Below are 144,179 nucleotides of genomic sequence, written 5' to 3' on the forward strand. Positions count from 1 at the left end.
GTCTTCCTCTTTCTACTTCTGCCTTCCTTCTGCTCAAGCCTCCTTTCTTCTCGCCCAGAAATCTGTTACTCCGTGGCTCCCGATGATAACCTTCCCCTCCATAATGATAATACATGCGCTACAGCAGCCCTTGTTCCCAGCTGGTAAAGACACGATGCCGAGACAAGAAAAATCAATGTGGGGCTCGGCCTCGATTTCCCAGCACTTGCTCTTGATTTCATGGGTTTGGTTCTGCAGGGTGTACACGGAGCACTCGATACGCGTGATGTGGTAGAGTAGAACAAATGGAGTAGAACGGACTAGAGTAGAAGAGAACAGAGCAGAGTTAGAACAGAGTAGAATGGATGGAATAGAGTAGAACCAACAGAATAGAACGAACGGAGTAGAACAGAGCAGAGTAGAATAGAATGAACAGAGTAGAGTACAGTTAGAATAGAAAAGAACAAACGGACTGGAACAGAGCAGAACTGAGTAGAAAGGACAGACTAGAACAGAGCAGTTCAGTTGGAAAGGACCTACAACAATCATCTAGTCCAACTGCTGATGGAGCCAGCTTTGCAGGAGGGGTCTTGCACCCTTGCGCAAAAAGTCTTTGCTTTTAAATCAGATTTCTGGGGTCAAAAGAAATATTTACTACTGTACTAAGGAGGAATTGATACAGTCAAACATCTGAGATGAGACCAGACCAGCCCTAACTGTACAATCTCCCTTCTGCTTCTCAAAGCTCTGGGAGGGTTCCGTGAAGGAAAAGGGGAGAATGTCCTAAAAATGCAGAGATGATATTTCTCTTATGCAGTCAGGCCCAGGTCCAGCAAGGGACTTAAACTCTTCCTAAATTTAAGTATAGAAGGACTTTCACCAGCAGCTCCCTTGTTCCAAGTTAAGCGTGTGTTTATGTGGATTGCTGGATAAAGACCTTGCTTGGAGACAAGTGGTCCGAATACCCCCACCCACCCCGAAAAAACCCAAACCAAACCCCTGCATTACTCTTCTTCTTACTCCAGTAAGAAATAATAATAATAATAATAATAATAATAACAATAATTAAAAAAAAAAGGGGAAACAACTACTGTAAACATCCATGTTTGAAAATGTCTCCCTTTGCAAAGCAAGCATGCTGCTACCCTAGTTCTATCGACTGTATTTACTTAAAAAAAGAAAAAGGCAGCTATTTTACACAGACATTAAACACAACAAAAGTTAAAAAAAAATATCTGTCAATTGTAAACACTGGAAAGAACAAAACTTGGCAAAAAATTAACATAAAATTTAAAGAAATGTGGAGTCTGAATACTGCAAATTGAAATACATCCCCGGAGCTGCAATTTTGGCATTCTTCCTAAGAAAAAGATCATCTTAAAACCCAAATAAATGCCTAACGTGGAGAACACAATTCAGTCACAAAGAGCTCAGGACGCTTTGCATACTGAACAAATACAAGGTGAACAGAAAATTATAACTTATTTATGAGGCTTTACATATTTCAAACTCGACTGAAAAGTATAAAAATAAATTGTGGATTTTGTTCATTAAGCGCCAGCCGTGCCGAGCGGCACAGGGGTCGCATCTGCTCTACTAACACAGGCAAGAACAGGGGCTTCTTTTTTTTTTTTGTCTTTTTATTGGGTTTTTTTGTGTTTTTTTTTTGTTTTTTTTTTTAATCTAGGACTGGTTGACTTGAGCTTCCCAACCACGTTGGAAATGGTATTTGCAATTCTGCTGAGTTGAATACACACAGGGTCAGCCAAGCCCTGATTTGGTTACGGGTTTAACCCTGTTTTTTAAAGGTATTACTTTTTAAAAGCAAGTGCACAACAAATAGAACCTTTCTAGAAATCTTTAAAAACAAAAAAAAAAAACAAAAGAAAAGAGAAAAAAAAAAGAAAAGAAAAAGATTCCCCCCTCCCCCCTTTATGCATTTTCTGTTTTGTTTGTTAAAAAAAGGCAACAGACACTGGAGGAATGAGATGCGTGTGGTGGTCTGCGTTGTAAATGCTCGGGTGAAGTTGTTCTGTCAATTATTTTCGCCTGGCGCTGATCATGCTTTGCTCTCGTTTTCATTTGTTTGTGTGGCTTCGTTGGGGACCGTCTTGACTTCTGCTGGAGGGCTCTTCGTTTCTGTCACTTGCGCTTCCGATTTGTCTTCTGCTGGGGTTTTCCTGAAGAAGAACCATCAAAACGGTATAGTTTAGAGACAGGGAATCACAGAGCGTCAGCTGCTGAATCAGGGATAAGGGAAGAATGTCTGTCTGGAAACAAGCACACAGATCGCCCAGCCATAGCAAAGCGAGTGTTTCCAGATGCAGAAATAAGTGAAATCGAGCTCAACCCTGCCCCAGCGCCACCTGGCTACAGCGGAATCTTTCTGGATTCTCCTGCCCTGAGTTACAACCCAGCGGATGAGGTCTGGGGCTGCAGCAGAGGCATAAGGTGTGTCTTGGTGGGAACAAAGAAGGGGAAGCTCTGACAGTTGCAAAGGCATTTGCTTTTAGCATCACTTGTTTATGTCACCCGATGTCTCATTAAAACAGACTGCCATTTAACAGAGAATCCTTTTCCCTACCGAACGTCCCAGTGTGCTGCAGGAAGGGAAAACAGAAGCAGCAAATGTCACCAAACGCACATTCACGGGTTTAAGAGAAGTCAATGCCTTCAGAGGCCATCAACCTATCTGGGGCACTTCACAGAATCAGGAAAGCCTGTTCCTGCGTGTCCAACGTTCTCTTCACAGTCATGGCAAGTGCCACCCAGCCTGCCTGGTGGCCTCCCTGAGGTGCCTGTTTCAGTCCATTAGTTCATCTGAGAGGCCTGCAATCTCAATCCACCCTGATGAGCAAGCGAGATGCATCTCAGCCTAAGGCTGAGATACTGATTTGCCTGAAGGGAAGGAAACGAGCAGCACAGGCAGAAGAACACGGCTGGATCGGCGGAAAGAACATGGCTCTGCATTTGCCACCCTGAGAATTCATTTAAACAGCACAGACCAAGTAGCATTAATTCAGCTGAAGTGTTTCTTTCCCGTGGGCAAACCGTTTCCTGCCTCCCTTCAGTACCAGATCACAATCCCTGTTCTGTTTGTCGCTCCGTAGCACCCAGGGCAGTGACCGTAGGTGCCGTCAGCTGCAGTGAATGTGGATTTCGCTGCTTGGGAGCAGCTCAGCTGCACCCATCCCAGCTGCCTGGTTCGCTCCAGCACTCGTGTGCCTGCTGGGTCACCCAGGCTTTCCAGGAAGGGCAGGACGCTCCATAGGTGTGTGGGGCACAAGGCAGTGCTGTAGAACAGGAATTTCTCCTGCCTTAAGAGAGGAAAGGAGCACTGCATGGAAGTAGGGAGACCAGAGCCAGATGTAAAGGCACTCGAACCATGCAGTGAAACAGCATGGGTTCTCACTCGCATCTGGAAGACAGCCTGTAAACCTAGCCCTGGAACAGCTAGTTGGGTTCCTGGCAGCCATCTAGCTCACAGCACAGACCTCCTTGTCCTCAACACAATTCCCTTTGCAAAAATTAAAGATGCAGTAGGAACTCAGTCTTTTGGGTCTGGGAGCTGCTCCCACCCCAAATCTGAGCTGCCTTTTCAGGACTCTTCCTAGTGCTAAAGCACAGACTCTGCTCAAGCAGGAAAGACAAAATACTCCTGATTCATCCTGTCGCTATCAACACATGGTGTCCAAGTAGGAAACCAAAAGGAATGGGGACCTTCATCACCTCCAGGGACCATGTCCCCTCAGGAGCGGCTGATCTATTTTCAATCAGCACTTTCCAGGCTTCTGTGCTCACGCCTCCGTCGACAACTGCCATCCCAACACACAGAGAAGAGTGTCCTTGTCCAGCATTTGCTCTCCCCCAGTTACCCACGCGAGGACTTTGTGCTGTTTTCACTGTCTCCTGCCCAACACAAGATGCAGACTCATCTCAGCTGAGGAAAGCGGATCCTGTCTGGATGGTGTAAGGTTCCAAAGGCTCCCTAGGGCTGTCCTGCCTAGGAGCACACTGATGCTCTCCGAATAGATCAGCTGCGCCAAGAGGTAGAGTGGATGGAGACTCCTCCCTACAGACCAGAAGAGCACGCTGCCAAGTTATCCTGATCTGGCTGTGCTGAGACCAGTCCCCTTCTCTCAGCATCCCATTGCCAGTTATATCATATAGATCTCTTATCCTTTTGCCAGCTCTGGGACAAATCCAGAGGCACCACGCTTTTACAGTTTCACCTGCACTAGTTTCTGCCCTGCCTTATGCTGAAATAAGTTCTGAAGGGCTCCTCTGACGTGCAAGGAATCTGATTTTGGGTGGCTGTGCTCATTGCACTGCAGGAACTCAGCACCTCCAAGGCCAGCACCTCCTCTGCATTGAACTGAACTGCGTCTGATCTCTTTCACAAAAGAATAACCTAGAATCATCGAATCATCAGGGTTCAAAAAGACCTCTAAGCTCATCCAGTCCAACCACCAGCCCAAACCCACCGTGCCTGCTAAACCACGTCCCCAAGTGCCACATCTACACTGCATAAAAGTCTGAAGAATAACACATTTATGATGAATTCCCAGGTTTGTCATTTCTCAGCTTCCCTGGCACAGCCTATTCCTGCTTTCCTCCTGAACCTTTAAAGCCAAGCCCTGTTTAGTTGGTTCACCGGTGAGTTAGTTGGCTAAGGAAAGAATGAGATTAGTTAAGAGAACACCCAACAAGAACACAGCACAAGCACCAGTGCACAAGAGACACAGCACACACCAACAGAAGATTAAAGGCAGCCATACTCGGTCTTTGCCGGTGCAGCAGGTACAGAGCTGTCTGCAGTGGAAGAAGCAAGCTCACGAGCTTGCCCGCTAGTCACACTGGCAGGAGTAGTAGTGCCAAGAGCTGCAAAAACATCCTTTGCAAGGTCAATGTCTGGTGTCTTGAAGGTCCCTTCGTCCATTTTAAAGTCCTCATTCTGGGAGGGTTTTGCGGTGCTGCCTGAAGCAGCCTCGCTCTTCACATTGCTTGGGTTCTGGGTTGTCTCTGTTGGGCTCTTCACCGTGCTGGGCTGCACAGCTTCCTTTTCAGGGCTCTTGGTGCTTGAGACCTCCTGCTTGGGCTCCGATGGAGCTGGAGGGCTAGTGAGGTTTGCAGGGCTTGGGGCGGCTGGCTTGTTACCGGCTGCCGCTTTGGAGGTCTCGGCCACGTTAGCGACAGCGCTGGGGCTGAGCACCGCACCTTGGTTGGACAGGACACTTGAAGACAGATTGTTAGCAGCTGGAGTAGAGCTTGGGGTATCGCTGAGATCAACAAGGGGAGCCACTTTGGGGGTGGAGGAGGAGGAGGGTGAAGAGACTGAGGTGGCCGCCCCTTTGGCTGGAGTAGCCTGGCCAGGTGACATGGAGTTTGAGTCAGGAACGGCCACGGCCGGCAGGGCAATACTGGAGGTCAGTGTAGTGGTCTCGCTGGTGGGGCTGTTCTGAGCAGTGGCAAAGGTTTCAGTGATAGTGTCAGAGTTAGTGGTGCCCGTGGTTACAGAAGGCAGCATGTCCTCAACGGTAGCTGCGGTATCGGCGTGGTGCCTGCGAGAGGACAGGAGTAGAAGAGAAATAGAGACAATGAAGCCCGTAAACGACAGGAGGGGGAAGGGGAGCAGAGCGTGAGAGTGAGAAGGCAGGCGAATGGCACAGAGGCAGCATGGCACATGGTTACACACACAGAACATGGAGAGGGATTCAGAGGAGCAGCAGAAACCTTTCAGAGGGCAAACGTGCAAAGGGCTGGGATGAATGAAGAGTAACTAGGAAGAGAAAAAGAGCAAAGAGGACACGTCCTTCAGGAACAGCCAGCTCACGCAGATTTTGGTTCAAGTTGTGGCCAAACCTAACCCTGTCACCTTGCAGAGACTCTTCTCTTTTGGCACAACTTCCTTTCCTCTCAGCCTCTTCTACCTAACCTCACCAGGAAGCTTTCTACCAATTCCCTGAGCTTGCAGCACTGAGCTGTCCGTCACCACGCTACAAGGTCCCCGCGCAGGACCCCCAAATCCAGCCCCTCACCTTGGCCTCATCCTTTTGCCTGCAAGTCTAAGGCCTTCACCAAACCACAGTGAATATCATCCTTTTTTTCACACACATGTAACGCATACATCTACGTACGCACACGACCAGACACGCAGCTTTGAGGGGATGCTTTCTGCCCCTCTGAGCAGATTCCAGCCTGCTGTGTTAGCTGGAATAAGGTTTGCTTTAGGACAATGTCTGACAGCATAACTACACTTTAGCAGCCATGAGGTAGCATTGGATATCTTCGCAAGTACATGGATGTGAGGCTGGAAAGACAAATGGTTTGTTCCATGAGAAACTGGTGTGCCTGAGAACACATCTCAGGCTTATTGACCGAGAGAAAACCTTCATAAAGGAAGATAACCAAGTTAAAACTCCTGTAAGACTAGCTGAGAAAATCAGGACAACATAAACACATTTCAGCACCTTCCTAAAATGAATTTCTCCTATTATTACTCCAGAAGCTACAGAGAAGTACTTAGAGGACAGTACAACTGCAACAGTTTAGGAAAGAACTTAATGTACTCAGTGGGCAATACTTAAGCCTTGCCGATCCCAGCCAACGTGGACTCACAGCCTCAGGCCCCAAACGAGTTCTCTAATATAAACAAAGCTCACCACAAAGCTCACCAGGATTCTGTGAGAGGGCTGCTCAGATGAGCCCTGCCTGCCCCAACATCCGGAGCATGGCTACTCTGCTGCTATCAGTGGAGAGGACTGCCCTCACCATGGGGTGTTCAAGCACTCCTCCAGGACAGAGCTCCAGCAGGAGTTGGTGCTTGCTGGGAGCTGCTTTTGCTCTGGATCCTTCGCAGTGAGTCTGGACATGTGCCTCATCTGCACACCGGACAGGACTGGCAGAGACAGGCCTTTCAGAAACACTGCTTTACTCCCTTTCCAGTGCTGGAAATGGGAGTCACTGACTCTCGGGGAAGAGAGGAGGCATTTCCTCACTGGTATGTCACAAATGGAGTATGGAGATGTTACCTTTCTTTCTCTCTTCCTGCCCTATGACATGGGCATGAGAGGTCAGGGATTAAGGCAACTGAGGGCAATGCAGTGACCCTGTGCTAAGACTAACACCAACATACTCTGGCTCCGTCAGCGGTGTGGTCTCATTGGGCTCTGTGTGTTTTCCCCCATCGTGGTTGGGGGTCCGCTCCTCTTCCGTCCGCACCTCCACGATAGGCTCCTTGGACTCGTCTTTCCTGTAACAAGAAAATTGCATGGAGTTTGGTTCACATTCACACTAGGTGCCCTCCTGCAAAGGCATGCTGGGAATGTCAACAGGGAGTGACAGAAACAGCAGATTACTCACAGAACGGTTTAGGGCAGAAGGGACCTTAAAGCCCATCCAGTCCCACCCCTGCCATGGGCAGGGACACCTCCCACTGGATCAGGGGCTCCAAGCCCCATCCAACCTGGCCTGGAACCCCTCCAGGGATGGGGCAGCCACCACTGCTCTGGCCAACCTGTTCCAAGGCCTCCCCACCCTCACAGCAAAACATTTCTCCCTACGATCTCATCTCAGTCTCCCCTCACTCAGCTCAAAATCCCCTCCCTCGATCTGCTGGTCACACTGCTTTAAATGAAGTCCATGATACTTCTTGTCACCCTCCCTTCCAGTTATTCCCTACAGAACACATGACCACGATGATGCCTGTGATGATGGCTACTAACAGGAATAGGACAAAACCAGAGAAAGAGCTGAAGAAATCCCTTCTTGAAAATATAAAACAGAACCAGCATGGTCCCAAATCTTTTCTGGACCCTCTCATCAAGAACCCAGAACTCCCTACAACAGTTTCTTATCTGGAGTTGCTGAGAGGACACACTGATCAACAGGAGGTGATGACAGTACTTACGAGAAGGCGGCTTTGCCCTCCTCCATGTCTTTGCCCTTGGCTCCCGGGCCGGATTTGCCGCACAGGTTGACAGCGATGCACATCAGCAGACCACACTTGTTCAGGAAGTAGCAGGTGACATCCACAGCCACCAGGAGCAGCACAAAGACAACGATGAGGATGCCGACGATGGCAGCAGTCCCAAGGCCTGACGTAGGGCTAGTGCTGGCTTTAGAGACCAGAAAGAGAAGAAAAGAAGGTGTTGAATTTAAAGGGGAGTTTGGGCTAGTTGCAGTTCAAATTTGGTTACGCTTGGATTGTAAGCATGTGAAGTTTACTGACAGCGCACCCTCTCCCTAGCAGCCTCGTGCGATACCCAGTTCTCTGTCCTAGAGGTGTGCAGAACAATCTGCCTGGAAACACAGATTTACTTGGACCTAATGGGGGTTTTCCCACCCCTGCCCAGGGGTCCATTCAGTAGCCAAATAAGGAAATTAAATCAGATCTTGATAAATCCATAGATATAGTCAAAATCCATGTGTGCTCTTTTTTGCCCCCTCTGATGATTACAGACTGTCATCTCTGATTACATGATGCTAAACTCCATATAACTGAGTTAAACTGGGCAGTCAATGATTCTTTCCTTCCTCCTTTTCAGTGTACGTCATGTGTTTGTTTTCATCTGCTTTTGAATAGCAACCCATAAAACACGTGTTCCCTCAGACCACCGTTAATGGATACGAGAGTAAATCGGTCACTTCTTGCTGTGCTCTAGGACGAAATTTAGTTCATCAGAATCAACCAGTTTGAAAACACAAAGCAAATCAAACCCTCTAGCCTGTTCTTTCTCTGTCAGAGGGTCAGATTTTTTCCCTTTGTGATTTATCTTAATTGTGTCAGCCACTTTTTAGTGAATATCGCTACGTTGTCTTTCAACGTCACCTGTTAACAGACTTACCCTTCCACTGACTCATTCACCAACCCTGTTTTTCCTATTATTAATCACAGAATACTATAGAATTCATAGGATTCACTTCAGACATGGTTTAGCAGGCACGGTAGCGTTGGGTTGATGGTTGGACTGGATGAGTTTAGAAGTCTCTTCCGACCTTAATGACTCTATAATTCCATTGGAAAGCAGCCTACAGAAACCTCTCCTGCTGTAGCATCGACACAGCTGGAACTCTGCAGGTTCCCACTCCCCTGCACCACTCCCTCTGGATGCAGATACCTTTCCTTTTCCAGCAAATGGACAGTGGGTGTGAGGTGGGGATGGAGGTCTGGAAAATGCAGGGCCTTGTCCTTATCTTTCTACCTGCTTGTGAAACAGCGAGTGCTGTCTTAGAAACGGGAGTGCATAAACACATCAGTTAATCCCGTCAAAACCCTTTGACGACCACAAACCCAACAGGCACAGCCTTGAAAGCTGCTTCCTCTCTTGCTATCACACCTTGAACACAAACTACTCTGTCTGGTGGAGAGATCATTTCCAGGACTCACAGAGAGCCAAAAACTCTCTGCCACACATTTCATTACTTAAGAATAGGAGACAGAACATCCTTAGCACAAGGCAGAAAAGTACGGTTTCATTTTGTGACCCTGATAGGAATCCAGACTCTAAACAGGAAGGTTTCTTTCTGCATTGACTACATCTAAAGTCCCTCTGAGGCACCAAACTCCCACACTTGCTTCACAAGTCCATTAAATGCTCAGCAGAACATTTCTGCCACAGACCAGACCCCAGCACCCTCCAGCTAGTTCCATAATTAAAAGTATTAATCACACTCTGATGCATGCATGGAGTGAGGAGGTCACGTACTTTCCCTTTTCTAATGTATTCAGGATTCTTGTGTGGATTATTTAATAGAAATTAACATGTTCTGGTTCACAGCAGCTCCTGGAGAAAAAGCTAAAGATGTGTTAAACTTCTCACCCACCAAATCCTTCTGGGAATGAGCTCCTTGGCAGGCTGGTAAAGGTGCACTAATGAAAGCATCAAAGACAGGATCACGGGATATCAGTTCCTTGTCAGGCCTCCAAAATATACCTTGTCTCGGTCACCAGAGATGGAGAGAGACACCGTATTTTGTCCTGGGACAGATGGAATTTTTCCACAGGCTAGAAGAGCAGGAGTCAGGTTGCTGTGCCACTGGAGATGGAAAGGCTCAGGCATTCCCATGGGATGCTGAGCCAGCCTCGTACCACTTCCCTTCTGGGATGTGGGAAAACAGGGATGCAAGGAGCTGGAAATGTTAGAACACCTCTGTCTTTGGCCTATGTACGACTGAGGGGGAAAAGGTGTTCACAAACGCTGCTGAGGAAGACGATGATTTGGGGAGATCTCGCAGTGGTGGCAGAAAAATTAAAAACTACTTGGGAATCTCAACGTAACCTCAAAGAAGAAATGTGCAGAGATGAAATAGGTCATTGTAGCCCTCCACACAGCAGAATAGTTCATACAATACAGGCACTTTATTTGAGCAAAGGTACAACAAGGTTCAAAAGTTGGAAACAGAAGGTGGCTGAGCTTCAGCTAGGAATAACACATGAAATTTTAACAGAAATCCCCAAACAAGAGCAGAATGTCTTATATTTCTCCACCAAATTTGGTTGAGAAGAAGTCTGCTTTACTTTCTAAACAGGTTTGTTATGCAGATTAGTTAGGAGTAGTGCAGAAAAAGCCTGTCTGAATACTCACCTCCCTCTGTTCAGGACTGGTAACAGAAAGCAGTAATGGAAGAAAGATGGTTCCTGTTGCAAGCAACATTTCCCATCCCACTTTAAATGCCAATAGCAGGTTCTCCCGTGCTGGCGTATGGATGCCTGTGCAGTTTGGGACTTGTGCCTGGGAAGCAGAGCATGGATTCTCCGATAGCCCTCGGCGAGCGCTAGGGTCCAGACGGACTGCAGACGCTCTGCTCTGCACCCTCCAGCAAGCACCAGCCCCACGACACGACCGATCCTGCTGCCTGTGATGGGGACACTGGAGAAAGTCTCTCTCCTCAAAGGCCCAGTGATGACTCTGTGATCTGAGTGACAGCCTGCCTACAGTCTGCTTTTACGTAGCTTCCAGCGGCTCCTCGTGAGGCACTGACAGCACTTTTACAAACGTAACGCCAACAAAAATCTACATGTTCACAGACAGAAATCTGGAAGGTGTTGCAAGTATCCCAGGTTTTACAAAACCTGCCCAAACCCCAGGAGTACCATCAGATAACCCACAAGGCTTTTCACACATGAAAGGTTGGAAAAGAGCGAACACAACAAAGAAAAGGTGGTTTTACGACTAACACAACGGATCAAGATGTTCAAACCTAGCATCAATTCTCTGTTTCGCCACTGGTTTTCTCTGTGACCCCAGTAAAGCCTCAGCCACCACAACTGCGCATGATCTGCTGAAGCCAACGCAACCACCACTTTGTGGCCAAGGTGTGTCCCGCTGCCCTCCCACTCCCTCGCAGGGCCCCGTCTTTGATATTTAGGAAGCAAGGGCACAAACTATTTATAACGCTGCACGAGGCGGGCTCCTATATACAAAGCAACCGCAAAACCACTCTGAGTTTCCTTGGAATTTCATTTGGTTTGATCAGCATGGAGACGGCTCTAACCCCGACTGCTGCGGTCCTGCAGCCACAGGGAGTGATCCACAAGGAGCATCGAGTCACATGGAGCGACTGTGCCGCCAGGGAACTCCAGCATGATGCGCTGCAGGACATGAGAACTGCTGAAGCCTGGCAGGAAAACAGCCCTGACATTCGGAACCCACTCCACAAGGTTCTAAAACCCAAGTGCTACCGCTCCAGTTTCTGCTTACGACTCTACCAACCAACTCTTCTCTCCGAGCACCCCAAGGAGAGCTACTGAACGGGTACGTGTCTCCCCTCTGCGTTTCTCCCCTCTTCCAAACCATTACCCTCCCTGCTCTGCTCCAGGGAGCTACGATAGGAAAGGCTGCCAGGAAGAAGAGCACGGAGACAGGGAGAATAAGGGCAAATCTGCAGAGAATGCCCTCGTTCTTGTGCTATTCTCAGATCTTACGTTTCAGACCATGAATCTGGGCCAAGGTAATTGCCTGCAATGTTTTTTTCTAGGCTTAGCAGGAAACCCCTGTAATTTTCAGTAACTTTCAAATCTCTTCTGCGAGTTCTGGTTTTATAAATTTTAATTCCCGACATGAATTGACATTCCAGATCTTCCAGAGATGAGAAATAAGGGATAATGATACAGGAATCCTTAAAGACACCGTGAACTTGGAGGCTGCTTGTGCTGCATTGCTTTTTTTTCTGTATCCATTTTGCAAAGCTTTTCTGTTGCTCTACAGTGTAAATACCAGGAGTGAGGGGTTTTTAAAGGAAATCCACAATGCTTTTGTCAGCAGCAGCTGCAAAATGCCTTCATTTATAGTTTGGACAGAAAAGCAGCTCACAAATCATCATGAACAAGGGCTGAAGAAGCGCAGCAGAGACTCGTGTGCAGAGCATAAACCGCACAGTTAGACAAGACTGATGGCAAGTTTTTTTGCTTGTCCCTATTAGAACTTTCTTAGAAAGATAAATCCCATTCCAGAAACCCAATTGGAGACATTCGGTACCGACAGCTCAGCCACTGTCAACAGCTTCATCCCTGGTGACCCCATGCCCCTCGGAGAGACCGCAAGGGAGAGACAGACCCATCTTTAGAAGAGCATCACAGCCAAATGGATTTCCCATCACAAAGACAATTCCCAAGGAGCACAAAGGGGTTTGGTTTGTGTTGGGTTGGATTTTTGGTGATTTTTTTTTTAAGTAAGGACAAGAGAAAAGAAAAAAGTCAACTGAAATTTGTTGAATGAAATGCAATACACAGAAGTTGGTAACAAAGATGCATTATATTGCACCGATTTACACCATGGGTTAATCCTGTCTGGTAGCGTCACATGCACAGTTAACGATGAGTATCATTAAGGATCAGTAATCATAATTATTCAGCTGGTCAGGGAACTTGATCCAAGCTAATCTTTTCTGTTAAAATGGCAAGAAAGGGGATCTCTCTATGAAGTTGGTAACACAGCAGCGGAAAATCAGAACTTGTTAGACAACCACCCATGGCAAATCCATAGGCTCATGGGCTCTTTGTGTCCCGGCTCCAGCACTGGTCGTGAGATACGTGACTGCGCGCCAGGGGAAGCCACAAGGATTCAACCGCCTAAAGAAGACAGAAATCAATCTCTCCAGTGTGATTCCCACAAGATGTTTATATTCGGACCACATCAGGAAAACCACCTAATGGCCATAAATTTGAACCCACATACAAAAGCCCACAGAGACATCTGCGCAACCGGTAGGATTCTCTCTCTGACAAATCTTCTTACTCTTTTTAGAGTCTGTGGGTTTGTGGATGGGGCTTTCGAATCCTTTTGCACAATGCAGTGGTGATCGGCACCAGATGTGCAGAAAAATCAGTAAAAAGCACTATTGTAAGAGACTTTCAGTATCGTACCTTCCTGTGATGAAAAACAGCAAGCAAACACAACAAAAAAAAAAATCTTTCTTTACATCCATTAAAAAGGGCAAATTCATTACAAGTAACAAAAAAAATGTTAAAGAGAAAAAACTTGGCTTAAACCTTTTTTTTTTTTCTTGTTACAAAATACTGACTCTTTCAAATTAAACATTTTTTAAACGTTCTGCGGCTTTTGTTTTGTTTTCTTTTTTTTTTTTTCTGAACTGCCATCATCCTCTGAAGCAAAATTATCTGCTCGCGCACCCGGTGGGACCCAGGCCTTTTCAAGCAAATATTGCTTTATTTTAAGTTTCTAACAGAGCAAAAGCAGAGTCACTGCAGAGAGAAGCAATGAAACAAAGGAGGACGACGTTGATGGACTTCCCAAGGTCGCTGCAGGTGCCAGACAATGGTTCCCAGGAGGGGAAAATATGGTTGTTTAAAAACAAATTTGGTGCATGTGGCAAGCGTGGATGTTTCCCCGTGAGATCCAAGGTGACATGTATGACGACAGACATAGGAAGGGGAAGGAGGGAGAGGGAAGAAAGGACGAGGAAGAAAAAGAAAGAAAGAGAGAAAAAGAGAGAAAAATAGATAAAAAAAATTAGGTCATAAATATAGAAAACATAAGAATCAAAGGTTTATTTAATTTCATAAATTAAAATGGCTAAAGGTTAAAGAGGAGCATTAGCACATTCACAGTGACAACAGGGCCGGGTCGGAAGCTCAGCAATGTCCAAAGCCGCAGAGCAGGGTCCAAGTCAGGGGTTACGGGGTTCGCAAGCAAATGAGATTAAAAATGATGGAACGGAAGGCTTAGCCAGGAACACAAGAAAACGGTTATCTGGTATTTGAAAGGACAACGCTGCCTTTTACACATGAAAAAACAAGAAACGCTTTTGGGCAGCAGACAATCCACCTGCCTGTCCAAGCCCTTCGCCAAAGCCTGAGGTACCAAGCGCTCGGATCGCCGTGACTGAAACCTCAGAGAAGCAAGATGGTCTCAAGAGCACAGGACTGACTTTTCTGTTCCGCCTTCCAGCTGCCGGCAAACTACTCTAATGCAATTATTACTATTATTATTACTGAAAATAACACCCTTATCCTTCCAACCTCTTCAAGGACTCTGTGCAGTGATGGTAACAAAGGACTCGACATAATAAATACATATTTTATCCGCAGGAAACTCCTAGCTCTGAGTGCCAAGCAAAGCGGTTCTGTGTTAAAGGCACTGGCTCTGATGTCTCCGATGCAGATCATTTTGAATGAAAACGTAAAAGCTTAAATGTCATGAAATGACAAAGGATGCTAAAGGAAAGCGATAGACATTTCCCCTTCCCTGCTGCAGTCTGGCATTCTCGCCTTCAGCCCAACGAGGCCAGCAATCCAGCCTGCCCTCTGGAAACACCCTCCCCAATGCTCCTAGTTTGGGGACCAGCTCAGGGAACCACAGGGTCTGGAAACACCTCGGGAGGCTGAAGAGAAACTGAAGTCCTCTATGAAATGGAAAAACAACCCCTAGAGAAACATAGTCACAAACCCCGCACAGCCAGCAGCGATCACCCCACCGCGCGGGGCTCTAGGTGCCCCCAAACCAGAGCGTGTCCTCTCTGGCAGCCACCACATCCCTCTGTGGGTCAATCCTGCTCTCCGAAACAGCTGCTTTTCAAAGTCCTTCTGACATTTCTAAGTGCAATATTCAGGTGGCAGCCTAAAATCCCCATTCCTCCTACTCTTCACACCAGACTATGCGAGGAATAATTTCAGTGGCCAAAGAAGTTACACCCGGGATAACAAACTGGACTTTGTCCCTTATTTTTAGGAGGTCCCTGCTCATTTTACTGTTGGATTCAAAGGGCTCAGCAGCATCTGGGCTCACTGCTCCTCTCACTGCCATGGACATCGCATATCCCAAAGGCAAAAGCATCTTCAAAACTTGGCAATAAGCCTGTGGGAGACATTCCAGCTGTCCCAGGTAGCTTTGTTGTCCTATTGGGCATATAAGCAAGGCTAAAAGAGAATATCAGCACAGGAAAGCAGCAATGGTTGCACACAACGGAGTGCGGAGGAACAAAATGACTCATGAGGACTTGGAACTCTCCCTGGGGAGATACATCACAGTGCAGGGGAGACGCTGGCGGCTGCTCCCAGCCCACAGCACTCGGTCGCTCAGCTCTGAACTGACCTCAGGGCACTCTTTGCCAAATTACCCTCCCTTTCCCCTGCCACATCAGTCACAGTTGTCCTTCAAATATGTGAGGGCAGTAAGTATTAGAGCTGTTGAAAATGAGAATCAGAGAGTAAGCAGCTTAATGAGTTACTGAGGGTCCTTCCAACCAAAACTACAGCCTTGGTCAAACAGACATCCCAATTTCTAGTTTGCCGTTTCCCTCCTCCTCGCTATCTGCATCCTCCGTTCCAGGCACACTTTTCAAGCCCCAGCCGACTAAGTCACTCATTTGTATGCTTAACCACGGGCTCTGCCTTTATCAAGGGGAGTTTCAGCATGCAGAGTGCACAAGGTCTCGGCTGTTTCCTTCAGACAGGGAGGGAGTGGGCACAGCGAGGTCAGAACAAGGACTGAGTTCTCAGTGCAAGGGAAAGACTGACGAAAACACACTGGTTGTTCTGAAGAAAAACACGAGACTGAGTTAAGGATATAGCAGGCAAGAATGAAACCAAATCGCGTCTTCACCATGGACTGTCAGCACCGATCACGGCTTAACCCCGTGCAGCAAGGACTGACCTCTGCTGACCCATCAGCCCTAAAGTTGGTCCACCTGCCTTTAACCATCAGAACTTGAACTTACAGGTAGCCAGCGATTTCATCCTTGAGGAGGTGCTTGGTTTGGTTTCTTTTCCCAAGGTGTGCTACTCCTGCCCGTGCAGAACAGCGATCCCAACTGTCCTTCCCACAGCTTCCAGCCAACTGCTAAACTCCCAGCACCTCAGCTAAGCAGGTCTGCTTGTTTTTCATAGCATTTGTGCTGCTACCTCACTTTTTAAGCACACTAATAAGCCCATTCTGTCTGGAACAAGAGTCTCCAGCAGCGCTCCAACACTACGCAGTTACTTTTCTCTAATGCGCTACCCAACATTAAACCAGCGCTGTTTTAAAACTACTGTAATTTGATCTCCGCTTCATTTAATGAAAACCCTTCAGAGAAAGATTGTAACCCCTTTCCTTTCCAACCGCTACCAAACTCCTTATGCTTTTATTTCTCCAAAAGCGGAGCTGGATGGACAAGCGAGCAGTAAGCAAGCCCAAAGCAGATTCGGAAGGGCAATCTGTGCGGTGAAAGGCATCACCCGCAGATCTGAGCCCTCTTTTTTTGCTTCAGTTTAAAATGGGAATCCTGCTTTTTGGTTTCAGAAAGTGTTCTCTATTCACTGCTTTTCTCCTCTGGCAATCCCAATACCCCGATTCAAAAAGCCAACATTCCCTGTAAGCAGTCAGACACGGATTTGTAACGCAGCATTCCTAACAGTGTCCCGCTAACGCTGTACATACTGTAACGTGGGCTACAGCGCAGGTATGTACACGGCAAAAACTAAGCTTTGGATGGGTAACCAATTGCGATAATGGCTTTAAGCAAGCAAGTTGTCAGGGTTACTGAGGCACATTAAAAGGATGCAGCACTGTTGCATTAATTGGAAGCAGAAAACAATGGTAAAGCTCATGACTGCGGTACCTGGGATGACAGTGGGCTGCGCAGAAGTTCGGAAAGCATAATGAGCCGGTTTGGACTTCCCTTGCTGGTTTTCAGCGATCACATAAACCTCATACTCTGCATTCCAGTCCAGAGCCTTAAGCATGACGTGGTCGCTGCCGGATGGAAGTCTGATCTCGGGTTTCCATTCTGAGGAATGCTTCTGCAGAGCAGCAAGAGAAAATAGCACAACGTTAGTGGCTCGCTTTGAGATCACTGGGGTCCCTTACTATCAAATGGAAAAGTGGGGAGGTTTTTACACAAACACACGCTCCTCACCTAATTCAGGGGTGCAAACCAGCTGTCTATGAACTCAAATAACACTACGCGTATATAACTACCACATGGCTCACAGCATGGAGAAATCACCTTTCATAATTAAAGGAAAAAATGAAACAAAGACTTTATACGTTGCTTTCATTTCATACCCTACACAATTCCATACCTGCTTGGCACATATTCCTGTACCGGCCACCCACAAGACTTTGGCTTCAGAGTTATCTGCCTATATAGTGACGCCAGAGTACAGAAGAGGCTAAACACAAATCAGGTTTGAACCTCAGTCATACTTACAGCTTTGTATTTGATCAGATAGTGTCTGATTGGGGAGCCACCGTCATCCTGCTTGATAACGTTCACTTTAATGGAGTTTCCATCTTCTCCCATCTGACCTTCCAGTTTGGGTGCACTGGGTTCCCCTAAAACAATGATAGATTTATGGTTAATTGTAAAAATAAAATAAAACAAAAGAAATAGTCAGGGAACAAGTTTTCATCAAAATCAGGAAAGCACTTCATTAAGCTCAGCTGCCAGGGTACCAATCTCACTGCCCCAGACACACAGGACACCGTGTCCAGGGTGCAAATACCCACACAACCCAAAGATTTCTTGCATTTGGTGGTTAGATTTCACCACCCTAAGTTATCATTTTTGTGTGTGACAGGACGGAGCCAGAGGCCAAGTGAAGAAGACCCACCCTTCCCCCAAACCACCCCGGAGCAATAGCGGGTTCCTTGTATTTGTTTGATGTGAAACACCTGGAGAATGTCAATATGGGACATGCAGCAAACGGGCGGCTGCTCCTGTGAAACGTAGATGTGAAGAGCACCACTGAAAAGGGACATTGCACTTGTCACACAGAGCTGTGTTCGTACTCTGGATCCTGGGTAGGTTTTATAGTCGCTGGACCAAGGGCTCACTGGTTGCTCACAAATGAGTGTGAAGGAAACGGTACTGAACACAATGGCGTCTTCTCCTCCCGCTTGCACTGGGACAACCAACTGCCCTGACTGGAGAGAACCAGACCCCGCCACGCTTCTGCAACAGCCATTTCAAAAAGAACAAGCTGTCATTCCCCAATTTGCAGCGCTGACACCAGCAGGGAAGCATGGTGTCCTTTGCCTCTGCCGGGCTCGCCGACGGCCAGCTGCACCCTTCATCCCCATGTCTCTACGACCGCCTTTTCTAGCCAGTTCCTCCCTAACCTGCGCACACAATGCTTCACAATCCCAACTCAAGTCCTTCCCTTCTTGCACTCTACTAAAACACCTCTCCTACCAAAAGTGCAATCCACAGATTGTCCAATTACATGTTACACTGCAGCAAATTGCTCGAGACTCGCCTCCTCCTCCTGCTTCCCTCTTACCCCAGGGTTCAATCGTTTCGGAATGGCTCTCGTGGCCTGTGTATTTTCTCTGCAAGAAGCGCTATTATCTATTTATTTGTTTTTGTGGGAAAAATAAACCCATCAACCCCCTGTCCCTAACAATGGAAATACTGAATTGGCAGAAGAACCTAAATGATAACGGAGCCCTGATCCTTCCCTTCAGAAGAGCTGGAGACCGCAAGGTGGCTCAGACCCTGCTGCCTTTCTGCCAGTACCTGGATGCTTCCTTTGCTCCATATTATGTAAAGGCAAGAAAGGCTCAGGTTCATCTATACCAATGCTCACCTGCGACTGAAGCGAGAACTGTTTTTCTACCGCCCTGAAATGCCCCAAAATTTTAAATGGACAAAATTAATCACAAATCTTGCTGAAGGTCCTATTACCGCACTGTCCGCCGCCTTCAGCACCAGCTCTGCGATGCTGTCTAAATGCTTAAACTATGAATTTGGGGCTTAAAAGCTTCTTAATAACTTTTGACCATTTCAGCTGCCGCTCTCTGGAAGCTATTCCGCCCAATTTCTTTATGGGTAATTTAAGCAAAACCAACACTGCAATTATTTGTAAGTTGGAACAAACAAATTGGCTGCAGTTGGCAATTCCAGCGAGCTCCTGAGATTAATTACACTCTGCTGGCAGGACTCATTACAGGGGCCTAATTCTAACAGGTAATTTATATAACAATTAAAGTGGCTAAAAAGAAAAAAAAAAAAGTCCTACGCCTCTATTTAACCACAGCTATGTATCTTTTATGCGTCTTGGAAGTATTGCTATTTATTAATCCAAGTGGAAAACAGCTCATTTAGAGCTGAACACAAGGAATTTATACACAGAGAATACAACAGACAACGCACATCCTGTGTTTTGCTCTGCACTTGGAATCTAAATGCACCTCTTGAATGTTTGCAGCCTCCAACGGTTGCCGAGGTTTGCTGACACCGAGCATATACTTCACCCTTCCAGCTCCAAGTGACCTCAGTCCTGCTGAAGCCCCTCTGTCCTGCAGCGCTGCCCGGGGTGTGGAGAAGGAGCTTTCCTGAGCAGATGCTCCTGGATACACCACAGCGGGGTGGAATACAATGAAAATATGAGCTGATTCTGAGCGTATCCCAAAGAGAACAACAGCAAAACTCTACAGGGGTGACATCTGCGACATAAGAGCCTGAATGTAATCATCAAACGAGAACTGAAGGAACATTTGTGACTTTAAAAGCTTGACCTGCTACCTAGAATAAAACTTTTGAAAATGCCTTCGCTGTGTTGCACTATACTGGAAGTGAAATAAATACACTGGTCTCACATTACCATCAACTCTGAAAGATAACATCAGTCACGGGAATTTAGTGGAGCTTCTTTCAACCCCAAACCCATCCTTGATGCTAAATCCATTCTGCCTGGATTTGTATTCAGATACTACTGGAGAGGACACGGGTTTCTGACCGGCCAGAGAAAGGTCAATCATCCAATACATTTCAAAGCTGATAGTCAGAAGGAATTTGAAGCCCTTCCCTACTCCCCTTCTCCTCCAAAGACAGAATTCAAGCACACTTTTTGTGAAACATCAATGAGAAAGCTGCAAGACCCAGACTGAAAACAGCAATTTAAGATTACTTCTATAGCCCTGCAGGCCAACGCAAGCTCTGTCTGACATCCCAGCTGTTCCACGAAGGTAATTACAGCCCACGGATACACAGGGCTCTGATGTGAGATACACACAGTTGGGTTTCACAACACCGTAACTTCTCTTATAGATATAAAGAGGGAACGCTCCCTTTTTCCCCATGTTGTTATTTTCTTTTCCAAACCCTTGTCTCTGTTCTCATCACAGGACTTCCACCTGACGAGCTGAACCCTCGAGAACTGTGTTCCACCCTGTGACAGGTTTATTGGTGGTGGTCCATCGAGAACACAAGGTAAGCGACCTTGTTTTTCCACAAAGCGACCACGAAGCTGCTCTTGCCTGGACCTCTCGTGCAGTTTGGAGCAGAGGGCACACAGGAACAGATCTTCCTGCTTGTGCTACAAGAGGCGTTACCCCCTCCTCTGGAGTTGCCCTGGTTCAGGGGCCGCTCACAGGACCACAGCATTTCACGTTCAGCTGATGATCACATTTGCCATCGACTGGATAGACAAAAGGGAGGAATTTTAGCTTCACTGCCAACTAATCAAGGCTGCATCTTTGAAAAGCCCTTCCCAGCCCCTGTTTCTCTTGGAATTACGAATGCTGAACGCATTCCTAGTGCAGACAATGCACTGCATGTTGAAAATGAAACAGGAACAAGCGAGTTCTGGAGGAGCACAAGTACCCCACTGAGGCAGACTGGAAATATTAGATTAACCAAGCAATTACATCTTTGTCTTTCCTCAACCCTAAAAGAAAAATACCACCCCAAAGGTTACTCATTTTGACTCTCGAGTTGAAGAAGCTGTTACTACAATAACTGTGTCCCAACTGTTAATCAATAATCAGTTGAAACCAGAGGCAAATGTCTTGTTCTATCATTTTTTTCACACAAGCAGCTACCTCTCAGTAACAACTCAAGAGAGGGCATTCAGGGCTACTTATTTTGCCGGACACTGAGCCACCGGACACTGCTGAAACCTTTACGAGCAATGATGCTTAACTGCTGGAAATGATGAATGGCTTCACTGCTAACCGGGCAGTGCAGCACCAACAGCTTCTTGGTACTCCTCCCCATCCTTACCCCAGCAGATAATTAATAATAAGTAAAGAGATCTTGAAGCGATAAGGAGTGCGGTACTTGGAGAATCTGACCTCTTATCTAACACAGGCTAGAAATTTATTCCAGTGATTGAGCACCAAGGCTAAAATCTGAAGGAGCACCCTTTGGAAAGATGCTCATTCTTGATAGATTTACACATCGGAGATGCTGCTGCTCCTTATACACAGCCATTCCAGTGATTAATTGCTCGCTCTGCTGAAACTTCTCCTCACTTCAAATTGCCTGGTTTCTAGCTCCCGATTCCTTCCTTCCCCAATGATTTAAATGCAAATCCGCTCTGAGAAACATTCCCTTGAAACAGGAGAGCACAGATCACTCCTAACGGCTTGGACCCAACAGGCAGAGCAGGGCAAGCCCTGCCGAAGAGGACTCTCCATAAACACATGGTGTTTCATTTATCTCAAGCAGCAGATGGAATCCAGATACAGGGCTGTAAACTTAAAAATGAGTTAGTGTGTAGTTTCAAACAAAAGAGGAAGAAGTTTAGTGGGAAAAGTTTAGTCCAGCAGAGTCAGCATCCCTATAATGAGCCAAAGTGTCAGTAGCTGAAGAGAAAAGGTTGTCATCAGGAGGTTAGAGGAGAAACTCATGCACACAGAACATGCATCCTCTCTACAGGATGGGGGCTGAAAAGCAAAAGTGCATTACAAGGGTGTGCTGCATGCCTGGGGATTTCCCATTTACACCAAACTGACTGGACGTATTGCAGAAATCCGCCTCAGCCACCCCAAAAACATGGAATCCTTAAAGAACCCCTCCCTTTCGATGCTGTTTCTTCGCTTACTGAGAGCAGGCAGCTCCAAGCATGCCACTTTCCCTCTATTTAATCATTTCACCCCCCGCCCCCATCTGCTTAAAACCCACTCTGCTGCAGGAGGAGGGATGCAGGATCTTATGCTGTCACTCCATCCATGCTGTGACAATGCTGAGTGATCGTGTCTGAGCTGAATGGCACCTGATTCAGCCCAGCAGCAAGAGGACCAGTCAATGCAAGCGGAGCCCTCCGAAGGGCAGGAGACAAGGAACTTCAACTTCCACCTCTATCCTTTACTTTTCTCGAGAAATGAGGTAGGTTTTGCTCAAAGTAGTAAAAGTTTTACAAGTTTCGGCCACGCTACATACTTGGTTAGAACTTGACCATCTCCACTGATTTACACTTCAGCCTTAGGATGCTCTTCAGCAAAGGAAAGTCACCCAAATAGGGGCTTTATGGATGAGAAAAGCCAATGGATGCGCATGGCACACTGCCTGCTTCTAGCACACTTTAAAGTATTTTTGAGTAAACGTACTCTGGAGCTGAATTTAAGAGAGCTCATGAAGTCCTGTATTCCTGAAGTCCATTCAGCAGACGAAGGCTCTTCCAAAGGCGACACTGCCCAGAAAAGACAACCCCTGAATTAGACAGCATTCAATTTCTTTAGTGCATTTTAGCTAACCGGGTCTGCTTCTGCATCTTCTGTGGCTCTAGGGACTTACTTTTTCTTTCCATTGACTCTTCTTCCATTATCTTCACAACTACAAAGTGCTGCATGGAAAAAAAAAAGAGATCCAAGCTCTTCAGCACTCATCTGCCCAATTCTTCCCCCAGTCCTTATGGCTGGCTTCTCAAGAAACAATATGACCCCAGGAAAGACTCCTGCTGCGTTGGTTTGCCTAATATCAGATTTTAGGTCAGAAATATCTTGGTGGCCTGTGTGACACACGAGACACCGGGACCAGTTGGCTCCAGCCTTGCAGCTCTTGTCTTTCTAGAAAGCAGTACAATCATTTTGAGGCTACTCAACTGCTGCACTCTGCTGGACTGCAGCGCAGCTCCCAGGGGCCATCGAAGCTTTAATTCACGGTCTTTCTTTTCCAGCAGCTGAGTTTGTATCTTTCCGAAAGGAAGAAGCCAATGTTTTGCCTTGCCATGAATACAGGACAGCGCCTGCATGAAGGAAGCGTTATCGATGATGGCCCTGCCCTGCCAGGATACTCGCCGTAAACTCAGAGATGCATTCTTCGGCTTTCAGATGGAACTCGTGATGCTCCTGAAGCCAGAACCACTCTGTTAGCTCCTGCGCGTGATCTAAGGGTGGCTGAGGACGCTGCTCTGAGCCATTACATTTTCAAATTACTTCTTATCCAGTCCCACTAAGCCACCAGCACCAATAATCTCCTGCCGCAGGGAAGCAGCAAATGTTTCCCGGTCTCCTTTCACCGTTGTTTATTTTATATTCAAAGCGCTTCCTTGATCTAATACCAGTCTGATGCAGTTGGATTTCAAAGGCAGCTAACTGGCTTTAATTACCTGTTTTTTTTTCAGGGAGCACCACAAGCACCAGGACTGGATGCGGCCACAGTGAAACCTTGAGGTGGGGAGAGAGGAGAACACAACAAAGCAGCTCACGCCTTCTCCGAGTCAGAGGGCACTGAATGCATGCTTGACCCCAGAAGGGATATCAGTGCAGGTGACAGAAGCTCTTCACCATCATCTTCTCTCTGGTCCCGTTCCTTCTGCCCACCTCGAAACGCAGCTCAAGTTGGTTACTAAACACCTGCAGCACTTCAGACTATGAGCTACAATTCCTGCCCAACTGGCAGCAAAGAAAGATCCTGCATCCTCGCTGGGCTTAGGGAACACAGCTGCCATCCACGGTAATTTCTGCAGCACACGAACACGGGAGCGGCTGATTTCTGCAATCTTTGACCATCGTGTAAATAGGACCAGATTGTGACCTACGGCATCACAGTTTGAGACAAACATCGGCCACAGCTACGGGAAGTCTCCACGAGTGGTAAATAGACACGAGTGAGATAGAACAGGTACGGAGCCTTCACAATGCACACAAGAGAAGCAAACATCAACAATCAAAAATAAGGAACAAAACCAGGAAAACATGCAAAAACGAGACAACCAAGTCTTCGATCCTCCTGAATTTCAACCAGAGAGGGAAGAGACTGGGGGAAGAGGGGCTGTTTCCATGCATGCAGTCATGTGGGAAGGTTACTGGTGTTAGTTTTGTTTTCCTGGCAGACCCCAGCCTGAATCCTCTCCTGGTGGCAGTCCAAGACAACAAAGTGATTTCAGAATTCATAGACTGAAAAATGCCAATTGCTTCCTGGTTTTCAGAATTACTTGTTTAGTTGCGAAAGCAGAAAAGCAGGAGTTTTCCCTCCCTCCCTCCCTTTGGGTTACGCAGAGTATTACGGGAAGCTGTAAAAATGACAATGCCACAGAAATTGTTTTCACCACCACACGCTTTGCTTGGAGACCAATTTCATCTCCAGAAGCTGTGCGGGTCAGACATTTGCTTCTTGATTTCATGAAGCTCACCAGCTACGGTAACTGAGTTCAGATTAAATCTCTTCCCAAGCTCCCAGATACTGTGTGGGAGGGATGAGGAGCTCCAGTGAGAAAGGTGTAATAGTAATTCTGATGGAAACTGAGCCAAGTCTAGCTTCCATCACGTACTCTGTGTGTGTCTACGTACGCTACGTTATAAGAAAGAAGCTCCTGCCACAGCCGTGTTTGAGTTTTGCTCATGACAGAAAAATTGCTTTCTTGAATCAGAATGTGACATGCCTACAATAATTCCAGAGATGGGGAATTTCAGATCCTATTGATAGGCTACCAAATATGTATAGGGTCACGTTTTTCAGCTGAAAGAGGGGAGATTGAGATGAGATCTTAGGCAGAAATGTTTTGCTGTGAGGGTGTGGAGGCCCTGGCCCAGGTTGCCCAGAGCAGTGGTGGCTGCCCCATCCCTGGAGGGGTTCCAGGCCAGGTTGGATGGGGCTTGGAGCTCCTGATCCAGTGGGAGGTGTCCCTGCCCATGGCAGGGGGTGGGACTGGATGGGCTTTGAGGTCCCTTCCAACCAAACCATTCCATGATTCTAGGAATGTGTGTATATATATATACACACTAACATTTACTGTACAGGGTCAAAATATTGCTAAAGCAACGGGAGATACGATATTCATAGTATCTGAGCATCTTATCCTCCACCTCCAACCAGCAGTCTACAGTTGGCACAGTTGTACCCTGCATGGCAGAAGGGTTTTGGCCATAAGTGTTAACGGTAGAGTGAGTTTTAGGACTTTACAAGGACGCTGAGTGTTGGATTCCGAGACTGAAAGAAGCAAATGACTGAGCCACGTGATTTTTGTCTTATTTTTCCTCCAAGTTTTTCCAAGCTCAGTGTGGAAATTGAAGCTGAGTTCTTCCCATTCGGACAGTGGTGAGTGACTTCTCCAAAAGGCCTTTAGAAGGGTTTTGGAGTGATGGAATTTGGAGATCCCTGGTCATGGACCAGAGGGGAATCCTCAACCCAAATCTAGGCAACCAATCAGAACAAAGCGTTTTACCTTCTGTTCACCAGCGTGGACGACATCATCAGCACCATGCAAGCCACATGACAAAGTCACATGATACGCACGCACATGATTGGTTGAAAGGAAAGTGGAGGAGGTCACATGGAAAATACAAAAAAATTAAAAAACTGATGTAAACAATGCGCAAGGGAAAAATCAACAACAGAATTACAGACTAAATAAAACAGAAGCAAAATTAAATTAGCCAGTACATATCAGAAACACCGGGGAGACAGTAAAACCGCCTGGAAATACAAGAATATTAAACCATAGGAAGCACTGAGTTATGACCTTGCGAGTGTTAGGCACAGCCGCATCGCTGCTTAGTAATACCACATCAAAGGAGAAACAAAAGTTATTGTAGAGTGTGCGTCGGGACTCAGACAGCTGAAGGGATCCACAGACTGTTGGGAAGAAAAAGGGAATATTTGGTTATTCAGGAACAGTAGTGAAGTGAGGTGAACTTCTCCAGGCAGCAGAATTGAAACAGTTGAAATCAAAGCCCACGCAGCTCCGTGAAGACAAGCTTTGGCATTTCATACTGATGTATTCTCCCCTCTGCAGAAGCAAATGTCATCCTAAATATCAACAATGACTGCAAAAGAGAAAACCTACAAAGTGTACACATTTCGGAGGACAGAGCTTTCAATCGGAAGCCGCAACCCCAAGTGGGTCAGACTGATGGTTCTCACTCGGAGCCCACAAGCTCCGTCCCACACGCTCACCCTGGTGACTCAGGAATGGCATGAGCCACCTACAATGGATCACGCTGGTGATTTCGTGTGTGCAAGGGGTATTCCTGTCAACGAGGGGAGGAATGAAGCACTCTGCACTGGGAATTAATTACAAAGGTGGCACAAGGAAGACAGCCATGGCTGAGAGAAATAAAGAAGCACAGAGATGGTATAAAGGAATGAAAAAAACCCCCAGTTGTTGGACTGGAGGACAGCACTAACTCCATGCTCTGCTTCTCTTACTAAATTACTGTCTGCTTTATAACTTGCATTTTTCATGCTTGTTCCTCTTGTCTCGCCTTGATGAGGCTGCTTCACAGCGCCCTGGGACTTCCCTATGAATTTGGTGTAAAAGGAATTAAACCCTTAATCTTTTGGGTACTTGTGTCTGACAAGATTAAGGGCATTCTATTACCGAGGAGAGAACTGATGGTGCAAAATGTAAAATCCATTTGTTACATCTAAGCTCTCAATCCACTGTCTCTGGTTATAAACACAGACTCACGGAACTCTCGGCATGTGCATCATGGATGGGGGGAAGATTAAGAGGTACTGTGAGACTGCCTGGAAAGCCATTCAGTGTCTTCTGCTCAGGAGGAAACGTCTTTCCAAATCCCCAGCGAGCTTAATGTAATGTGAGATTTGAAAACAGATGTTCGGAAATACCGTCTTTAGCTTTAAACCTTGAAATTCACCCTGTTGTGGTGGGCAGAAGCCAGGTAGTCAGAACAGACTGTCCTGGAGTTAACAAGAGGAATGAGTCCCTGGTTCACATCGACTTCTGTTCACAGGCAAGACTTGAATAAATCTGAAAACACGAGTGCTTCTGCAGTCGGCTCTGTCTCTCCCGGGAATACTGGACCGAGGAACCCGATGATAATGTCTTTGTTAGCTACTGTTATTATCAGGGCTCAGTAAGAGATCTGGAGCACTGCCCAGCTTACTTATGTTTAAAAGCATGAACAGGAGAGATGCTGTTCTGTCTGCTCTGTGAAAATGCTCCTCCCTAACTGCACAGCTAACCAGGTCCTGGGTTGGCGTTGTCTCCGAACACGCAGCTTCTCGGAGACAAGGACCCAAGCACCGCCTGCCCCGAGGGACGGCAGCAGCGGCTCTGGGACTCGGGTGGGACACAGGCAGTGACAGAACACACACATCTGTGCCTCCTGGGAAATCTGGAATGAGGGAGAGGGAAAGGGAAAAAGAAAAGGAGTGTAAACGATGAATTAATGAACAGCTGCCATCAAACTTTCACCTTTTGTGTAAATGGGCTTCACATATACACATCTATGTTATTACAACAAACACTTGGCGGCCAACCCCATTTACTGGGGAAATAAATCCCAAAGGAGAGCCTCCAGCTCCTTGGCATGTCCATGGGACCATTTTCCCAAGACTGCTGCCTGTTCTGAATTGGCTGGATGCCCTGTGCAAGAGAACACAGATTTTATAGATAAAACACTTGGCTTTCCCCCATGCATGTCTATGTTCCTATAGATTCTGGAAAAACAGGAGAGTAGGCAGAAGACAGACCCAAATTAGTGTCTCAACTTCAAAAAACCCAAACTTTTTTCCAGCGACTTCAAACACTGCTGGGCAAAACAGATTCCACAGTGGAGAGAGCTGCAAGAAAACCTTCATTACTGCCTCTGACACAGAACTATTTATCTGAGCTGCCTAAGAGGATTAAGTCGAAGGAGATACACATTCCTCTAAACCTTACATGACCACAGACATCTCCCATATGTTACCGATCACACAAAGGCAAAAACTCAGTGAAGTCAGTGAAGAAACTCTTCAGCTTCATTAGGTTTCAATTAGATCCGTTGCTCATTTTGCTGACTTCACGACGCTGCGCAGCAGCTCTCAGTCTCTAATTGCTCTTGGTTTCATTCATTTACCCAACGAGGTTAGGTGAGGGCAAGGCACAATATCACTCAGCAGCGGCATCAGTAAATGACGCAGAGCTATAAGAGCATCTGCCTTGCACCAATAGCCTCTTCCGCTGTCGAACACAGCATGTTCACATGCTGCAGAATGACTCCGCATGCAAAACAAATGCATCCGTTTGCATAAATTGACTCTGTACACAAATGACTGAGGCAGTGACAGGTCAGACCTGCTGTTCAGTACATGAGCCTCAACTTCAATGTAAGCAAAAATGTGAACTTTCGGCCTTAAAAACCCCAACATCTTCCCCCATCAAACCTCACACACCTCCCCGACAAACACACAACCTGTCCTCTGCAACCAGACCAAAAGAAGCGTGGACAATGTTTATCACGAACCAGCTTCCAGTATCTTTTCCAGGTACCCCCTCTTTTTAAGGAACAAAGAACCTTCTGCAAAACATTTTCCCTCCCAAGTGATGCCCAAACAGCATCTTCCCTCCCAAGTGAAGCCATCTCCCAGCCCCCTGTGTGAACAGTCGTAACGGAGTCTCTGCCTCCTGAGAAATAAAATAAAAGATCATTAGTAAACCTGCTGGGCTCTGCCCTTCACTCTCTCCATCCCAACCTGCGAGGCTGATTAGAATTAGAAGTTCTCTTCAGTGATACAGAACTGCTGTTACTTGAGAGGCATTGGAAAATATGGTTTAGAACATTATACACATGAAAAATACTGCAAGGAAAAGCGTTTGCTGTTACTGGCAGAAAAAAGGATGTCTCACGCGATGTGCAAGACCGTGGAAAGTGCCAGTCATAAACGCAGTGATAATCTGTTTTCAAGTACTTTTGACAGCTCTAGAGTAGCCGTACGATCCTCTCCCCTCACCCCAACCCCCAGAATAATCACACACTTCATGCTTTTAGTATTTTCCATTCAGAAGCGATGAACCATTTCTAACGCGCTGCAGGCAAACACACAGGTCTTTATCTTAAAAACCACAGTCACGCAAACACATAGACGTTATTCCTGCAAATGAAAAAGCATTTGGCTTTGGAGGAATGATTAGTTGTTCAGAACACAAACGTTCACCATGTAAACCTATGTCTTCAGTGGTTTTCTTCGTCTTCCAGGACTGTGCTGCAAAGATTTGTTTGGCTTTCACTCTGGCACCCGATTGGCCAGGAATCTCCTGCACGGAGAGATCAAACCCACCCACTTGATGCACCCACTCCGTGTCGGGAAGCTGCGCCACTGAACCTGTAACAGCTGCTCTAAACCAGACACTTCTAGATGGTTCTTTTTGCCTGCAAACTGGCTAGTGCAGGATTTAGCTATTTTTCCTTAGACCACTTGGAGCCAATATGGAAGCATCTGCTTACCTGACTCACTGGTAATGGCTATCTGGGCAAGAACTAAGGGAATCTAAACCCAATTCCCATCTCGGACACAGACTTTTGAAGTCTTAGACCTCTTTTAGAGCAGGCAGGACACCAGTGGTAAGATGGGACAATGCTCCTTCTCCCCAGAGTCCTCTCTCCTGCAAAATATTCTACCTCCTCGTTTGCATCTTTCAACGTCCAGCATCCATAGCTGGACTATCAACTATATCTCGCTAAATTCACACGGAATAGAACAAGGCAGGACAGTAAGATTATTTAGCCCAAGTCCTTTTTGCGAAGGCAGCTTTAACACTGAAATCACTAAGGGAAAATGCGAAAGGAAAACATTCCTTTTGGCATCGTGGAATCGTTGGGCTGGAAGGCAGTTCCACCCCTGCCATGGGCAGGGACACCTCCCATGGGATCAGGGTGCTCTAAGCACCATCCAACCTGGCCTTGAACACCTCCAAGGTGAAATTATAATTGAAGTTTATATTTTTCTCCCTATTTCTGCCCTTCCATGTTTGTTCTAATCTGGTATTTCTCTTTTTTACTGCATGCTTGGTAGGATGACAGGAAAAGGAGAGGTACCATGCTGGGCTCTCAACAGCTACATGCTCACACAACACATTACTGTCAGGCTGTTGGTTAACAGGCATTGAAATAATGCAGCACAGCACTCTAATTCCCTCGATGGAAGGGCTACAGCACAACAAACGGCACTCGGGACCAAAAGGGAGCAGTTCCCATCTACTCACTTGGCGGCTCTGAGCTCTCGGATTCAGCAAGAGGCTGAGTTGCTATGGAAACATGAAGGATAGATCGGAGATGAAAAGGTGAGGTGCACCACGTAAATATGTTATAAGAGCCAGGGGCAGTGGTGACAGAAAGGAAGGAGAGGAGGTCTAATGAGGAGAGAGTGAGGATGATACCGAATTCTTATAGCAGACGGGCATTACGTGAAGAGGCTGCAGGAACTCTGCTCTGCTGCTCTCTTCCAGCCCTTCTCTGCAGGGAGAGCTGTGCCGGGAAGTCAGCCTGCCCTCCAGGGCTTCTGCTGCAAGATATGGCTCCAAGGATCCCTTACTGATGCTTTTCGAAGAGTTTTGAGGCTGCAAATCCTACTTCAGATACAGCTACGGCATTTTATTTTGTTTTTTTGCCTAATTTTGGCCCGAATAACCACCTATGTTCACGTGCTGCCAATGCCAAAGTGTTGTCATTTCTGGGAGGCCCTCGAGAGCAGCACCCACTGTAGCTTCTGCCAAACTACAGAAGACAAAGGATTGAGGACTGTCCTTCTAAAACACTGTTCCTTCTCATCTCCACGGACCAGGGCCAGGACACAGGCAGAGAGGAGGAAAAAAAGACCAAACGGGGTGTGAACGCCCTTGAGAAAACAGGGAGTTGTGAGAGAAGCCGTCAGATCAAAAACCCACCCTGGGAATGGTGCTGAGCACTCCACCCCGAGAAACACAGGCAGATTCTGCAAGCACCGAATACAAGGATTCAGGATAGAAGGACAAAGAAGAATGGGCGCCACAGTATAAAAAGGATTTAAATCTACTGGAGTGTGTCCAGAGAAGGGCATGAAGTTGGTGAAGGGTTTAGAGGGGAAGCTGTGTGAGGAGCAGATGAAGCCCTTTGGTCTGTTCAGCCTGGAGGAGACTGAGGAGACACTTCACCATGGTCTGCAGCTTCCTCACATGGCGAGGAGGAGGAGCAGGCGCTGAGCTCCTCTCTCTGGACCCGAGGGAATACCAGGAAGATGCCAGGGGAGGGTTAGGTTGGACATTAGGAAAAGGTTCTTCCCTGCAGAGGGTGGCAGAGCATTGGAAGAGCTCCTAGGGAAGCAGTCAAGGCTCCAAGCCTGTCAAAGTTCAAGGAACATCTGGATGATGCTCGTAGTCATATGATTTTTAGGTAGTCCTGCGGGGAGCAGAGAGTTGGACTCATTGATACTTATGGGTCCCTTTCAACTTGAGATTTTCTATGATTCTATGAATTCCTTTGCCTCCCACGGTGGTACCGGTGCTGCTGGTGTGACAGGAGAACACAAAAGATCCTCAGGCGGTTTGCAGCCTAAATCCGATCATGTGGACTTAAAAAACCAAAAAAATGGAGCAGGCTATGAAGAAATGAGTTTTCTTCCACAACTCCACAAGGTGCCTTAGTAGCAGGCTTAGGGAAGCCAAGCCAATCCCTGCTGGTCACTTGAGTACCTTCCCCATTATTTACCTGAGAAACTAAACTCTTTATTTTCTGTGCTAAGTTGATTTCAGGAAATCCAGCTTTGCACTACAAAAGCCGAACATATCCTGTAAGATGTCCCAAAGAATGGAACATAAACTGATCAGAACTCTTAATGCCAAAGGCCAGTGACAACAATCGGCTTTCAGATGGGCAGAGTTTCACTCTACATCTTTCCCTTAAGCCCTCTTTTTCCAGGAGTCCAGCTCACCTGAGAGCTCTCTGGGGCTTTTTTGTCCTGCAAATCAAACTCACATTTATTTGTAGCTCCTCTACCTGAAGATTCAGTTTTTAGTCAGGGAAAAGAAAGTATATATATAGAAAAGGAGGAGGACAGCCAAGGATGTTAGGCAGACTGCACCGCACTCGGTGAGGAGAGGCATGCAGAGCGAAGGGGAACGGAGACCACAGCCTCTTCTACCATACTCACTCTCTGCTAAACGGGAGGTGGGTGCAGCAGTACCAGCTAAAGGGAGAGAAAGGAAGGTGAGGAGAGGAGAGGACTCTGTTAAATACTGCCAAAAGACAGACCATTAAACCCCAAATTGCTAAGACTGTGTCAAATCAAACCCCTCTGGACACAGAGCGCAAGGACAGTTCAGTGCACTTTGCGTTCTGGATTCTCTCTGGGTTCTTGTTTTAAGACCGCTTTCTCGTACAAGAGGATCACTGAGCACGCACCCCTGTTCACCGGAATTCCCAGAGCTCAAACCAATCTCATCTCAGGCCAGCGATGATGCCAGCCAGCACACAGCCTGCATGAGCACTGCTTTGGTGAAGGCCATTCCTACCCACCACCTACCCTACTGTCAGCTTAGGACCTGGAGGCCTCTGGGGACGATACTACCATGGTTTTCTTGGTTTGGGTTTTTTTTTTTTTGCATTAAGATACCCCGATATTAAAACCAAACACACTACACTATCAAATGTTTACCACACATTTGGGTCCCACCTGCCACAACAGCAAGAAAGTGCTGGGGCTTCAAAAGAAACCAAGCACATCGTCTGTGTGCAGCCTTTGTTTGTCCCCAGGTTTATAAGGAAAAGGAAATGCAGAAAACCAGCCAATCGTTGGGATGAAAATACCAACCCAGGTCAGGTTAGATAGATTTCGCCCCAGCCGCACAGTTCTCATCTGTGCCAGTAAAGGGCATCATTAGCACCAATTCCTCGGCCATTCACTTGCCTTGAATATAGAAATAAACTACTTTTTGCTTATGGAAGAGAATTTGAAAAATCAAAATAGCTGTGGACATATCCCAGCAGGTGTTAAAAATGATGTCAGATTTTACACCGAAGTAGAAACTTCAAATAATAGCGCAAGGAAAAATAGTTGCATTAGCTGGGCTGACAAACCAGCCTTGGCTGGTGTCAAAACACAGCTTTTATGTTCTCTCTCGTAGAATTTCTGACACGTCTCTGCAATCTTCAAACTCCCACCAGACTAGGGGACACCTGACTTTGTCCTCATGTTGACACGAGGCGAAAGGTAATACTGTGAGACTGGGAATTCCAGCACAGATGGAAAAAGGCATTTCTGCTATGCCAGCATCCCCTCACCAGTGCTGCAACCCAGTTTGTCACCCAAGACGGGCTTTGGGAACCCCAGACTGCAGAGAAAGGATCGGGGAACCTAGTGCTCAGGAGGATCGCAGCTGCGAGGCATAAATGTGCTTGAAAGAGCATCAGCAGAATGCAATTTGTAAAGGAAAAAAAGCTTATAGCGCACAAAGAATGGAAAAAGGAATGGAATTTACCCTGCAAGGGAGCAGAGTTAGGGACTGCAGGGTGATCGATAGCCGATCGCAACATTCTGAAAAGGCAAAATCCCTTTGCTAATAGTGCAAATTAACAATCTTCAAAGCCACGTACCTGTCCCCAAGCGATGAACGTGAGGCTTGGCAGACAGCTCTGTTCAGGTGGCTGAAACAAAGCTTTTAATGTTCTTTTTTTCCCTCTTTCCTTAAGTGGATCGTTCCCTTTTCCTGCGGTACTGATCAGCGCAGAGACCAAATACCTAAGCCCTTGTCTCCCTCATGCACTGTTGCCCATGTCCAATTCGGAAGGGCAACCAAACTGTTTGCCTGATGGCTGTTATACTCACCCAGATTAATTTCCTATGCGGGATCTATTATTTTAGTGAAACCAACAGGCTCCAAACAACTCCATGCCAGGGACTGCACATATGTTCTGGAAACACTTCCCAGTTGGCTCTCCAACTATTGCAATTTGCAGTCCTGTCTGTCCACCTGCCCGTTCATCCAGCCACCCCGACTACCAAGCCATTCAGCCTCTTAGCGGTTTTAGCTTCTGTACAACTCAATCTTTAAGGAAAAATAGCCCCAAACATGATCCAAATGCTGTAATTAGGGTAAAAACCATCTTTCCCTTTTAAACTTCAGCTTCAGAAACCTCAAAGAATGCGACAGCAGCTCCTTAAAGCGCATCCATTCAATCTGAGAGATGACAACTGTTCATCGTAAGGATACATACTTTAATACCGGATGATGCTCACTTCGATGAAGAGGTTTCTTTTAGCTGTCATTGATTAATTCCGATTTGAAAGGGACAAAGCGATGGAGAGGACAATGTTTCGCTGACCTCAACTGACAATTCAACAGACCCATCAAATCTCTCCAACCCAGTTGGTGTTGGGAAGGGAGAAACATGCAATTGCTTACTTAGTACTAGGTTTATTTCTTTCTTTCTTTATTTATTTGAGACACAACCTACACAAGTGCTGGAAGACTGTGCATTAACAGTAAAAAGTATTAGTGAGGAGAGCCAAAAAATGTCAATTTTTTTCTTAAAGTTTTTGCTTTCAAAATTGTGAAGACAGTAAAAAAATTATGAAGTTTTTAGTTGGCTCTTCATTGGTGTAAACAAGATCTGCCATTTGGCTGGAAGTGTTTCCTTTTGTTTTTACTTTTTCTTCACCTGAATTACCTATTTTTCATTAGAATTTGAGAATTTTTAATTGATTCATAAACATGAAGCCTTCCACTACTCCGCTCTATAATCCACAAGCTAACTGTTATTATTAGACAACCACTACGTTAAATATTTATTGCATGCTCTACAATAACGACAAACAGATTAACTCCTAATTGTGTTCTAAAAGAGCAGTAGGATGACTATTCCTGTGTCAGTCTCGTTAGGAAATGAAAAGCTAACGTTACGTATGTTAGAGGAACACTCAAGGAACATAAAAAGAGAGTGAAAACAATGCAGAGAGGCACTTACGTGAGTGAGGGATGCCTGTAGTTTTTCCATGGATGGAACACAGACAAAAAGAAAGACAGAGATAGACAACAAGAAAAATAAAATGTAGAAGAGGTGAGAAGAGGAGATAGAAAACATGGAGCTGGAAAATCAAAACACCGCCAGCTGTCTCCAATCCAACCCTACAGAGCCGGGGAAGGTCACAGGAGCTATCACAAGGGAGTAGCTGTCAGCTGTGAGGGCTGGTTTAGTGGCCTGAGGTTTTCCAAGCAACGCTGGAGAGGCAGAAGTTGGCAGACCAAAATCCAGACCATGCACAGCTCACAGAGCCACACAGCATGCAGGCTCGTGGGCTAGGAATATCGCTAGCTCCGAATAGGAGGAGAAAGGTCCTGCACAACGGTTTCAAAAGAGCTCTGAAATAGGTACATGAGTATGGGTGCGATGGTGGGAAGACAAATAGGCTGCAGATCTAAATGCAAGGGAAATGAGCCACCCCAGGGGCTGTGGGAGGTTGAAGACAGGTCCTGATGCTTGGATGAGCCTGTGCACAAGTATAAGAGACCACCTCTCCCCTGCCTGCTTTTGTCACCTTTCCCTAACCGTTCTAAGTGTTAATGCCTCTTTCTCTCTTTCCTGTCTTGAAAAATTCTCTGTTTATCACCTCTCTTGTTCCTGGTTGAAAGAAGCCAGAGCAGAGCGTCCCACCATTGAAGCAGAACATTGCCCATGTAAAGTGGACAAGAGGCTGTGGAAATCACCTCATGCACTGCATGGGCATCTTAAAGCAGTGATGGGCAGAAAAGAGAAACCCTCCTCCCTCCCGCTCCTCCCACAGTTCATGGCCAGTCCTACGCTGAACCTCATAATTTCTGATTTCCAGATGACCCGGCCTCGTGGCAATCACTTTTCCATTCTCTACAACCAACACCCTTCTCAACTTGCTGCTTTAAGTTATTAAAGCTCTCCATTGCGCTGCTCCTTCTCTTTGACGCCACCAAGTTTATGCTCATAACCCAGGGCACAAACCCATGCAAACGAAATAATTCCTCTGCCTCCTACCTTCAAAAAAGATTTTTCATTAGTAATGAAATTCGCTACCATTAAAAAACATGATAAAAACAAAGGGTGCAGCAAGGTCTGCAAGAGAAGAAGGTGTCGTCCATGCGTGGCAGAGATTCTCTGGAAAGACGCAAGGAAAGAGAAGCAGAGGGAGGTCTGGGTTGTACTTACGAACTGGTTGTGTCTTGAAGTCGGACGGCAGGCTAATCTCGCCCACGCCTTTGCCATTGACCGCCGACAGCCTCACCGAGTAGGTTGTTTCAGGTCTCAGGCCGGTGATAGTGATCATGCCCTCCACGCTCGCTGTGGCAGAAACAAGGGAGGAAAAGCAAAGAAAGGTTCAGGCTGTAAGTCAACAATAAATGCCACGTGTCTATCATATTTTCTTGCCGCGCTCACCCCATGTAACAGAGCTCTTTTCTGGGCTCAGCCTCAGATAAACAGACAAAGAGAAAAGTCGGAGCCACCCCCTCTATGTCAGCCGCCTGGGTCACCACAGCAGCTCCGGAGGTGATGCAGAAGTTTGTGGTAGACACCAGAGGGCTTCAGCCCTTGTCTTGTGCCAAGGAGCTCCCCGAAAAATGCTTTTTGAGACCACTGCCACGCAGGGCTGCGACTGCAGCAGACATCCCACCCAGAAGTGCTCATCCGTTGGGCTGCACAATCCAACCGAAAGCAAAGCCCTCAGCAGGAAAGAAACTCATCTCCCTCCTTTAACCCTCTATAAGGAGGTCACGCATAACACAACAGGTGGAAAAAACCTGCTGTGAGGCCACTGGCATATGAAGAAAGAAATAAGGTCTATTTTTCCTGCACAGACAAAGAGAGAAACGCAAAACCAACCTGCATAGCTACGATACATCACTAGTGGGGACCTAAAGAAGCATTTCAGTTCCAGCCGGGATTGGTGGGGGAAGACTCAGCTTTGAAATAGAATCCTCCTCTACAGAGTCCTCCCAAATCAAAATTCCTTCAGTTTACTGGACATAAGGATACATTAAGCTTGTATATTCCTATAGATTGCTAGAATAACACAGGGAACAATGGGAGTTGGATTTGCTTCTGGAATAGGAGGGTTTATGTTCCAAGGTGAACCAAAAGGGCCTCATTTCCAACTAAGAATTCAAGGTGTCACTGCAACTGGAATGGAAAAAGCTATGGAAGTCTCCCCTCCGGCTTTCCCCTAAACAAAAGAAAGTCTATTGAGATGCAAGTGGGGCAGGGTAACAACCTGGTTCTATCGTCCTACCTTCTTTAGCATCATACAACCTCGAATGCCATTCCCCCTCGCCCAGTGCCCTCCACTCTGCTTTGTACTTGAGGATGGGCACTCCGCCGGTCGCTTCGGGCTCATCAAACTCCACCTGGGCAGTACTGGAATAGGGCTCCACTCTGTCAATGGAAGGAGAGGACGGAGTATCTGGAGAGGAAGGGAAAACAAGCAGTGATACAGAACACAGCGGGAAACAAGCTCCAGTGGCAAAGAAAACAGAAAATTGGGGATAACAAACAGACCCCTTGTCATGGCTTCACAAAGGAGAAGAGAAGGTGGGCCGGAGGTTCCCCTCAGGAGGGGAGGGTTGTTAAAAGGGCTTTTAAAAACACTAATCAGACAGAGCAGAGACCTGCATCTTCTCTTCCCTCTAAGAGGGTAGGAAATTACAGTACCTGCTTCAAACAAGGACAACCAGAGCAGAATAGTGAAAGCAACCTGGATGCCTTTCTGTCCCTACAGTATCTTCCACCGGGCACTCCAGTACAGAGCTGGACCATCCCAACACCTGCCTCCACAGCAGCCCTGAGAGGGCACCACAGGCCCTTCCACTCTGTCATGCCGTTAGATTCCAGAGCTGTTTGGCTGGTACACTGTGCTCTGAGGGTTCTATCTTGCACCTTGTGTACTAGCCGAGATACTTTGCCGATTCTGAGAAGCACATAAGCATGTACACCACGGCTGTCAGAAACCAAACATCACAGCTCTGTCACAGTGTACTGGAAGCGCAGAAAAGATCAGAATCATAGGATGGTTTGGATTGGAAGGGAGCTTAAAGCTCATCCAGTTCCACCCCACGTCATGGGCAGGGACACCTCCCACTGGATCAGGGGCTCCAAGAACCATCCAACCTGGCCTGGAACCCCTCCAGGGATGGGGCAGCCACCACTGCTCTGGGCAACCTGGGCCAGGACCTCCCCACCCTCTCAGCAAAACATTTCTCCCCAAGATCTCATCTCAATCTCCTCTCTTTCAGCTGAAAAACACTCCACCTCATCCTATCCCTGCACTCCCTGACCAAGAGCCCCTCCCCAGCTTTCCTGGAGCCCCTTTCAGTGCTGGAATCTGCTCTAAGGTCTCCCCGAAGCCTTCTCTTCTCCAGGCACAAAGAAGGAAACAGATACTGAGGTTCTTGTCATCTAAGAAGCATCCCAATGCAAAAAAATCTATGAACAGGTTCTCTGCAAGTAGAAGCTGACTCTCCTGCTGCCCCACCAACATGAAGGAGAAAAGAATGGTCACTGTGTCACCTCAGCTAAAGGGCTGCACGCGTGTTTCCTCATCTCCCTGTCTGGGATGCTCACCTGCCTGCACAAGAATGAACTCTGAGGACTCCTGGCCAATGCGGTTCACAGCAGTGCAGTTATAGTTCCCAAAGTCATTTTCAGAGTCTGGTGTCACCTGCGGAAGGAATGAAGGCTCATGCTCAGATCAGAAAACCCTTTTTCGCTCTGCGAATGCACTCAGCATTCTGCTGGGGAAAGAAACCACAATAAAGTACGTGCGTTAACCCTGAGGGGTGTCCACAGGAGGGGGAAATGCTGTGGGCAGGAAGTCCAAAGCAAGGAGGGGGTGGTGTCCTCTATAACTCGATTTTCTTAACATTTACGAGCCAGAAACACCACTGAACTCCTTGTCTACCAACAGGGCGCCCTAACAAAAGTCTTAACTCGCTCAACATCAGGAACATAAATTATTTGACAGCACCAAGCCTCCCTGGCTGCAAATGCCTTCTTCCCTCCCTGCTTTTCCTCACCTCCAGGTAGCTTGCTGATGGAGTGTTGTAGATCTTGATGTTGCTGTAGTTTGAGCTGGGAAGCAGCTGTCCATCCCGGAACCAGGAGATGACAGCACTGGGGTAGGCAAATACCTCACAGGTGATGTTCACTTGATTTCCTTCCCAGGTATAGACAGCCACAGGGCCCTGAAGCTTGGGGGCATCTGCAAGACAGACATTTGTCAAGGCAATTTGAGCCAGAAAATCTCCTAAAGTAGCCCAGTCAGCCTCACTTCAAGGATTCCTTGCCTGGGGTCCAGTTTAACATGGAGAAGGGAACCTATTATGGGAAACAGGAACTGCCTACTCATCCAGGGGTGGGTGGGTGGCACCTTTTGCTGAAGGACGTAAGGAGAAAAACTACTCAGTCCCAAAGTCTGCTCCTAACACAGCATGGGAGGAGGAGCAGATTGCGTGCTGTGCATCTAGGGAAGGGCATACTGGGAAGAACTCTGACACACCCAATGGAGGGAACTGCAGCAGATTCATGACCCATAATCTTCCCAGGGTGCAAACAGCATCCCAGCTGGAGACAGCCAGAGCAAACATTTCCATGTACGCACACAGCAACTCGTCTCCAACGAAGTTATTTCAACTCTGCCTAAAACACCACACATTTCTCCAGCCGCAGTGCCTCAGGCTCACCACAGGAAACGAGAATAGTCGCCCCTCTAAACACACAAACGCCCTCTCCCTGCCCCATCCTCCACTTCTTACACTGCACTTCAAGGTACATGGCTTGGGAGTCCTGCCCGATGGTGTTGCTGGCTGTGCAGACGTATTCGCCGGCATCCGTGTACTGAATTTCTTTGAGAGTCAGGGACGACACCCGGGCATGGCTACGTATTACGATGCGCCCATCCATGGTCTGGCAAGAAAGGAAAAGAGATTTAGAGGCCCAGGTCTCAGCTTGCGGAGCAGACTAAAGGGATGGGAACAAATGCAAGTCTACCTCCCGCCAGCCCTCCGGTGCTCAGTGCTTCAGAAAGGACCACCTGAGGCCAGGAGAAATTCTGGGCACACAGAGGCGTTTCCAGAAGCAACAAGAAGATTCCTTGTTGCACAGGGCCAACTGCAGCAATTCAAAGCGCTCAGGAGAAGGGAAAAAAAGGAATGAAGGACCAAAGTATCAGATGCTACTACATGTCTGAGGACAGCTGGGTAACAAAATCACCAAATTGTTTTGGCCGGAAAAGATCTTTAAAATCAGCAATTGTAACATCGAGCCTCTTCCCACAAAGAGAATCATAGAGATCCAGCTCTGCTTAAAAATTTGTGGCAGCGTAGTCTTATAGAAAACCTCCTCAACTGCTACTGTGCTCCCACTTAAAATAGTTCAGGCCTTCCTCTTCTCTCCTGCTTTATTTCAGTGTTCTTGAAATAGCATTAATGAGAACAGATTACAGAATCATGGAATGGTTTGGGCTGAAAGAGAGCCCAAAGCCCATCCAGTTCTACCCTTGTGCCATGGGCAGGGACACCTCCCTCTGGATCAGGGGCTCCAAGAACCATCCAACCTGGCCTGGAACCCCTCCAGGGATGGGGCAGCCACCACTGCTCTGGGCACCCTGGGCCAGGGCCTCCCCACCCTCACAGCAAAACATTTCTGCCTAAGATCTCATCTCCATCTCCCTTCTTTCAGCTTCAAATCCTTCACCCCTCATCCCATCCCTGCACTCCCTGATCCAGAGCCCCTCCCCAGCTTTCCTGGAGGCCCTTTTCAGCACTGGAAGCTGCTCTAAGGTCTCCCTGGAGCCTTCTCTTCTCCAGGTTGAACAACCCCAACTCTCTCAGCCTGTCCTCCTACAGGACGTGCTGCAGCCCTTGGATCGTTCACGTGGCCTCCTCTGGACTCACTCTCAGAACTGAACCAGGCACAATGGAAGCTCAGACCTCCCACCTGAACACGGCACTGAAGAGAACAAAGTAGAGTGAACAGGGCAAGAAAACTCTGTGACCATTCTAGGGATAACCCTACTTCAGGGTCTCGCGATGTGTCAAGAGAATTCTAGAGCCATCTGCACTGGTTATGTGCTAGTTTAGAAATTGCTCCCAAATGCAAGAAAGCGTGGGGCTGTCAATCACACAAAGACAAGGAATGTAAAATCCAAGCTACCCCCTGCCCAAAGGGATTGCAGCCGCCCAGACCCCCCATCCCACACCGCTCTTTTTCCTCTCCAATTCGTGACCAAAGCCCAAGCGCTCCCTTAATACATGAAGACATGGACTCCTCTCCCCACTGTGGTGCTTGCACAAGCTCTTGGTCCTCATGCTTCAGCTTGGAAGCTTTAAAGCACCAACTCTCTCATCTACCTTCCAAAGTGATACAGGCACAAATGAACAAACTAGGTCCCCTCACGGCCGCTGCAGCCTGCTACACTCGCTGCAATTAATGCTCCAACAGCATTCATTTTCTTGGAAGATACAGAACAAGCACAGAGATTATGCGTAAAACCCCTGAGGATATTAGCCAGCCAAATGCACTGAGCTGTAGCACAAATTACATCTCTGGTATCTCAAGTGGTCAGATCCTCTGGGCCCAAAGCTTCTTTCTGTTCTGCATTAGAGCTCTCTGAGACCCACGAAGTAGAAGCAAACATGATCACTTCTGGTAGTTCCAAATATTAGTTATTTGAGCCAGTCAAATTTCACACGCAGAAGAATAACATCCTTTGATGATATAAAACCGATCATATGCATTTTTCTTCTCTCTTCTACCCTGCACACAGGTTTCCTGCAATCCCTGACCAATGCCACAAGCTACAACCTCCACTCCCTCTCCTGCGCTTGGTCCCCTGCATTGCTGGGAACGGTTCTTTATTTCACGTACACGTGGTGTTGAGTGCATCATTTCCTAGAACCAGGAAAAGATCCCCTGACACAACATCAGCCCATTGTGCTCTCACACAACCAAATTCTGCTTCTATCTTTCTCCCCAGCTGACCATACTGTTACCCCTTCCTCTGACTTGTGTATAAAACACATCGCCCTTCTGAAATGCTGCAGTAGGATCCACAAACCTTGAGACTCCAGATCTGCAGAGGCTCCCAGCTTCTTTTAGCTTAAGAATTGGGTGAATATTCTAAATACTCGTCCCCTATGACCCCGTCAGCAGGCAAGAAGATAAACATGGCAATGATCACACAGCAAAAGGAATTTTACATCCAATGTCGCCTGCTTTTTCCTCACTTGGGCAAGATCTGATACAAGAGTGAGAGGCAGTCATGGTAAAACAATAGCCTTACAAGTAACGAAGCTGATTCTGAAGATGAAGCTGGGTTTCTCAATGCAAAACAAGCAAAGAAAAAAAAAGATCAGGAAAAATACTCCGAAGAAGAGAAAGATGCCTACCCAAGAAAGCATGCTACCAGTTTTCTTTATTCATATTTCAGACCTGCCAGCTGTAGGCACTTGTAATCCCTTTATTTAGCCTCTGATTTCAAGAATTTTGGATGCTTTACATTGACCATGAACACGCTGCTATGGCTGAAGCTCAGAGGATCTTCTTTACTTTAAACTAGCTGATGCATCAGTAAAAGCGAAACACTTAATGCCAAGTATTCACTCGGCTTTCTGAGAGCCGAACTCCTTGCTGCTGGAATTCCCTGCTAACAGCCGCCACGCTAGCTGTTCTAAAGATGTATCGACACAAGCTGCAACATCATTCTCACACAACTCCACCTGGATACCTCAAGACAAGATGTGGTCAGAAATTTAGTGACAGCAAGCTTAATAGTGTTAGTGTTCATATTAATAAAAAGCTCGAGACACCGGGTGGGGGAAGGAGGAGACAACTGTAGAAGGAGTTAATGTGAGGCCTGAAAAGATGCAACTACTCAAATTCCACATTCTTCAACGCAAACTGGTCTCAACATCTGATGTCTTCGCTTGCCACAGCTTATCTGTTCCAACTGATCATTCTGAATTAAGGACGGGCAACACCTTCTCAGCCCCACATGAAACAAAGGTGTTCGAGTTTCACTTCATTTGGCCACACCACTGTTTAGGGTTTAAGACAGCTTAAAAAACAAAAGAAAATTCAGAATACCCAGAGACTCCACAAAGCTGATCCTAAAAATACAAGCACAAGTCACCCAGCTCCGTTAGCCAATGTCGTTCTCCACCTGACCCATTATTTGCTTGGAAACCTACTTTCTGGTCCACTTTGAAGGAAGAATGCTACAAATCAGGTGCATGTGAAGGTAGGTGGTTGTTATTAAACTACTGCACTGGATGTGAAATAAAACAGCAAAAAAACACATTTACAGAGTTACTCCATTATCCCACATCCCCTCGCTGACCCTTGCAAATCAAAGACAACAATTTAACAGTTTAGAGCATTTTCTGGAGAAACATAACTTGGGAAGGATTTATCTGCATTGATTTGGAAATGGAACATGATGCAGTTGTCCTTTAAGAGCAGGTCAAACGGAATGAGTACCGTGAGCAAACAGATGAGTTGGCTTGAGTAGAAGAGGCGATCGTTGGAAAATAATACTTTCCCAGAATATAAGCTGTTGTTCATTCTTAAAACTCTGGAAGAGAGATGAGGCCCACTGGTAGCATAGAATAAAATTGTGAAAGCCGTATTTGTCAGGTTTTCTATTTGGGTTTATTTTTAATTGCCAGAATTCCTCACTCCCAACACAGCTGGTTTGCTCACCCAAAAACGCATCACTACACATCAAGCAACTTCTAACTCTATAAGCCGTTTCTTTTATGTACTGATATTTAGTTTTTTCATATCATTAATGCTGGTTTAGTTGGCGTGGTTACTGGATTAGACATTTGTTAATTTGTAATGCTTAAAAGAAACAAAACCAAACAACTAAGAAGTTTGCTAAAGGTCTGGTAATCTTATACCTCTTGTTTCTCGGGCCGGGTCCACGAAGCCTGGAGAGAACAGATATAGAACACAACAACAACAACAGAAAAAAAGCAATAAAAGTTTATCAAAGGTTGCTTTTCGGTATCACAGCGTATGCACCACATTGCGTTCTGTGCACATGCAGGCTTCTGGCTGAACAGCTCATGTGTGGGGTGATGGCAATTTCCATTTCCCAATATAACCTCAATTTGGATTTGCATTCAAAATTTAACATCCTATAAACTGGTCTTAAAACGATTAAGCAAAGGCTAACGACACCTAAAGACCGCTTCTGGGTTTACGTACCAAGCGACTGTTCCCCTTGTCACATCCCACCGTTCCTAGAGACCTGCTCTCCCAGCATCTGGGGAGAGGATTCTGATGGCCCAGGTCACTAAATTGCAAAGATGGTTACACAACTGTTTTTTTTTTTTTCACACTGGTTCGTTAGCCACCCGCACACACCAATTAACATTAACACTTTTATTGTTAATGTGGTCATGCATTTGTAAAGGTTTTTTTTCACATGCACCCGAGGCCGTGAGTCAAGAGCTTTGCTGCAGAGCACCGAATCAGTTCAGTCTCTGAACAGGAGACAGCAGGGCAGGACCTCTACCTCCAGCTGATGATCTCCAGCTCTTTGTGCTTAGGGATGTGTGCACCCAGTCCTTACTGGGCTCGGGACAACCACACAGCAGGCATCAGCAGAACATGCACAAACCTCACCCATAAACATATTCTGCATTCAGAGAAAGCCACCAACAGTGTGGACCACGTTCACTGTGGGTCACAAAGACCAAAGCGGCCAGGTTCTAGCTTTCCCCTATAATTTGTCTTCCAATTAATTTTCTTCTGGTGTCTATTTCAATCGCGACTTTTCCCATTTCAGTTCAGGAGTCAAAAATCACCTGCTAATATCACAGCCATGACGGCACTTATCGAACGGGAGGCACAAGCGTTGCTGAGGTGGATGTAACAGCGTACACAGGAGTGACATTACAGAAATGGAGATGAGAGCTTAGGAAATGAGAATAAACAACATAGCATTGTTTCCACGGTGCTTCTAGCGAACATCGGGAGACTTAAGCACTAACATATGGTACAGATAGCCTCATTTTAGAGGGGCTTTGATAAAAGCAAGTTACTTGCTTGTAACTAGAGGTGAAGCCTGAGGAGCAGCTCACCAAGCCCTGCACGGGCGAGGACAGTCCCATCGTCTGATTATCTCTCTGTAGACATATCCTGTTGTGCACAAGATCCTTGAAAGGTGAACAGGCAATCAAAATATAATTCAGCATAATCCCTTTTGGATGTACCAGTCACTCTGTACCCAAGCAAGCCAGGCTGGAAGGGAACTGCTGTTTATACCCACGCAAACCCCCTTTCAATCCCATTCTCTGAGTCTCTACACTGTCAGCACAAAGGGATTTTATAAAAAAAAAAAAATATATATGGAAGATATCTTTTTACTCTTTGGTGTTCAGTACCTGTCAACCTAAAGGAAGATGAAGGAGGAAAAATGACTGTTCCCACATTCCCAGAGTTTGCTGTTTCTTTGTAATGGTACTCGTGGGTGTGGGGGAAAAGGCAGAACCACGTCTCCCATCCTGGATTTCCACACTAACTCTCCCTCACCAAGACAAAGGCACACGAGCCCTACTTGGTGCCACACAGGGAGAAGCAAGAGCCTCGAGCAAGATAGCATCTTCCCTTCCCCTTAGAGTAAGTTGTAACTAAAGATGCTGCCATTTAACAAGGGAGTCCCTGGGAACCACAACGTCATTTACTGCCTGGATCGCTAAACCCGAAGATATTCCCACGTACATCTCATGAGATACAAACTAGAACACAAATTTAAGACAAGGAATTGTATTCAAAAGTATATCGTCCACTTAAAATAAAAAAAAACAATCCAGAAATTAAACTTCAGTTAAATTTTGAAGTGTTAGATCTGCAGCATCACACCTCGAAGCACCTGACTGGAGGTATTGCAACAACGCTTGTTTGCATCGGCAGAAGGTTTGGCTCTTCCCTATTTCACTCGAGTTTTTATTTTTTAATTACTTCGCTGCTAAATGTAAGCCAGTGCGAGCTGTGCAAGGGGATGAGCCCCTCTTATCTCCTGGTCACTGCACCCTACCATGCTGCTGCAACACCAGTAACCCAGCGCTGATGTCCCAGCAAAGAGGAACTCCGTGTCTTGCTGGAATTCCATCAAGTAGTTTTCACCTAAAGAGTTCCACGTTTTTAATAACTTCTCTATTTGCTTTAGCTGCCAACAAGACAGAGTCGACAGAGGCTGCTGGTCAGTAGCAGCAACCCAGAAAATCATACCATCGCAGAATGGTTTGGGTCGGAAGAAAAAAAAGTCTCTTAGAAGGGCATGGACCATCCTGAAGGTGAAAAGGACCGTGGCACATTGGCTCGATGAGCTTTACATCTGGTACCATTCAAAGAGAACGCATCCCTCCTCCCTGCGATGGAACAGCCATAAATACTCAAGGAAAGATAAAGCTAAAGCATTTCAAATCATCACGTTGATGACCTTCCAGGCCTGTTAGTTCTTGCCGTGTTCTGCACCAGGGATAGACAGGAACCTCAGCCTGATAGGGCAGAAGTTTCTCCTAAGTAGCACATTCCTACATTCACAACCAATGCAAACCACACAGAGGCAAATTCTTTTTATATATATATCACTTGCACTCTCCGCAGGACCGAAGGATGCAAGCTGCCAGCTTACTAGGGAGAGGAATCTTCCACTGTGCCAGCGTCTGGAAGGTCGGTCTGCTCATCTGTGTTGGTACGGTTGCCAACAATCTCTCACCACCACTTACCTGTGCAGACCACTCTCAAAGCAACAGGCTGGTTGTTATGTTACGCACGCAGAGCCACAGGGAGGAAAATCTCTTCCCATGCGTGCCAGGCTACCAACACGGCTCTTAGGGAAACGTTAAATAGCTGTGACACTGTCAGCCTCAATATCTGAGCTCCAGCAGCTCCAGCCCCTCATCCACACCTCAGACCATCTCTGTTCTTGGGCAAAGAATGAGGGGGAACCTCTAAGCTAGAAGAACTTTTTGTTGGTTTAGGGGCTTGGTTAGGTTTTCCTACAGTACCAGCTGTTCATGGGAATTAAGGAACGCCTAGACCTTTAAAATCTGGCCTGAAGTATGATGACAAAAGCAAACAACATCCAGCAGGACAGATGCATCCAACATCTATGGCATATTCAAAAGCAGGGCTGGATAATTTTAAACATAGTATTGTTTGGCCCACATAAAAGACGACCCCTTTCCCTGCGCTATCCCAGCAACAATAAACTCAAAATAGGCACTTGGTCATAGATGTAACAGAATATTTATCAGAGCTCTTTTGAGCTGAGGATGTCCTGGACATCTGTACCATTCACCTAAACTTACAGCACAAGATAGAGAATGGGAAAAAGTAAAAAGAAAACAAAACACACACGCAAATAAAATCCCACCTAGAAAGTGTGTGGCATGTGACAGAAAAAAAACCCCTTGCTCCGAAGGTTTGAACCAGTACCTGAGACACACGGTGGTACCTCAAACCTTTGCTTTTCCCCCCGTCTATATAAGGCACAATCAGAGTATTAACATTTCCTTAATACTGATCACCAACTTAACAGCATCAAACAGGATATATGGGAGTCTCAAAAATGGTTAGCAGTTTTGCACTGAGATCTTGTCAGTGTAATTCAGCCGGGCAGAAGGGACTCTCTGCGAATGGGCTCTCCCACCAACTTCTTGATTTACCATCATTTCAGTCTTTATATTCTCCTCCCTGTCAAAGCCTCTTCCACGGCTGCAATCCCAACTCCAAGCTCGAAGCTTTACAGCACTTGGTTCCTCCCACCGCTCTCCCAGACAGAAACGAGACCACAAACAACCTTATCCTGTCAAAATAGGTCCCCCGGTCACAGCGGACTGCGAGCCAGGGCAGCAGCTTTTGATGGCAATGGAAATCTCTCTCCAAACACTGCAGGGATTTACACCAGCCCGCGAATCCAAAAGATGTTAAGAAGGAATTAAGGCTGGAAAACTTTGGCACCTCGAATATTAGGTTACGCATTAACAACGTGGTGCAGAGCTGAGTCATGGAGGCAATTAAACAAGCTCATTTAGGAAGCTACAGCGAAGAATGGCAGCCGTGCGGATGATGGATAAGGGAACATCACTATCGCTTTAATGCTTCCACAGTCTATCAACTGCCGCCTTCATCCCGAGCCAGAGCCTCTGGTACATGCAAGAGCTGAGCCTTGAGGCATTCTGTTGTTAGAAGATTATCAACAAGCAACAACTCCTTACTCCAACTTGTGTTCAGGCTTTCTCTGGCTCTGAACTATGCTCCCTGCTCACCCCATGTGACTGTTAGGAGATATCTACAATAACACAGCGCACCTTGTCTAGGGAATGGCAATTGCGGCCAATGAAAAGAACAGCACTCTTCTTTAAAAGAAAAACTGCTAATTATTTTTGCCTCTTAAGAACAAAATGGTATTGACGTGATCAACAGAACAGGTGAACACAAAGGCAGCCAGGCTTTTGTGCTTCAGGTACATGCGGTATCAGGATACAATACAGCAGGGCAAGAAGGCATTAACAGGCTCATTTTGGTCCACTGCATCTTTGAGAGATCACATCCCACACCTCTCCCCCTGCCACCCTCCTGGATCAGATCATCATCGTGACGACAGCATGCACAACACTGGAATCAAGGTGCTCCTTCCCACCTCTCAGATTGGAAACAGAAGAGAAAATCCCTTTTACAAGCTTCCTACAACTGCAGGTCCCTTCTGAAAAGGGTCCAGCGCCTGCTGCTTTTCAAGTTAATTTAATCAGGGCGGTATGAGCAGGAATTAAAATGCCTGTCCTCAGTTGCTATGAGCTGAGAAGGCTCCGTAAAAAATGACGCCTACGGCATCACTTCAGCCATGGAATCAACCCTTTAGGCCGTGCAGGAGCGCACGCGGTCTCACTACAGAGAGGGGGATCACCACGATTGCCGTGTGCATCTGCGTGCGGCTATCATGCATCCTCAGATCCGCAGAGGCAGGCAGATATGATCTGCTCTGATCCCAGCAAACGAGACCATGGGGTTTGGGAAAGGTTATACCTTCTCTTCATTGCTGATGTTCCGGGTGGAAGTCCTCCAAGTGATGGAAGGGATTGGGTCCCCAGATGCCTCACAGGTCAATGTAATCTGATCCTCCAGCTCCATGGCTGTTTTGTTCTCCACGTAGGTGATTTTGGGTTTTGCTGAAAAGGAAACACGACTCTCATTCAGTTGGTGCTCAGACTGAAGCTTATCTGTCAACAACGTTTGAAACAAACCACAGTGGAGAAAAAAAGGCTTCTGAATTGGCTACAAGTTTACTGCCATATGGGAGAGGGAACAGAGCAACACTGAGAAGAGGGCACCTCTTTGCAGAACCAGAAGAGCTTTTCTACACATGCTTTATAGCTGAGATTTTCAAGAGAGGACTGGAAGAAGGTATGTCCAGAGCAGAACCCATTTAACAGTGTACAAACTATCAGTCCCTGGGATTATCAGCTCAGTCTGCCACCTTGCTGTCAACTTTCTCTGCCCCACGTTAGCCTTTTGATAAGCAGCTTTGGCAAGTGGCTGCAGAGGGATGGGACAGGGAGAATTATATTCCTCAACGCTCCCAGATTCATGGAAGGTAGGAAAGCTGCTGATTCATTCCTGAAGGCTTGAGGTCATTCACACAGCGGTGGGGTGGAGTTCACCTCCCTGTCCAGGTTATAGCGAGTCCCACTGAAGCGCTAAAGCCCTTTTAATAGCAGCTTTGCTTGGATTAGGATTCAGCCCTCCAGGCGTGGAAGATATTTCAAGCAGGCTGTGAATCTCACAACACCTCCTGCCCAGGACTGGATTGTTATCAGAGAGGAAACAGAATGGAGTTGGCACCCATTGCAGACATATACATAGAATCCGTTTTGCCTAGCGTGATCCCAGAGGTGCACAGCATCACTCGGGAAAGAAGTAGCCGTGGAGAAGCCACATCAGGCATTAACTGGGATAACAGGTTACCTTCAGCTTGCACTAGGAAGCTACCAATAGTCAAATGGATTGGAACGGGGTTACGGCAAGAGTGTATTTACCAAAGACTTTGAGATGAATGGTTGCATCCTGCTCGCCAGCCTTGTTTTCAGCGATGCAGATGTATTCTGCTTCGTCACTCTTATCCACCTTCTTGATAACGAGCTCGGACCCATCGTAGTTAAAACCATATTTATCGTCATCGTCCTCCTGTTCTATTGGCTCTCCATCCCTGTAGGGCGCAAAGCACAGACTGCGTTGGGGAGGAGGAGCAATCAAAGGGTATTGGTTTAGTCTTGCTATTAATGCTAGAACTGTGTTACTACAGCAAAACTCCTCAGGCTGAGAGGGACCACCACCTTTTTCTTTCCCTGTGGGCAATAAAGCCTGTATTTTGATCTATTCCTAATCCCTCCTTTTCCTTAGGGCTCTTGGTAGTCGAAACTTTCACCCCGACACACATCACAGCCTACACACAAGAGCTATAAACACCACTGGAGGAGGCGTCCGTCCTTGCATCGCAAGGCAGCATTCCAAGTTGTCATCAGCTTTTTCAACATTACAACTTGTCCTCTGTATCCTTCACCAAAGGCTACACAATTTCAAGGACAATATTCCTGAAATCTATCACTGCCTGACAGGAAAATTTAGACCTCATGAAATAAAGAGGAAGACTTTAGATGCAGGACTCCTGCCATGAAAAATGCAAGTTACAGCATCCACTTCTGCCTAAGTTTCCCCATCAGTGCAACAGATAATAACAAAGTGACCCCATGGGACCATTCTGGTCAGCATGAAACTTCATCTCTATTTGCAACTTGAGAACAGATGTGATGGGACAGTGAAAAATTGCTATTTTTACTACTAGTCTTGTTTTTCTGGGAAGCTGTACTGGTTTGGGCTGGGATAGAGCTAATTTTCTTCATGTCAGCTCATGCAGTGCCAAGTTTCATGCCTGTGACCAAAACAACACTGATAATAGAATGTTTTAGCTACTGCTGGACAGTGTACACATAATATCCAAGGGGTTTCTGTTTCTTATCCCACCCCATCAGCAAGCAGGCTGGGAGAGGGCACAACTGGGAGAGCTGACCTGGCTGAGCACCTGCCTGCCAGTGGGAAGCAGCGTCTGGATTCCTTATTTTGCTTTGCTTGCATACACACCTTTTTCTTTATCAAACCATCTTTATCTCAACCCACCAGTTTGGCGATTTTACCCTTCTGACTCCCTGCCCCATCCCACTTTGCATGGGGTGCAAGGAGTGGCTGTGTGGTGCCGAGCTGCCTAATGGCATCAACACACAAGAGATAATCACAATTCCATTATCAACATTCTTTCTCTTGTGAGAAACGTGAATTAATCTTATTCCAGTTAAAATGCTGGTTTCCCTCCAGCCTGGTTTTCCAGTCCTTGGTGATAAAATCCATGTTCACACACAATCAGGACATTGCACACAGCATCTTACTTCGTCCACGTCATCGTTGGCTCAGGAAAGCCGTCAGCATCGCATGCTAAGGTGACAGCCTGGCCAAGGTTGGCAGTGGCGTTCATGGTGCTCTGCCTGGCGCGCACAGAAGGAGGTACTAGAAGAGAAGGAATCCACATTCAAGTTAGAAAGGACAAAAGATGTGAAGAACAGTGAGCCCCAGAAGGCTCGCTGTAAATCTTTGCAATACACATAAGCAAGCTGATGGTAAATCCTGAGTGTGAACCGAAGATAACATTTCCTTCGGCAGCGTAAAGTGAAGGTGCTCATGCCCCACCCTCGCGCCAGCCCTATGCTAACTGCTCACCATTTACGATGACCTGAATATCTTTGAAGTTGATCTCCCCACGAGCCAAGATCCGGCCCTCGCAGCGGTACGTCCCTTCATCTGTTTTCTTGATTCCCCGGATCTGCAGGTAGTTGTTGGACAGGACTATAAATCGAACTAGAAAAGACAAAAGGAAAGTTCATGCAAAGATCCTCAGGAATGCTCACTGCAGGTAACAGGTTCTTCTCTCCTTGCCCTTTCTGAGTCGAGAAAAACCTTAGTGTAATAAAAATTCCCTTCCCGTCACTTAACAGAGATGATGCCGTAACTGGATCTGACATTGCCAAGGAAGAAACCAACCATGGGGAGCAGGTAAACTGCTCTGTTGCTTTATACACGCACACAAAGATATTTACATTCGTTAGCATCAGATGAGAAGCAATTTGAAACTTGCTCCTCTTGCCCAGGCCGGCAGATTTCAAGTCCCACTACTGCTCATGTCCCCTCCGCCACAAAATGTCCCTCTGGGTGTGACAGCCTGCAGCATTTTGGAAGGAAGGGAAAGGTTCTTCCAAGGAGCTTTTAGCTCCTTCTCCTTAGGAAGGCTGAAGAGTGTCACATCATGCAGCTTTTCTGTTCGATGCCATTTCATATATCTGTAATTATGATCCAGTATTCCTTGGCCTATTCCATTGTCAAAGCCCGATGGCCATTTCTCTGGGAATATTATTGCGCTGTCATTGCCAAACCACAGCACGTTAAATTACTAAATTCACATCCTAAGACCCGGCGTTGGGTTCAAATTGCTTCTCTCTCCCCTTGTGACCACCACTGCTTTGTTCTCCCAAACCCCCCTGTATGAGCACGATTTGAGCCCCGGTGAGAGATGGACATTCGACCCCTGAACGGACAAGGACCAAGACACCTCTTGTGCCTTACCATCTTTTTTTAGGACAACATCCCTGCCTTTGTGCTTCCAGATGATGGTAGGAGGCAGCGAGCTGACCACATCACACACAATCACAGCATCATCCCCTTCTTTGAATTCCTGAGGAGTGGGAGCATTCTTGAACATCAGCTTTTCTGAAAACAACAGAAGGAGAAAGTCACTCCATCTTTCTCGGCACACCTCAAGCTGTGCTCCTGACTGAAGCCAGAGGAAAGCAAAGAAACCCTAGAGGAGGTGTTCTCTAGAAATCCCTATGTTCCTGAGGGAAGGAACCCCCATTTTCCAGCCCTGCCTCCCAGGCACACGGATCAGATAACTCTCTCCGTAGCTCAGGGATTTGTCCACACTGCAAAGAGAAAATGTGAACTCGGAATGGCTCAGCTTCCCAGCAGGAAGGGGAGGAGCTGCTAACATGGCTCTCTGGACAACACGCCGATTGCTTATTACAACCCTCCTGATGGTGGGATCCTCTTTAGTAAAGACCGGACTTATCTCACAGCCCGTCTGCCACCCACTAAAGCTGCTCTCTGCTTACTCCTCCCAGACATTTATGATGCACTAGAATCTTCTACTCCTTGCTCTGCTGTCCTTCAGAGGAATTTGAGTAGCAGACAGCTGGTAACGGTCTGACAGACCAAGGTCCTACATCCCGCCTTCCCCTCAAAACCAAGAAAGGAAAAAGCTGCATCTTCTTCACATCCCCTTTTCTTTTCGTTCTTCTCCTTCCCTTTTCTAAACAGCCTTTTCTAGGAAGGCAAAACGGCTGCCTCTGTAATCTTTCCTCACACGTGCGCAAGGTAGACCACAAAATAGCCTCAGAGCTGCTGTCTTACGGAAAATTTTCACATTGACGGTGGCCTCGGAGTCTCCCTCCTCCGCGCTACTGACAACACATTTATAGATGCCAGCATCATCGATGTCGGCGTTGTAGATGGTGAGGGTGGAGGAGAAGTCATCGTTTCGCACCACTGAGATGCGCTGTTGGTTCGGCGTCAGCTTCTCACCGTTCGGGGAAAACCAGGAAATATCTTTGAATTTGGCCTCTCCTGCCACTAGGGACAAGAAAAGAAAACAGCGCAAATTAAAATGAGCTCCCAACAAATCTGCACAGGGGGAATTCAATACACCTGGGAGCACGGCACGGAAGACTGACCCGGGGGAAGGGCTGCTGGTACCCGAGAAGCAAGCAAAGAAAACTCTCTCACACCACTGTGAATTGTCAGTGCTGTCCTGCAAAATCAGTATTAGGGTGGGTTTATAACCTAAGGGGGTACCCTCACTTCAACCCAGAATGGTCTTCTCTACATCCTGGGATCTTGTGCCCCAGTTCCTCCACCATGGAGATCAGCCCAAGAAATACATCTCTCTTCCTGCTCCAGCTCCATCCCCTGGCGGGGCTGCCTGCAATCCAAAACAGTGACACTGCTGGCACTGATCAGCTTAAACCTCCTCCCGCATCCAGTGTGAATCGGAACCTTAGTGAACGGCTCCAGGCTGTCTCTTTCTTGCAGCTCACATCTCTGCATTCCACACTCAACTTTATTTGGGACCAACTCCCACTATCGGAGGAGCTTTAGTTGATTCCAGTTTTCTGAAAGCAAATACTATCACAACAGCATTTGCTCAGAGTACGCTTTCATTTTTAAAGCATTGGCATTAACAAATTACTCTGCAATTAAGCACTCTTGTATCAGACAACCTCATTACTTGTCCCAGTCAGCGTGCTGCCAAGAAAGCATGGACCTCTGACAGCATCGTGCTCCCAAAGCTCGCTATTAGCAACCATTTGCTCCATGTCCTGCTTCGGGATGCTATCATGTCAGTGCTCCAACATACTAATTCCACCCATTAGCAACCAGGCCAGCGGCTTTCAGGAGAACCCCTGAAAAGAATGATAGAATGGTTTGAGTTGGAAGGGACTTCAAAGCTCATCCAGTTCCAACCCCTACCATGGGCAGGGACACATCCCACTGGACCAAGCTGCTCAAAGACCCATCCAACCTGGCTCCAGGGAAGAGGACACAGGGATGCTAATTTGGAACATGCCATAAAATTGTAGGCCCCACTTTGGGGTACTTGTGGCGACACAGCCCGGGGCAGTTGGTGCCATTAATACCCCCAGTTACAGAGGTAACACCTCCCAAGTCACCCCGCACTGCAGAGCTGCTGCTGGCAGCTGATTAGAGAAACAACTTGGAAAAACAACAGGCTTGACTCAAAACACAAAGGATCAAAAAGCTGTGGAATGACGCGTGCCATTGTTGTGGCTGTTGCTCAAGCTTAGGGACAACACTTCAGTACCTGTTTTTTCATTTTAAACTGTTTACTGGAGCTGCTTTCTGTTACCAGCTCTCAAGGGAGAACGCATTTACTGTTTCCTGTAAACACCATGTGTTGCCATCGCTACTCAATCTTAGAAACCATATCAGAAAGAAAGAGCAAGTGATCTTGCAGCTAAACCTAGCGTTGGAGCTTTTACCTTAGAGTCAATACATGGATCATCCTTCCCAGCACTCCCAGATGGAGACTGATCTGTAAACCATGACTCACCTTGACATAAGAAGAACTTGGATTCTCCAACGCTGATCTCCCCCTGGCTCGGAACAATGTCCACTTGTAGAGAGGCTGGAAAACAAATGAGCACGCAGAAGACGGTTAGACAGTTAAGAGTAATCCTCAGCAAAAAAAAGCTTTGCCTGCTTTCCATTCCCTGTGGCTCCTTTATTCATCCAATGGAAGAGGGTAGCGTGGAACGGTGCCGCTCTCTACCAGTATCTGTCTGAATGCACAGAGCCACGGACCCCTGAGGACCCAAATCACGAGCTGCAAACATCCAGAGTTGCTTCCACCCTGTATAAAAAAACACGTGGAATGATACAGAAAGGGCTCATTTCCATTCATGTCTCTACCACACTGCAATACTATGGAGCGTCCTTGGTGTGTGCTCCAGAACATCAAGCAGCCTGGAAGGGCTCCTCTGGATTCCCACAGAAGCTGACCCAAACCCTATCCTGGCAACAAATACACATCATCTTTGCTTTGGAGACTTTTTCCTGCTCTGTGTGACGCTATATTCACACAAGCCCCAACTGCCAACCATCAAAAAAGCACAGTGGGAGTCACCGGCACACTCCGGGTCCTGATCATCCCTGATCTCCCAGCCAGAAATCTCATCCTAGCAGCCAGCAAATGGGAGATGTTTATGCAGACAGAGCACACCTGGATCAGGAAGGGCACCTCCTCCAGTACACACCGACGAGGACCACTGACAGCTCGTGATTTCTGCCTTCACAGCACTGGCTGAGCCTTGCTTCCAAGTTCATCCATCACCTAACTCCCTGCTGCTGCATGGATGAAAAGAGCAGCAATACTTTGGTCCCTTCTGCTGTCTCCTCAAGGAATTTTATCAGTACTTTGGCTTTCACATCAGTATTTTCTAGTTGTTGTTTTCTTGATTTTTTGTTGATCTTATTTTATTTTAAATCTAAGCAAGAGACTGAAGGTATTTTGGCAGCAGAGCTGGAACAGATGCTCCGCAGACCTGGATGAAGCATCTATTACATGCTTCTCTGGATGGAGGGAGCTTGAAGTCAGTAAAAGATATCGCCCCTTCTGTGCTCCCCACAACCCAATCCAGCACAGCCTCAAAGGAATCATTTAAACATAACCCAAGTTAGAAAATAATTGCAGAGAGAATATTTGAGGATACTGTTGCTGAAAGAAATCAAAATGATTCTCAGATGTTTCCAATCTGCCTTTGGACACAGTTACTTCACTCGTGTGTCTTGTTTGAGGATTCTTTCACCCTCCTTGTACTTCTCAATGAAGTAACATCACCCTTCTAGCTCCTGCATTCCACCCGTTTGATTTCTCGGTAATCTGACTCCGCTCAGCTACACTACTTTAATATAAATCAATCCCAAAGAGAACACCAGGCATCAGGAGTCAAATATAACAAAAGGCTAAAGGTTTATTAGATTCAGCACAACAAGGACTAAACAATCTCTTCCATAGGCTCAGTTCTGCTGTCGTTTTCTACAAATCTCTCTGACCTGAATTTTCATCCCTTAATATCTAAGCACAGCCTCGGAGCCTACATGTGGAATGCCACTACTGAGAAAAACGTATTTAATGGACAAAGAAGGAACAGACCATTTTGGAAACCAAAACCAAAAAGCCAAAGATGCTGAACTGATCAAACCAACCCTGTTTTGGTACAGTAAGGGGAGAATGAACTCTCATCACAAGCCTAGTCCGAGAGCCAAGATAAGAGCTAACCGGATCCCTGGCTGTGCTGTGTACGGTCCAGCAGGACTGTATATTTTCTGCCTCGAATCACGTTGGTACTATGCCATGAGAAAGGAAAGCACAGCTCCCCCATACCCGTGCTCATTTCCAAGCAGCCTCCCACAAGGCACACTCACGCACGCCCGACGCCTCCTCCCCAGCAGCGTCACCGCCTTCTTCAAGGCATAAATTAGGATCCAGTAGGCAGAAAACGTAATTGGATTCTGGCTTTCCTCCAGCTATAGCTTAATGCCGCAGCAGCTCCGCGGTCTGGCAAGTCCGGGTCAAGTACGAATATCGAGAGGCCAAAATGAATAGGGTTTATTTCCACACTGCAGCCATTAGCTTGCAGAAAACAATCAGCTCCATCGAACTATTCCTCTGCCCCATGCAGCCAAAGAGCTTCACAGCAACCTTACTGCAAATGCTCAGCCTGTCGCCCTCTGTGTTTTCGCAGTGCAGTGCATGCGGACCCCTCTCCTGGAGCGGCTCGTTCACCTCCAGACATGGAGGCATTGGTTGTGGGTACCAAACACACAGGAGTTCTGGAGAACACGCACTGCTTCACCAATGAAAACCTGTTTGCACGTGCCAGTGGCAACACTCCTTGTGGAGATAGAGAAATAGAATAGTTTGGGCTGGAAGGGACCTCAAAGCCCATCCAGTCCCACCTCCTGCCATGGGCAGGGACACCTCCCACTGGATCAGGGGCTCCAAGCTCCATCCAACCTGGCCTGGAACCCCTCCAGGGATGGGGCAGCCACCACTGCTCTGGGCAACCTGGGCCAGGGCCTCCCCACCTTCACAGTGAAGAATTTCTTCCCAACGTCTAATCTCAATCCTCCCTCTTCCAATTTAATGCCATTCCCCCTCATCCTGTCCCTGCACTCCCTGATCCAGAGCCCCTCCCCAGCTTCCCCAGAGCCCCTTTCAGTACTGGAAGCTGCTCTACGGTCTCCCTGGAGCCTTTTCTTCTCCAGGCTGAACAATCCCAACTCTCTCAGCCCATCCTCACAGCAGAGGTGCTCCAGCCTTTGGATCATCTCCATACCTTCCTCTGCTTCTTACGTTGGGGATTCCAGAAACGGACACAATACTCACGAGATATGGGGCTGTGAGGTTCAACACTGAGCACACAGCTACACACAGAACGAAAGAACAATGCCTGCTGTCATCAAAAAAAAGGCATAAACAGCAGGATTTTCTGACAAGGACTCTGAGCACATTTCTTTAGCCGACAACCATTCTGACACAGCGTTTCTCTCCATTAGAAAACTGGAAGCAATTAATCGGAGCCAGTGGAGCTCCACAAAGGATAATAATAGCACAAGGTTCATGCCGCTTCTCTAGTTTTACTCTCACCAGATTTTCACGAGCTACGCTGATACACGCCGGTATCCCAGCTCCAAAGACTGGGATACAGCAGTAATGGGAATAACCCAGCCAAAACTCAACTGAAACCAGAGCCTGTGAGGGCTGTGTGTTCTGGCTCATATTTACATGTATGGCTGCATGTCTTGCCTGGCCAAGAGTCTTCCAGAAGGAGATGACATTAAAGTACTCCTTGATCTCCTGAGTAACAGCAAGGGCATTATTACAACCCCTCTCAGCCCGTCCCAGAGGCTCTTCTGAGCCCGGCACGTCTTATCAGCTGGGAACACAACGAAGCTCTGATTGAATTCCCCCCCAACACCGCCTTGGAAATCGAGGCCAGCCCAAGGAAGGACATTTACACCGTTATCAACTTTCTTTCTGCTCAGCCAAGCACTGCTGCCAAACAGTGGGGTGCCGAGAAAATGGCTTTTCAGAATATTGAGATCTACTATAAATTCATACCTTCTTTCTTTCTTTCTTTTTTTGCCACTCTACGCTATATAAATACACTAACAGACCTCTTCTATGCTTTTGAGAGCTGCTGCACGCTGGGAAGGCAGTGGCAACGGCTGGGGTTATTAATGCCTTACATTCCTTTCTCAGGTGCTTTCTGTTACAGCCAGAAATGAGGGAAAAAAAGCTCTGTATAAGGCATTGAACTTTTCACCACCCCAGAATTCAGCATCTGTGCTCTACTTCACATCTTCTTAAGGCATTTCTGCATCACCGTAGATGCAAAGAACAGGAGGAAATCACAAAACCAGGAACCCTCTCACTGTAAATGCAGCCGAAATGGCCAGGCAAGAGGCAACAATGCTCAGGTCTCAAGGTTTTCTCTTGTTTTATTGAGGGACTCGGCTCCCTCTGAGGTGCATCTACATGACAGGCAGGATTTCAAGAGAATGAAACCCAGAAACCACCCTTGGGACACAGGAAGGCAAAAACTTGTGAAGTCTTAGAAATAAGAGAAGGAAGGACATCCTTGGTTATGCCTCGTTCAGTCAGGGCTCCCTCTGCTCCAGCAGCTGCAAATCAGTCATTAAATTTCCTCATTACTGGCCCATGGGACAGAGTTTCTGGAAAGGTTCTGCAGAGGAGCAGCAACTCCTCCACCAATAGTCCTTTTGAATGTCAGCACAGTCCTTTCAACCACAACGTGACCGGAGGAAACCTCCTAATATTATTACACTGGAAATGTGTATTTCAAGCCTAGCAATTACCATGACAAGGAAACTGTCACTTCGGTGAGGAGCAGGAACCAGAGAGCCAGTTTTAACAAATCTACTTCACAGTACACTTGCATTCCTCTATCTAACACCGGGAACGAGATGCTGTAGCACCACGTGAGAGGATCAGGTAAGTCAGATGCACACTGTATCGTGTGACTTTTCTTGAAGGAGATTGCTGAACACAGAGCATCGTACCTGCATCGCTGCGGCTTAAGGCTTAGTTAATCCCTTTTACAAGAAAATACTATCCTGAGAAGTCTTCTCATAGACAGATGGTACTCAGATACCCAGAGTACACGAGCAGATCCGAGCAGGCTGTACCACGCAAACCTCCGATACAAGCAGAAAAGCAGCGCCATCGCCACCTCCATCCTCCACGCAGCGACTTCACTACTGCCTTCTTCATCCACATGTGCTCTTTCATACTCCATCATATTCAAAACACGTTTTCACCATGCAGCGTGGAAAACAACAGGGAAGCCCCCCAAGGGATACACTACTTAAAGCTGATGGTTAAAAACAGCAATTATTTTTTGCACCAACCTATTACTTCTGTTTTGAGATGCTCTCCCTGTGAAATCAACCGGACATCCTCTTCAGAACATTATTCGCTGGAAGAATCAGTGTTCTGTACCTATAAAGAGCATTTAGAGACTGTACTAAGACCGTATGAAGGTCTGAATGTCCCTTTACGCTTCATTCTTTAGTGTTCATTTACCTCCCTCAAAGGACACGCTGTAAAAACAAAGAGAAAAAGGCCTCCCCCTCAAATGCTCATTCGGAGTGCGTTGACACACAGGAATCCACACCCTTTACACTTGATTTACCTTAACCCAGAAAGCCAACGTAAGGCAGCGCCATTCAACAAACCGCTGCTGTCAGAAGCGCTGATTCGCTCTTGTAAAACATATCTGTTTAAAGACATTGCTGTTAAACGGTGACAAGGTGACGGCCGCTGGCAGGCGGTGCTGTGGCATTAATCTGGCTCGGGAAACAGTGCGGAATATCAGTAACAGGACCCTGGCGTGGCAGATCGGAGTCACTACAGCGTGCTCTGCTTTGGAGGGTACCCGCTGCTCGGCTGTTCTGCTCACTCAGTGCCCTGCACAGAAGGCGAGTCACAGAGTTGCCACCCAAAGCATCCTTTCTCCAATCCTTTCAGCCCAACAGGTAGAATCATCTTCTCGACGGCACAAAGGCAACGAGACAGACAAATGTGGCAGACTGACATGCTCAGAACACGGCAATAAGGTGAAGATTATCAGAATGTAACCCTCATTTTGTTTATGCAATGGGAAGGCAAAGCACATCTGACACACTCAAGGCTGTTGACCCACTATTCATCTCCAGCACTGCTGCATCGAAGCTCTAAGAGTGTTGTCAACATAATATATAATGATTCCTTGACACAGACTGCTGTGCCAGTGCATACTACATATCACATAGCTTAAGCTATTTACTTTTCTTCTATCAGCCGTCTCCAGCAAAGGTCAAATCCCTATACTTGGCTAAATACACTCAAATACAGCAACTGCTTTCCAGGTCACCAAGAATTACTCACTGGAATCGGCATCCTTACAAAAACGGCTCTTATAAATCAAAGAAGAGTCTAAGAAGTGGCAGGTAAGACACAAATATGCACTGCAATCTCCAAATTGCCCATCCAGCTAGAAGAATGATTAGCTCTTAAGGTTGTCAGGTAAGAGAAGCTTCCTCCTCTCCTTAATTGCTCAAGACCTCAAGTGGCACAAATAATCCTCTTAATGTCCAGAACCTGAAAAATTACCCGCCTACCTTCTTCACAGCTGCTACCGGCTGTGTCCCAAGCGTCTGCAAAACCAGACCAAACTAAGGACATCCTCTGCCTGCCCTTTATCCTTCTGGAGTTATTAAAGGCACACTTCCATACTGCCAGAGATGCTGAGAAGCAAAATTGTACCTGGCTTTTTTTCAGTCTCTTGAACTTTCTCTTGGTGGTGCTTCACTATAGGGAAGATCACGGACTGGATAGGATGTGGATCCGCTCCAGCCCAAGATCTGCCCTGACTTTTGTTCCCAACTCATTTACAAACAATGACAAGGATTCCTCCTGGGAGCTGTTAAAGGGCTGGGAGGCAGAGTCCTGGTGATGATATTGGGCATAAAAGAGCCCAGCTGCGCTTGCCCAGCAGCCTTCAGCCAGGGAAGCTGAAGATCACTTCTGGTATCACCTAGGAAGAAATACTCATCTCTATTTATTTTACACCAGGGAGAATTCAACCTTAATCATTTCAGCCAGCCCTTATCAGCAGAGCAATTTGCTGACATCATAACCTGGATAAACAGGTTCATCGTAACAGTGACCTATGTGTTTGAATTACACAAACAATTGCTCCCTACTTGCTAAACTTCACTGCCCAGTATACGATCAAACCAGCAAACCCAGCACTGCCACAGATTTTAATCACTGTTGAATCGTTATTTTTGCTTTGCGGTTCAGGCAAACGGAGACTATTTTTTTTCCACTCCTCATTTAACAGACACTGGGAGCCCATTTGTATTCTGCTTCCAACTTCAGGCAATAAAGGCCTTTTTAGCATCACATAATAACTGCATTAAAGGGCCTCTTCATAATCACACAATAACACTTTTTATAGCTCTGCCCTCCCCCATATCTTTTATCTGGTTGCAACCCCAACCCCCAAATAACGCTGAATAACTCCCCATTGAGCTGAAAAAACTCCGCTAACGCAACTTCCCATTCATCTGTAGTTAAATACAAGGAGTTTTGCATCTCAACAAAAGAAATGAGCTCAAATTAAGTCATGATTTTGTTAACAGGCAGGGAGGGTGTCTCCCTGCTGGCCTGAGACAGAGGCTAACGCAGCAGGCTTTACCTGTTCAGTAAATAAGACGGCACTTCAGGCAGAGGGGAGAGCTTTAATCGCTGGGTGTTGGTTCCATAGCTGCGTGAATTCAAAAGGACTCAAGTGAGCAGAGTGTGAATGAACCGCACTGAGCTGCAGTCACCCTTCCACATCAGAAGCAAAAAGGCTAATTGAACATCTATCTGGGGCCACGTAAATGCAACACTAAATACATTTAACTACAGATTTACTGTGGGTTATACCCAGCCCAGCTCCCCAGGATAAATACGAGCTCACCCCCCAATCCCTCCTTTCTGATAAAACCTCTACTCCTTTGCCTTCCACTACTTTGCCACTGACCCTTAAGGTTCTGATTGGAACTTCGGAACTAAATAAGGACCTAAATCCTTTTGACTTCACAGCATGAATCGTTATGGTGTTCAGCACGTACTACACAACGTATCCACCATTTCTCTGTAGCTGGAGGACGCAGGCAGGAATCCACCCAGCAGGATGCACTCGCGCGTGCAGGGTTGTCTTTGCATTTCAGGAGAGGCTCTCGCCAGAACAATTTCCTATCTTTGTACTTGGTTTTGGAAAAGACTCAAACCCTCCAGCTTCAGGACAGCCCGTCTTAAGCGAAGACAGGAGACACCAGTGGCAAAGTGGAACCTTCCACCCTTTTCTGGGTTTGTCATCTACTCAGTAAGACTCAGGGCTGAAAGCCAAAGGTCTGACTTCTCCACTTTATCTTTGTTATACAACAATTCGTCAATGGGTTTGGAAAACCCATACTGGAAATTACTTTCTTGTGGGTACCTGCAGCAAACTAACTTTGGCAACAAACCCTGGTAGAGCTTAGATAGATTTTCTGCCTTTTCTCTATTAACCTTAAATCAACCCCTGCTGACCACATAATTCAGCTTTACGGTGAGGTGACCCACGTTCAATTTCCCATCCCATCAGCAATGTCTCTGCTAACACTTCAAGTCCCAGATTAGCCCAGAGCCATCCTCAAGCTCACTGTAAATACGAAGGATTTTGAGTCTTTTGGCAACCGAGAAAAATACTACAGAGATGAGTGAGAAGAAAGGCAAAATAGAAGTTGAACTTGGCAGAGAAACCACAGCTCTCCCTACAGCCAGATCGGGAGGCACAAACTGAGACTGCACTCACAGCAGTTAATGTCCGTGGGGCTGGAGATCAGGGAGGAAGGATTTAGCACATCATGATCAAACACCCTCAAGGGAACCAATGCAGGGTGTTCATCGACTCGAGTCTCAGCAGAGAAGCAAGACACCTTCTGTAGTGACAAACGCTTCTTTCTCACATCACTTTTGATGTCTCTGAGTGAGCACTGACCGCGTGTTCTCTGCACCACGAGCTGAGTGTGCAGCTTAAACTGACTGCAAAGTGCAGGATGACAGCACAGCTACCCCATTCCTACTCACTCCATCATACCAATTTCTCTTACCTCTCTGGAAATGTCCCCTTTCAAGACATAAATTGAAAATCCTTTTGACCTTCCTAGGATGGAGACAAATTGACCTTTTAATAGCACTTCATGCTGACTGCAGCTATCCCGTTCACACACTGTAACCTCATCTTTATGGTCCCAGACTGCATCACAGCACCCTTTGACTCCAGCGCTCCAGAAGAGTCGGCACATCTGAAACCTTGCTCAACGCTCTGGATGTCACTGACACATTTTCCAGCTCTCTCCAACAGATCTATGACCTATGCGTTTGTGTAATGCTTCCACAAGTCTGTTACCAGGATATTCTCAAGCGCCAGGGCACGGTAACACCAGCCGGAAGAGAACCAGGGCGGGTTGTGGGGATGGGATGATGAAGATGAGGAAGGAGCATAAAGGGACACTCACATCTTCATATTGAGTACAGTCTCTAAACACTCTTTATAGGTACAAACTACTGATTCTTCCAGTGAATAAGTTTCTGAGGAGCATATCTTCGATTTCACTGGAAGAACCCAACACAAGCCTATTTCCAGCTGTCTGAATTTTCTGATCCAAATCTGCATCTGTCCTGGAGCAGAAGAGGCGACCAAAGCCTGACTGCAACAGCACCAGCAGAACAGCTTGGTTTACAGCCTCAGTGCAGAGAAAGAAGGTGAAATTCTGGGGTCTGGAGGTCAGAGTGCCCTAGCTGCTGCCATCGAGGTCCTGGAATCTGAATTATGCACTCAGTCTTTATAACTCTAAAAGCAGCATTAAGTATCTACAGTAGAACTAGAAGAAGAAGGGTTCAGCATCCGCTGAGGTCCTCCCACAAGCACTGGGTCACCAGAAGAGCCTGCCCTGCCTGCTGACACCACCTCTGATACCCGGAAACAAACAGACTCTGCGGCAGTCAGTGGAATAAAATGCAAGCTAAAGGTTGAAGTCTAGAAGCAAACCCGCTAACAACCCAAACTTTCAGTTTTCTGTTCCCTCTGCCTTCCCTTTGGATGACATTGCTCTGCAACGTGCCAGCAAAGCAAGAGAAAATGCAGCACCCTCTGGCAAACAAAACCGATGCGGATAAAATGAGTTTTGAAGGCAGAATCATAGGTTCTCAAAGACTGCACCTTTAGCTTTGTTCAGTTCCCCAATTTAACTCTAAATTCCAGAAATAAACAAAATTGATCAGGAAAAGATATTATTGGCTCTAACACCCACAGCTCTTTGAGCAAGGGTCGGATTTGTAAAGCTTGCAAGTTCAGCAGATTATGGTGAAAGCCCTCAGGATTTAATATACAACAAAGGCTTAACAAGACAAAGACGTGCCTCCTGTACACAGTCACTGTATTAAAAATACGCTGACTGCTCCGGAGTAGAAGGGAGGCAGCTGGGATTGATCGCAGCTGGTCTGCAGATCCCATTCCTCCTCATCGCCATGGCAACCGCTTAGTAATTCTGCCATCGACTGGAGGAGGGGATTGGTGATACCTTTAGGGAATATCAGAACATAAAGATTCAGAGAGGAAGCAAACAGCAGCTTACCATGGGGCCAGGGCAAAATGCAAAGAGAAAGACAGGACCAAAGCAATGCTTAAAGGAGAAAAAACACCCTAAACCCCAGGCTCGTGGCGCAGGGGCGACCTGCAGCTGGTCCATGAGAGGATGCTCTTCATCCTGTCGCTAAACATGCCAGGCTGTAGTCAACACGAATAAGTGGAGGGCAGCATCCCATCACAGCATCCCACATCCCGTTGAGCACAAGGCTCTCGGCCGTGGATTTTTACATGCCTGGGAGAGCAGCAGCTCCTGCCGAACACGCAAAACGCAGGGGCTGCTCCCATCCCATGCAGTGCCCTCTTCCCGCCCAGCCAGCACTAGACAGTCTCCCATCGACCTTATCCCAGCCTCAGCTGGATAAACCAGTACCCACAGTAGGTCCAAGGTGGATTTATGGGATAAAAACCTCCATTTCCAGAAAGACCTGCTGGCTGCTGGGGGTGGGAGAAGGCTAACCCACTCGCTGCTTTAACAAAACCAGATGCAGTCCTCTTTTAAGGCAAACACGCTTCGAGATAGTCCACAAAACAGCGTAACCTTGCTAGTGAAAAGACGCTCCGTAGGGTCACCATACACCCTTAACGAGGGCTTTGTCCACCAGTCCATCTGCCATTCCACAGATGCCTGCACGGCGATAAGCCTGCGCGCTGCTGCAGAAAGATAACACTTGCCCCAGCAGGCTGAAATCAGTGCGCCAGCCCCTGCCTAACCACAGAAACACAAACGGGGAATTCAGAAAGGTTTCTTAGATGCTTAATTTGATTCTGGACGACATGACATGCCCAAATCAATACAAGCACCTATGCAGAGAAGAGGAATAATTCTGGTTGCGTCCAGCCAGGTCTCTTGCCCAGGTTGTGACCCCCAACCCTTCTTACATACAGGATCTGTTCAAACATTGCTCACCACTGCTTCTCATTTCGGAAGTGACCACAAGATACGCCAAGAAAATGACACCACAAGCAACTTTTCCTGCAGACACTTACAAACCAAAGTACAGTTCTCAGGCCTATCAGCAGTTTTACATGGCACACAGTTTTATGCCTCTGCTGATGACATTCTTGATAAAAGCTTTTTATTGCTATGGATCATAAAACTAATAGCCCTATTTGCCACAGCAAATATTTTCATTTACCTGGGGCAGAGTAAGCCGAGATACTTTATGGAGCCATTAAATCAAAGTAGGAACAATTTTAATTAAACAATCTTCTGCTGAAAGAGAAACGTGAGTGAGCAACGCTGCATTGTGGGGATACTGAGAACCCAGAGAAGATGAGAAAAACAGGATTTAGAAAAGCTGGCGATTCGCATCTCCTCTTGCTGCAGGTGGTTTACCTTGGCAGCCTGCTGAGCAGCTCGCACGCAGACTGCTTTCATCCGAGGAACAGAGCTATCGCCTCACTTTCAGTGCAGGAGCAGCTCACAACCCCGCAGGAGCTGCAGCTCTTGGGATGCCTGTGTCATTCCTGAAACGACCTCCAAAAGCCCCATTTCCCCCCTAGAGTCTGCCATTTAGTCTTAACGAATGCAGTAGCATTGTTAGCATGAGATTTGATTTTAAGAGTCTTGACAGTAATTCTTTGCCAACCTTTTATATGGCGATTTACTTTTGGGACATGTTTTTAACAACAGTTAAAGCTGGACCAGCCAAAAAGCTTGAAATTAAATTCTTTGCTTCATAGAAATTATGAACTTCAGTGTAACACTGTCATCACTGCAGTTATTGGATTCACTTAAGGAAGCTTGATCCTAGGTCTGGGTTGTTTATTCCATGAGTGGACTCTCACTCCCACACTGTGCAGCAATTTCTCTCTTTGCCTGTCCTATCAGGAGTTCACACTGGATGTCTCGGGAGCTCGGAGCCCCTGATCCAGTGAGAGGTGTCCCTGCCCATGGCAGGGAGTGGAACTGGATGGGCTTTAAGGTTCCTTTCAACCCAAACCACTCCATGATTCTGTTCAGTAGCCTCATCAGATTAACGGAAGAGACGCTCTCAGCAGCAAAGCAGCTTTTATAGAAATGTGAAATGATACCTTTCTACGAAAACACTATTTTCAGCGAAAAGCCTTAAATCAGAGAAGAAAAACATGGTTGGGAAAACCCTGCCCACTCTTTCATTCACCCTAAAACTTGAAGTCTGCTGGGTTTGCTGACATAATTCACAAGCTGCTACACGGTGTCACGATTGGAGCAGCTCCTCTGCAAGGAAAATGAAAAAAAATGAGCACCAGGTACCATAGACGCAGAACCATTCTTACACAGACTCTGACACGCACGCTGCAACCGCGCTATGGGCTGAAAGGCAGCACCCGCCAGCAGCCCCGAGGCACGGCACAGTGGTGATTACAAGCTCAGTTACCTCATCCTGCCTAACATTTTATTCCTCCACCATCAAAGCTTTGGTAAAGCCGTTTGTTAAGGGCAATGAATGTTAAGCAACAACCACGTCTCTCAGTACAGCCCTATGGAATTCTTTGTACTCTGCTGTCTGGAACTACAAAAGAGAAAAACAACTCTGGCTGTATGATTATCTCCAACAATCCTGTCTCCCACTCCCCTGAATCATTCAGCTTTAGGCAACAAGCGCCGTCCAGGGCTTGTGCCTTTGTTCGGTGCTTTATGCACTTCTAGAGAAAAAGCAGCGTTGACAACATATGGAAAAATGGGAGCAAACAGCTGCAAGATTCGTCAGGTTTGTGCTCCCAGTGAAACAGCTGAGAGTTTCTGGAATTTGGGGTCAGCAGTGATTTCTGCTCCTGCTTCCTGCACTGCCCTTCAGTCCAGCGTACGAGGGATGGGCCACCGCAAAATGGGTCGCCGAAGCAGGATGCCTTTGGGTGTGCTGGGGTATAGCAACGTACTCTACACAGACGGTAGTCCTACGTCCCCATTCTTTAAACACGTTCTGACTGTGAGCTAACAACACAAGAAACACAAGGTTTGTAACTGATTTTAGTTCATCACTGAATCAGAGAAAGGACAACCAATTGCTTGGCTGCTCCCTTTCCCCTCATCCTACCTTCAGGCAGGATCAGGAGAGCTCTATCATCCACGTTATCTGAAAAAGAGCAGACAGCAGCATTTTGGATCCAAATTGCCTTTCTTCTTATCAACTGATAAATAAATCTCACACTGATTTGGTGATCAATAAAAACTGGTTCCCTCTTCTCATATGTTATAATTACACAAGACCAACATTGGGTCTGTATTTGCTTGACGAATATTCAAGTGTGCACTCCTCACCACAAATTGTTCCATACATTCTTGCAGTCTTTCCTATGTCAAGAGCGTTCTCAGGGTTTTTTTTGTTTTATAAAATCTGACAGCAAGATTAGGAAACAGATTTAAAACAGAAACTAAATCGCCTGTGAGAAGAAAGCGTACAAACCTTCTGTCCTGTTGCCAAACTGCAAAGACATCAAGAAGTCAAACAAAACACGGGTGCCGCTGCACACCAACATCCAGTTGGAGCTCTTCACTAGCCGTTCTACACACTCGAACGTGGTGTTGTGTGGAAGACACTACCAAACAGTGAGAACCACAGCAGTCCATAGCTTTGGTTCTCTTCAAGGAAACACAGTTTTTGGGTGCAGCTGTTTCCCAGCATCCAAAAAAGCTACAGAATACACGTACGCTGCAGACAACAGAACCAGTAATACAAGGCAGCGTTTGCAAACACTGCAAGTCAAGGGAAGTAGCTCTAGCAGCATTAAGACAAGGTGCATTCCCCAATGCTTTCCCCTTCGACAACAGATCTGGCCACAGGACCTCACGATCTGCCATCAATCCTAACGAACCTTTTGGGCAGAGACCTGAAAACACTTCTGAGAGCTCCCAATAGGCGAGAACCTGACGCTCCACCCGACGCTCCCACTGACAGCTGCTAGTTTTGGAGGAGCCTTGATCCACAGGTCTCTACTCTTCATGTCACATTCGTGAACTCGCACAACTCGCGCTGACCAACCTGAACATCTGCCCTCTCAGCTGACCCATTTTAGTAATAATCTCTGCATCTGGAGTACAGAATTTCTCCCACCAGCTCCTTCCAGCAGAACATTTCCCTCAGCCCCAAATCAGAGCTGTCGTGAGAAGCTAAGCAGACGTTTGAGCTGATCTGGCTTTTCTTGTAGCTGCTGAACACAGTTGGACTATTTCATTTACCTGCTCTCTCCTGGACCTTCTCCCAGGACTCCTTGCCGCTGGCTGTGCTGTTTGCAAGACAGACGAGAGCAACACAACCGCCCAGCTTTGCCCTGATGACAACATAAATGTGTATTTCAAGTGTTCCATTTGTTGCAAAGCAGCCTTTTTATCCAAGCAGCACCTCAGATTAAGGCTTTTTCTTGAGTTTCATTTCCCTACCACAATTTCCTTTGGAGTTCTAATTGCTTGCGTAAATTAAGGAAAACTAAGCTGACTTATTTCATTAAAAGCTTTGAGGTACAGAAACGCTGAATTACTGACTCTACTGCTACTCGCGGCGTTGATTGCAGTTGTAGGTTTTAATGAAGGGTTGGTGTAACGGGCTTTGTCACCATTCTCCCCTCTCACACCGAGATGCCACTGGTTTACACTATTGGGAATAAAGCATCAAGGAAACTACCAGGGTCCATGTGCTCCGATGTCTCCTTTTACCAGAGGACAGGAAAAGTAATGTTTCGTGCCACCTCCTACAGATAAGCTGCTGTTGAAATGCAGCTTACAATAATATTTATTAGAAAATGGATTATTTAACTCTGTTGTTTAATGGTCAGCAAACAGCGAGTTTCCCAGATAATCCAAAGCTATTTTCTGACTTATCTCGCTAGTTTTCCTCTTTGCTGGGGTTCACAGTAATCAGTGCAGCGCGGGGCAGGCTCTTTTCTTTAATCCTGCACATTCTGAGTGTTTCTGCTACTCGCCAGGCTGCTGAGGGCAGACGCTGACCATGGAACCCCTCCACTGGTGGGACCGACCACACCGTCCTGTGCTGGGAACCGTGACCCTGGCACAGCAACGCTTCTTGGTTCCTCTCTTGGGAGACAAACATCAGCTTTCCAGCAGCAGAAATCCTACCTGGATGATGACGAACAAAACCGGCTCTGTTCGCCTACGCGGAAGAGCAGGGAACGCGCAGTCCAGTGCTGTTCCCATCCCTAAGTCACACCCTGAAGTCGGGATCTCAGGACAAACACGACACAATGGACGCCGTCAGCAGTTATGCAGAAAGGATTCTTTACTGAATACTGTACCTGAGCACGCATTTTCTTAACCACAGATTAAGATATGCAGCTCTTGCTTTTTGTTACCATTCATTTCAATATTCATGTAAAAGCTCATTTCATCTGAGCTCCTACCCAACGGATTGAGACATTATGCACTGACCCGGCACTTCAAATTCAAAGGCAGCACAGCCAAATAGGCTCAGCTCCCTCGAAGATCATGCTCAGGAGTCTCAAAGGATCACTGATTTTGAACAACATCACTGTTTTAGAAACAGAAAAAGCACAGCGTGACTGAACTGCAGAGGCAAACTGGAAACAGCACTGGATGTTTCTAGGAGGTTACTTGGTCTACGCTCCTCACTGCTCAACTTGGAAAACAAGTTTTTAGCATTTATAGCAACGGCAGAAAACTAGAAGCAACTATAATAGGGCTGGTGACTTTTGAAGTAGTAAAGCGGGTGACAAAAACCAAGGTATAAAACAGTTTCGAGATGGCATATTGTCCTCCTTGTACAGCTCCAGTTCTCAGTTTATTCCCTGGTTCTTCCTGTCTGAAGACAAATGACCTGAGCAAATGATGGAAGTAAAGGGAGACCGGAGGCACAGCACAACTGCTCAGAAGCGGGGAAGCCCAAGCAGTCTGGATTTGGGTTTTTTTTTCAGCTCCTTTGATTACAACACCCTGCGCTGACGCTCTCCCTCCAACAACAGCAGAACCTGGCCACCACCGTGCATGCCCGGAGATCACAGAATCATAGAATGGTTTGGGTTGGAAGGGACCTTAAAGTGCATCAAGTCCCACCTCCTGCCATGGGCAGGGACATCAGGGGCTCCAAGCCCCATCCAACCTGGCCTTGAACCCCTCCAGGGATGGGGCAGCCACAGCTTCTCTGGGCATCCTCACACTGCTCATTTTTCACACCAGCCTTCAATGATGGTGAACAAAGCCGGTCTACGCCCTTACACCCCAAGGACAAAGCCCTGTTTCAGGATGTTTTCAGCATCTAACACCATTAGATGCTTCTGGAAATTTGGTGCCTTGCTAAACATGCCAGTGCCTCCGGAAATACCACTATCATTTGTGGGTAGGCTGTAATAACATTTAAAGTTGTGTGTTAATTGGAAGACCTTTCACAACTGCCACACTGATAGAACCTCCAGAGTTTCGGAAATTCATTAGGACTATTAGCACCATTAGGACATCCTTCCCTTGAATAAAACCTAAAGCATTAATAGAATGAAAACAGAAGCCAGGAGATTAGGAAGAATAATATGCTAATTCACTGGCCTATTTGCTCAGCAAGCACAGGAGCGAGAAATGCCCACAGGCAAGTACTAAATGAGCTTGTTTACTGCCCTTTCTCTGCTGCTGCATTACTGTTTTAACTGTGTCGCGTTCAGACTTATGTCGAGTTACAGGCAATAAATTAGTGGCTCCCATTCAGGCACTACAATCTATAGAAGAGGAATAGTTTACACAACCTCCAATTTAGATATCAGTTACAGCTCAGAAGCTCAAAAAAACGGGTGATCCCAAAGAAGAAACAAAAAGGCTATAAACGCCACTAAACGTGCCCTTTCCAGAGCGTATCTGGATGTGTCACAGCACCAGCTGGGGCTGACGGGGCAAACACCGACCGGGCTGCCAGGAGGCAGGAGCAGCCCTCGTCTGCCGTCTGCGGGGAGGTCTCCTGGGAACCTGGCAAGAACTCGTCATGGCAAATATAAGAAACTTAATTCCTGTTTAACAACAGGGCGCAGCTCTGGGTAGCACGGAGGCTCTTCCACAGTTCCCTCAGCTTTAACACACATTCAGCATCCGGCTGGATGCGTACTGGGACTGGGGGGTTACAGTCAGCCCCTTCAGGCAGTCAAACGCGAGGGAACGCCGACACTGTTCTCCTTGGGTATCCCTCACCTCCAGCCTTTTACATTTCTCTTCTGAATCTCTGTAACTCAGACAAAGAACATTTCAGCTGAACATTTGTGCATCACGAAGAGAAGCAGCAGAATTCAGGACTGAACATCGCTTGGTCACAACAAGCAGAGCATTCCTTGCAGCAACATCAGCTTTGGGAATGAGAGCGCCAGTGGGTGTTCTTTCCGAGTCTATTTGGTATCAGACCAGGTGCCTTTTTTTACTTTTTTATTGGGGGAAGATGTGGAACATCAGAGGAAGGGGAAAAAAAAAGAAAAAGAGTTTAAACAGTTAAAAGTAACATCCTGAACAACTTCTTTTTGTATACACATAGACAGACTGACAGCAAAACCCATCTTCCCTATTATTAGAGAACAGATCTTTCTGTGTCACTGTAACCAAGTATAATATAGAAACACAGTCCAAAACTCTAAGGCTAGAACTCTCCCAGTTCTTCAAATATCTGAGATTTGAAGGACAGACTGAGCAGAGATAACTCTTCCTTGTACTCTTCTCAGAGTCTTTCTTGCCTTCTGCAATACTGGTATGAAGAACACGGATTCAATAGCAGGATTGCTCCTGGAACACACTGAACTCCAGTTGCCCTTCTGCTTCCCAGAGACCATCAGAATCAAAAAGCCCGTTTAGCCAGAGGCTACTCAAACTAACTTTGGAGCCTGGAAGCACAGGCACAGCCATGAAATGTCACAAGGCGCAAGCACTTGTATTTAAAAATCACTTTTCTTTCAGTACTCCCAGCCCGAATACAGGAAAGAAAAGAAGACTGAGGCCAAGGACAATCCCACTGGCTGGTGTGTGTGTTACTGACAGGGGAAATGCTTACGGCGCGACAGCTGTGAGCTGGCATCTCCACAGCCTTTGGATTGTGAGGAATGGATCCTATAAGAGAAACTGGACTCCCAGACAGCTGTTGAGAGCCAAGCATGCACTTTTCCCCCAGAAAACACATCCTTTGGACGACACAATAGTCTCCTCTTAAACACATACTATCTGCTGTGTGTATACAGAGAGAAAACCAGGAAAGCCTGAGGGCTGGAGATGGGGCTGCTCAGAGCTTCTGTGACTGAGGAAACAGATAAAACAAGTACTATACAATCATGTAATGGTTTGGATTGAGAAGGACATTTAAAGCCCATCCAGTCCAACACCTCTGCAGAAGCACTGACGTCTTTAACCAGATCAGATAGCTCAGAGCCCCATCCAACCTGGCACGGCGTGCTTCCAGAGATGGGGCACCCACAAGCTCTCTTGCAACCTGTGCCAGTGTTTCACCACCCTCACCATAAGGAATTTCTTCCTTATATCCAGTCTGAATCTCTCCTTTTAGTTTAAAACCATCACCCCTTATCCTATCACTCCAGGCCTCGCTAAAAAGTCAGACTCCAGACTTTTCAGTCACCTTAAACCATATTGAAGTACAGGTCACCGTAAACCAAAAGGAAGAACGGGAGGGAGTGGAAGTCCATGGGCAGCTCCTAAGGAAAGCTACAGCTATCCCCCACACCATCACCACACATCACAGAACAGAAAATCCTGCTGACTCAAAGGTTTCTGGGCTTCTCAATCAAGTCTTAGCCGAGTTGGCAGAGCTCCTGCTGAGCAACTTTCAGATCACTGCCATAACCAGGTGTATCCAAGACAAACATATTCCAGCCAGGCAAGTGTCCAAACAGAGTCCTTGAAGCGAAAGATCTTAATGATCTGGCCCAGTTCTCTTCTCCGCTGCGGTAATTTACTCCATGCAGCAAGAGACCTTTCAGAGCACTTTAAAGACAACTGGATTTTCACGTCTCTCCCACTACAGTAAAACACAGGATAATGGGGAACTCCTGCTGCTGTTGCTGAATGCTTCACACGATGCTGCTTTTTTAACAGCCCTCCAAAAAAATAACAACCAAAGCAAAGAAGTTGCACACACATATAATTTCATCTTCTGACCCCACTGTGCAAACACTCTACACAGATCATAGAATGGTTTGGTTTAGTAGGAACCTTAAAGCCCATCCAGTTCCAATCCCCTGCCATGGGCAGGGACATCTCCCACTGGATCAGGAGCTCCAAACCCCATCCAACCTGGCCTGGAACGCGTCTAGGGATGGGGCAGCCTAACGCATTAAGCACAAATACACACAAGAGTTGGTTTCCTTCATTCACTCAGCACCACACTCTGATTCACATCTCTTCGGGACATTGGTGTGTTTGACTGGAGTTAATATTATTTAAATCAAGGTAATGGCTTCAGGCATCAAGTGTTCAGCGTGTGTAATTTATACTGCACGCATAAAACAACCCATAAAAAATGAACTCTGCTCTAGCAGTTTGGTTGGGAAGGAAAATAACAGGTGAAGGTTGTAAATTATGCAAGCTCAGCCTAAGCCATAGCTAATCACCAAGATTACAAAGAGGCAGCCTTGTATCGGAACAGGAAAGGCTTTTATAAAACAGGGCTATCTAATTGGGGCTAAAACCACTACGACTTTGCCGAAGTTACTGATCAAAATGTAAGCACAACTCTCTAATCCCAGGGAAGCAAAATCATTCCGGTCAAGCCACACACATTAATCCATCACTTCTACTTTCTTCCAGCTTTGCTCTCGGCTGCACTCACATTTTTTGCTCTATCTCACTTTGTCTCGCTCACATCCTCCCTCTGCAGAAGGGCAACTCCTAACAGTTTGGTCTGGGAAGTTCGCTGCTGTCACAAGGTGTGAAGCCCCTCTGTGCTCCGCAGAGCTCTCCCACACAGCAGCGCGCTCCTCTGCCCGCTCTCCTCTCTGACACTGCCGTTCCCTGGGCACTGCCAGGTTTGCTGAGATGCAGCACTCGTTTCTGTGGCAATGCCAGCTGCTTGCCCTCCTTCACCGATTTTGACCAAGGAACGGTTCTGCCTGGCTTAAACTTTATCTCCCCAGCACAGCAAAACCAGCAGAAGGAGAGAGTCTGCAAGTGCCTTGATAACAAGAGGCTGGTAGTGTTATTCATAAAACTCGCTTATAGTTTTATTTACAATGATAATCACGATTTTCAGAATATCGGGCTTAAACTGAGGATAACGGGCAGGATTTCTCTAAAGAAGCTTTTCTCTTTCAAGTTCTGTGAAGGATCTCAAACCCCAAATCCTTATTGAGATTTACCCCGCCCGATACCCAGCACTGCATACCATGAGATGTTTGATGCCTGCTCCGCACTTTCAAAAAATCAGATCTTTTTATTAAGATGTGTTCTCTAAATCGGAAAACAAGAGCTGTCCCAAGGGATTATAGAGACCAGAATTGTAGTTAAGCTCTTCAGGGCAGGGCTTGTTGCTTTGTTTGTGCTTCAAAGAGCGCTTGGCAGCACAGTGTTCTGGTCTGCAACCGTGGCCCCTGTGCTCTGCACCGATGGGTCAGGGGCAATAGCTGTGATATCCGACGACAGTCAGCACCAGCTTCTGAAATAGAAGTAGGCAAGGTTAATCCCTAGGATAACGTATATCCAGGGAGAGACTCCACCTGACCCCTGTTTGCTAATGGCAGGGGCTGAAGCACACCATGTAGCCCAGGGATTTATCTGTCTTCTAAAGCTCCCGTGTATCTATTAATTCCCTTTATTCTATCAAGCCCTCATTGAAATAACTTTAACTAAGGGCTCTACAAGTTCCAAAAACCTCAAAATGATTGTTAAACACATACATATCACAGAACCACGGAAAGGTTTGGGCTGGAAGGGATCTTACATATCTTCCAGTACAATCAAGGCGTTGACTTGGCTGTGCTATTCATTTGACCAATAAGTATTAATGTCAGACAATGGAAAGAACACTTCCAATTCAATTCTTCCATGAAACCTGAGGGACCAGCTCAGCCTTAAAGCCAGAACAGTAAATAATAATGTTTCTCTTAACATAAAGGTTTCCTCCTTCAACCATCCTTCCCTGCTCCTCTCCGGCAGAGCTATGCTTTTTATCATAAAAAATGAGAAGGGATATTCACACAGTCAGTCCTGGCACACAAAACACAAGGTGCTGTTAGACTGTAAAGCTCCAGTATTGATGTGAATAAAATACTATTTATCACTAGTGTGTTGAATTTGTGCTTTATAGGATGTTTTCTGTAGGGCAGCTAGGGATGGCACTTCAAACCCACTGACATTTAGCTAGAAGCATTTTTAACAGAGCCTACATCCTGTCTGCTCAGCCAGCTCAAGGAAGAAAATACCAACCAAATGAATATCAAGTGAAGGATTCATTTCTGTTTATGTGATATTTATTATTGCTTCCCCTACAAAGGTCATCTCCTGTATTGGATTTATAAAGCAGATTCTCCCAATTTACTCTTTTCCATCACAACTTGGCACGCGCAGCAATCGCACCTATGATCTGCTAACGGGTGACCAGCCCAGCGCCATGGCCTTTAAGATAAGAGAGTTCTGTAGTCGATAGCATAAATTGAATATTCACTTTGTATTTCGTAAGCAGAGAGGAAAGAGACAAAAGAAAGGTATTTCTGACCAGCACTGAGTGAATTATTCACCAACCGGTCATCACAGCAGTGATCTGGTGTAGAGCAACAAGCGACTTGCCATGCGGTGCTAGGATGGATCCGCTGGACCGCCCAGCATCCCAGACCTTTGGGTCCATCCTAATGCCTTCCTGCCTCTGCATGTCTATCTCTGAGCCACTTGCTCACAGCCAAATTAACTCAGCACCGCATCTTACCACAATCAATCAGTGCAATACAGACTCCCTCGTCTCACTTTCCAACTGTTTCAACTCTCACGCTGTAAAATGGGGACTGAGCTCTCTTTTTTCTTAGCTTGTCTTGCCCGTTTGTAATGTAACTGGGGAGAGACTTCCACACCTCCTTCTACTTTCCAGGGCATGAAATAACAGCATAAGAAAACCACCGCTCTTATAGGATACATGACAGCAGAACAGAAAATGCAGTGGGAATAAGACAAGTGTCCTCTGAGAGTACAATGAAAACGTCCTCGAACTGGAAAAAAGCCAGACACACACACACGCACACAAATAATCGATGCAGGGACTTGCTGAAAGAATAAAATGTGTCTTTGTACCACCACGATCAAAAATAGCACAAGGTAATGTATCACCGAAAGCCCTTACAGAGTCATTGTGACCATTATTAATTGCTCTTTACCATAAAAAGTCCCAAGGGAATAACAAGATGTACAAGTGTCTGAATCACCCAGATATAATATCCTGCCTTTTGCCTCCATCAAGAGCCAACATTTGTTCTTACAGCCAAGGTCCCAGTATGACATTTCATAATTACAGCCAGGTTCACAGGTATGCAAATAACCCCCAGCAACAGGAGTCGATAACGAACACGAGGCAGCCTCTACCCATCCGATTCCTGCATTCATCTCAGACTGAGAAACAGCCAAGCAGGGAGGTGCAAAAAGAGCCCTGCGGAGACCAGAGGGATGAAGGGTATAACCACCTCTTGCAGAGCTTTGAGGATGATGCACTACATAAAACCTAAATGGATAGAATAAAGTTGTCAGAGGTGATCGATAACTCCCATCGCTCTGGAAGTCACAGCAGCAGCAGTTACCGTGTCCGGGCAGCGCGCTGAGCCCTCCCTGCAATAAGGCCAGCTCGCAGAGTCTAAGCAATTTCCACTTCCCACCCAGAAACTATTTTATGTGACGTACACATGGACATCTCGGATGATGTACAAAGAGAGAAGGGATCTATCTTATGGAGGGAGTTGTGAGGATACATACATGGAAGCAATTACTCCATCACTGAAACGATGCGGAATGAAAAAATGAAACAAGCACGGGAGAACTTCGTGCAGGAGCTTTATTTCACCATAGGCTACATCCTGCACTAGAAGGCTTCTGATCTACCAGACAAACAAATAACAGCTTTGGATGAAGGCACAGAACCTCTGTGTTCTGCAGTTGCTCCCACATGTTGGGCTTTCTGACCTTACTGACCGACCAAATAAATTCAGTGAGAATAACAGAGAACAATCAATCTTTGGAGAAGGAAATGAAGACTGGTTGGCTGCAGCTCACACGCTTCACCCTTAAGTAATGCTGCCCATCTGCAGAGGAGCACAAGCCTAAGGCTCAGCTCACAGGGCTAAAGGCTACTCAGTTTATTTGCATGAACAGTAAAAGGTAAATGCGATTACTTATTTGGCATTTTAAAACAAACAAAACAACCCCTATCCGTAGTGTTTGATCACACCTACTAAAGCCCATCTACTGCCAAAACGCAGCACACTCATCAGCTATCTGCCACTGGGCGATGAAACTCCCCGTCACTGAGCAGCTGGGTGACTTTTCAACATCACTACAGGACAAGCAGGGTTATCCATCTCGCACAGCATCATCGGGAACATCCCATGCGAGGGAGCGTGGAGCCCACTGCAGAGCACAGCCTGCGGTGTGGACAGGAGGAGACCGCTGGAACTGAGGGCATGGGAAGGCTGCAGGAAGCTGTCGGGGAAGGTAAAGGGAGGAATGAGCTGGAAAGCAGAAAGATCTGATCTAGGTTGTAGAAGAAAGTCTCGATGGGATGAGTAATGCCCCAGAAGTTCTTTAGTGGCCACAAATGGGCAGAAATGAACATTCCTCGTGGCCAGTTCCCATTCATTCGGTTACTGAGATGGCACCAAAAAAGAACCAGTCGCTCTCCACCCCAACACCACACGCTGGAGATGCCAAGTTCCTTCAAAGTTATTCAGCTGTAATACATATCTCACACCGCTGATGTCTACTTGCAGCGTGTGATGTGCTCCTTAGAGCTCGCAGTAACACTAATTAAACGTCTGGAGTTTTCTGTGTTCAGAAGAGTCCCAAGCACCACAACGTGTCCTCTTACAACTGAGAAGATGCTGGAAGCTTCACAAGCCCTACTGAACAGAAAGAGCCACAGGAACATTTGCTTCAAGAGCATGGAACGTACAGCATTCCCAATCGACAGACCACAATTCAACTCAGCTGGCCTGGCACCACAATTTGCTATTTTGGATTTCCTGTTAAGTACTTTTATTTTATGCCAGTCAAAGAATAGGTTTCAGAGACCGAGCAGAAAACCATTACCAAAACATCCCTGCCAATAATGCATATCAAGAAAAAAAATCCCCATTGTGCAAAGAAAAATGTGCATTCAGAGATTCTCCCCTCACCCCTTGCCCACCAAGCACATGCAATAATCCTTTGTCACTGCCCATAAAAACTAGGACTCAGGCCAATTTCCGGGATTACATCTAGAAAGATCATATATAGATGGTTTTTTTTTCCCCGAAAAAGAAAAAAGCCACAGATTTTAAGGTCAGAAAGGATCACTAACCTTATCTCCTTCTTTGAGGGATCTAAGAAGGAGGAAAGGCAAAATCTGCCTTAGTTCAGCTACATTACTAATTGTGGCTAGTCTGGATCTAACGTACAAAGGTGCAGTAATTGGTTGTTAGGCTGCAATCAGCCTGGGTTCTTCTGAGCCAAAGGGGGAACAAACCCCCACAAATCCCGAGCTGCACACGCCCGTGGTTATCAGAACGAGCAATGAGAGGGCAATGCCTTCACACACAGCTGCCTCTGCTTTCCAGCACTGCTCTCTGCGCGGATGGTGCCTCAGACGGCTGTTCCTCAAGCACATCCCTAATTCCTTCAGACACCAAGACACCTGAGTAACCTCATAAATCACTTGGACAATAGCAGTCTTGGTTTCTTTTCATGCCGCAGACAGAAGCCACCTGCTTGCGGGTTACACCATTCAGATACAGAAAAAGAAATCGCCCTTATTTCAATGAACTGAACTCTCATTTCCTTCCACGTACGCGTCAGCCGTTCCCAACGCACCAACACTGCAGTTGGACAAAGGGCTCTCTGTCACCATTACACCATCACGCTTCCAATCCTTGCAAACACGGATCCAATTTGATATAACACAGACCGTAAGCAGAGACAGTGAAGCCTTTCCTTACATATCTGCACGGCATAAAGCTGGGCAGAACTTAAAGCATATGCAGTTATTGCTTGTGTGGATCCTTGGGTTCCATCCCACGTTGTCATGCAACAGCAGCAGCTGCTTTCACCTTCGTGCACCTTCCAATTACATCAGTAAATGTAAATCCAGCACAAGTCCTGGACTGAAAGGACCATTGAGCACTTGGGAAGTTACTCTCTGCTCCCAAGGGGATCCATTTCGGTGGTTAAGGTTCTGCCTGTTCTGCTTCATCTATCAAATGAAACCTTGAATTCCAGACCACAAGTTCACTGGGATGGAACAAGCAGGAACCCAAGTGGCAATGTTACATCACCACCAATATTCCACTGGGACTGCCTGATGTTTGGGAGAGGTACAGCGTGAGAACGCCCTTCTGCACTCCAGAACAAGGAAACATGAAGGGTTTCTCCAACTTTCAGACCGTTTCCACCCATACCATTCCTCATTCTCTCTTCCCTTCCTCTCAATCCATTCCAACCCTGCCCTCTTGCTCCAACACAAATTAGGTTCTCCAAAAGCATCACCTGTTGTTTTTATCAGATGCTCACATACCATTTCACACACTAAGACCCTAATCCTCCGTGGCGTTCATTTCTAAGCAAAAAAAATCAAAGCTCAGGATGGAAGCATCCATCTCCTGGGAGTCCAAGTATGAACACGTGCTATCCACTACAAACACACATCAAGGCAGTATCACTGCAGTCAAGGACAAACGTGATTTCTACTGTAATTCAGGGAGGGGTTTGACTCGGGGAGACAACAGAAGGTTGACAGCCATGGAAGGGCAAAGAACCACCCCACGCTCCCATTTTCAAATGTCTCAATATGTGGAAAGAAGAATTGACACCAAAACTAATTCAGTAAAATGGGAAAGCAATATTAATTTGTTCCAACTGAAAGCAACAAGCTCGAGATGTCCAATTCCATCAGAATGCCTTAAAAATGTGAATGTGAGGTATCAGGCTCTACAAATTTTGCAGCACAACTGCCTCTCATCCCATCTGTGACTGGTTCCACTACAGTTAATCACAGTTATATTACACATTTTGTTAGGAAACTAGAAAAAATGAAAAAATAAGTTATAGCCAGTACACTGCTGCGACTTCCATATGCAAGCAAGGGAAACGTGTTTCAAATCCTTCCTAAAGTAATCGCATTATCTTGTGCCTTAAGTTATACCACTTCATTTTTGAACTGCTGTAGAGGTGAAAAATGTTCCATTACAGCTCCTGCCTGATCTGCCTGAGTATAATCTTACGACCAGGCATTTAATGAAGTTCAGGAGCAGAAAACTAACTTATACGTTTCATCTGTAGAGCCAGGATTGACCCTGTGCTGGAGGCTACTGCACCGCTTGTTGCATGGGCTCGAAATTCACTGCTGCTCGGTTTCCCAGGGCTGCAGCTACGCAATGTACTCTCCTCCAGCTCATTTTTCAGGCAGCATTCAGGGAATAAATAAGAATCCATTTTCTTAGCAGGAAAAAAGAAAGGAAGAGGAGAAAGTAGAGTGTATCTCATCCCTCCTTAGATGCTCACTTCTCATTACAAACATGCAGAAAGGGAAGGAGGGGGTATTGGCTGCAGATGACCGCTGGGACTCGCCTCCCAGTCCCCACCACGCAACTGCTCCTGCCTCCCATTTCTGCATTTTTCCCCCTCTGTGTTTTATTAGAAACAGATGGGGCCCCTGGCTGGTGCGTTATCAAGTCCCCTCACAGCTGCACAACTCTGAAATTGCCGAAATAGCAACCTGAATAAATTTCTCCTGCCACCAACAACTGCTTTCTTTGCTGTAATGAAGACCATAGTGGGGCTGGAAAGCTTGCTTCCAGCCCCAAGAGCCAGGGATGGGTTTATTTTGAGCTGCGATGTATTTCTGTGTTCCACAATGAAATTCTATGTCCACGTGCCAGATGACTCTCCCAGAAGTCACAGGGAAGAGTGGAGACTACAGTCTGCAAGAAACACAAAGACAATGTGGACCAGAGAGATAAAATAATAAACATTTCTTATCGAATAGTCATTTGACGGGAAAGAAAACCACCTCCACTAATCCTAAATAGCTTCTGTTCTGCTTGGATCAACCCAATAAGAAGCCCATGCCCAAACCAGGAGTTTCCAAGGCAGGAAGTAAAGCTGCAGGGATTTTCACCAACAGCAATAGGCACACAAAGCTCACCAGCTTTAAATCCTCTGCACAGCAGCCTCATCTTGGACATGGTGACTCCACTAATGCCAGAGCAGACCTTCATCAGAAACTGGAAACGAATCTGCATGTGCAATAACAGAAAGAAAGGGAAAACCAAGCCAGGTGGAACTACACCGCTACATTCACTGTTTCTGCCTATCGTGTTTTGCTGTGAACACCAACGTGAGTAACGCCCTTTGTCCAAGTGAATACTTGTCTGAACTCTACTTATTGGTGCAAAAGAGAACTTGAGCAGGAAACTGGTAACAGGAAGTTCAAGCTGTGGGCAAGCGACCTTCTAAATATGAGGTAGGTTTCAGTGTGACTGAAATCTAGAAGCTAAATACTAGGTGAATACGTGTCATGCCTAGGTCTGTCCTTCAGTGACTCCTCCCCACACTATCCGAAAGAACTAGGGAACTGGTGACAGTTCTTTATCCAAAGAAATCTGGCCAGAGTGCTTTCATGAATGCACCACAACCACCTCAGCGTTATCTTTCACTGCCAGCGGTTCACTCACGTCAACAGGTATGGAATGCTCCTCAGAAAGGAACCTCAAAGGAAGAGCTTACCAAGTGTCCGTAAAACTGCCCATTCAACCTCAGAAAAGCCTTCAGCACACAGCAAACCTTTATAGTCAACAGCTCTTTGCTGCCATGGGCTCTACGAGGATGCTAGGGATCAAACCTCACGTGAACGCCTGATTCTGACCGCAGATTTGCAGACAGACAGCTCACAACTGCAGAAAGCCTCAACTGGAACGGACAGGTTCTCCTTGCCCAGCCTGAGCTCTTAGGGTTATTTTTGATTACTTATTTGGCATCAGGGTTGCAAGCCTCCTTACACATGACGCACAACAAAAGACATCCTAAAGAATGAATGATCTGAAATAGTAATGGATGTATTTAGCTTCTGACACCACAAACCTGCCAGGGCACAGGCAGGAGCAGAAGATGACTTCCAAACAACAGCCACAGGACTTCATACTGCTGATCTAGGATCCCTAAGGACAGTCGCTAGCTCAGATTTCCAGCATCTCCAGCATACTCAAGTGAGACACAGAAGGAGGAGCCAGACAATACCTGATCAAGACTGGCAGGGCAGCAGGCTTTGTCTGGCAGCTCAGCCAGCTGGTGTCTAGGTAGACATAGCCAGGGGCACAGCAAGTCCCTACCGCAGCATTGTCCAATGCCAGCAGGGTCCCTGCTTCCCTGTTAAGAAAACAGGTTTTGATCCTAAGAACAACCCACACTTGCCTGTTGTGCTGTGCAGTTTGTTTTCCATATACATGTATATATATACATGTATTATATATACATGTATTACAATATATATAATGTACATACAATATATATACGTATTATATATACACATGTATTACAATATATATACATGTATTATATATACATGTATTACAATATATATACATGTATTACATATACATGTATTACAATATATATACATGTATTACAAATTCCATACTAAGAAACAGCCTCAGAGAAGCAAACCAGTGTGTGCAAACGACGAGCGAAGGGAGCGTAGGCAATGCTCACTGAGAAAGGAATGCCATTCCGGAGCTTACAGCACGAAATATGGCTGAAACCAATGAAACAAATCCTTTACAAACCGTTAAAATCACAGAATTGTTTGAGTCAGAAGGGATCTCAAAGTCCAGTCCCACCCTACTGCTATGAGCAGGGACACCTCTCACCGGATCAGGAGCTCAAAGCGCCATCCAACCTGGCCTGGAACCCCTCCAGGGATGGGGTAAATCTTCTTGAGGCTGATGCTATCTAAAATTCTTAATATTACAACATCAAAGTCTGCCCCTCTGTGTGTGAGAGCCGTCTCAACGCGAACGGCAGCCACACGAACGCCTAACGGATTCGATTTCGGGGCCCTTCCCCTCCCAGCCACAACAAAGGCAGTAAAACAGCCCAGGCTTCATGCGAGCATTTATTGAGCCAGAGACTCAGGTAACCGAATGATTTGCCCTATGAAGAAAAGCACAGAAAAGAAAAGAGGTCTCATTGGGATGTTAATGAATGCAACATCATTAACACTGAATTACTGGCTGCGGAGTTAAACACAGAACGTAAGTAGACTTTGAACCGAGCCAAGCAACCCAACGGTTGCATCAAACAACGGGGTCAACCATTCTACTGCCCCAATTATTAAACCGGGAATTCTTGTTGTTACAGGATGGCATTAAAAGGAATTTACTGTCGCTTTCATGTTTTACACTCACACTCAGAGTGCTACAGTTATTCAAACTATTTGGCACGCTGAGTTTACAGTCACAAAGGGTGTTTTGTTTCTGGCAAAGTGAAGAACAAGGCAGACAAGGACAGATAAAAATAAGAGGACAAAAAAGAGACAGAAGATGACAAAGCAATGCAGCTGCAATGTCCCATCGAAAGGAGCGCCACGCTCCAGATTTCATTGGAATAACCTAAAACCATGGCAAGCGGCAGACCAGTAAGTAAAAGATTTACATTCCATTACTTGTCAGTATATTTATACTGTATGCCAGGCAAAATAAATAGGGACAAGCTAGAAAGACATTTTCAATTGACCTTCTGTGCTGTCTGTGCTGCACAACCACACGTATTCACATCAATGTTCCACAAAAAACCCCTGCATTTTCATCTATTACTCTGAAGCCAATCTAGCTAAACGCTGGATAAAAATTCAGGAAAACAAACAATAATGTCCAAGGTTGGGAGCTGGATCCAATATAAAACCGAGCATGATTAAAGGAAAGAAAGGAAAGAATCAATTGTTGCTTCTCTACTCCCTTGAGAGGCACCTATGCAAGTTCTTACCAACAGACCAATCAGCAAGGACAGTCACCAATTAAACAAGGTCTAATCACAACCCTCTATTCCATTCTTGTTGGAGACTGGAAGCCAAGACAGCCTTTCACCACAAATAACCCCCACCTCGTAGAGGAAAGGCAGCTCCCAGAGAAGGAAAAAGAAGAGTGGGGAAAAGAAAAGAGAAAGAAAGGTTACTCCAAAGTAGGAAGCGAGCTCCCAAGACCACAGCAGGGTGTGAGTCATAGTCTCCTCCTGCCGCCACCGATGCTCAGAGAACACCACTGGCAACCAGCGTGACGTGTTTGCTCGCAAGGAGCAGGGATGTTGTTCAAGCCAGCGTAGCAGTTACAGCACCAGGAGCTCACATGCGAGGTCCTGGTTCAGTCCAACTTCTGCTTTGGTCTTGAAATACTTCCAAGAGGGAAATCTTGGAGGGAGAGGGAAGGTTGTGCAGCCCTAACTGCCTCACTCTCCTCAAACTGAGATGTAATACCATGTTTCATGTGAAAGATTCCTGGGTTTCCACAGGAACCACCTGCTGGAAGAAATGCGACAGAGGGAGCGATGAAAGTGGAAGAAGCCCCATATTGTGTGATACGCTACACGCTTCCTGCCAAATCCTCCTATAAAGAGATTTTCCTGCAAGAAACCCAAAAGGACCCAAGATGTGCTTCGGTAGCAGTCCTACAGGAGGAAGTCAGCGCTTGTGCTGGACTCACTGCTTTTGGGCACCACCTGCATCGCAGGGTTTCTGCTGGGGTTAACCCGAGTGTCCTCATGAAAAAAACAAAGGCTGATGGGGTTTTGTGTGTTTAGCACACTTTCCACTCCACGCCACCTACCACCAACTGAGATAAAACCTAAAACAAATCTACATAAGCAGCCAATGAAGATCTGTTCCCCTCATTCATTCAATGAAAAGCAAAAGCCTTCAGCATCCAAGGGAAATAAAAGCAGGCAAAACAAATCTACCCACTCCTTCGATTCCACCAGGAGCTCCTCTGACCATCACATCACTGAGCCCTGTGACACCAGCCCATCCCTCATGGACCAGCGGGATGTCAGCAGAACTAAAGCACCCAGAGGAGGCACAGCACAAAAAAAAAGGGTTGGCTGTAAATGAGAGCACTCGGGCACTCCGGGTCACTGCAGTAAATCACAGCCCTTAATTTCATGTGAAAGAAGGGAATGTTACACTACCATAAGACCCTCAAAGAGCCCTTTGTTAGGATGGAGCCTGTGCATAAATGTGTTTCAGAAGCCTACAGAAAGGAGGTTTAGAAAGGAAAATGCCTCTGGATTTTTTCTTTTGCCTTATTTTATCATCACCCAGAGAATAAGGGAGCTGGAAATCAAGCAGAGATAGAAACAACAACTAACCTATTAGCACACACAAGTAACCATTATTTTTGCACTATTTCAGTCGCAAAGAGCTCCTCCTTCAACACCTCTGGAGTTACAAGGACATAAGAGAAGCACAAAAATCCCACAAAGCAACGGTAACTCAGTCTTTATTAATAACGCAGATCATACCATCACCAGGAGCTCCAGGAAAGCTGGGGAGGGGCTCTGGATCAGGGAGGGCAGGGAGAGGACGAGGGAGAATGGTTTGAAGCTGAAAGAGGAGAGATGAAGATGAGATCTTGGGAAGAAATGTTTCCCTGTGAAGGTGGGGAGGCCCTGGCCCAGGGTGCCCAGAGCAGTGGTAGCTGCCCCATCCCTGGAGGGGTTCCAGGCCAGGTTGGATGGGGCTTGGAGCCCCTGATCCAGTGGGAGGTGTCCCTGCCCATGGCAGGGGTGGGACTGGATGGGCTTTAAGGTTGCTTCCAACCCCAAGCATTCCACGATTCTATAAATCTCAATTAGTCAAAGCCAACGGTCGTACACTGCGCTTCTGCAATACCTTCAGTTGCTGATTATCGCCTCCTCCCACCCCATCTCAGAACTGGCACTTTACAGCAGTTTTTATAGCACTGCAGATCTCATCCTCCATACGATCTGTCACTTTTAGTACATCTGCGTTAGAAATTCCCACGTGAACGTCTACGGTAAATTGGGGAACATCCTCAGACAGCCGATTGTGGAAAGTGACTTCTCTGTCAACCCCTGACTATGAGCTCCCATTACTTAATTGGGAACATCCCCCAAGGTCATCTGTGGCCAAAGGCTGTGCCAAGCACTGCAAATAGAATTGCCCCAAATTTAGTGCTGTATTCTCGCTGGAAACACAACTGATGAAACAGCCTCAAAAAAGCTTTTGGATCAAATCAGCCAAAGAGCCAGGGGCATTAAAAAGGAGCCCAAAGAAATTATTTCAAGCCCTACAGCAAGATGCTGCATCAGAAATAAGTGGATAAAGCATTAAAATAAATGGTGTATGTTCACAGACGATAATGGAAGCGGTTGAGAGGGGAAAACAATCCCCGGCACAGCGATGCTGCTGCCCGCAGAACCGATGTGTGCTTTACTTCCATCGTGAATTCTGACAAAGACAACACTGCACTGTCCCCACTGCACCATTCCAGGGTGTACTGCACATCTGACAGCTTTTTTTTCCCCCCCCTTTTCCCTAAGAAATGAATATTTGTGTGGGAATGGGAACATTTCTAATAGGAAATTAATTACCCTGTTCTCTGACATAGTATGCTGAGGTCTGTAATTAAAGGCCTTCAAAATAGATGCAGCAGTTTTCTAAATCTGAGTCTCACATTAATTATAACCTCCCGAGGCGCTCCCGCATTGTTACACGTTATAAATGGAATGGTTATCAGCACACAACGTGACTGGTCATTAAATCGCATGGGAATAAAGTAGCTGAACTTGTATTCCATAGGCACGTCCTCCGTGCTTCTTCCCAGAGGAGAAGAGAACACGTTCCGACGGCAGTCAAGCATTTTATCACAGCTCAGGTTATCTGTTAGCGGACATGGACTGAGTCAGGTCGAGGGATGGTCTCAGCCCCTCGGCCTCTATTCCACATCCTCTGTGTCAGCTGTCCAATACCGCTTTGCTTTCCCAGCTGGGAACTGTTTGCCTCCAGGAAACCTTTAGCTACCGTCGCTGCCTGCTGCTTCAGGAATGAATTCCACTGTTGAGCTCCAAGACTCATACTGCAAAGTTAAACAAATGTTTGCTCTGTTCAAAGGGCATCATCTGCAGATGACAAACAGCATCCTTCAGAATTTCCATCACATCCCTGCTTGCCCAAAGGTCAGAAACAACACAGTGGTGCAGGGGTAAAAGCATATCTAAGTTTTTTTTATCTTCCAAACCCTTTGATTAACGCTTCTCACTGTCTTCCAATTCTCTTTCACTCAGAAAAGAATCCTCCATTTCATCAGCTCTCTTGAAATGATTCTTAACTGTATTTCCTTCATGAATATCAGTGCAATGCTTCAGATACGAAGGCAAATTTCCAAAAAGTAAGGTTTTGAATAGCTTTATCATAGGCCAATGTTATGATCAAAGCAGAATAAGCCTCATTCTGCTCTTCTCCAGAGATACCACCATTGCACTCTTTATTTCTCATTTCACAAAGAAATGAAAAAAGCTCCAGGGATGCAGGAGCAAAATGGGTGGAAGCACATTCCTGATCACCATACGAACCGATCAGCACAATGTTACAGTTGAGAGTCAGATCGGAAAAGCCCGTGTAGAAGAAAGTTAAGCCAAGACCTGCCTAGGAAAGAAAATGCACGAAGCGCTTATTAAAATGAGACAGCTAAACAGGCTTTTGTAAGCAACAGAGAACAGCAAACAGAACAAAATCGCCTATCAGATTCCTCAGCCATCCTGAAGAACTTGTTCAAGTGAAAAGGTCAGGTCATTTATTTCACTCGACACACCAGCTGAAGGGCTGACACACACATCTGCGTTAGCCAGGCTGAAGAGGTTAACATGAAGCAAACAGAGCAAATGTATGAGCTGCAGCAGCCATCATCGCGGTCTCATGTGCGTTCACCAAGCTGGAATGAGCAAACATGTCCGTTACAATAGCTCCAAACTCAGCACAATCTAAGTCCATCACATCGCTGCCAAAAGACATTGTCCTCCACAGACAAGCCAGGCTGGAATCGGTAGTTTAGATATCCAAGAGACAATGCCACATCCTGACCTGTGGTCTGAAACACACCACTATGTAGGAGCATTAATAGAAGAGTCTGTGTGCCATTCCAGTTCCATTAAAGGAGCAGCAGTGCCATTCCTGTCACTCGGAGGTGAAGTCCTGCCTTTCATGCAACTAATTTTCATCACTGTCCATCATGTTCAGACAGGAAAAACTCCATTTCCTGAGGCCCTACGGATTCCCCTTATTTCCCAGTATTTTTCCTCACGCCTCACACATAGCAATGTTTTTTATTAAGGACCTGTTAGCAGTGGAGTGTGACCAACTACCTGCAACGCCGAAAAAGGCTGAGAATCTTTACAACAGCACCTGAAAGGCTCCATTTCATTGCTTCCAAGATGCAGAATCCTCAAGAGTATCCTGAGCATCCAATCATCCATTTGACAATTTCAACTCCAGAAGGCTGTAACTTCTATCATTGCTGGGGCTCTTTCCAGGCTTCCAAAGTCTCCTGTGGAGAACCTGTTTTTCCTTGCACGGCATTAAAACCTACATACATTTTCTAAAGAAAACATGCTCTCACTTCATTTGCAGTTTGGTTTCTGAACAGAGAAGCCTGCAAGATCCAAACTTGCAGCCTTTACTCATTGTTATGAGTCAGGGAGAAATCAGTTACGCTTTGATATCATTCCTCTGAACGAATGCTTTCTTTACTTGATTAAAAGCAATGTTCTTATGCAACGCACAGACTGAAGTATCAATATTGCACTTATTTGCTCACAAATAAGCACTTAATCAGTTGCCCAAAGGTAAGAGGGCTTCTGGTCACCTGATGTCTATTCACCAGCGTGATACGCTACGCAGCAAATTTAAATTAATGTGTTGTTAAAAGTACCAGTACAGAGCTGACTAAAAAAAGAGAAGCAAATTAATTGTTCGCTGTGCTTCTTTCAATATGCTTTACATCTCTTTTTCCTTTTGCCAGTCACCAAGGCTCCCTAACATAATAGAGTCTGGATCAACAGCAAAGCACTGACGGACTGCACAGACCACAGACCTGCACCCCAACAGCTCCAGAGCAGGACCCTCATTATGGAAGAGGACATAAATAATACCTGCTGCTGCTACCAAGCTTCATCCATACATTCAGCCAACGAAACGTGACAGCTCAGTGGCCTCACAACTCCAGATGTGGAACACACAACTATAGACTTCCTTACTGAAAATCAAAACCATGCTGTGATGCCCCGTTCAATCCCAAGGAAAGACTGTCTTTCATCATTCTGCCCCCGTTTATGATCAGCTATGTCAAAGTTAATCAAAGCTGGAGCACAAGACATAATAAACAGTGAGTCATGACATTCATGTTGAATTATCAACCACATTTCATAACGGAGTAATGACTAGATTGTCTTGATCAAATCAGCCTTTGAAGATGTTAACTCAGAATGAAGAAGCATGATGAAAAGCTTAATTATGAAATATCAACGATCCACATTAAATGTATTTATTATAAACAGCTCTCAGTTGATGAGATGATATGCAAGCAATTGAGGCTGCAAAGAATATTGGTGGTTTTTACTTGGTACAGACAGATGAAGACTGTTCTGCAGTACAACATGGTCCAACATGTGCAGAATCATTTTTACCTGTACTCCTAACGGGTTACCGCAAACTTAACGGAACCCATAACTAGTCAGATCCTCACCAGAAATAAATTCAATGCCATGAACTCACGGGCCTGTGTGCTATGTGTGGATAAGCACAACAAACCCTTAGAAAGAGCCAGAACTAAAAGCCAAGTATCGACTTACTGTTAACGTAGTGATTTGGCGGAAAGAGAAGCGAACGGGAAATGAAAGGCTGGCCTATTTAATGAAATCGGAACAAACAACGCTATCGATGAGCACTCAGAACCGATCTGCAGAGCACAGGTTCTTGCTGTGCAGATCCATCAGGCTTGGATCTAACACAGCGCATAACCCGTGAACACACTGAGGTCTGAAAACTGGTAACACCTACCCTCCATCACATAAAAACAAGGAAGAAATCCATGTGTTGATGGCAGCCAGCTCCTGTAAACAGGAGCACCAGAACTGGCATAATTCCAGATCCAACACAGCGCTCTCAGTATAAAGCAAAATTGAAAATCAGCTCTCGAGCACACCGAAGAGAGATTTGGAATGAGTCTGCTACCACGGAACTAAACCAACGCTAATTTATGTTACAGAAAATACAAAAATCCTGTTCCTTGTGCACATTCCGAGGGATGAATGGATAGCTTGATAGGCAGTTGGGAAAAAAAAAGTAAGAATAGCCATATGGTAGGGAACAGCACTTCAGAAGTCCCCAGGGAATGGATTATTCATGGCTTTAAGGGTCTAATCCACTTTACTTCCAAAAGGTCCCACATAAACAAGGTTAGAACGCACGTTAAATAAAAGCCCCATGAAATTTTAGTGAAATGCCATATTCAGTTCCAGAAATGAATCTCCTAATTGAAAACATTTCACAAGTGGCAAATTTCACAAAGCCAGAGCCAGTCTGAACTAGAAGTCATGAGATAACCTGATCTAACGAACGGGAGCAGCAATGGCCATTTCTGTAGAGCAGGCACTGGGACACGCCGTGATATTGCATCGAGTTTAAGACTCGCGTTCCCACTCAACTGTAAGCGCAAAGGAACAGAGGCACGTTGGGAAAACCCGGACTTCTCACTGTAAGAGGAAATCCTGCTGAGTAGGTGTTCTGTTCCAGAAGAAACAAAAGGGGACTGACAGAGCAAACACGCAGCCAAGCCCGCACAGATTTCATGGCAAATCAGCATTAGATCACACCTCCTCCAGGTTCTGATGTATTCTGCCAAATTCTACACCATCATACGACAGAAATGGCTTGAACTACTTTGGCTGACTGGCAAAATCTGACTCGGCAACGCAAATCCACCTGCACTCTCCAATGAGCACCACGGATGGGGTGGTCCTGCAGACGGGGTCAGCGATTCCTGGGTGTTAAAGACAGATTTCTTTAGGATTATTTGATTCTTTAGTGCAAAAAAATGTCTGTAAATCAATAGACAGTGAGAATAAACACTTGTTTAAAAGCAGAGAGTTGAAACACCTCTTAGCTAACCAGAAGAGCTCTGCCAGGGGATCCCACTAAGAAGACTCCCCACGTTGTCTATAAACACCACCCCATAAGTGTTTCAAACATTACGTCCAGTACTCTTCCTTTAACATGTTCCGTTTATCTGTACTGAACTATAACACCTTACATTTTAAGGATGGATCATGAATCTGATGAATCCGCTCAGACAGAAATACCTGGAGCGTTCCTAAGGCAAACCAGTACAAAACAGATGGTGTATGTTCTTCTAGACCGGAGTACGGACACTACGAAGCTGCCCTGAGCTCTGCCACTGACATTCTATTTTATCTTGGGCAAAACATTGAACATATGGTTGGACTCAATGATCCAGTGGGTCCTTTCCAACCTAGTGATTCTATGATTCTATATTTGTGTTGCACAGAATCATGCAATGGTCTGGGATGGACGGGACCTCAAAGCCCATCCAGTCCCACCCCTGCCATGGGCAGCGACACCTCCCACTGGATCAGGGGCTCCAAGCCCCATCCAACCTGGCCTGGAACCCCTCCAGGGATGGGGCAGCCACCACTGCTCTGGGCAACCTGGGCGAGGGCCTCCCCACCCTCACAGCAAAACATTTCTCCCTAAGATCTCATCTCAATCTCTCCTCTTCCAGCTGAAAATTGTTCCCCCTCTTCCTATCCCTGCGCTCCCTGATAAAGAGCTCCCCTCCCCATTTCTCCTATCATTCTTTAGCTTGACTCATCATTTCCATAGAGCCTTTCAGTTAGTGACAAGCTCCATAGGGCACGGCTCTTGCCAGGATAATGGAGATTGCTGTCATACAAATAATTGCAATTATTTACAAAAACAGGAGACATACCGCAGCGACATAAAGTATCTTATGTGCCTCAGCTCGCAAACGCAGCTCTATATGCTGCCATTCCCTTCATTATGGAAATGAACACACAGAATCCAAACCTTGCTGCGTTTCTGACAGGTCATCAATAAAAATGAAATCTACTTGCATCAAAGTCACAAGGCATTTATGTAAATTCAAAAGCAGCTTTTCAAAGGGCTGTGCGCCAGCACTGTTCCAAATGAAAAGATGCAGAGATAGATATTGCCACAAGGTAAAACAGGATTAGGAAAGAAACCTTAGTCTTAATTCCAGAGCTCAGCTCCCTCCTGTGGCTTTATCATAGGAAGAAGAATCACGCAAACAGTGTAAGGTGGGGCTGGAGAATATGATCTCGAGAGGTCCCTCCCAACCTGGATGATTCTGCGAATCTGTGCTAATACTTTATACTTTCTCCCATGTTTTATGCTGTTATAGGGGGAGTACAGGTGCATTTAGACATTAAGGTTGTTAATACCTATTTTCCAGTGTTTCTCTGCTCTTCCCTACATGCAGGCAGAGCCAGAGCTTACTCAAACACTTCTCATCCCTTGAAGGGAAGAAGACTGCTTTTTGAGATGGCTGTACAGGTTCAGGCCAATAAAGGAACAACACGCTTCACAATCAAACATAAGTCTGTGAGTGTAACAGCCCCGGGCCCATGGACAAGCACAAGGAACGAGTTTAAACCAGCTTATCAGAGACCTCTGCCATGGTTTAACCCCATCCCTGGAGGTGTTCAAGGCCAGGTTGGATGGGGCTTGGAGCAACCTGATCCAGTGGGAGGTATCCCTGCCCATGGCAGCGGGATTGGAACTAGATGATCTTTAAGGTCCCTTCCAACCCAAACTATTCCATGACTCTATGAGTCTATAAAATCCTTCATCAAGCTCTGGAGGCTTCACTTGAGAACCAATGAAAAAGAAACGTAGTTTTCATTTCTATCACACTGTCACCTTCATTAGAGTCAGAGTACTGCCACTAATTACAAAGATATGAACTCCACTTCCACCAAGTACTCAAATGAGTTTTCTTCCAAGCAGGTGTGCAAAGAATTCATGACATTTTGTTCACAACAATTATTTAAAAAAGAAATTCCCTACAGACTAGCAGGACTGACTTGAGAATTATGCTTCATACCTCAATAACACAATCTGTACTTCCTAAAGACCGAGACTGAGCTAATGACAGGTCTCGATGACAACGTGGATGTGCAGAATGCCCTTCAATATCTATCCCTATGACACGCTGAACTAATGATACTCATTATAAAAGAAAGAAAATACCTTTTCCATGATGCTAAATTAAGTAAGAGCAAAGAAATCCACTGGAAAGTCAAGCAGCATGATAAGAAAGATGTTCTAAATACAATACCAGCCCTGTGAGGATTCCATAGGGTGCTATCTACAGCAATTAAAAATACATCAGAAAACAAAACAATTGAATATATCCAACTGAGAACAGCCGTATTCTGTTCCTTAAACAGAATCCTTTCTTTCAAAGGCCAACCATTATTTGGTTTTTATGTCATCATTTCACAGCATCATTCTCACATTCCTCTCTAGCAGACTCCAGACACCAAAGGAAGGCTTAGCAGACTCTCCCACCCCTTCCAACCCCGACACTCCTGCCAGGATCTCGCTCTCCCAAGCTCACTCCCTCGGGGCCACACGCAGCAGCCAGCCACGGAACAGAGAGAACAGCGCTTCCAGGAACATCAGCTTGCGTTGCTGTCTAATCGCTCAGGAATGTGCCTTTCAGCAGGGAAAACGGGTTAAAATCAGCTATTCCTCCAACTGCAAGACCTTCAGTCTCTGCATGGTCACAAGAGACCTCTTCAATATTCCTGGAGTCATAGAATGGTTTGGGTTGGAAGGGACCTCAAACTTATCCAGTCCCATGCCCTTCCATGGGCAGAGATACCTCCCACTGGATCAGGGGTTCCAAGACCCATCCAACCTGGCCTTGAACACCTCCAGAGATGGTGCAGCCACAACTCCCAACCTCTTCAACCCCACCATTTGGACTGATTTTCAGTAACGCTCTCTGAGGCCTTTCTTTCCCACTCATGGAAAAATCTAGCACCGTCACGTTGTTAGGAACATCAGAGTGCCGACAACATCCTACCCACAATTGAGAATTCACATGTTTTTAAGCTGCTCACATCAAACAGAAAAGATCTCGTGTGCAGAGTTTTGACAAGTCTTAAAACAAGGAGATTTAGTCAAGAGTTTTCGACAGGAGATGATAATTTATACGAATTTAAAAACAAAAAAAAAAAATAAATCAAGCAACTGCTGCCAAGTTGAGCCTTGGCTCTAACTTTTGCTGGAAGTACTTTGTGGGCAGGCAGCTGAATGGATCGCTATACAGCTTGTGCTGCTGGCATCCAATTATTTCCGTTTCTCTGCCCTTTGGCTGTGTACGATAGCTCTGCTTGCACACGAAACGTCGGTTCTGCAAAAGGGTGTCTGTTCTGAAAAATGTTTTAATGTTCATTTATATCATCTGTGCATGTTTAAGAAAATACGTCTTTTAATAAAGCTCCTTGTCTTGTCTGACTTCCAATTAAGGAACCCGGTCAGAGATGTTAGATTCCACAGTGGGAAGATGATTTACCACCACTGTGGTGTTCCAGAGAAGCAGTCCATTGCACTGAAACCCAAACACCATAAACTAAACTGTGTCAGGCTTTGTCTCCAGTCTGAGGCGTAACCAGATCCGCAAAGACTTTGGAAGAAGTACCTGAAGGTGAAGGAATAAAGATGGCAATAGCCTCTCTGTATAAAACTTCATCCTTGGGTAGAGATGATCGAGTGCAGAGATGCAAACCTGTGCGTGAGTTATCCAGAGCTTCTGAAAATCCATCAAGACTTCAAGGGAGAAGAGAAGGCTCTGAGGAGACCTTATAGCAGCCTTCCAATACCTGAAGGGGCTACAGGAAACCCGGGAAGGGACTGTCTACAAAGGCTTGTGGGGATAGGACGCGGGGCAGTGGGTATAAACTGGAGAGGGGCAGAGTTAGACTAAGGAGGAATTTCTTCACTATGAGGGTGGGAAGGCCCTGGCCCAGGTTGGCCAGAGCGGCGGTGGATGCCCCATCGCTGGAGGGGTTCCAGGCCAGGTTGGATGGGGCTTGGAGCCCCTGATCCAGTGGGAGGTGTCCCTGCCCATGGCAGAAGGGTTGGAACTGGATGATCTTTAAGGTCCCTTCCAATCCAAACCATTCTATGCTTCTAAGGTCCTGTGTAAGTAGAAACTGCTCCTACTGGAAAACCATGCTTTTACCATCCAAGACAAGACCCCTGGAGGCAGCTGCTGCCACATACTGGATGGCTGACAGAGCTAGTTAGGCACGCCACTGCGATGAGACAAAATAAGGATACTGCTTTGTACCACACTAAATCAACCAAGTGTAGTTTCACACCTTTAAGAAGTTACCTTGAAGAACTCCTCTTTCTGTATCAGCCGCCGTACATTATTTACCACCACCGATGCACAGTAAGGACAGTAGCAGCACAGGATGCTCAGCACCTCTCAGTATCAGGTCCTTGTCCACCTAAAGATGCTCAGGATGCTACCCCACACCTGAGTAACATTGCACTAAGATCCTTCGCATTTCCTGCGAGCCTCACAGCTGTTAGACGAGGGATTGCTCTTCTGAGCATAAAAGTAAGGCACACAGACATCTCCTACAGAAACTGCAGGGGACAACGGGTTCTAACAGTCTTTCCTTTGTTAAAAAGCTAATAAAACTCCAGACTCTATGGCTTCCACGCTGAGACCACCCAGTGAGAAGTTGCAAAACCCTTTTTATTTATTTTTTTAAAATGACACATTTTTCATTACATTCCTTTGACGAATGCTGTTACACATCACCTCCCGCGCTTTAACAGAGCTCAGTTTAAGCTTGAACATATTACCACCAGCCAGGTCTGTTTTCCTCAGACTGCAACAGGAGCCGTTGCCGTTAGATTGGTCTAATTCTTTTACTCATGTCCTTGCAACAGCTCACCAACACTGGCAAACGCTACTATCCTTAAGGCGACTCAAGTTAAAACCAAAATAAACAGGAAGCCCACAATACACAGAGAAATATTAACAAGGATTTCTAATATGGTACAGAATTATAATTTTCTTTCAACAAATGGATTAGCTGATGGATTTGGAGGCAATTAGAAACACTCTACAAAAGAGACGCAGCACAGCTAATAACATCTTACACGAAGCAGAACGTCCAAAGCTCAATTGATATGGCAATCACAGCTACAGCTATTTCCATGTGTCTGGACACACGCTGGCACAGAAGTGTAATGCAAAGAACTTCCAGGCTGCTCTTTGGTGAAGGTGTCAAAAGCATGTGAAAGAGATCTTTCATAACTCATAAAATGTATTACTCCTCTCGGGGGAAAGAAGGATAAATGAAAAAAAAAACCAGGCTGCAGTAAGACCAAAGGCTTAAGGGTGCATTGAGGGCTGGGGAGTTGTGTCTGAAACCGGAATTTGAGCCCCAGTAGTCACCAGACTCCCCGTATTGAACTGTTTGCCAGATTTTAGAGACAGAATTCCTAAAAAGATGAGTTTCTGAGCTGCTTTTCCAGCCATCGCTCCCTCCAGCGGGTGTAATCACTCGCACGGGGCGGCCGTTATGCATTCTGTTTAAACTACAGAGAAAAACAGTATCTCTAAGAAGAGCAAGAGAAGACACTGAAGGATCATAAAGGGAGGATTGCAGGAGCAGGAGAGCACAACAGTAAAAATTTCCTGCAATCTCAATTTACCTGTGTCTACAAAAGCCTCTTCAACAGCCCTCAGTCCTGTGCTAGAGGCAGTAGTGCAACACTGATACAGCCGAGGGCTTCGATTCCAAGGACAAAAATGCTTCAGCCTTAAAGTTCTGGCAAGTCTTAATCAGAAATGCCTTCCAAGTGACAATATTCGGCTCTCATCACAGAGCAACACTGAGGCTGTGCGCACCCACAGTTTAGCAGCCACTGGAGTGAGGGTACAAAGCCAAGTGTGAATATTGCTGCCTCTCAACCACAGCTATGTATGCAGATCGTGCTCACAGGTAAAGGTGGGGCCTCTCCTCCAAATGCTAAACTGGATAAACAATCTAGTTTTGCTCAACATACCATGTTTTTAAGCAACAGTACATAAGAAAAGTAAACAAGAAACTAGAACTGAACAACCCGTGTGACAGCCAAGATCAGTCTCCTCCTGCTTAAGCCTTACACACCATCCCAGTTTGACCTATCTAGGAACAAGGAGAGACGCCAACACAAAACCCAGACAAATACATGACCTTGACCAACAGAAGCATAAATCAATTTAACACCTAGCCTTAGCACCTGGGGGCAGATTCTTCTGTTTAATGCCCATGCACTTACGCTTCCATAAAATAAGCAGCAAAAAGATTTGGTGCCCAAGTTCATAGGGTCAGAGAATCTCCAGTGGAGGCAGAATTTGTCTGCTAAAGATTTGTAACAGAGAAAGATAAAAATCAAAGCTTGATGATTGAATATTACAATTGAGGACAAAATTGGCTCTACTAGAACACGAGCCAAAGGCATGATGCTGACGGGAACTGTGCCTAATGCAGCTATCCCAATAGACATCCACCACCCATCACACTCCAGGTCTCACCCCAGCGACAGCAAACCATAGGGGAGGACGGGCAGGCTGGGGAGCGTGTCCTGTGAATAACGCCCTGAATTCCAATCCTGACTGCACTTCGTTGGGAAATAAACATCCTTTTTGAAAGGACTGGATACCTGTCATCAAAATAAAGCACGGCCAGAATTTGTGTGTGACTCAGCATGTGGAAAAGAACATAAAAACTACAATTGCACGAGGAACCTGACAGATAGTGAATACAGTACTTCGAACACCTCTGCCTTCTGTCGAGCACTGTAGCACGCAACGCAGTCGCACAGCCACAAATACCCACACTAAACAAAGATAATCTAAACGCTGGAGTAATACATACATACTTCGTGTCTAAACAAACCAATTCCTAAAATCAGTATGGACTCAAATGACATGTATTTGTGTGTTGTTGAGGAGCACAGGATCATTAAGGCTGGAAGAGACCTCTAAGCTCCCCCTGTCCAACCGTCAGCCCACCCCCTACTGCCCCATGTCCCAAAGTGCCACGGCCAGTTTTTTTGTGGCAAAACCACCAACCTGGCTCTATTCTTTGGATTGTACTTCCCCAAAAGTCTGTTTCCAACACCACCTGTAACAAACAATACAGTGGAAGCTTTATACCACTGAAACACAAATAGTTAAATACATATTTTAATGATTTTTTTTTTTCCCCCCTTTTGGATCAAGTGAAGACAAAGCCCAAACCCAATAACAATTACCACAGCAAGCAAAAACTTCTGCCCAGCCAGAGCGCTCGGAACAGCACAGGCCAGCAATTGTTTGTGTAAAGAACACTGGATCTTTCTGCTGTGTAAGCTCATTAAAAACACACTCAGGAGGCCTGTTTCTGATCGGAACTAACACGCAAGGTGATCTTGTTATCAGCCAGTACCTCCAGGGACATCCTAAGCCTTCACTTCATCAGAACTGAGATAATGAGCTGCGACTGCAGCAATAAACACTTAAAAAAAAAAAAAAAAGAATAACTGGTTAATGACAAGGTAACAATGGTGAGGGCTCTGCAGTTCACGTTGGAATGATAGAGCGAAATCACCTTCTGCAGGAGGCCGAGGAACATAAAAACCCACACTCATCCTTCTCCCATCATCACACTATCGAGGAAATGCGTACGATGCTGCTCAGCATCACTGAAGTCCAACTCGAGCCTTACTTTGAATCACCTGCTCTGTTTCGCTTGCTCTTCTGAAAATTGCCACAAACTGGGAAAAACAAACTCGCAAAGTTTGGTAACAGATGGTACGAGAAACGTGGTATCTGGTCTGGGCATGAAAGCTTGGATTTAGTCAGTTCTGTCATTTAGTTAAACAGCAAAGCCCTACGAGAATGTGACTCACTGTGAATCTGAAAAAAAACATTACTCGTGAAAACATAAATGAGAATTTTTCAGCTTCCTTGAAGCCTAGCAGTCAGATAAGACTGCCCAGTCCTGTACGTACAACCAACCAACGTGCCAGGGCTGCAGTGGGCACACGCACTGCTTACCGAGTCCTGTGTCGTTTATTTAACTGTTCAGTTTTTAAAATAGCTGGTATTTTTTGCCTTTAACAACTCGTCCTGCATGAGAAAATGATCTCCTGGACACAGTTCCTTGCTGCTGACCTGTGTCACGTTAATAAAAGGCAGCCTATACCATGAGGATTACACAGAACTCATTGTGCTTACTACTGATCTAGCGGGACGTGTCCCTGCCCATCGCAGGGGGCTTGGAACTGGATGATCTTTAAGGTCCCTTCCAACCTAAACTATTCTACGATTCCATTTCTTGGCCATTCCCATTTTATTCACACTTTTTCAATCTATTTAACATGCTCAGGTTGGATTGTTTGGAGGCTTTTTGTAGGTGCTAGCCATCCCAACAGCAGGAACTCAGCTCAACACCATATAAGTTTGCTTCCAATAATGCGGAAGGATTTAACTGTTCTGTTTTTCTACGCATGTAAAAAAAGGTGAGGAAGAATGTGTGCAAAGCCTGCTTCCACAATTCTTTCCCTTGCAAATTTATAAGCCTAGTATTTTCCATCTGTTCCTAAAGAATGTCAGATAATAAATTACTATTCCACCTTCTGTTCTAGAAAACAGAGCTTGTACTCATCATCATCCCCCCTCCGTCATCAGTCCTGATTGATTATCCCAACAGAACAAATCAAACAGCCCCAGATACGCTTCAGTAAATTCCCCCTTTTTCGGCTGATTTACAATTAGATTTGGGGTATGTCCAAAGAACAGCATCCAGTGCCCATCGGCCGCAAGAGCACAGAGACCATTCCCAACCCCTCGTGGCCACACTGGACACGATAAAGTTATTAACAATGCATTTATACAGCCATAGCCGGAATGGTAATATCAACATTTCCAGTTGCTCAACAATATTACAGAATCACACAATGTCCTGTGTTGGAAAGGATCCCCAAGGATCATTGAGTCCAACTCCTGTCCCTGCACAGGACAACCCCAACATTCACACCACGTGGCTGAGGATGTTGGCCAAAGGCTTCTGGAATACTGTCAGGCTTGGTGCTTCCCTGGGGCGCTGCTCCAGGGCTCCACCACCCTCTGGGTGAAAAGCCTTCTCCTAATGCCTAACCCAACCCTCCCCTGGCACATCCTCCCACCATCCCCTCGGCATTCCTTGTTTTTGCAGCAGGTAGAGAATCAGGCCTTCATATTTCATATGGACCTATACATAGTCTAAGCACAACATCAAGAGTTCTTGAGTTCAGACAAACCGCCTAAGAGAAGCTCCATTCTCTTGTGCAGCACCGGATTCAAACACCCACCAGTTCTGGATGCAAAGTCAACAGAGGCAACGTTGCAACACTGCTTATATTATAGCTCCTCCTCAGCTTGATGGAAAACAAGAGTAGAGGAAGAAAATAAGGCACTGTTTGTCAGAACAAAGCCTTATTCAAAATTTATTCTCATATAGCATCCTAAAATCCTCCCCTACTGGCTTGAAACCAAGGTCCATATGCGACTCATGCATTTATTATACAAGACCATCAAAAGCAGCGTTTGATGGCACAGACAATGCAAAAAGGATGAGAGATTAAATTACCGCACCCCGTCCTCAAGCACGAGCTCAGCTGAGCTAGCTTGCTCATCTTCAGCCCCACCATAACTGCAGCCAGAAGACACAGGTCCCTCTCCCAGCTACCCAGTACCAGCCGCAATGGGAAATTTCTTCCCTGTGAACCCAAATAGGCTGTTGACTGAGGCAAAGACCACTCTTGATGTCCTTCCCAGATTAACATTTTCAGGGATGGCAAGGGCCCGCGCCAGCCCAGCTCCTCTGATTAGTCTGTCATCTTCGTACAGCGCACGTAGAGCTTGGCTCAGCAGGACACAGAGGGTCTTTGTTGAGAACTCTTTGTGTATCAACTTCACAAAAATAACTGTCAGCGCCATTTCTATCCTTAGTGCTGGGATAGAATATGCTCACGTCACATCCAATGCCCTTCAGCACCACCACGGTGAATCACTTCGATGCTAACCAAAGCTAGAACGATCGTAAACTGCCAGAAATACTCTTCCTTTCTCCTTATCAGACCAAGCTTCTGAATGCTGAGATGTTTTGAGACACAATGACGGGAAACCCAGCTGTCCATCAAACCCTGCTCGCACCAATCCATCGGACCAGTTTCTTATTTTAACATCAGAGGATGTTTAAGCAAGGAGGATAAAAAAAAACCAGGCAACTATTTCTTGTGATTTATCTTTCCCATTCTAAATATTTAAAGACTATGCTTATGAATTTTCTATCGCATGCGGAATACCAGCTCATCACCTCACTTTAAAGCACAGAACCATGAAGATCACCATATACATATACACAAGACAAAAAGATGAGCATTACTGATCATGTTGATCTTATTCACACTTCCTACTTCCAACAGTAAAAATCTCCCACCTCAATTCACAAACTGCATTTGGTGTTTTTTTCCAGAGAAAGCAACTTGATCAACAGAACAATAAATCAGTGCCACCTAGTGGAGTCCCAAATGCTAACCTGGGCCACAGCTTCCAAAACAGACCTGTCTCTGTACTGTCTTCAATTTAGGACCTCTATAACCATCTATATTAAAAGAAAGCAGAAACAACTCAATAGGGGATCCCTGCAGCGTACACTGCTGAGCAAATCCATCCATAAAACACGCACTTAAGTCTTCCTCAATTTCTAGAAATCGGCAGGAGCCACAAAAGAACACCAATACCATCTTCAACGACAGCAGAAACTCATCTTTAGAGGCTACTGAGCATGGAGCCAACAGTTCTGGAATTATTTTAAATATCAGCTAAAAATTAACAGAAATGCTCACTATAAAGGAAAAAAACATTGCATCGATCTATCTTCCCAGCAGTTTTGAAAATAAGAATCTATAAAGAGATTTAATGTAGTGGTATCATTGGGAGGTTTAACACAGTGATGTAATCGCATCTTATGAAAAATTCCCTTGCTGCGTGATTCTGTATTTCTGGCTCAGCTCCACTGCAAGGGCACCACGATCATTTATCTGCTACGTGAAAGCAAAAACTACTACTGTTAACCCACCCACCTCTGAGTTAATTCAAGCAACGTTTGCATGAGCATCCCTGCTTCTGTAAAGAGTTAGGGTTGTTGCTACACGCTCAGTAGAACGAGAATCGCCAAGTCCATCCGCAACACCGCACATTAGCTTTGTTAACACTTGTGTTCGGAATCGGTTTGAACCACGTCAAAAGCTGTTATTCCATGCTCACAATGCATGAGGACAGTGAGGTGACCATCCTCACCCAGTGTTCTTCACACCAGACAGGAAAGAAACTCGATGCAGAAGAAAACCCCAAACCAGTTCAGATCTTTACATATCTCAACAATTGATTCTTAAAAAAACAAATACATCTCAAAACATTATCTAATTTCTAAGGCCCGGTGCACAAAAGCATCCCATAGAGTGCAAGTGCCATGTCCCAAAGGAGGGAAAAGTAAATCAGATGATGCAACGGAGCCTTCCAATGCCTAACACAAGAGATAAAGGAGCAGCAGCATAATCAAAGCTACCCCTATTTCAATGGACTTGCTTCTGAGCCCTCTAACTGTAAGCAAGACAGGAATCTGGTAGCGGCTGTTGGTACCAGATCATCTTTAAGGTCCCTTCCAACCCAAGCTATTCTAGGATATGTTGTCCAGGGTGGCCCGGAGGATAACAAGATCAGACCTCACCTCACCTATAAAACGTGCGGCAATTAAAACAGTGTTTGTCCAACAACCAAAGATGAGAACGCTTCTCTGCCTCAGGACTAACAAAATGAACTCAGCCCAAACCAAACGGGAGCACACAGCACAATATAAACCAAAACATCATCAGCCGTGGTAATGTAATTCCAGGCCCAGCACAAGATACAACTGTTTCCATTGTTAAAATATCATTTCTGGGTTTTATGCAATTGTAAGGAAGGCTACACAAAATAGAAGCTATGGGAGAATTACCTGGCACTAGAATAGACCAGAAAGATAAAACATTATTTACAGAGCAAAGCAAGAAAAATGCAATTCCTTGGAGAAGAACCCACGCATCCAACCACCCATTCCTTTTCGTTGGTGTAAGCTATGCATTCTTTTCTCATGCCCCTCCATTTTACTCACTTTGCAAAGGTACAGGAGACCACAACCACAGAGAAGTACTTCAAACAGCGAGTACAACGCACAGTTATGGGTGAAATAGCAAGATACGGTCAAGAAGCAGAAAGATACTGAGCCACTCCACAGTTACAACAGGTTCATGTTTGTCAAGGCTTCCACATATCCAAGGAGTGAATTATACATCCCGTACACAACAAAGACTACATTTTCCTTCTGAAGCGTTTGTTCTACAGTCTGCCACTTTAGCAAAACACACATTAATTTTACAATTATGTCCAACATTCAGATGTTCCAATAGGAATAGCGAGTCCCAAAGAGCTTACATTTGCAAATGCTCTCATTTAGCTCAGATATGGAAATCTCTCTGAATTTACATCAAATATGTAAATGCAGATACTTTAAAACACTTCCAATCTGATGCAATGTCAGGCAGAGATATTTTTAGTCCTAATCCATTTAAAGTGCTAAATTCCAAGGGAATCAGCAGCACGGCTTTCACTCACCACCTCAACTGAATTCTTCTGGTCCCACTACTCACTGCAGCCTCCCAGAAAAAGGAGATAAGATAAAACCGTTCAACTGATAAGAAAGTATCTTTGTCCTTTGTTTTCTAATACTTGCAGGTACTTCTGTATGTCCCAATAAATAATAAATCATAATTGCATTTGCACACAGAAAACACTGCAGAAACACGTAAATAATGCAGCACCTTAACATACAAAACATGTTCGTGTGGGATTTGGTATTTTTATCTCAAGTCTTATTTGCATCAAACCAGTTCAGGTTCACGAGACACAGCTAAAAGAAACCCATAAAAGCTTCTGAGCATGGCACTGATCATTCTCTAGAGCCAACGAGGCCACTGCAGCTCCACAGCCACCAGGAAACAGAATCACACATTCACGGATAACCACAACAAGAAGGGACAGGGACTCGGGACACGTTGAGTTTGTGATTTCATTTAGGTCTAGAGCCATTCCCAATAAACAAGTATTCACCATAAACAAATGGTTTCTTTTAACTAAAATAACCTTTGAAATCAGAACACATTGACTTCCATCTCTTGATAATTGGCATACTCCGGCTTTTCTTTGGGGGTGAACATTTTCACCAGGGTCACAGCAACTACAGCAAAGAGGTCAGCAGAAACGTGTATGTATTAACAAGAAAGGTATTGCTTCCGTTTGTTGCTGTTATATGAGAATAGCACAACATTTAGAGTTTTCTCATTTACAAGTTATCATTTTAGCAATTAAATGATGAACACCCAACACCAACAAGCTTGTGCCTACCAAGTTTATTTCTGCCACTGTTGTATAAGCAAACAAACTCATGTTATGGATAAAAAGAGAAATATTTGAAGTGTGTTTGCCCTGTGACTATGCACAGGACAGGAAGAATACAAGGTAAACCTCCTTCAGCTATTGTTTCAACAGCTTTTGCTCCAAGTACTGAGACATTGAATATTAGGGTTGAAAAGATGCCCTATTTAGTAAGATAATGGAAATGTAACTGCTTCAGAAAAAGCGTATTAAAAAGCCCACAGTTCAATTAGAACCCTTCAACACACTGCAAGTTATCTGCTGGCACAGAGACTGAGTAAGAGAAGCAATCATGCAGGTATGAGCTAATGCATTATTTGACGGTGCTCAGATTTGCTGGTGGTAAGTGAAGGGGAGGATTTTCATCTCACAACAGAACAGAACCTAAGTGTGAAATACAAGAAAATGTTGACAAACGAAGTGTTTTAAATACTAACAGTATGAGGGTTTAGAAGAGCTGAGAGCATCCAGCCAGGAAAAGATCACTACAAACATAAATTTTCTATACTTTTTCCTAACCACCCACAACAAATCACTATTGGAAACAGCACATCCAAGGCGTTTTAGTTTGAGCAGTAAGACAGTTCTTGCGGGGGGAAAAAAATGCTTCCTCCTGAGACTGCTTCTTTCCTCTTTCTATTAAACCCCTATTTTTCTCAGCAGGTGTAACATGACCACACCTCATTCCAACTCATACTCAGTGGTAAAGTCCCATCTTTGGCCGCGCTGCACATCTCCGTTCACCCCGAACTGAGTGATCGCTCTGAACCCTCCGCAGCGATGGTGCAGGTGGGGCACTGCCTAACAAAATCCCTTGGGACAGCATCTCAGGGCAGCCGGGATCCCTCCTGGCTGTTCCATGTGACTGCTGCGGATGTGAGTCACGGCTTTGCACACGCACCTGAGCACAGGATTTACCTCCTATCACCTGAGAGCAAATGGAACAAGAGCACAACCAGAAAAAGCACACTTCTTTGCTAAGAATAAATGCACCCTATCAACAGAAACACCTATTTTCAGGTATTTACACAAAATAACTTTTATTCTATTAAAGAGAAACATTTCACAGTATTGCCTTAATCGAGAGCTAACATTCATGCTAGCTTGAAGCAGAAAATTACAGCCTTTTCCTAGCTATGAACACAAGCATACACTGCAGCGCTTCATTCTTTGCTTTATTTTTGTTCCTAAAGCACAAACTAAATCTGCTCGTACAAACAAAGTATTTTATGAAATACTCATTTCACAGAGAAATGGAGAATGATGATAGAGCTGACCGGCCAAAGCCACAAAAAAACCCCAATGGCAAAGCTGGGAAGTGAATCCACATTAAATTAAATCTCTATTCCATCTGCCATTCCTCTTCTTACAGGCCAATGAGTTTTCTTCAGAAAAACTCGAGCTTAAAGACCGAGGCTGAAAAAACTCTGCAGCCAATCAGCTTTTCAACTGCAGACAAAAATCCCTACAATAATAAATGAGCAATTTGTCCAAAACCGAGAGATAAAGAATGTTTCTGCTTTTTCTTGTAGACATATCCAAAGACAAAGCTAGAACGGGAAAAATGCCAGTGAGCCAAGGGCAGCTCGAGAACCTTCACAGGTCTGAAGGTGTGAAGCTACAGCCCAACCCAGACAGAAGGTCTGGACCACCTAGAGTCCTACAGACGGCAACAGGCAGAAGAGCTCAACAGGACTCATCATTCAATAAGGTTTGTCACTTACACCAGCTTTCTTGGTACCTCTTAGTTGTTGCACTCCACAATACATGCATACACATTTTATTTTCTTAATGCTATCCTAATATTCCTGGCTTTTTTTCCTAACCAACACCACCCACTCGGAAGTAGATAATAAATACTAAATGCCTTCAAGCTGCATCCCACAGATGATGAAGAGAATTAACTCCACGAGGACTTAGGGGACTATGGAATAATTCTGTCTGGCTGTTCCCAACCCCAGAGGCGTGTTACACTGCTAACGGATTATAATTTGAAAACACTGGAGCTGAAATATGGTTACAGTGCTCTGTTTTTTTCAGTTCTGCAGGCTTATAATAATTTAATAAGTTACTTGGGCAAGCAGCTGCTGATTATATTTGTCTAAAATGCTATACACAAGCGTCTGATGACTGTTTCTCTCGGTATTAACGTATTCAAAAACACAAAATGAAGTTCTTGAAAAATTATAATTAGCCAATACTGTCAGCACGCATTTTGCATGCTCGATCCTGAGCTGCACAAAATGAATGTTTTAAGCACATTAGTAAGTGTTATTTATACCCACAGCTCGAGAGAAAGTTTTTCAAAGGGTTATTTATGAGGCTTTCAAAGCACACACAGGAGCGCCCTGTGTAAGCGCATTGTTTTATGACAACAATGCCACAGCTTGCACAACAACCCAACCGCTACGGAGTAAGGCGGCGATCATTAAAATGCATCGCATGGAAATGGAACGTCGGCATCAATCGTATGTACTATTTGCTCTTACATTTAACCTTTAAACACTGGGAGTGAAATGTGCTTTATGTAAACACACAAAGAAAATAAACGTGCGGAATCACAGGAAGCGCATCGCCTTGATGGTTTGGGGTTTGCCCTCCCGACTGTAGATGTGGTGACCGCACGGCCAAATGGGCAAAGCCTGTCCTCTATGGACATCTTTCCATGTCTACCCTTGCGTTCATACATGACAAACCCAACCATCTAAGCAAAACACAAACAAGCATAACAGTCTATCAGAATGCTCTCCCTTCCCTCCTGCACTGGCAGCATAACCAAACTACACAAAAACTCACACTCGCAACAACCTACTCCACTCCGTTGAGCTAAGAAAATACCATTTTGTCTTACAGATGGCAACAATAACAACGTCAAAAGCTCCCTTCTTCTCATTACTCTCTGGAAAGACTTTTTCAAGTTAAAAATCAACCTTAGTCCAGCGAGAACATCACCACTCAAGATTTTTCTGCCATCTTTAGTTCATAGGAAAACCATTTCTACACCTTCTCCTGGCTGACACTGCCTCACTGGGAACCTCGTGAATTCCACAGCAAAAGGGAACTTGCTAACATTTTTCCAGTGGAACGGAATGAAGGTATTTCAGTGTAAGAAAACATGCCTGGGTAGCTGATAATGCAAGGGTAAAAAAAGGAAAAGAGATACCAAGGACTTCAGCAAACATCAGAGCTCAATATTATTGATTCAACACAAACATATGATTAACATCTCCGGATCTGGGAAGTGATTGTATGAGCTGCAGTTTTTCCCTTCAACAGATGCCTATTTCTCCATTGCCTCCAGTAGCAACGATACCACCAGTGGAATGGACTGGGTTTCACCTGTAGCTCCAACAGAAGCTGTTCATAATGTTTCTTACGACCACCACAAGCACAGACTCCATTTGGAGGCCAATACTCTACTCACTGCGCTCCTTCCAAACTTAAGTTCCCACTGTAGTGTACTATATACACTCCCCTTTTATCCACACATCTTCTCATCTAGGATTCAAAGCCAAATAGTTCCGATGAGCGACTGCCCTCAAACATCTCTACCGCTCCCCGAAGTTCACATTTCAGAATCTCAGAACGAGAAGCTTTGAGGGCTTTTGTGACTGTCAGATGCTTTCCTTGGTTACACAAGGATATTTAATGCAAAAGAAGAGAAAAGCCCACTTTTCCTGGGTTTGCAGGCAGAAGCGAAGGCGTACATACAAAGCTCATCACCGTGTCCCCTTACAGTACTCCAAAGCAACAGCTGAGGGAATGAGAGGCACCTAATGAGTCTTGATAGCCAGAACACCCTCATCCAACCTGAAAACTTCCCAATCTTTACATCTTCCACATGTTTCCCAAAGGCATCACAGCCTAGAGTTTTGTCCGCTGCGTCCATAAAAGGCAAACACCGAACAATTCACCGGTGTTTAACGTCAAAGTGCCTGATGATGTGGGGTATCTGCACATCGGAGAGGACCTCGCATCCTGCCAGGATGAGTCAGTCCCCTCTTAACCCTACCCCCAGCGTTCCGGCTCCTTACAAGCCAGGACCGCTCCACATGAAACACGATGACCAAATGGGACCGTTCTTCCACAAAACACTGCGCTAATTCTCCTGCATTCAGTCTCCCCACTTGAATGGAATAAAAACCCTTTTGAGAACAATTCCAATTCCCCCCCTCCCCTTTTTTTTTTTTCTCAGGCGCTATGGGATTCCTCGGAGCATGCACAATGCAAATAAGGGAAACGTCCTTTGAAAGGGTGATTAATATGCAAAGGCAGCCTGCTTTTCCGTGGGATGTGAAGAACCACCAACAAGCATTTCCAAATTCTGAGGTTTCTTCAAGTATTGCTGGTGTTTATTTTAAACATAAGATTATGCAATAATACCACACACATTAAGACCAATTTGCCAATATTGTGTAAACACCACCAAACTGGCTGTTCATCCTTTGTGACATATTTAAACGCAGCCTGGAATACCCCAGCTATGCCGGCACTGAAAAAAATGGGACTTAAATTATTTAATCCTTATTAGATATCAATATTCAGGTTAAAAACAGTGCATTTAAAAGCCACTGTAAACAACTGCGCTTTTTTTAAAGACACATTAAAGGGCTTTTTTTAAAAAAAAACTAGAAAGTTTACAACATTAAAAATTAATTTCAGTGACAATTAACTTCTCCATGAACATATGGCAGTTCCAGTAACATCTGAATTACATTTTTCACATAGTTGCCTTGGGGACAAGAGATACAGAACACGAAACATCCAGAAAAGCCCATTCAGATTTGGAGACACCAATTTTCTATTCCTATCATATAAGATTTCCGCCACTATTTTTCATCTTCTATCACCCTGGTCAACTACATTTTCTGTGGTGGTGTTGGACTGATGGTTGGACTTGATGATCTTAGAGGACTTCTCCAACCTTAATGATTCTATAAATAATACAACCAAGACTCTCCTATGGAAAGGAACTGTCATTTCAAGTGCTGACGCATCACAGTCCGCCCAAAATGAGCTCAAAATGCAGTCCAACTACATTAATTGATTCAATTTTATTATAACCCTTTGTTCACCTACTTCCCAACCTTTTCACACAGGTTTAACCGCTCCCTCACATGTGTTTGGAAAGGCATTTCAAGTTAACCAGAATGGTAAATTATTATTAAACATAATCCAGTAATTAAACAAAGATGTTAATTATTGGATACCTTAGTCATAGAATCATGGAATGTTTGGGTTGGAAGGGATCTCAAAGCCCATGCAGTTCCAACTCCCCTGCCATGGGCAGGGACACCTCCCACTGGATCAGGGGCTCCGAGCCCCATCCAACCTGGCCTGGAACCCCTCCAGGGATGGGGCAGCCACCACTACTCTGGGCACCCTGGGCCAGGGCCTCCCCACCCTCACAGCAAAACATTTCTGCCAGAGATCTAATTTTAAAGATTTCAGGGTTGATCCATACCACTGATATAAATAAACTACATTTACATAAGTGCCTATTATAACTATTTTTATAGCAGTAGCTTTACTGATATCACTGAATCGTTGAGGTTGGAAGAGACCCCTTGAGATCATCTAGTCCAACCTGGGGAGACAGCTACAGCAAGTATGGGAAATGAGATGGGTTTTGAACATCTCCACAGATGGAGGCTCCCCGGTCTCTCTAGGCAACCTGTTCCAAGATTCAACTACCACCTTCACAATAAAGGAAAGGGGTTTGTTGTTTTATGTTTGGACAGGATTTCCTGTATTCCAATTTGTTCCCGCTCTGTCTTGTCCTGTCACTGGACATCACTGAGGAAAGGTGAAATTCCTTCTTCATTCCATTCCACCAGGTGTTTATCTACGTTGATTAAGAACCCATCAAGTCTTTCCCAGCTAAACACTCTCAGCCTCTCCTCGTACGCAAGATGCTCCAGTCCCTTCACCATCTCTGTGACCCATCACTGGACTTGCTCCATTAAGTCCACATCTGCACAGAACTGGACAACATAGCCGTACCAGTGCTGCACAGATGGATTTAAAGAACATTAACCTGTTTTGTGTACCTTTAAAATCAATAACAAACTGGGGAAAGGACTTGTCTGGATTGACAAAGACCTAATTGGTGTAACAATCTTAACTTACCTATAAAGAAAACTAAAATACTTTATTCAATATATTATCAGACTGATGATTCCAGAACATGGTCAAGAGTTTCTTTATACGCATTCTGTCCTGGCAAACAATGACCTAATAAGGTGATGGATAGTTAAGTCAAAATAAATCAAATGGTCTTTCCATACGAAGAAATGAACCATTTCAACTATTTCCCAAGTCATTCTACCAAGTTTGTGCTAAATCAGGCAACTCCCAGGTTTCACACCACACCCTGCAGATCCCTGTAGCTGCCTTGTCATAAGATCTAGGATACAAATAGCTAAAGGATCAGCCACGACACGCATCACGTTACTGTCTCTAGCCTAAACTTAATTTTCTTGCATCAGGTTTACAGATATAGGACCTCATCCCCACCATTACGAATTGCTAACAGAAATAGTGGCAGGATCAGCATCTGCCATTCCTTGGTTTGGGTCCCATTGATGTCAAGTTCAACGCAGATCACTGTGGACTGTCAGAGCCTTATGGACCTTTAGCACCTCAAGTTATCCGGACAAGGGAGAAACACGGAACCTGTACTGGAGCAAAAGCGAACATTTAGAGACTTGAGCTGAAAAACCTCTCCCTTATTTTAAAATCTGAGGTCTAATTTTGAACAGACAGTAGAAAGCTGAGACATCAATTTTCAGACACAAGCATCTTATGTTCTTCAAACGTACGTAATACTGCTCCCTTGTTTCTGCTGCCAATACACAGGCCTAAATGATTACTACATCTCCATACTAATTATTCGCCTTTTAAGTGCGATGGCGTAAGAATTTGGGCAACTCATCCAGCTACTAAGTACAGTACTCTATGAATACACCCCACAGCTGCTGCTTCTTCAGAGGACTCTGGTATCTTAACGCAGTTTGCACTTGCCCAACAGGACAAGGCTTCCATTGTTAGCTATTTCCTAAAAATCAGCTTTTCCATCAGCAGCTGTCTGAGGATCTGAAGTTATTAGAACTAAGGTTATTGATGTTCTACATTTGTCCAAACACCAGTTTTGCTAAAGGACCTATAATAGAGATATTCCTCATGAAAAAAAAAACGAAAAGCAACCTCAGATGCCAAGGACGATACTGAGGGCTGATCACAGATCATAGAATGGGTTGGGTTGGAAGGGACCTTAAAGATGACCCAGTTCCAAACACCTCCCACTGGATCAGGGGCTCCAAGCCCCATCCAACCTGGCCTGGAACCCCTCCAGGGATGGGACAGCCATGACTCCACCGAGCAACCTGGACCAGAGCTTCACCACCCTCACAAACGCTATAACCGGAGCTGCCAGGTACCCTTGACAGCTTCAAATCTGTCATCGTCTACCCTGTATACCTCAACGTGTTTTGGCACAAGGTTTTCTTTCATTTCTCCTTGGAAGGTCTGGAAGCTGCAGGTACAACTCATGGTACGGATAGCCGTTCCCTGCCTTCCCACCGTCATCTTAGATACATTGGAAGCCATTGCACTTGAACTGTAAGTGAAAAAAAAAAGTGTTTTAACCTGAAGTTTTCCTTAATTTTTATCTATTCCACTTCCTTTAAGCACCTATATTGTCAACTAAAAACCACAGAACACTCTCATTCCGGCACTCCGTAGGGACTGCCTCCAACACACACAAGTGCAATGTATCAGAAGGGCTCTCAGGGCTACTTCAAAAGGCGACGTTCTAATGAGCAGCTGCATTTCAATACCATCAACTGAAAGAGCATAACGGCACTACCGCCAAACCCACCTAATTTACATCCCTTTGCATCAGCAAGGGCTTTAAGCCATGGTAATGTGTTTTCCTAAACAAAAGACCACAGAGCTAGCAGAGATCTGACCTTCAAATTTGCTTCTGTGATTTCAATGTCTCAAAGTCCATTTGCCTGGTGGCCCCTTTTTTTTTTTCCTTCCAGGGGCTGAAAGTGAAAACCAACACATCAAGGGCTATGAAACCACGGGCAAAGGACACAGCTCAGGAAGGTGGAGATGCCTGGGAGCTGTAGTTCTCTGTACAAACACATTCTCAGCAAAATCATTCCCAGACGCTCTCCCTGCGATAGAAACCTACTGGAGGAAGACAACACAATTTTGTTTCCTCATTGTTTGCAACCTTTATATATTCACAATTGAGTTGTTTGGCTTATTTTATCTATAACATTTTAGATCTCCAAGAGGATATAGAATTAGGGAAAAAAAAAGACACCACCTTTTAACTGCACCTGGAAAACACTGTAACGGTCCCTGCTTAAATTCTTTATAGCCTACAAGCTATGACGCACGCTTCCAAAGACACCAGCTTCTACCACTTTGTATTTTGAACATTCACAATATCTGTTGAACTGTTATTGACAGAGAAACAATACCGAACAGTACCGCCCTGCGAAACCAGTGCTTCAAAAGCCACGCCAAAGAATCAAGAAAACCCCTAGCATTGTGCATTCTCTGTACAAACAGCATCGCCAGGTGTGTTAAATAATGAGTCAAAATGCAGGATGGCCTTTGAAATGAGAATATAAACCGCGCTTTGTCTCACTGAAGCTATTTTCCTGTTCCTCGCAGACTGATGGCAGCAGATGCAGCATCCCCTCCTCCTGCCCAACAATTCGTTCTGGTCCCTGCAGCCAGTCCAGGCAAAGCCGTGCCGTTACCCCCTCTAAAAAACTCCAAACGAACAAACAAACCCCAACCCCCTCCATGCCATTCTCTTATCAACAAGGAGCCAATCATTTATACCCAATGGCACAGAAGTCTATCTTTAAAATATGTTTCTGGAGAGAAGCCAAGAGAAGTGAAGGCACTTTCAGCCTGGAGAGCAGCCACAATCTTTAGTGCTTAAAAACTGGGTATTAATCATTAAATTACTATTAGATTAAATGTCCTGGGAAAAAAAAAAACCCAAACCAAAACAGCAAACAACCCACAGCACAAAAAAAATACACCCATCCCCAAAAAATCCAACGGTCAAGTCAGAGCTTTTCAAGTTCATACATCAAGAGGATAAAAGTTTATACAAAATACACTCTATTATTTAAGAAACATAGTCCTCAGGATGTAAATGCAAGGAGATGAGCCATCTGCTGTGTTTATAAATCAGCCTCTAAATTACAAGAGAATGTTTTCATTTCATAGTAGATTAAATAAAGCATCACTATCACCAGCCATGGGAATAAATACAAAATATGGAATTAGGCTAAAAGATGTAAAGGCACGCTTGTGTTCTGAACCTGCCACACAACTATTGCTCCGACAACACTCTCTTCAGGACTTCCTCACTAAATAAGCACCTTTTGCCTCCTCTTAGATTCAAGCTGCCGTGAAGCTGTAGGGAGGGTTTCTTTATTAGCGTCACCATAGCTGCTCCCCCTCTTCCACTGCCATCTCCTCCAACATCACAGCTCCCAAAGCCCGAAGCAACAGCCTTTCTCTCCCCATCACACACCGGAGTGAGGTCAGCAGGGAAAAGAAGGTACAAGCTTCAGCAGACCAAAGCATCCTTGAGCACGGAAAGCATAACTGATGTGCCGGGTGCTGCTTTTGCCATAAACAGGGCTGCTGCTTTGTTCTGGCTTTTTAATGTTTTATTTGGGCTTTGTGTGCCCCATTTTATGCTGATTTGACAGCCCGGTTCCAGCTGTGCAACTCCCTAGGCACTCTACACATTCATAATTATTATTATTGGATAAACATGTATTCGAGTGGGGCAACAGATGATAAGCAGATCATTTTTCTTTGCTTACTTCCAGCTATTTCCCCCCTGGAAAGAAAAAAACCCAACGCTTTATCCTGCCCTCCCACAGCTGAGAAAGCCTACGTGAATGTGTCACAGATATCACAGAGAGCAGTCTGGCATCTTACAAGGGTTGAGATCAAGAGCGGATGCAGAGATGGTGATTCCAGGGTGTGGCTGAGCGGGATGCGGAGCTCGAAATGGAAAGGCACACCACCACCCTCATTGGTTATACATACCCTCAATAAGCAATAATATCTGTAATTAGAATAAAGAGAAGCAATCTGGAAGCGCTTATTGCAGCAAGAGCTGCGTCTCGTTAAGGACGGGTGTTGTGCTGATGTGAAACAGGTGCCTCGGTTTGGCCACACCGGTGGCCACGGAGCGGCACAACGGGCACCGGAATCGAGCCACGGTCACCGCGGCTGTTGGCAGAAGCCACTGCTCACAGAGAGAAGGAACCAACGCTTTGGGAATCGGGCAGTGAAGAGTTGTGGTTACACTGGAGCGAAGAGAGGAAAGAGGGGAGCGGCGAGATCCGTAACAGTGGCGATGGGAACGAGCAGAGCACGGCAAGGAGGCAGAAATGAGTGCACGAGCTCCCAGAGCAGGGAGTGAGCTTCGCTGGGAAGCAGTTACAGAATGGGGAGCTGGGAAGGGGCTGCGAGGAGCAAAGGCAACGACTGTGGGTGCTTTCAGACACGGTGCTTGCAAAGAGGGGGAGCGGCTGCTGAGCTGTAGGACAGGGAGGAAACCCTGACAGAGCCAAGAGTGGGCGCAGAAGGCTCTGGGAATGCTTCCCAGCGAGTGTGGATAAGGACAGCGCGGAGTATGGAGGATGCCAAGAGGGAGGTGGCTGGGGCGGTGCCGGCACAGGCGTGGCCGTGGCTGCGCACCCCCTCCCCATCGGCCACAAACCCCTCCTGTTATCCCCATGCATCCCATCCGCTGCCGACCCCTCCCATTCCCCCCATCCCAATCCACCACTGACTCCTCCTGTTGTCCATCACCTACCGACCTCTATCCATTATTCCATTACCCCCATGCTCTCCATCACCCGCTTGACCCCTCCTGTTATCCCCACGCTCTCCATCACCTGCCAACCCCCCCCCATTATCCCCTCACTCTACATTACCTGCCAACCCCATCCATCATCCCCACGTTCCTCATCACCCCCAGACCCCTCCCGTTATCCCCATCTTCCACCAACCGGTTCCATCCCCCCCAATAATGGCACAAGGTGGGTCCCCCCCATAGATTCTCTCTCGCACGCAGGAGTGCAGGGGACCAGCTCAGCATCTTCCTCTGATCCCCACAATGAAACCAACACGACAACGGCAAATCCACCGCCGCCGCCGCCTCCTCCTCGCACGGCGACACCATTAACACAGCGCACGTAGCATCTCCTCCACTGGCCTTTTGCATCCCCATTGTCTAGGAATCACGGCACACGGAGCCCGGGATCCCGCAGGGGAGCGAGGCGATGCTTCCCAACGCACAGCATCCTTCTCACCTACCCCTCTCCCCTTCTCCTGTCAAATTCCCAGCCCCATTTTTCCTTTCCCGAGAACAATGTGCACAAATCAGCACAGCAGGAAAGGCGAGGGACCCCTCCAGGGGATGCGCGTGTCCCCCCCATATCCCAGCGGTAATGACAAGGTTCACCCAACACCAAAAATGAAGGGGACCCCACCATGGGCGGTGTCCCCCCTCCCTCCCTGAACCCCAACAATAACGCTAAGGTTTACCCGACACTGGGAAAGGGGACCCCACCAGGGGCTGTGTGCGTGTCCCCAAATTCCAGCGGCAACAACAAGGTCTGTCCGACACCAAAAGATGGGGGCATCACCCCCACCAGGGGCTGTGTGTCCCCCTGAACCATAGCGGTAACGAGGCCCGCACGACACCAAAAAAGGGGGGACACCCCTCGCAGGGGTTGTGTGCCGTGTCCCCCCCAAATCCCAGCTCCAGCAGCAGGGTCCGCTCTATCCCATTGTTCTGCAGGAGCTTCTCCAGCCTCAGGGCAGCGCCCAGCCAAGCAGAGCCCCCACCCCCGGCAGCACCCCTGCAAACCCAGGGCAGCACCCCCAGCCCCGGCAGCACCCCCAGATCCAGGGCAGCACCCCTGCAAACCCAGGGCAGCACACCCAGATCCAGGGCAGCACCCCCAGATCCAGGGCAGCACTAGCCCCCAGAGCAGCGCCCACCGGGTGCACCCCCACCTTCGCAGTGCCCCCAGAAGTGGGGCAGCGCCTACTGGCTGCCTCCTCATCTTTACCACACCCCCAAACCTGGGGTAGCTCCCACCAGCTGTACCCCCACCTTTACAGCACCCCCAGTCCCCAGAGCAGCATCCCCAGAACTAGGGCAGCGCCCACCAGCTGCACCCCCCCCTCTTTGCAGCACCTCCAAACCTGGGACACCGACCATGCAAACATGGAGCAGCTCCCACCGCCTGCACCCCAATCTTTGCAGCACCCACAGACCCGGAGCAACTCCCACCGGCTGCACCCCAATCTTTGCAGCACCCACAGACCCGGGAGCAGCTCCCACCGGCTGCACCCCAATCTTTGCAGCACCCCCAACCCTGAGGCAGTGCCCACCGGCTGCACCCCCAGCCCTGGGGTGGCTCCCACCGGTTGCACCCCAATCTTTGCAGCACCCCCAGCCCCCATAGCAGCTCCCACCGGCTGTGAACCCTATCTCTGCATCACCCCCAGCCCCTGGACCAGCACCCCCAGACCTGGGGCAGCGCCCATCAACTGCTCCCGCACCTTTACAGTGCCGCCAGCAGCTCCCAGCGGCTGCACCCCAATCTCTGCAGCACCACCAGCAGCTCCCAGCAGCTGCACCCCAATCTCTGCAGCAGCCCCAGCAGCTCCCACCGGCTGCACCCCAATCCCTGCAGCCCCCCCAGCCCCCGAGGCAGCTCCCGCCGGCTGCACCCCCACCTTTGCAGCTCCCCCAAACCCGAAGCAGCGCTCGTGCAAAGCCGGAGCAGCTCCCGGCGGCTGCACCTCAATCTCTGCAGCCCCCCCCAGCAGCTCCCCCGGCTGCACCCCCCCTTTGCAGCCCCCCCCGCGGCGGGCAGAGACCCCCGCGCATCCCCCCCCCACCCCATCCCCGCCGCATCCCTACCTGCAGCTCCGAGCAAACACAACGTCCAGGGCAGCACGGTGGCGAGCAGCATCGCAGCCGCCTGAGGGGGGGAAAGAGAAGCAGGAGCCGGCGACCTCGCCTCTCGGTGCGGGTGGGCAGCAGCGGCGCCGCTCGCTCGCTCCTCGCTGCGCGATTTTTCCCCCCCCCCCTCCGCGCTCCGTTAACGCGCACCGCCCGCCCTGATTGACAGCCGGGCCGCAGCACCGCCGCGCGCCGATCCCTGCGCCGGCCGCGCCGCTCGCGCCGCCGCCGTGTCCTTCCACCGCGCGCGCCTCAAATAGTGCGGGGGGGGGGGGTGGGGGGGAAGGCCATGGAGGGGGCGGCAGTGGGGGGCCTTCGGCGGTGGTTGAGTCCCAAAAATGAAATTAACGTTATCCCCAGGAAAATTAACACCCCAGAAAACGAACATGCTCCTCCCCCAAAATTAACATTACTCTCCCCTAAAAAAATGAACATTTTTCGCCTCCAAAATTAATATTGGTCTCCCTCAAAATTAACTTTACTCTTCCCTAAAAAGGGAACATTATTCGCCCCCAAATTAACATTACTCTCCCCTAAAAAAATAACATTATTCGCCGCCAAAATTAATATTGGTCTCCCTCAAAATTAACTTTACTCTCCCCTAAAAAATGAACATTATTCTGCCCCAAAGTTAACATTATCTCCAGAAATAGAAATCAATGTTCCCCTCCCCCAGAAATTAAAATTATTTCCAAAATGAGAAATTATTATTCCCAAGAATGAAATGAATGAATTCACTGGAGGAGGAGGAGAATGTGAGAAGGGAATTATTTCCCTGCCCTTTCGGCCAGCGCCTGCCCAAAGGCACACCTGAAGGAATCATGGAATTGTTGGGTTGGAAAACAACCTTTGAGATCAACAACAATCTTTGAGATGGAGCCCAAGCGTCCCCATCCACCACCGACCCATCCCTGAGCACCTCACCTGCCCGGCCTTGAATCCCTTCCGGGGATGGAGGCTCCACCATCGCCCCTCGCAGCCTCCACCAGGACTCAAGAGTACTTTCAGTGAAGATATTTTTCCTAATATCCAATCTAAACCTCCCCTGGTGCAACATGAGGCCGTTTCCTCTCATCATCCCATTCCTTATCACTTGGGAGCAGAGCCCGGCACCCACCTCACCACAACCTTTCAGGGGCTGCGGAGAGCCATGAGGTCTCCCCTCAGCCTCCTCTTCTCCAGACTGAGCAGCCCCAGGACCCTCAGCTGCTCCTCGTAAGACTCCTTCTCCAGAAGGCAGGTGGGAACCCAAGAGAGCAAGAAGACGACCATTCTATCACCTCCCATCCTTCACGTGGGTTTTTGTTCCATTTTTGCATAAGGCTGCCAGACCCAGACCCAGCTCAGACATCTCAGAACCTGGAGCTTCTACGGGAAGTGGTTTGCTATAGTCAAGACTATAAATGGAGGGAGGAACTCCCAAGTAACAAAGGATAGGACAAGAGGCCTCCAGTAGCACCAGGGGTGGCTTAGATTAGTTATTATGAAAAAATCCTTTGGTAAGAGTGGTGAAGCCCTGGCAGAGGCTGCCCAGGGCAGTGGTGGAGCCTCCATCCCTGGAGGGGCTCAAAAAAAATCACGTGGCCATGGCACTTCAGGACGTGCTTTAGCAGGCATCGTGGTGTTTGGGTGACAGTTGGGCTGGATGAGCTTGGAGGTCTTTTCCAACCTTCATCATTCCATGAACTGTGGGTGCAGAGACGTTCCAGGAAGACCCAGCTCTGAAGGAGGTTGCCAACCTTCTGAACCGCTTCTGCCCAGCCTCCCTTCACACGTGGGTGCTCTGACCACCCCAGCTCACAGGGACAGCACATCAATGCTCTCCTGAGGAGTTGCAGGTTGGTTTGTGTGGACATACAGAATACCTCCTCACTCAACTTTCTGTCTACACCAGCACCCACTCCACCAACTCTTCTTCCTTTAAGACCCAAGAGGTGGTGGACATCCAGGCACAGCACCAGCCATGGGGATTCACCACTGCGTGCGCAGAAAAAGCATAATGGTGAAAAGTCTGCTTTGAACCACATCTACCTTTCAACAAAGCCTGGCTTTCAAATTATCCCGTCTTAACTGTGCTCCTCCAGCATCTTCCCAAGTCACAGGAACTGCTAGGAGCCCTCCTTGCTTGCCCACAGCATTTACTTCCTCTGGGAGCTGTGCTTCCAGGGGGAAAGTTCCTAGGAAAAAAAAATTAGAAGTTATTTTATTCAGGTGTAGCCTAAGGTCTGTGTTTTCTTTTCAGGAGCACTAGAGAAAAGCACTTCAGCTGAAGCAGACCTTTGTCATAACATGCAAAATAATCCGGCATCGTGTGCTAATTGCAGTTTCTATTTTAAAATGAAATTCAAAATACCTGGAGAAGCTGTGAATATGTAAGGACTCCTAATGACAGAGACTTTATTAAGCAGAAAACTGCCAAGTAGGAACCATTTAGGCAGAAGTTGACTTAAAGAAACACCACCCTTTGAGTACACCAGTTTTTCAACAATTATTTTAATATAGTCAAGCCATTCCTGCATTTTGCTGTTAGTGCTCCCAAGGATCACTCCAGACCAGGTCCTATTCTTTTATTTCATTCTTTTCTGTTGGAGAAATCCCTTTCCATTTTATAAAAATCCTTCTCTAAAAGAAACAACAAAATTACTTATTGCACGGTGATTGAAAACATGCCTACCCCTGCTCCTTTCGGCTGCTTAGACCGTGGCCTCATATTGGATTGATTATCTGCAGGGAGCAACCATGGCTCAACCGTGCCATGTGCTAGTACTCGACTCCCTCCTGCTCTCCCAGTTCCCTCCAGTCCCCACTATCCTGCAGACTTGGGCTCTACTCCACACACACAAAGTCACTCATCCAGGAAGACGCCAATATTAAAGTTTTTCAGGTGGTACAGAGGCTGAGCTTGGAATAGTTCGGAACAGAAAGCTCAACCTCTCAGGGTATTTGACTGGGATAAAAACCCTCAGAAGAAACAGCCTCCACCATCCTGAAAAGAAGGAGCAGATTCCTAGATACATTTCTTCTTGTCATAATGAGAACTTCGAGTTCACGTCAATGATTACCCAACTTTAGCAGATTAAATCAACTGGTGGCTGTAGAGGAGAGATCTCCATCACCCATCAAACCAGAACATCTTGCAAGACTCCCACCTTGTTTCTCCATCCTTTCAGCTGCTGGCTGACAAATAGGGGTAAACGCAGTGGCAATCCATCTTCTCCGCTCTGGGCCTCCCCTCTTCTCCACCTGCTTACCCTGTATAAAGCACAAGGCCAGGTTGGATGGGGCTTTGAGCAACCTGATCCAGTGGGAGGTGTCCCTGCCCATGGCAGAGGGGTTGGAACTGAATGATCTTTAAGGTCCCTTCCAACCCAAACCATTCCGTGATTCTGTGAAAGTAACCCCAAAGGATAACAAAACACGGTCTCATGAGACACGGTCATTTCTCTCTTACCCACTCCCCAAAATGGATTTCTGGCACAGGGGAATTTCCGAGTCTCTACCCTGAACAGTGAGATAAACTCTTTTGCATTCAGCCAGATTAGTGCCCAATCATTTCCTACCAAGAAAAGAGACCAAGTTGTCATTCTCTGATTAGTACTGTCAGAAATAGTTTGTAGAATTATTCCTAGTTCCCAGAGGCCTTAGACGAGTGTCTATTTGTTTCCATTCCCGACAGAGAACACCCAGGTAGACAGCTACCTTGTAAACATTACATATACAGCACTCATAAGAGGTGGTCATTAGGTATCGAATGAGGAACCTCCAACACTTAGAAGATGCAGGTCTCCATTTTTATAAGCTGCAATTGAGGATGTTCCATGAAATATATAAGCATTTTTCCGTTTTGATGATTTTTATAGAGAAAATAACTGAGATTTCATGGAAAAAATCCCAGTCGTCTTCTCTACAAAACACTTGCAAAACCGTAGCAGTCGGATACGTTGAACTGTAGTTTCGTACTGAACATTAAATCAGTTAAGGCAGCTCTTTTCCCCAGGAGCTGACACTGCATAAAATCAGAACAGAAAGACATGAGAAGAAAGACTTGGGTACAACAAATAGCGTGAATTGTTACAAACTGGGAGTGAGCAGTCCTCTGTGTTGGAGATATCTGGTATATCTTCATTCCTATTAACCAACACCTTAGCTCATGACACAGTAGTATTAATTCTCAGGGCAAAGGGAAGTACTCCCATGGAAGCCAAGCACGTAAAACACATCTCAACCCCTCTCTCCAACCCAGTGAGAGAGCAGAGAAAAAGAGAAGCAGAGACCACCATCTCACTTGTAGCAGACTTCCAGAAACGTGAGCTTTTCCCCCTGCCTCTTCACAAGATCTGACAGAGCAAGGACACCAAATGTCCAGCCTGAATTTAAGCTTCTTAGTAACTCAAAAATTGTGGGTTTTGTGATGGAAGTCCAAAAGAGACCAGTCCCAAGCACATCCAGATGGAATGAGGTGAGAGACAGTTCCCCTTTTCTTTGCCATTAGGATACCTACGTGCCCACACATTTCTTTTCCTTAAGCTACTAAAGAAAAAGCACAATTCACACAAATCAACACAGGTTTCAATTATCAACTTCACTGGGTAGTTTGCATGAAAGTGAAGAGGAAATCTGCATCAAGTTTTCTCCCACGTTTAAAAACCAGCAGTGATGGTATCTATCAAATTAACGCCACTCCTGCTATGCAAATAAGAGAACTAATGAACAAGAACTTTAACTGCACAGCTATTTCATAGAGCGGGTGCAGCTTCAGCATCACAGATTGCAAAATAGCCCTCTGTAGAGCCAGCAGCCCCCTCTCCCAACTGCTCACTGGTCGGTATTCGAGGCAGGATTATAACAGGACAGACTGGAAATTCTCTATGACATCTAAAGCATCGTGTGGGGTCAAGAGAGGACTCCACCTGCCAAACTAAAAGAGAAATAACAGAGCAGACAGTTCTGCTTTGTAGTCAGTCTTTGAGAAGAAAAGCTTACAATCTAAAAATTGCCGCTGAGGTTGACTCCCAAGATTCAAACCTGATGCAACAGGCCAGTAATAGCCCCTGCCGCAACGACAGATGCTGCGCGTCGCTGATCACTGGAAAGCAGCAGAAATAATCTTCATCCATGTGCCCCGTATGCTGGCATCGCCAGGGAGACGTAGTCTGCAAAGAATTACTTGGGATCTTCTGTGGGAACCATTAGACCCAGATTTAGAAACCACAAAGTGGATGCATTACTCATTTGTAGGCTACAGAAAATAGATGTACAGGAGTGGCACACGGAGGGAATGCACTCAATGGTCTCTCTGGTCAAAGTGAATATTCTAGGCTGTGCGAATATTTGTTAGGAGGGATAACAACACTATGCAAAATGTACCTCAAACAATATTGTTCTTCACAGATAGGATATCCAAGCAGAGATAGTCCCTTAAAATACCCTTCACTGTCACAGAGTATTTTGTAAGCAAGTCTTAATAAAGAAAATAATCCTATCTCCCCTTCCTCCTTCAGGCAACACGCCTTACAAAACTGACTATTACAGCTCTTCTGGTGATGTCATAAACCACAAGAATGAAGATGAAGTCATCAGAATTGGAGAGATTAAATTACAATCCAGAAATTCGCAACCTTGGCATCAAACGCAGCTATGGTTTATCTGCATACCTGGAGCAAACTCCAGCACTGATCTCAGCATTCATCCTGCCCTGGGATTTTGCTTGCTGCATCGGTGCAAGTAGGCAATGGTTCTGCGCACAACAAGCAGAGCCAAGGAAACAGGCACAGCCGCCGTTAATCTAGTCATCAAAATACCCAGGGAAAGAAGCTTCATGAAGATCGTCTGTCAGTCTGACTCACAGCAGAAACCCCATCAACAATCTAATGGCTTTCCTAGAAGTTATCTGGCAGTTATTTTCCACGCAGCTCTCAAAAGAAAAGAAATCTCCAATCTTTGGAGTTAAAACTTGAAATTTAACGTGTGTGCTTCCGTGTATGAAGCCATTGCACTGAGTGTGCAGGGACTGCCTCGTTTTAATCTTTTCCATCCAGCCATTCAGCTATGATGTTGCAATTCAGAAGAGAAAGACTCTCAGCTGATCAGACTCACAGAAAATAAGAGGGCTGTAAAGAGTACAGCAAGATGAATTGCCTGTTTTTTTACACTCTTCCCATGGTATCACTAGTATTTGGTTTAATTTGAAGCACACCCACCACTCCATGCCTCTAGAGAAGAGCATAACCATCACTAATACCTACCTATTTTAGAAGAACAGCTGTTCTAGCTCTGCTTTTATTTATACTAATGTTCATTAGAGGACTCGCCGTCCTATTATGTGGAGTAAAACACGTGTAAAACCAGTATATGCAAAATTACAATAGAAGAGACCAAAACATTAGGGTGTCTCTGGCTAAACATTTGGTAGCAAGCAATAAGTGGTTATCTTAATTGGAAAAATCTATCCCTCAATCTGCTTCTATTTAAAAAAGTATAAATATGCCTGGCAGGAATGTTCAAGCACATATGAAAGTTATGAGAAACCACATTCTCTCAACAGGGAGCTCCATCTCACATTTAAGACCTAAGCTAACCAGATTTTTTTCTGGATCTAAAGCATAAATGACCAGTGGACTCCACTGAGAAACTTCGTGAAGGTTTCCTCACCCCCCCAGTAGCAAATAAGTTATCCAATAGACAGCGTATAATGGTTTTTTACAACCCTTTGCTCCTCTTCTTCCTCACCGTAAGAGTGGTACCTGCACCTTTCAGAAGGGAGCAGCTGTGGATCCTTTCAAGTCAAGGCTCCAGAAGAGGAATCTTGCCATTCTTTCCGTTTCTGCAGAAGAAAATCGTACAAGTGACACAGTAGAGAGAACGATGCAATGGGTGCAACTTATAAATTTAAACATCTATCTTCATCAGAAGGAGAAAGGAAAAGCAAAGGGAGATCTGAAAATATTGTAGTGTAAAGGAGATACAACATTAGAGCAGCAACAACAGCCCTGCAAAGAGTTTTCATGTTTCATATCGATGTATTTTGAGGAAGACCCAACCGCACCATCGCCTGAGAAGTCTGCCCATGGCTGGGGGGGGTTTCCCCTTAGAAGTCTTAATATTAAGCAGCTTCATTCTCAAAATCCCCTCCATCTGTCTAGAAAGAGGATCTTCGCTTTCCTAGCACGAGTCTTCAGCGCTTCCCTTCATTTCTATTACTCGCACCTTCCTCTTAAACAGCGATCAGGAGGCTCCATCCTCTGCAGTTCCACAAACCGTTGAGTTGTATCACCGGCTAAAGGGCTGCAACCACCTCTGAAGTCAAGTTCTCTGAAACAACTCGAGCAGCACTGTGCTTTAAACTTTCCTCTAGCTGAAAGGCAACTAAAATAGGATTATGCTGATGGCATAAAACCCCAGATAGACAGTCGCTCAAACAGAAAAAGGAAGAATTCAATTTAAAAATCAGCCTGGAGCACAGTTTAAGGCAACATGCAGTGTTTTCCCCCTGCCTTTCAAGGTTGCCTTCTGTTTCCTCAACATTTTTAGTCGCAACCAGATTAAAGGCATAGAAGAATAAGGCTGGTAATAGAATTCCAGCCTGGCATTTCTCTAAAAATATCGTGGAGATCATAAAATTGTGAAGAAAGGAGTGCTTCTATTTTTTGCATAATGGTCTTAAGATGGTGCTGAAATGCAGTGAGAAGGAAAAGATCCCAAAAAAATTCTTGCTGTTGAGGCAAAATCATTGTTCCTGAACTGGATATATCTTCTGCTTTACTACCAAGGACTGGGTTTAGGATACAAAACACGCTGGAACCAGATCAGGCTGTTGAGGAAACTACTCGGGCACACCTGGGAGAGTCACCTCAGTCAGGACGTTGAAGTTCAGCTGTGAAATCTTTGCCATCACCAGTCTGGTAGCACACACAGGGGACAAATTAATTTGTGAGGATCACCCAGTGATGCCAACGCAGCCGTTCTCCATCCCATCCCATCCAGGCTATGATTTTCAAAGGTTTGCCCAATGAATCTGAGTTTTGAAGTCATTTATCATTGTTGTTCTCATATTGTAAATCTCCAATCTAAACTAACGTAACATTAAAAAAATCTCCTGAACACCAGAGAAAAGAACGCGGACGGGCACCTGATGCCTTCGCAGGGCACTGGCTGTGGGATAAAGCATTTCACATTAATAGATGTGGCAGTTTGCATCAACACCTACAAATAAAAGGTCTTAGGTTGGCATAAATGCTAATCAAGCCATCAAAATAGGATTAAAGCGATGTCTTGGATGCGCGGTATTAGCTCTCTTCACAGAAGAAGTTTCATCTCTAACGAGGTGGTTGTTAGGTAACACAAAGGCTCTGTGCCTGCAGTGATGAGATGAGCAATACCAGATGATGTAAGATGATGCACTTCTTCTGCAGATGTCTGCCATCTGCACAGCAGCACCAGCTTTTTTTGGAGAAGGTTTTTGCTCATTATGTGAGAGAGGGAAAAAAAAAGAAGAGAGAAGACTTGCTGACAGTCGGGATCCTCTTTGGAGGCTTTGAGATCCCTGTCAGGTAGAGACAGTCGGGGACGGACATTGCATTTGGCACTTTGCCCCTAGGGTATACAACTTATTTTGATAAATCTCATGAAGATAAACATATAATTACACCTAAATACAACTCATTGTGTGGATTCCATTAGCAGTATTGGCCAGATGGCATAATTCAACACCCTCCTTTCCTATTATTTCATTTTTCTAGTTTGATCTTGGTGAGGAATGAGGATACAAAATTTGTTTTCCTGAAGTCCTTATTATTTGAGCCAAACAGTAATTTTAAAAGTACAATAAGAAGCAGTCCTTGCTCGAACAGCACAAAGTCTAAACGGATGAAACAAAGCCAGTCACCTTAGCCAAACACAGAGAAATTACATTTAGCGACGCGCCTTGTGCTGCTCTGTAGGAGATCTGTTGCCAATAGGAAACCGAACACAGATCTCCCGAGCCTCAGTTTAAACCAGAAAACAAAAGGCTAATATTGAAAGCTGTAGGATGGAATTTAATGCAAGAACAACAAAAGATTATTTCTCCTCCCCCTCATCCACTTTGCAGAAAGCTCTGTTACAATAACACGAGTCACTAAGATGCTGGCAGGACAGCAACTGGAGCCTCAGAAGGGAATGCACACTCACCGACTTCCCTGCTACCCTTTCCAGGTCGATGGTTCTCAGTGACTGTTGCAACCAGGATGAGTTTACAGCAATATCTAGATCAAGGAGGTTTGGGGGCCTGGAGTATTTATTGGATCATCCCTTACAAGCTTGACTACCTGTTTTCAGCATCCTCGGAAGGAACCATGATCAACCCAGCTTGATTCCCCCGATAGGATCTGTGAGACAATTTATCATCATCTTTTATTTTCTCATGCACCAAGTCAAAATTTAATTTTCATGGATGGAACAATTAGAGCAGACGTCTGAAACTCCAAATGAGAAAACAGGGTCCACGTGACATGGTATTTCTTGGTGAATAATAGCTCCTCAGGGGGAGCAGGAGCACAGAGTGTATGAGCAGTCCTGGTGATACCAGATCAAACCATGTTAAAGCCTATTAAATGTATTATTCTGTGCAACCATTAAATCTGAACCATGATTTGTTCTTTCAAGTGACTTCAATGGTGCAAAGCCCTTGGAACTATGGTATCTTGCTCTCTTCTGCCATTCCTGGTTTTGTTTATTACTTCAGTTCCATATCAGAGGGGACGTAAGTCCTTTTCTTCTCAAAGCCAAGCTATCCGTAAAGATCTTTTCTGAATGAAAGTCATCACCATTCTACAGGGCACACTCCCTTTCTACTGCCATTTTTTTTTGTTAGCCTAAAATAGCCCCTTGGGCATCCTAAGCTTCATTGGCACAAGCATTATATCAGAGGAAATGACTCATAATTACACCAGCAATCAATATCTACAATGCATTTCTTTCACAGTATTACCAAGAGTCAGATATGTCCACGTAATCAGGCCATTAAATACAGCCATTTGTAATGTGCTTAAGTTTGATGTCAGCATTTACTTTATCAAACGGTTATGAAAGTTGTTGCATGGGGCGAGGAAATCACACTGCCAATTTTGCACATTTCCAGTTTATGTTTCTGACCAAGCTTCATTTCTAATATAATCCTACCGCTAAGCAGGCTTCTGCTGCTGAAGACAGCCAAAAAGCTGCGTGCCTGAGTCAGGCTGATATTTCCTTAGCTGTATTTGACTTTAAACGTACATGTGCATGCTTAAAGTATTAACAAATCAGCCATGTGGTAGCAAATATTAAAGGGCCACATTTACACAACCAAAATTCCAACTGAGCCGGTGTTCTCCAGGGCACTTACCCACTTCAGAGTACCTCTGAGCTGCTTCTTAAAGTTGGCTGGAGACCTGTGTAAAAAAAAAAAGAAATGGTTGAAGTCTACCTGAATTTACCGTCTGGCTTTCAAAATATCGCAGTTGCATCCCTGGTATTGAGTAGAGGGGCAGAATTGTTCATTTACAGTACCTGTAACGTTGCATAGGAACAGGCATCATCCTTTAGAATACTTGGTGCACATTAAAATTGTAATTAAATAGAATCATAGAATAGTTTGTGTTGGACGGGACCTTAAAGATCATCAAACTCCAACTCCTCTGCGATGGCAAGGTTACATCTTCCATTCTAGAGCTTTCCCCCCCTCTCACCCTTCTTTAAGCTCAATGCGACGTACATGAAGTTATTTACACCACTATTCCAGCTCAAGCATATCTCTACAGTCAGAAAGACATTACGATTGCCTTTCACCCCTCATAGTTTATACTACACTGGTTTACTCCGAGTCGAGTTTGCCCAGCTTGGCAAGCCTCAGGGAGACTTAAACCCCTCCACAAAGCCTTTCCTACTTTGCCAACACCCTGTAACAGGATGCATTCCGTGCTTTGGCCTTGCTACCTGTCTCAGAATGGTTCCAGCCATGTGCTGGGGCTAAGCAGCTGTCAGTGAAGCCTTGGCATCACTTCTGCGCTTCCCTTGCTGGCTCGAAGGGAACATCGCCAACTCCTACGCCGATGTGTCTGTCCCTGCAGCCTCCCTGCCCCGCAGCACACCTGACGGAGGGACCACATCCGAAACAGTCGAGTCACACTGAGGAGGGATTAATCTCTCTAGAGCTCTGTGATTAAGGAAATAGCTTACCAACCGAGGTCAATGAGTGCTACGTTTTTGTCTTTGCAGTAGACAGTGATCCTGACAACTTCAAAAACAAGATAGGTTTTAAATCCTGCATGACTCACTGCAGGACGCGCATCAACTCTACAGCTGCTGCTGAGAGCGGGAGAATCAGCTGCAGTGGGACAGATTCCTCTGAGGAAACTTCCCTTGTTCTTTCCCTGCAAAGAAAAGTCTTGTAAAGGTGCTCTCAGGCACAGGGGGCACCAGGGTTCTGTGATTGCAAAAGCTTTCCTACTAAAAACTTTGTAAAGAAGCAGCAGGAAATTTGGCATTGCCTGGTTTCGCTTCGCTTTAATCCCATTTTAAAGCACCTGGGAGCCTGATCATAGAGATATAAAATCATTTGGGTCAGAAGGGACCTCAAAGCCCATCCAGTCTCACCCCCTGCCATGGGCAGGGACACCTCCCACTGGATCAGGGGCTCCAAGCCCCATCCAACCTGGCCTGGAACCCCTCCAGGGATGGGGCGGCCACCACTGCTCTGGGCACCCTGGGCCAGGGCCTCCCCACCCTCACAGCAGAACATTTCTCCCTGAGATCTCATCTCAATCTCCCCTCTTTCAGCTGAAAACCATTCCCCCTCGTCCCACCCTGCACTCCCTGATCAAGAGCCCCTCCCCAGCTTTCCTGGAGCCCCTTTTAGTACTGGAAGCTGCTTCAAGGCTCCAGCGAGACCTCCTCTTCTCCAGTCTGAACAACCTCAACTCTCTCAGCCTGTTGTCATACAGGAGGTGCTCCAGCCCTCGGATCATCTGTGTGGCCTCTTCTGGACTCTCTCATGTCCACGAAGGTCATATCCACGTCCTTCCCTCGCTAAGGATTCCAGAACTGGACTCAGCGATGTAGGTGGGGTCTCACCAAAGCTGAGCAGAGGGGCAGAATGTTTTCCCTCACCCTGCTGGTGCCCCCTGCTTCACATGCAGCCCAGGACACAATCGGCCTTCTGGGCTGCGAATGCACCTTGCCAGCTTAGGTTACGCTTCTCATTCACCAACACCCCCAAGTCCTTGTCTTTAGGGCTGCTCCCAATCCATTCTCCACCCAGCCTGGATGTGTGTTTGGGATTGCCCCGACGTCTAAAACTATTCACAGTAATTGCCTTACCTCGTGTTCATATTCTCTCCTTATTTTCAGCGTTGGTCCTTATTCCTCATCTTCACAGACACCTTATTGTCAACTGCAATTCCTCATGTTGCCCCCAAGATGAGTGCCAGAGCAGCAGCCACAGCCAGAAGCGGTTCTAATTCCCACAAATAAGGGATAAGCATCAGGGAAAAGGCACAACTGAAAGCCAGCACTTTACCACAGGAACCTAACGACCTTAATGGAACACACTAAGGGTGGGATTCCCTTCAGGTGGGTTAATCTCAGTCTAAAACGGAGGTCAGTCACCTCTCAGAGGAGCAGAAGGAAGTGGGGCAAAGATCTTCATTGCAGAGTTTCAACCTTTGCATCACTTCAGCCCGAGTTTTCATTCCTGTGCAGGTTAACCCTAAAACTGTTATTTGAGAAAGCAGGCTTTTAAGTTGGAAAATGATTCAGACATTTAAAAAGAGTAAGTTTTCAGTTTCCTTGCGCAATTAATTTCTACACTTTACTAAGGATGGTGGTGTTTAAGAAGGCGCAGGCTGTCACTCACGGTCTGTGGCCTGGATTCAGGTCACCACGGTTTACATCATTTACCGAGGTGGAGAAGTCAGGCAATGATCACTGCCTCCCTCCAAACCGAGGGAGAGAGCTTCTTCACAAGAGAATTTAAGTCCTCTAAAATCCAAATGACTTCTTTTTCCTCATAAATTACATTTTTGTAATCAATTACTTTCTATTATGTGATCAAAAATACATCAAAATTTGGAAATCCACATGAAACAGGAAATCTCATTCAATCCCGGATCCATTTTCTGCCCAGTGCCCCAGGTAATGATTTAACAGCATGGACAAAGTCACAAAATAGCGCATCTTGGTGTAAGAAAGTCAAAGAATATTGTGTGGTCTTATAGCTCGCGCAACAATACAATCTTTCAAATTGCATTCTCCATATAAATCACAGAATAAATTGAGCGAATAAAAGAAAAATGCAATAGCACAAGATTCTATTTCGCATTTCTCTGCTCTGTTTCCAGTTCACAGCTCTTCAGCCTCCAAAGAAGGAGATGTGCCTACAGCCTAGCAAATGGTCCCCTGCACGTGGTCAAACCCTCGCTGTCTGTGCCGTTTCTGATGTTTGTGGGATGGATTTACAGGTGACCTTACACGCTATTGTGCTCATCACAAAGGGCATTGACCTCAAAAATGAGGGATGAAATTAAAGTTGATCGTACAGTTCTTAGTCTGTGTTGTTAACAAATTTGTTGAGGATGAACAGCCCAAGAGAAGCCGACTTTTCCTTTCAGATGAGCTTTATTTTCTTGCCATGGGATACTCTCTCGTACCCAGTGAAAAGGATGTTTATTAAACTTTTAATAAATAGTAATTCATAGAATGTAAGAATTTTCTACCTCTGAGTTAGCGCGCCCTCCAGCAGCTGGTTTTGGACAGACGTTGCTGAAGAACGAATCCTTCTGGTGGTGAGGTGCTGCTTCATCCCCGCTGTCTTCTCTACTCAAGCATGAAACTACAACAAAAATCTGTAAAGCAATAATGTTAAAGGAACGATGCAGAAGACCCAATACTGGGAAATTCAGAGGTGAGGTCTAAGCCTCTGGGGTTGAGCAGTGATTCTTTATCGTTCTGCTTATGGTTATCACTGTTACCTTGTGGTTTAGTGATTGGTCCTACAGTTACACACATTGCAGGGACCAATTTTAGACCAAAATTATAGTATTTAATAAAATGGTTTGCTGATAGAAGCCTTTAGATATTACAGCACCACAAATATTAACTCATTAACACTGAACACCCATCTCTAACATAGATGAACAGAAGATCTTTCACCTACGTTGATTTGTAGCCTGCGATTAATTTGTCACTAGATATTCTCGTGATAGACAGAGTTGGGTGTGATGAGCTGACATACAGACACCTTTCTACGACTGGAAAATAACTGAATTTATGATTAGCCTAATGACACAAGTGTTAGCTGAGACTATTTTCTCTCTCTCTCTCTTTTCAGACTTCATGGGAAAAAATTCATTTTCAGCAATAATTGCTGGAGTTTGTCCCAGAACCTTTTCTTGGAATTTTAGTTTGAAATAAATTTTGAAATTTAGGTTAAAATTATGAGTCATCACAGGGGGTTTTTGTCATGCAACCACAAGCATTTGCCCTAGCATTTTTTTCACCTGGCTTATGATCCGTTGTACATCTACATTGAGTTCCACCTTTCTCACTGACCTTAAAAGAGAAATAATTTGGTATTTCTGGATGTCTTTGTAGATACTTCAATAATATCATAGCTTTAAATTGATGCTTGCATATGATTAGAGGCACCTCTTTTCCATCGTGCCCCCCATTACAAAGAACATTTGCCGGCTGCGTGGTCAATGCTCAACCTAAATAAACAGCTGAGTGCTTCAACACGTTTCTCCCTCGATTGCTGAGCTTCAAGCAAAGATGTCATTTGAAATCAAACGATTTTATAAACAAGGAAAGAGAACAAACCTCAAAGGCATCGTATTTGAGCTGGGGAAGCTTGCGAGGGTACCGATAGCTGAGAGTTCCTACCAGCGTGGCCACAAATGCTCAAGCCTCTGCCCACGCAGAGCGAATCGAGGGAGGCAGAAGATAATTACCTGCCTCAGGCCTTTGCCTAGAGAATTATATCAACACCATAGCTGTCGTGTATAACATTACGGGAACTTTAAAGTTATTAATTTATTATAGTCACTCATTAAGGTAAGAAGAGAGAGTTTCTGCTTGGTCTGTAGGCTGACACCGCCAGCCCCAGCAGCGTGACGGCTCAGCGGATGGCAGCAAAACGTGTCATCCACATCACTACCAAAATAATTCACACTGCTTGAGAAAGATTCCCTTGTTGCTGAGCTTCGTCTCACTCTTCAACCTGCAAGAGCCGACCGGGTCACAACTCAGGATGCGCTGCTGCCAGCGGACACGAGTGCATTCAGCCTGTGCTTCTCATAGTTTACGCTGTAAATTGATTATCATATTATTCCCACCAGCTCACTGAAGGCAAGAGATTGCTGTGCGGGCTGCCTGCCTCTCACGCTGTCTCGCTGCACATCTAGGATGTTGCCAGCAGCGTTCGCTGCTTTGGTGACTGGCTGGTAGAAATCCTCCATGGCAAACTTGTGCCATTCAGATGAGTAAAAGCAGAGCCCTTGAAGTGCTCTAGTCATGGCATTTGCTTCCCGCATTATGGCTGTTGTAGAAAGGAAAATAAAGGAGGATGCTCTGTGAATAGCAATGGTTCCAGTGCTGCTGGAACTGGCTGTTCCATTCTGCAGTGCAGCGTTCCAAGCTTACGGCACAGGGATGCGCTGCTTGGAGAGAAAGGCACCTTGCTTTCTGCTCAGGAAGATGCTACCTGAAGGTCACAGAGCAGAAGGGAAACTCCAAGTCAGTCTTCTGCCGTGACCTGTACGAGAATTACAAGATCACTGCAGGTGAGGCATGGAATAAAAAGACCCGTATTTCATACTTGAGGTGTGACTGAGAGCTATGGAAGTCAGTTCAGAAATAACCATTTTCAGTCTTCATCACCATCATAGTTAGAGTTTTCACTTTAATTTTGTGTACTTACAGGTAGGAAAAAAGCACTGGAGAGCTCAGGAACTTAAAGTTTCTTGACTTCAGAAACAACACAATCCTGCGGTGAAGATGAAGAGACCCGCTGAGTTCCTGTGTTCACTAAGCTATTGCCTGACGCCTTCTGCTGTGACCTTCTGCAGTACCTCACGGGGCTGCAGCCTGCGAAGTGTTCCCATTCTAATTAGCCGAAGTATTTAATAAAGAATGGGAATATTGCTAGTAATTTAGCATCTCATTAATGATGTATTGCATTAATGCATGCATCCCTGAAATCAACCATCAATTCAGACAAGTTTTCCAGTACTGGAAATACTCCAATTTTTGTTGATTTAGCCTCTTGCAAATCTGCAAAACTAAACTCCCTGAGAGCGTACCCTGAGCTGTTTGCCTTTCCAGAGCAACAACCAGACCATAATGATAAAAGAAGAGAATTAAAAAATGAAAGGTTTCTCTCTCTCTGCAGGAGGTGACAGAGGGCAACTTGGAAAAGTTCAGGATTCATATGAGCAAACTGCATACTGGCAGGCTATTCAAACACAAATCCAAACAGCTGCCTGTGCCAGACTTTTGCAGTGTTATTATGGGGTACTCAATGCATAAAATGTGTTAGATTGACTGTAGACATACAAGAACTTACTGAAACCATCTGCATCTCGTGCTCCTCCTGTTCCAGTTTACATCGAGTCAAGCTCAGAGCTGGGGCAGAGCAAGAACACGTCCAGCTCCACATCGCAGCTGATACGGGGCCAGTCCAAAGTTCACTGAACTAAACAAAGAGATTCACACTGACTTGGTGATGTTCTGGGCTCTTCCCGAAGATGCCAAGATGCCCTGCTGCGGGAGCAGTGGGGAATGCTGCTTCTGAGGGCTTCTCGTGAAGGTACTATAATCGCCCATCCTTGCTATTTGCTGCAGAGACATTTTCAGGAATCATGTTTTGCCTTTTCTATACTGTTGTTCCTTATTAATGCCGTGGCATTTCTATGCATCCCTGAACGGGTGCATTCTCCTGGAAAATAGCTTGAAGCCCCTTGGAATAAGAATCTTTGTACACATTAACTTATAGCATTCTTTGGGGAGGACTACCAGAGCACGACTCTTTTCTACTCGAGGTCTTTTCTACTCGAGATCCTGCAGGCAATGCCAGGCAGCGCTGCCTCCCAGCCGCTCCCTCTGCTGAGCACACCATAAAAGCAAGAGAGCGTCTCAGCCCTGAATTATCCGTAGGCTCTGACGGTCCAGACTCAGGTGAGTTTCTAAGATACTGAGCTTATTTTAAATGCAACATCAGACAAATGACAAGAGGAAAAAATCATAAATGTGCTATAAAGTTCATTAGTATTTTTGAGTAAGCTTTGCTCCAAGGGAGAGTGAGAAGCGATGGAAGGTTTGGGGTCTCTCCCATGGCTGTGATTTTCCAATTTAGCTCTAAACCGGTAGGAAACACTTGCCTGGTGTTAGTACCTTTGCTTTCAGGAACATCTTACTGACCTCTCTCTGCCACCAGCTGTAACATCTCAAAACTAAAATGGTTTTCATTCCCTCTCAGTGACTCTGGATGTGAAACGGAATAGCCAGGGGCACTCTGGGGAAGAGGCCAGAGGTGAGAGCTGTTTCTGCAGATAGGATTTGGAACTGTGACTTGCCGGAAGGTCAATGACAAAGCCGTTGGAGCAGTCTGAAAACTGACGGAAAGATGCTTGTCAGCTACAGACACTGCATGGGTTAAGGGATTCTCTCGACTAAGACACTAGTTATTAGTGCCCATAGTCACTATAAAAGAGGTCAGTGCCAACATGCTGAGACACAGCCAGGTTCTCCTGCTTTGCAGACAGCCTCATCATTGTCCTCAGCTCTACTCCTCGCCTGAAGCACGCTGATGGCCACAGTAAGAGCAGAAATTGCTTTTGGAGACTGAATCTCTGGCCGTGTCTTTGGTCAGCAATTGAGAAGCCACTTTTCTTCCCTATTCTTTTAGTGTCCCTCTGCCCCTCGTCTATGAGAGGAAGGCTTCTTACAACTCTGATGGGTACCTTGCAATGATCTGGAGATGCCCTGGATTGTTTCAGCAATTGTTTCACCTCCTGGTGCGTACGATGAGGTACAGTCTTGGGTGAATACTGACAAGCGTACGCATCCTTGTTCCCTTCAGGCCTTGGAGATTTCAGCTCTAGGTTTGGGTTGGGATATGGCAGCTTTGGAAATTCCAGTACATAAAGAAACGCTGCCTGCAGGTAGAACTGGGGCTGTGGGGTGTGTGGAACGGAGGGACGGCCCCTGCTCCCTTACCAGCCTGTGCTGAGGACACCCCCGGGTTAGCCAGGGTTCATTTATCATCATCACACATCGTGCTGCTCTCTGCCAACTTTGGGCGAGGTGGTGACATTTTTGTTTCAGTGTTTGCCAAACACGCCGGTGCTGCTCTGCTCTGTTTTTTGGAGTGTTTCTGAGGATTGGTTGTTTGGCTTCCTGGAGAGTCACAGCACCATCTTCTGCCTACCGCTCCTTTGCCTTCCCCCATCTTCTTTTGCTTTTGCACACTAAGGTTTTCTACACAAACCCCAATCACGTTTTCAGGGTTACTGAGTACATGCCTTGCACTTTCCCAGGAGTTAATTAAGCCATTACAGCTCTGCCTGGTCTGACAAACTCAAATTCACCTTAACACGAGCACAGACTCATCCATCAGTGTAGGGGTTCTGAGATGTGTGTAAGGATACGGTCCTAAACTGAAGCCACAGAGCGGTCTTACATGCTGAGCAGAGACAAAGGTCATTTGTGGTTTTGCCCAGGAAAATCATTATTTCCAAATTCTTTTGGCAGGGAAGGGTAGTTTTGATTTGCATCATCACAATGAAATTCAATTTCCCACAGGGATACAGATATTTGGGCTTAGATATTGTTGCTTTAATCCTGGTCCTACTACACTACTTGCTTTATTTCTCCCAAGAAGAATTTAAATGAAAGAAGGGAACCGGGGCTTTACCTTACATTTCTGCTTCAGTCCTGATTTGTTGGATCCTGACTGAGCTGCTTGGATCATGAATTCCTTTGCTCGCTGCTGTGGCCACTGGTTCTGAACCTCCAGTCTACGGTGTCCGGGTTTCTGTGAGCAGACAGCGCTCCAGTTCTGGTCACAGTCACTCAAACACTCCCTTCCCAAAAGCTGGGCATCTGGGGAGAAACCGGGAGCTGAAAAGTAGTTGCTACATAAAGAAAAAGAAAAGAAAAAAAGAAAAAGATCATTCAAAAGAAGAACTTTCTGAAACCAAATGGTTAATTAAAGAATGGTTCGTTACTGCATTAGGAATAGATATCCGTAAAGAAGCTGTTCCAGGTGGTTCCATGGTATGTGAATAAAGTGGTGATTTCAGTGAAGGGAATGCAATGGAGGACCTTAACTCCAGTTATTAAACCTGTTTTTCTGTGCTGCAGCTGGTTTCACCTCTCCTGGTACCTCTCCAGCTATAAACAACTCTGCCTCTTCACTACATTTTGCCGGATGGAGTTTTGTCAAACCAGATACCAAAGGGCTGACAGGACACGAGCAGTGCTGGTCAGTCCAGTGACCCTCTGGATATCGATTGCTGGTGCTGACAGCTTCTGCTGCTGGGATCAAGCCAAACCCCTGGGAAATCCCACGCTTGGCAGGCAGCCCACATCCATCCCCCGTGCACAGCCTGCAATCTCACATTAATGTACTTCTACAGCTCCTAAGAAGAAGCGTTCTTTCCCACAAAAAAGCAGCCAGTACAGAGAGTTTTTCAGCATCTCTCTAGCTTGCAACGCTGTTCAAAGCTTTTATTCTCCTGCATGCTGCCGGGCCGTCCTCTATTCTCCTACTGCAAGCTCACACCGGAGTTACTGAAAGACTATTTTTGCTTTAAAAAACACTTGCTAGCAAGCGCAGATGTGAGCGGTCAGTAGAACTTTCTTCCCATGCCAGGTAGTTAAAACTGAAAGGTTGCAATCTAACATATGTTTTGGCCTGGGAATGCAGGATTGGCTCTGCTACTTTAGGAGAATTCAGACAAACACAAACAGGGGAGCCAGACAAAGTCACCGTATTAAAGCAATTTGGCTCTCCTCTTCTAGGTGAAAAATCAAGGGCTAGGGGATGAGTTTAGTAAACAGATTTGATTCATTGCTCCTTCAAACAGAATTCCCCCAACAACAAGGAATGTACCCAAGGCCAGTAACAGTCCTTAAATCCCAGTTTCCCCCATGAGCCTTGTGTTACCCAAATGTACTGGGCTGGATTTTACCCCCAGTTACGGAGCAATGAAAGTCGCTCCGAAATCCATAAATCCCCGGGGCTAGAAAGAGGTGGGGAATACTGCACTCTGACAGCTTAGCAAAACATCTTAGAGAAGAGAAAAAGAAGAAACGTCTGACTTACCCTTTCTCTCAATGATTCCTTTATGAAAGCTGGGTATGGCAGATGAGAATTTTGCCTGAAAAAGCTTTAAATTTCTTTAGATGAATAAGCACTTCCAAGTCGAGTGATGCCAATGGGAATGTTACCTGCATTGTTGCAGTTGACTTCAAGGAAGAACAGGTTCTGCTTATGCGCACGTGCCATGCTCTGTCCTTCTCGGGGTAAAAGCTCTCTGCCTCAAGTCCAAAACTGGATGCAATCCTTTCCAAAAGCAACGGACATCAACACAAAGCCAAGAGGTGCTGGAGAAAATCTGGAATTCTTCGAACAGACCAACACAATCCCGATGCATTTTCTTGCAGAGGGAAATCAAACCTGCCAAAACCAACACACTCAGGTTAAGAGAGAAATCAAACCTGCCCAACCTAAATCACTTGGGTTGGGATCTGTTTTCTGCTATTCTAGTTGATGTAGGCTTCGACAGGGGGTTTTTGGAATTACGATCAGAGAAACAGCTCAATGACCCAATGTGACCATATCTACAGCCCACTGTGCCCTTGCTATTATCTGTAATGAAGGAAATCTATTAAAGTTTGGAATTAGAACATAAATAAATGTAATTGCATTTCTTGATATCAGCAGCAAACTTCCTACAAAGTTTTAATGTTGTTTTGTCACTGTGATTATTTGATAGTGTGAAAAAATAAAACTAAATTAAAATAAAGGAACCATACAAGAGACGGGCTTTACAAAGGGACTGCAAACCGTGATCAAGAGACAAACCATTTGGTTGACAGTAGGCTTAGATTTTACAAAGACAACAGCTGAAAGTTACGGTGTTTGAGTGTGAGCGGTGATTGTGTCCCGACCACTTCGTAGCGACTCTGTCGGTAAATACAGCGTCTCTCCTCATCGGTGCCTACAAAACACTGCGCTTCCATGAAAATCAGATTCCTGAGCCTTGAGATGGACTGGGCCAGATTTTCCCTACTGCTACGAACCCAGAAGCACCTGCAGACTAACAAATGGCTCTTCTCTTGAGGGAAACACCCCAGCCCTGCTGGGTCCCAGGTTCTCTCAGAAGGGAGCTTGCTTTCTTTTTTTTTCATGTTAGCTTTTCAGTTGTGGTTTCCTTTGATGAGTTCCTTTGCCTTTGTGTGGTTTGTCTGATTGCAAGGCATTCCTCTACAGAAACAACGTAAATATTTACTGAGTGCCCTACATCAGAAATCTCTTTTATAGTGAGATTTCATCATTTGCAGTCCAACTTGTGATTAACTGCAGTGGGTTGCTGGTATTAGCATCCAAGAGAAGTATCACATTTCCAGGGGCTGATGTCACAACGATTGTAGGGGTTTTTTTATGTGCATCTCAAGAAAACACGTAGCTTCCATAGTGTTACAAGGCAGTTTTGGGCCAAATTTCTAATGGAACACATCAGCCTCTGATCAGCCAGTGAAACAATACCCGAGTGAGCTTTGCGAAGTGTCCCTCTTGTATCAGCTTTGATCCGGTTACAAACAAGCGTGGCAGCTGATGGGACAAGGCGCCCACCTGCACGCCTGGGGAATACACGCACTTCTGAGGGAGTCTGAGCTTCAAAGCCCGCGAGCTCCAATTACTACGCTTCATTTCACAAGGAAAACACTTGTGTGCGGCAGCGAGAGTTTCATCCTTGCGCAGACCTTCTAAAGTAAATTGCAAGGTACGTGAAGAACCCTTTAAAAGCAAGACCAGAGCGTACAGCGAGCAAGGTACCGCAACGCAAACAGCACCTCAAGGACAGGGGCATGTGTGACTATGGGGACAGGCACAGGTTATCTTTCTTAACACCCGCCAAGCTCTGCCTCTCCAAATATCCTTCTTTCCATGTCCCTATGCCATCTTATTTTCCCATAAAATGTTGGCTTCGGCATAAAAGTGATGGTTTAAACCACCAAAGATGGAGGGTAGAAAGCCATCAGCACCCTGTCTAGCGTAGGTCTTCCTGTTGCTATGGCAATGCGTCACAGGAGGCATTGGTCTCGGAGATAAAGTTCAGTTCAGCTGAGCTGAATTTGGGTTTTCTTTGTTCACCGATTGTTGCTCCCCGATAACAAAGCTTGTTGGATCTCCTTGTGAGGGCTGCTCAGTGCTGGATGGCTCTTTGCCAAGGAGCAGCAGGAAGGACACCCGCCGCTGAAGACATCAACAGTTTCATCGCTGCATCCTTGCTCTCCACAGAGCGATTCTGTAATTAGTGTATCTATAATTCATTACGCTGATCTTGCTTTATTAATCTTAGTGGCATTCAAGCACACATTCTGGTAATTAAGTTGCTTCTTTATTTTTTATTTGACATGCTAATAAGTCTACAGGTACAGCTGGTTTTAGGCAAAGCAGGAAGGATTGCAGCAGCATCTTTTCTTGCCGTTCCACTGCCTTGCCATATTTTTGTTGCTGGTTGGGACTGCATTGCGTGCAATGTCAGTGATGCTTTAACAACCACTGTCTGAAAGCACCTTTGGGGAAACTGTCATCAGCTCTATTAGGCACATCTCCTGCCTTTTTGAGGTCTTTCGCTTCAGGGAGTGGACTTGATGAGAGGTTTCCCTGCAGGCTCCCTACCCTGCTGGATTCCGTTGAGTAGAGCAGAAGAATCTGACATTGATGCAACATGGAGGTGAAGATGAGACTTCTCAAATGTGGAGATAAACCTGGAAAGAAACCTCAGATTCCACTCCAATGCTGAAATGAAACTATTTTATGCATCTCGTTTCTGGCTACCAGACAACCCCGCTTTACACTGCCCTTTGGATCACGAAGTTTCTCGTTCCCATGGGCAGAGCTGCCCTTGTACAGGTGGTCATGGCAAGGTCATGGCAAATGCTTCCTTGCTGACCCATGACTCCCTGAAAGCAGACTTCCTTCTTCCCACAGTCTCTGACCACTGAACTGTAGTGAAAGGATGGTCGGGACAGACGTATTTGCCCTGGCAGTCCTGCAGGAGCTGCACAGCGTAGCTGCCGGAGCCAACCAGCCTTTAGAGCTGCAAGATAAATCTAGAAGAGGTGAAGTAAACACAGACTACACACTCACCGCTCCAAGGATTGATAGGAAAGCAGACCAATGTTATTAACACTGCCCAATTATTAAATTGAAAAGGTATGGACTCGTACAACTGAGTGTTTAAGGGTCAAAACATGAAACACTTAAAAATCACAGTCACGCATTGCCTGCCTCTCCCTGGGGATACGCGGCAGCCGGCTCCTTGCGCTGCTCCCGTCATGCATCTTCCCTGGGAATGGAAGCAGCAGAGCTCCTGTCACTCCCTGAAGTTTATGGCCCCGCTCGGTTACATCCGCTGCGTCCCCCCTGGTGCAGCGTGGCTGTCCTCAGGCTTCCAGCTCCTAAAATATCCTTATTTCTTTTGTTTGGCTTAAGCCAGTGGTTTCTGGTAGCCTGTTCTCTTGAGCCTTCTGGCCCCGCGAGCTGCTACGTCACCATAAACCACAATGCCCTCCACCTCCTAACGCTGGAGAGAAAGAAGCCCATTTGCACAAAGTGCTCTATTTCCAGCTCAGAAGTTCTGCTCGGCACCGAGCAAGAGGTGCAGGGAGGCTGTCAACTCATTTTTCCCCTAAGAGTTCAAACACGGGCTAACAAATGAGTGTAGGGGCCTTTCCAGCGCGCATCGTGCTGAATTACAGTGACATGTAGATACATCCTCATGCTGGGAAGAGGGTTTTTCTTCTCCTCCCTCCCTTCAGCACTCTGCACATTTCAGCCCTTTATCACTTTGTGTCTTCTTCAGGCAGTGCACTGAACTTCCCCTCTGCCAGTTCAGGTTTAAAGCACCCTGCACGCTTCCTTTCCCTCGAGACAAGGGAGCGTTAGCGGGACGAGGAGTCGGAAAACGCAGAACCCCCTCCAAAGAAATTCACAATGATGGAACCGAGCAGGATTCCTAACTTGGAAAGGACTCGGAAAGAACTGCTGTTCTCTCCTCGCTCCCCGCCCACCTGCCCCACCAAGGCAAAGAGGATCCAATATCGTGTGGGTGTGCTTTACGGGAGGAATGCACGGCCATGAAAACAAACATGGTCTAGTGATTAAAGTACACACCAAAGAGCTTCCCAGAGAGAGGGAGGAAGAGGGGTCTGAGAAGGGAAGTGGGAGCTGGCTTCTGTTCCTGGCCACTGATCTGCTGTGTGACCTGGAGCAAATCCCGTCTCCTTTCTGTGGCTGCTTTTTTT

The 144,179-nt window shown here is 46.1% G+C and overlaps 1 protein-coding gene and 1 long non-coding RNA gene across 10 annotated transcripts; both read right to left on the reverse strand.

The window, feature by feature from the left end:
* Window positions 1-1,937: 1,937 nt before the first annotated feature.
* NCAM1 (neural cell adhesion molecule 1) lies at window positions 1,938-119,801 on the reverse strand. Of its 9 annotated transcripts, XM_054086814.1 has the most exons (22): window positions 119,589-119,801; window positions 55,612-55,686; window positions 53,895-54,113; window positions 53,052-53,195; window positions 52,152-52,289; window positions 51,824-51,941; window positions 50,420-50,589; window positions 49,410-49,552; window positions 44,270-44,299; window positions 40,124-40,274; window positions 39,386-39,570; window positions 38,934-39,030; window positions 37,606-37,776; window positions 36,528-36,659; window positions 35,316-35,330; window positions 32,503-32,538; window positions 17,632-17,756; window positions 17,041-17,221; window positions 7,889-8,096; window positions 7,115-7,231; window positions 4,758-5,540; window positions 1,938-2,159 (listed from the first exon to the last, which is right to left on the reverse strand). In XM_054086814.1, the coding sequence occupies exons 1-22, from the start codon at window positions 119,638-119,640 to the stop codon at window positions 2,039-2,041; spliced, it is 3,411 nt and encodes a 1,136-aa protein (XP_053942789.1). In that variant the 5' UTR covers window positions 119,641-119,801; the 3' UTR covers window positions 1,938-2,038. The 9 variants fall into 9 exon arrangements, with proteins under 9 accessions (XP_053942789.1, XP_053942792.1, XP_053942790.1 ...); XM_054086817.1 differs by lacking the exon at window positions 4,758-5,540 and having other exon boundaries at window positions 119,589-119,800; XM_054086815.1 differs by lacking the exons at window positions 32,503-32,538; window positions 35,316-35,330.
* Window positions 119,802-131,968: 12,167 nt separating this feature from the next.
* Window positions 131,969-140,313, reverse strand: LOC128854350 (uncharacterized). Its single transcript, XR_008453385.1, has 5 exons — window positions 139,966-140,313; window positions 138,553-138,772; window positions 137,058-137,251; window positions 133,358-133,486; window positions 131,969-132,099 (listed from the first exon to the last, which is right to left on the reverse strand). It is a non-coding gene; the product is annotated as an uncharacterized LOC128854350 (long non-coding RNA).
* Window positions 140,314-144,179: the final 3,866 nt, after the last annotated feature.

Source organism: Cuculus canorus, chromosome 23 (genome assembly GCF_017976375.1).
Source record: "Cuculus canorus isolate bCucCan1 chromosome 23, bCucCan1.pri, whole genome shotgun sequence".
Classification (NCBI taxonomy): Eukaryota; Metazoa; Chordata; class Aves; order Cuculiformes; family Cuculidae; genus Cuculus; species Cuculus canorus.

Coding starts and splice junctions, on each gene's coding strand:
- NCAM1 (XM_054086814.1), bottom strand. CDS start 119,640: ATGCTGCTCGCCACCGTGCTGCCCTGGACGTTGTGTTTGCTCGGAGCT. Junction 17,757..32,502: donor CACCTCCCGTTTAGCAGAGA/GTGAGTATGGTA, acceptor TCATTGTTTTAG/GGGAACCCAGTGCACCCAAA. Junction 7,232..7,888: donor GAGGGCAAAGCCGCCTTCTC/GTAAGTACTGTC, acceptor TTCTTGTTACAG/GAAAGACGAGTCCAAGGAGC.